General features: G+C 45.3%; 2 protein-coding genes across 4 annotated transcripts in view; one reads left to right on the top strand and one right to left on the bottom strand.

Moving 5' to 3' along the window:
- Window positions 1-19925: 19925 nt before the first annotated feature.
- CLK3 (CDC like kinase 3) lies at window positions 19926-78809 on the bottom strand. Of its 3 annotated transcripts, XM_069765717.1 has the most exons (14): window positions 78520-78809; window positions 74646-74716; window positions 69314-69459; window positions 63507-63684; window positions 60393-60486; window positions 58368-58434; window positions 56748-56864; window positions 55712-55878; window positions 53754-53848; window positions 43885-44014; window positions 41140-41222; window positions 40672-40751; window positions 32038-32128; window positions 19926-20648 (listed from the first exon to the last, which is right to left on the bottom strand). In XM_069765717.1, the coding sequence occupies exons 3-14, from the start codon at window positions 69457-69459 to the stop codon at window positions 20466-20468; spliced, it is 1431 nt and encodes a 476-aa protein (XP_069621818.1). In that variant the 5' UTR covers window positions 74646-74716; window positions 78520-78809; the 3' UTR covers window positions 19926-20465. The 3 variants fall into 3 exon arrangements, with proteins under 3 accessions (XP_069621818.1, XP_069621819.1, XP_069621820.1); XM_069765718.1 differs by lacking the exon at window positions 32038-32128; XM_069765719.1 differs by lacking the exon at window positions 60393-60486 and having other exon boundaries at window positions 78520-78804.
- A 47566-nt stretch (window positions 78810-126375) lies between these two features.
- The window catches only part of LOC138676431 (putative leucine-rich repeat-containing protein DDB_G0290503), a 176563-nt gene continuing 158759 nt past the window's right edge, over window positions 126376-144179 (top strand). The window contains exon 1 of the mRNA XM_069765720.1: window positions 126376-126473. The gene's annotated coding sequence lies outside the window, so the exon portion shown is untranslated. The remainder of the gene's footprint in view (window positions 126474-144179) is intronic.

Here is a 144179-nt window from a genome sequence, read left to right on the forward strand (position 1 = left end):
AGACTCCTCGCAGGCAGACTGGCACGGACCCTTGATTAATAGGTCGTCCAGATAGGGCAGAACTACCACTCCCCGAGCGTGAAGAATGGCCATGACCGCCGCCATGACCTTCGTGAAGACTCTGGGGGCGGTGGCAAGTCCGAAGGGTAAGGCCACAAACTGGAAGTGTTGTTTTTGGACTGCGAAGCGCAGGAACTGCTGATGAGGGGGAAATATTGGAATATGTAGATAAGCATCCTTGATGTCTATCGATGCAGGAAACTCTCCTTTTTCCAGGGACGCGACAACGGAACAAAGCGAGTCCATTCTGAAGTGTCGGACCCGTACGAACTTGTTCAGCAGTTTGAGGTCCAGTATGGGACATAGAGTCCCGTCCTTCTTTGGGACCACGAAAAGGTTGGAGTAAAACCCCTTGAACCTTTGGTCTCGAGGGACCGGAGCGATGATACAGTCCCTTTGAAGTGCCTGTATGGCCTGAAGAAGATGTGACGCCCTTGATTTAGGGGGAGAAGACTGGAAGAAGCGCGGAGGAGGGATGGAAGAAAACGCTATTTTTGTATCCGGAAGACACGAGCTCTCTGACCTACTCGTCGTGAATGACAGTGAGCCAATTTTGACAGAACGAAAGAAGGCATCCGCCTACTTTGTCGGTGTCCATCGGACACGTCGACGAGTCATTGTGTAGAGGGTTTAAGGGATGCGGATGGCTTGGGGGCAGAAGGTCTCGGTTTCCAGGAACGGTTTCACCAGGGATTCAAGCTTGAGGAGGCTAATTTGCATATTCCAGGTGCCTTCTGGGAAAAGCGAAGTCTCCCTAAGCTAGAAGATCGTTGGGTACAGCCGGGACCAGCTGCTTGGAAAGCATCGCCAAACCAGGGATTCAAGCTTGAGGAGGCTAATTTGCATATTCCAGGTGCCTTCTGGGAAAAGCGAAGTCTCCCTAAGCTAGAAGATCGTTGGGTACAGCCGGGACCAGCTGCTTGGAAAGCATCGCCAAACCAGGGATTCAAGCTTGAGGAGGCTAATTTGCATATTCCAGGTGCTTTCTGGGAAAAGCGAAGTCTCCCTAAGCTAGAAGATCGTTGGGTACAGCCGGGACCAGCTGCTTGGAAAGCATCGCCAAACCAGGGATTCAAGCTTGAGGAGGCTAATTTGCATATTCCAGGTGCCTTCTGGGAAAAGCGAAGTCTCCCTAAGCTAGAAGATCGTTGGGTACAGCCGGGACCAGCTGCTTGGAAAGCATCGCCAAACCAGGGATTCAAGCTTGAGGAGGCTAATTTGCATATTCCAGGTGCCTTCTGGGAAAAGCGAAGTCTCCCTAAGCTAGAAGATCGTTGGGTACAGCCGGGACCAGCTGCTTGGAAAGCATCGCCAAACCAGGGATTCAAGCTTGAGGAGGCTAATTTGCATATTCCAGGTGCCTTCTGGGAAAAGCGAAGTCTCCCTAAGCTAGAAGATCGTTGGGTACAGCCGGGACCAGCTGCTTGGAAAGCATCGCCAAACCAGGGATTCAAGCTTGAGGAGGCTAATTTGCATATTCCAGGTGCCTTCTGGGAAAAGCGAAGTCTCCCTAAGCTAGAAGATCGTTGGGTACAGCCGGGACCAGCTGCTTGGAAAGCATCGTCAAACCAGGGATTCAAGCTTGAGGAGGCTAATTTGCATATTCCAGGTGCCTTCTGGGAAAAGCGAAGTCTCCCTAAGCTAGAAGATCGTTGGGTACAGCCGGGACCAGCTGCTTAGAAAGCATCGCCAAACCAGGGATTCAAGCTTAAGGAGGCTAATTTGCATATTCCAGGTGCCTTCTGGGAAAAGCGAAGTCTCCCTAAGCTAGAAGATCGTTGGGTACAGCCGGGACCAGCTGCTTGGAAAGCATCGCCAAACCGCGCGCCTTACGGCGCGCAAATTTTTGCCTGTAGGATATTATTGCAAGAGAGCTTGGCTGAGTAGATTACACAAGAAGGAAAACACACAGCAAGTCAGCAGGATCTAGGAGCAACATGGCAGATGTGACAACCTACATGGTGAGCTGCAGCAAGTGCTACATGTTCACAGACCGACCAGAAGAAGAATCAAATTTCACCTGTCAGAAGTGTAGACTAGTGGCCCTTTTAGAAGAAAAGGTGTGGGGTCTGGAAGAAAGAATAGCAACTTTGAAACTCATCAAAGAGAATGAAGACTTTCTAGACAGAACAGAAGCATCTCTACTGGTCACAGAAGGTGAAAAAAGTGTCAGAGAACCTCCAAAAGCAGATGAGTGGAAGCATGTGACCAAAAGAAGCAAGAAGACCATGGAGAAATCACCAACCACACAACTGAAGAACCGATATCAAATCTTTGTAGAGGATGAAGATGGCACACCTAAGGATGAAGCAATACCAGCAAGCAAAAAAGAAAAGGGCACACAGCAACAAGTGACAGCAAAAAGTACAGCCAAGAAGCAACGAAGAGTGGTGGTGGTGGGAGACTCACTACTGAGAGGCACAGAAGCAGCCATCTGCAGACCGGACATAACTGCAAGAGAAGTATGCTGCCTTCCAGGTGCGATGATCAAGGATGTGACCGATAGGATACCAAAGCTCTTCAGCTCCAAGGACGTCCACCCATTTCTTCTGATACATGTTGGCACCAATGACACGGCAAGGAAAGACCTACCGACAATCTGCAAAGACTTTGAAGAGTTGGGGAAGAAAGTAAAGGAACTGGATGCACAGGTAGTTTTTTCTTCTATCCTTCCAGTAGACGGGCATGGCACCAGGAGATGGAACAGGATCCTTGATGCAAACAACTGGCTAAGACGATGGTGCAGACAACAAGGATTCGGATTCCTGGACCACGGTGTGAATTACTGGTACGATGGACTCCTCGCCAGAGATGGACTACACCTCAACAAACCTGGGAAACACATATTCGCCAGAAGACTCGCTACACTCATCAGGAGGGCGTTAAACTAGAAGAAGAGGGGACGGGAAGAAAAACATTAGACTTGAACAAAGAAGACCCAGGAAAACATACTCAGATGGGAGGTAAGAACATTTCTAAAACAATCCACAGCGAGGAGATTGGAACAAAACAAAATCCTCTAAACTGCATGCTCGCAAACGCCAGAAGCCTGACAAACAAGATGGAAGAACTAGAAGCAGAAATATCTACAGGTAACTTTGACATAGTGGGAATAACCGAGACATGGTTAGATGAAAGCTATGACTGGGCAGTTAACTTACAGGGTTACAGTCTGTTTAGAAAGGATCGTAAAAATCGGAGAGGAGGAGGGGTTTGTCTCTATGTAAAGTCTTGTCTAAAGTCCACTTTAAGGGAGGATATTAGCGAAGGAAATGAGGATGTCGAGTCCATATGGGTCGAAATTCATGGAGGGAAAAATGGTAACAAAATTCTCATTGGGGTCTGTTACAAACCCCCAAATATAACAGAAACCATGGAAAGTCTACTTCTAAAGCAGATAGATGAAGCTGCAACCCATAATGAGGTCCTGGTTATGGGGGATTTTAACTACCCGGATATTAACTGGGAAAGTGAAACCTGTGAAACCCATAAAGGCAACAGGTTTCTGCTAATAACCAAGAAAAATTATCTTTCACAATTGGTGCAGAATCCAACCAGAGGAGCAGCACTTTTAGACCTAATACTATCTAATAGACCTGACAGAATAACAAATCTGCAGGTGGTCGGGCATCTAGGAAATAGCGACCACAATATTGTACAGTTTCACCTGTCTTTCACTAGGGGGACTTGTCAGGGAGTCACAAAAACACTGAACTTTAGGAAGGCAAAGTTTGACCAGCTTAGAGATGCCCTTAATCTGGTAGACTGGGACAATATCCTCAGAAATAAGAATACAGATAATAAATGGGAAATGTTTAAGAACATCCTAAATAGGCAGTGTAAGCGGTTTATACCTTGTGGGAATAAAAGGACTAGAAATAGGAAAAACCCAATGTGGCTAAACAAAGAAGTAAGACAGGCAATTAACAGTAAAAAGAAAGCATTTGCACTACTAAAGCAGGATGGCACCATTGAAGCTCTAAAAAACTATAGGGAGAAAAATACTTTATCTAAAAAACTAATTAAAGCTGCCAAAAAGGAAACAGAGAAGCACATTGCTAAGGAGAGTAAAACTAATCCCAAACTGTTCTTCAACTATATCAATAGTAAAAGAATAAAAACTGAAAATGTAGGCCCCTTAAAAAATAGTGAGGAAAGAATGGTTGTAGATGACGAGGAAAAAGCTAACATATTAAACACCTTCTTCTCCACGGTATTCACGGTGGAAAATGAAATGCTAGGTGAAATCCCAAGAAACAATGAAAACCCTATATTAAGGGTCACCAATCTAACCCAAGAAGAGGTGCGAAATCGGCTAAATAAGATTAAAATAGATAAATCTCCGGGTCCGGATGGCATACACCCACGAGTACTAAGGGAACTAAGTAATGTAATAGATAAACCATTATTTCTTATTTTTAGGGACTCTATAGCGACAGGATCTGTTCCGCAGGACTGGCGCATAGCAAATGTGGTGCCAATATTCAAAAAGGGCTCTAAAAGTGAACCTGGAAATTATAGGCCAGTAAGTCTAACCTCTATTGTTGGTAAAATATTTGAAGGGTTTCTGAGGGATGTTATTCTGGATTATCTCAATGAGAATAACTGTTTAACTCCATATCAGCATGGGTTTATGAGAAATCGCTCCTGTCAAACCAATCTAATCAGTTTTTATGAAGAGGTAAGCTATAGGCTGGACCACTGTGAGTCATTGGACGTGGTATATCTCGATTTTTCCAAAGCGTTTGATACCGTACCGCACAAGAGGTTGGTACACAAAATGAGAATGCTTGGTCTGGGGGAAAATGTGTGTAAATGGGTTAGTAACTGGCTTAGTGATAGAAAGCAGAGGGTGGTTATAAATGGTATAGTCTCTAACTGGGTCGCTGTGACCAGTGGGGTACCGCAGGGGTCAGTATTGGGACCTGTTCTCTTCAACATATTCATTAATGATCTGGTAGAAGGTTTACACAGTAAAATATCGATATTTGCAGATGATACAAAACTATGTAAAGCAGTTAATACAAGAGAAGATAGTATTCTGCTACAGATGGATCTGGATAAGTTGGAAACTTGGGCTGAAAGGTGGCAGATGAGGTTTAACAATGATAAATGTAAGGTTATACACATGGGAAGAAGGAATCAATATCACCATTACACACTGAATGGGAAACCACTGGGTAAATCTGACAGGGAGAAGGACTTGGGGATCCTAGTTAATGATAAACTTACCTGGAGCAGCCAGTGCCAGGCAGCAGCTGCCAAGGCAAACAGGATCATGGGGTGCATTAAAAGAGGTCTGGATACACATGATGAGAGCATTATACTGCCTCTGTACAAATCCCTAGTTAGACCGCACATGAGTACTGTGTCCAGTTTTGGGCACCGGTGCTCATGAAGGATATAATGGAACTAGAGAGAGTACAAAGGAGGGCAACAAAATTAATAAAGAGGATGGGAGAACTACAATACCCAGATAGATTAGCGAAATTAGGATTATTTAGTCTAGAAAAAAGACGACTGAGGGGCTATCTAATAACCATGTATAAGTATATAAGGGGACAATACAAATATCTCGCTGAGGATCTGTTTATACCAAGGAAGGTGACGGGCACAAGGGGGCATTCTTTGCATCTGGAGGAGAGAAGGTTTTTCCACCAACATAGAAGAGGATTCTTTACTGTTAGGGCAGTGAGAATCTGGAATTGCTTGCCTGAGGAGGTGGTGATGGCGAACTCAGTCGAGGGGTTCAAGAGAGGCCTGGATGTCTTCCTGGAGCAGAACAATATTGTATCAGACAATTATTAGGTTCTGGAAACAGGAACACATGGGCTACCTGCACAGTGAACAAGTCTGTAAGAACATGTTCACACACCACCAAGAAACCTGAAGACACAAAAGAGAATGGTAAAACCAAAAACACTCAGTTTGAAAAAATGTTTGCAGTAATCCGCAAGTGCTAGTAAAAGATGTAAATAACAGGGTATTTGGTTGATACGTTTTTTGCAAAAAATGTATACTAAGCTGCTCTACCAATCTTCACGGTATACCCATATCAGAGCAGTCCTAACTAATGTATGCAATCCCTATCTGATGTATTTAAAAACCTGATCATCTGTATATTACCTGTGTGAACAGGGTTCAGAGAGGAAAAATCCATGTGTGCATACAGGGCAGAACAGCTTTTGTGCAGCTAGCCCAAGAGGAGTGGTGGAACCTCGGGATCGTTGGTCGCTGGAGAGCTGTCTGTGTGACAGCTCTCCAGCGACCAAACAGCGACACTGCAGCGATCCGGATCGTTGTCGGTATCGCTGCAGCGTCGCTTAGTGTGATGGTACCTTAATACACTCGAAAAGCATGCATTTTGTGAAAGCTTTATCATGCAGGGAACTTATCTTATTTCTGGTATTACGCCAATATAGACTCCCTTTCAGAAACCCTAAAAAATTCTCCCAATTTGCTTATATAGTGAAGGGGTAAAAACATGGACACTTTGTTCTCTAATTTCCAAAAATTTTGCTCTTTGCTCTGTCTTGTGCAATCGCCCAATTGGGGGCAACTGAAGCCAGAAACAGCAACAGGGTAGAATACATGGGTATAATATTGAACTATTGTAATAAAAAAGTGTGCAAAAGAAACACAATTTTTTTTTTACAAGACACACACTTTGTGAGGTAAACAATTGCATTTAAATTTTGAGAATATGGAGATTTTTATTTTATAAAAAAAAAAACACTTTGTAAAAATAGACAAATTAAATTCAAAAAAATTATAGCTCATAGCTTCTCTGTCTCACAAGTCAGGATACACATTCTCTGACACACCAGCCATGGTTTCAATATTTTCCTTCAGTAGCAAAGTTAGGACAAGGGGGCATTAAACTGCCCTTTTCAGTTCATCAAGAAAAAAAAGTGTTATTAAGGTGCTGTATTGCAGTATATCACGTATTAATCAATTCACAGTCACACTGACTCTGCAAGTCCTGCATTTTCCCATCACTTGAATCTTTATATTAAAATTCACAGAATGTGCTTCAGCCCTGTAGTAGTACAGTACAATCAGATTTAGGCCTTGGTATCCCTATCAATATAATGAGCTTTGCACTCTGACCTCCAAGCCCTAGGTTGTAAAATCCTAAAATAACTACTGCTTTCTCAGCCCTTATCTTTAAGACCTTTTCATAACCCACCTGATTAGCGCTAGACCCCTTGATTTGATACCCACAAGGCATTATGGGGAAGATTGCACAGTCGTGCCTGGCGTCATAAGCCTGTTGTTTGGCTGAGGCAATCTTCAGCAATGCTTGAAATGGTCCAAGCTTTTATTTTTTATTTTTTTGTGATCCCCACAAATCAAACAGCTAATTATTTGAATTTGATGAGAGCTGTAAATTTTAGAAAATTCAACATGAAGTTGATTTGTGGTGGATTAATCTACTCATATCTTTTTGCAACAAAATGTCACATTATATTTTTCTATGTATCGGATAAGTGAAACACAAATTTCTAAACATTCTCTTAAATCAAGAAAATGTAATTTTTTTCTACAGAAAAATATAGTCTGCTACATCAAAGTGTTTAGGACAAAACACTGACTTAAAATGCAAAGAATGCAATGAACAGTAGAATAATAATAATAGAAACATTTTGTGCAAAGAAGAATTGCGCAAAAAGTTTGTGACTTTGGCATTTTCACTGCTGTTACAAGCTGCTTCGCCATAATCGGCAGAGTTGGAAGGAGCCAGGACAGGACAGGGAACGTTTGGTGTGTTCATGCCAATTTTATTAGCTCTGCCAAAAAGTGCAGAGATGGGAAGGAGCTAGAGTGTACCTTAGGCCGGGGTCAGACTTGCGAGTGCAATGCGAGAAACTAGCACGAGCCTCTCGCATCAATACACGGCACAGCCGCCGGCACTCGGGACCAGAGTATGCAGCTGAATGTATTTCTATGCAGATGAATGCTCCCACGTGTTGGCGGGAGTGCCGGGTGTTAATGCGAGTTTCTCGCATTGAACTCACAAGTGTGACCCCGGCCTTACTCTGAATGGAGTACCATTCCTGGCAAGGAGAACTATAGCACACACCACTTGTAAGAGGCGCTGAATTCAATATGTGACATGCGTCCCATAATGAACTAGAAGCACCTTATTCCTGCACATCCCTCATTAAAAATGGACTACAAAACACTAGTCTAATGAATTGAGGCCATAGTTTACTTTTGTGCATTCATCTAAATTGTTTACATATTTTTCAACAGATATGATAGTTAAAATAGTCTATCAATATCCAATTAATGGGGTCCAACTATGGACGCTCTCACCAATCATCTGACAGAAGAGGCCACAGCACCCTTCTCTATTGCTAGCCATTGGTTGATGGCTGTAATGTCACAAGGCATACCAGCCAACTGTCATTTTAATGAAAAAAAATGTTTTTATTCTTTTTTTAATCAGGTTTTTGCTTCTCTTTATTGCTAAAATTGCATTGAGTGATGCATTATTTTATAAAAATCTAAACCTGACAATGATATCTGTAACAAGGGGAACACTAGTAGATACAGCTTAATGGTCATAAACAGGCACTTAAAGGGAGTTGGTCATCAGAATTATGTTGTCCCAACTGAGAGCAGCATGATGTAGGGGCAGAGACTTTGATTCAAGTGTTCTGGTCACTTACTGGCGTGCTTGCTGTAGTTTTAATGTATTAGTTTTTATCTTCTGTGGATGTACCAGGCTTCTCAATAATGATCTGGACACACCTTTCTGTACACAGCTTTGATTTTCTACATTGTGCATTACAAGAACTTAGCCAATCAGCTGTGGGGTGGTGATAGACAGAACTCATGAATTTCAAATATTACATTGTAGCAGGTTTTCTAGCCATTTCAGTGATAACTGTCTGCAAATAAGGCTAGGCTTTATCAAAACAATAGCAAGCAGACCAGACCAGTAACCCGGATATTAACTGGGAAACAGAAACCTGTGAAACCCATAAAGGCAACAGGTTTCTGCTAATAACCAAGAAAAATTATCTTTCACAATTGGTGCAGAATCCAACCAGAGGAGCAGCACTTTTAGACCTAATACTATCTAATAGACCTGACAGAATAACAAATCTGCAGGTGGTTGGGCATTTAGGAAATAGCGACCACAATATTGTGCAGTTTCACCTGTCTTTCACTAGGGGGACTTGTCAGGGAGTCACAAAAACATTGAACTTTAGAAAGGCAAAGTTTGACCAGCTTAGAGATGCCCTTAATCTGGTAGACTGGGACAATATCCTCAGAAATAAGAATACAGATAATAAATGGGAAATGTTTAAGAACATCCTAAATAGGCACTGTAAGCGGTTTATACATTGTGGGAATAAAAGGACTAGAAATAGGAAAAACCCAATGTGGCTAAACAAAGAAGTAAGACAGGCAATTAACAGTAAAAAGAAAGCATTTGCACTACTAAAGCAGGATGGCACCATTGAAGCTCTAAAAAACTATAGGGAGAAAAATACTTTATCTAAAAAACTAATTAAAGCTGCCAAAAAGGAAACAGAGAAGCACATTGCTAAGGAGAGTAAAACTAATCCCAAACTGTTCTTCAACTATATCAATAGTAAAAGAATAAAAACTGAAAATGTAGGCCCCTTAAAAAATAGTGAGGAAAGAATGGTTGTAGATGATGAGGAAAAAGCTAACATATTAAACACCTTCTTCTCCACGGTATTCACGGTGGAAAATGAAATGCTAGGTGAAATCCCAAGAAACAATGAAAACCCTATATTAAGAGTCACCAATCTAACCCAAGAAGAGGTGCGAAACCGGCTAAATAAGATTAAAATAGATAAATCTCCGGGTCCGGATGGCATACACCCACGAGTACTAAGAGAACTAAGTAATGTAATAGATAAACCATTATTTCTTATTTTTAGTGACTCTATAGCGACAGGGTCTGTTCCGCAGGACTGGCGCATAGCAAATGTGGTGCCAATATTCAAAAAGGGCTCTAAAAGTGAACCTGGAAATTATAGGCCAGTAAGTCTAACCTCTATTGTTGGTAAAATATTTGAAGGGTTTCTGAGGGATGTTATTCTGGATTATCTCAATGAGAATAACTGTTTAACTCCATATCAGCATGGGTTTATGAGAAATCGCTCCTGTCAAACCAATCTAATCAGTTTTTATGAAGAGGTAAGCTATAGACTGGACCACGGTGAGTCATTGGACGTGGTATATCTCGATTTTTCCAAAGCGTTTGATACCGTGCCGCACAAGAGGTTGGTACACAAAATGAGAATGCTTGGTCTGGGGGAAAATGTGTGTAAATGGGTTAGTAACTGGCTTAGTGATAGAAAGCAGAGGGTGGTTATAAATGGTATAGTCTCTAACTGGGTCGCTGTGACCAGTGGGGTACCGCAGGGGTCAGTATTGGGACCTGTTCTCTTCAACATATTCATTAATGATCTGGTAGAAGGTTTACACAGTAAAATATCGATATTTGCAGATGATACAAAACTATGTAAAGCAGTTAATACAAGAGAAGATAGTATTCTGCTACAGATGGATCTGGATAAGTTGGAAACTTGGGCTGAAAGGTGGCAGATGAGGTTTAACAATGATAAATGTAAGGTTATACACATGGGAAGAGGGAATCAATATCACCATTACACACTGAACGGGAAACCACTGGGTAAATCTGACAGGGAGAAGGACTTGGGGATCCTAGTTAATGATAAACTTACCTGGAGCAGCCAGTGCCAGGCAGCAGCTGCCAAGGCAAACAGGATCATGGGGTGCATTAAAAGAGGTCTGGATACACATGATGAGAGCATTATACTGCCTCTGTACAAATCCCTAGTTAGACCGCACATGGAGTACTGTGTCCAGTTTTGGGCACCGGTGCTCAGGAAGGATATAATGGAACTAGAGAGAGTACAAAGGAGGGCAACAAAATTAATAAAGGGGATGGGAGAACTACAATACCCAGATAGATTAGCGAAATTAGGATTATTTAGTCTAGAAAAAAGACGACTGAGGGGCGATCTAATAACCATGTATAAGTATATAAGGGGACAATACAAATATCTCGCTGAGGATCTGTTTATACCAAGGAAGGTGACGGGCACAAGGGGGCATTCTTTGCGTCTGGAGGAGAGAAGGTTTTTCCACCAACATAGAAGAGGATTCTTTACTGTTAGGGCAGTGAGAATCTGGAATTGCTTGCCTGAGGAGGTGGTGATGGCGAACTCAGTCGAGGGGTTCAAGAGAGGCCTGGATGTCTTCCTGGAGCAGAACAATATTGTATCATACAATTATTAGGTTCTGTAGAAGGACGTAGATCTGGGGATTTATTATGATGGAATATAGGCTGAACTGGATGGACAAATGTCTTTTTTCGGCCTTACTAACTATGTTACTATGTATGAGACCTGGGGATTTCTGTTTTCCCATCGTCCTGAACCAGGGGAAGAGGAGGACCAACTGGAGTTGTTACGAAAGGACCGGAATCGAAACTGCTGTTGATTCCGAAAAGGCCGGGCGGGTTTTTGCTGGGGAAATTTACTCTTCCCTCCGGTAGCGTCAGAGATTATTTGGTCTAGTTTCTCCCCCAAATAAACGGCCCGCTTGGTAAGGTAGAGAAGTCAGCGACTTTTTGGAAGCAGAATCTGCTCACCAATCGCGGAGCCATAAGGCCCTCCCGATGGAAATTGCATTTGCAGCCACTTGCGCTGCGCAATTAGCCGCATCTATGGAAGCGTTAACTACGAAATCTCCGGCCTAAGCTATCTGGTTAGCTAGTCTGGCTGCCTCTGGGGGAAGATTGCTGCCATTGACGGTAGAGGTTAACATCTCTGCCCAGGCCACCATTACCTTAGCCACCCAGGTAGCTGCAAAAGATGGAAGAAGAGCTGCTCCTGAGGCCTCAAAGTCTGAGCGAGCTAGATAATCAATTTGACGGTCAGAAGGATTTTTGACTGATGAACTGTCGGACAGGGATAAGACTGTTTTGGATGAGAGTCCACAGAAGGAGAGAGAGGCAACTCCTTCACCAGATCCTTGGAGAAAGGATATTTAGCTTCCGTGGCTTTTTGAGCCGTAAAACGCTTCTCCGGGTGTTCCCTGTGTTTTTGGATATTGTCATGAAACTCAGGGCGATTAGCAAATATCTTTTGGACACGTTTAGTCTTTTTAAAGGATACGACGTGTTCCTGAGAGGAAACAGATTCGTCGTCCACCATTAGTGTTTTATTTACTGCCTCAATGAGGGAGTCAAGAGTATCCTGACCTATCGAGGAGTCCTGATTTAATGACTCCTCTGACTCGTATTCTGAGTTATGTACGCTGCGACCCTCGGGGGAAGGGGAGCGAGAGGTGGAGCTCCCCGATGCTGAAGCCTGAGCGTGCACGGGGGATGAGACATGGGCCCTTTTCCTAGAACCCCGAGATTCTCGAAGTAAAGTACGGCCCCTGTGATTAGACGGCCCTGCACCGGCGGCAGATTCTGTCACGGTCGACAGAGGGGAGTTCTGATTTATTGAGGATCCCCGGAAGGATTCCACAGCTTTAGCCAATGAATCCATGGAACGCGAAAAGGAAGCGGCCCACTCAGGAGGGTTAGGCCCGACGGGGTCGGTGGAGACATTGGAGGGGGAAGCAGAAGGTGGCTGCACACCAGCGGGGTCACAGTTCTGGCACAAAGTAGTGTGAGCACGTGGCAAAGAAGAATTGCAAGTGGCACATGTGGTAAAAAATTGTGCTTTTTGTTGCCCCTTTTTGCCTCCTTTAAAATGAGACATAGTATATGTCTGTGCCTCCAAAATACTGCAATAGCAGGGATGTGGATGCAGAAAAGGGGTTAAACGTTTTCCTATAGGAAGGAGCAGCTTACCCACGGTCCCGTGTTGGTGTCCCCAGGGAGGAAGGAGGAAGCGTTTGCTGCTGAATTCCACGCAGGAAAGGAGTCCCAAGATGGCGCCCGAGATTTGCAGGGCTGTTCTCGTTCAGAACAAGAAGCGCCTGAGCGGTGGGCGGGAATTATAAATGTGGCCTAGTCCGGCTGAAAAGCCGGGGACTAAATTTGTGCAGGCTGCCTGCGGTGCGCGCGGTGTAGCGCTGAACGATCGCCGCTGTCACCAATAAGCGGTGCCTCTCCCCAGAGACCCGGACCGCATCCTCCCACTCTGCAGCGTGAGGGGACTGCTCACCGAGCCTCGGTGCGGCCTCCAGCTCAATAGGTCCTCCCTGCGTCGGGGAATGGAGAATGTCATATGTGTGCCTGCCGCAGGGACTTATGGCTGTGCCACCGTGCTGATGTGCCTGCCGCAGGGGACTTACGGCTACCGTGGGGACTACAAGACGCCGAGGTGAGGGCTCGAGTGCGATGGAGTCCGGGAGATGCACATGAGAGATATACTCTATGTGCTCGCCCTCCTATATGGGGGAGATCGGGACCAAGTAGGAACCGTCGCCCTGGGTTTAGGTTAGGCATGCCCCATTCGTCGCAGGAGAGGTACGGGGAGATATACTCGCCGTGCTCGCCTGTTGATGGTTCGGGGGAGAGCGGACCCTAGAAAAGGAGTCCGTCGCCCCTTCACTCCGTTAGATAAAAAATAAAAATTTACAGAAAATAAAATAATAAATGGTGCCTCCTACAGACACTAAGTCGTTACTGGCCAGTCAAGCGGTGTATACTGCAGAGGAGGAGTTAACTCTTTGTAGTTACTTAGTGTCCTCCTAGTGGCAAGCAGAATAACACCCATGGTCCTGTGTCCCCCAATGAGGCATAGGAGAAAATCAAATTATATGATGTATAAAAACTAGACTAAACAGATCTTGGAAAAAAAAAAAAAAGTTGAATATCTGAATGAGATGTGATTTTGTGTTTTAACCCATTAGTGACAGAGCCAATTTGGTACTTAATGACCGAGCCAATTTTTACAATTCTGACCACTGTCACTTTATGAGGTTATAACTCTGGAACGCTTCAACGGATCCCGTTGATTCTGAGATTGTTTTTTCGTGACATATTTTACTTCATGATAGTGGTAACATTTCTTCGATATTACTTGTGATTATTTATGAAAAAAAACAAATATGGCAAATTTTTGCAATTTTCAAACTTTGCATTTTTATGCCCTTAACTATTTTTCGTGACATATCTCTGATTTAATAAATAATATTTCCCACGTCTACTTTACATCAGCACAATTTTGGACATAAAATTTTTTTTTGTTAGGGAGTTATAAGGGTTAAAAGTTAAAAGACCAGCAATTTCTCATTTTTACAACACCATTTTTTTTTTTAGGGACCACATCACATTTGAAGTCATTTTGAGGGGTCTATATGATAGAACATAACGAAGTGTGACACCATTCTAAAAACTACACCCCTCAAGGTTCTCAAAACCCCATTCAAGAAGTTTATTAACCCTTTACGTGTTTCACAGGAACTGAAACAATGTGGAAGGAAAAAATGAACATTTAACTTTTTTTTTTGCAAACATTTTAATTCAGAACCATTTTTTATTTTCACAAGTGTAAAAACAGAAATGTAACCATAAATTTTGTTATGCAATTTCTCCTGAATACGCCAATACCCCATATGTGGGGGTAAACCACTGTTTGGGCGCACCGCAGAGCTTGGAAGAGAAGGAGTACCGTTTTACTTTTTCAATGTAGAATTGGCTGGAATTGAGATCGGACGCCATGTCGCGTTTGGAGAGCCCCTGATGTGCCTAAACAGTAGAAACCCACCACAAGTGACCCCATTTTGGAAACTAGACCCCCCATGGAACTTATCTAGATGTGTGGTGAGAACTTTGAATGCCCAAGTGCTTCACAGAAGTTTAGAATGCAGAGTCGTGAAAATAAAAAATATTTTTTTTCCACAAAAGATTTTGTAGCCCAAGTTTTTATTTTCACAAGGGTAACAGGAGAAATTGGACCACTAAAGTTGTTGTCCAATTCATCCTGAGTACGCTGATGCCCCATATGTGGGGGTAAACTACTGTTTGGGCGCACGGCAGAGCTCAGAAGGGAGGGAGCACCATTTGACTTTTTGAGCGCAAAATTGGCTGTCGTGTTTGGAGGCCCCCTGATGTAACTAAACAGTGGAAACCCCCCAATTCTAGCTCCAACCCTAACCCCAACACACCCCTAACCCTAATCCCAACCCGATCAATAATCCTAATCACTAACCCTAACGATAATCACAACCCTTACCCCAAAACAACCCTAATGTCAACCCTAACCATAACCCTAATCAAAACCCTAAATCCAACACACCCCTAATCCTAATCTCAACCCTAACCTCAAACCTAACCCTAATCCCAATACACCCCTAATCACAACCCTAACCTTAACCCTAATCCCAAGCGTAACCCTAATGCCAATCCTAACCCCAACCCTAATCCAAACCCTAACCCTAATCCCAACTCTAACCCTAACTTTAGCCCCACCCTAACCCTAAGGCTACTTTCACACTTGCGTCGTTTGGCATCTGTCGCAATCCGTCGTTTTGGACAAAAAACATCCTGCAAATGTGCCCGCAGGATGCGTCTTTTGCCCATAGACTTGTATTGCCGACGGATCGTGACGGATGGCCACACGTCGCGTCCGTCGTGCACTGGATCAGTTGTGTTTTGGCGGACCGTCGGCAAAAAAAAGTTCAATGTAATGTTTTTTTGTACGTCGCGTCCGTCATTTCTGACCGCGCATGCGTGGCCGTAACTCCGCCCCCTCCTCCCCAGGACATAGATTGGGCAGCGGATGCGTTGAAAAACTACATCCGCTGCCCACGTTGTGCACAATTTTCACAACGTGCGTCGGTATGTCGGGCCGACGCATTGCGATGGCCCCGTACCGACATAAGTGTGAAAGAAGCCTAACCCTAAATTTAGCCCCAACCCTAACCCTAATTTAGCCCCAACTGCTCTTCTCCTGCCGGCCGGCAGATGGTGGGCGCACTGCGCATGCGCCCATTTTCTTTCCCCATGAAGACGCCGGCGGGCAGGAGAAGGACGCAGGAGGACCCAGGGACAGCGGTAAGTATAATAGGGTCCCCGAATCCCCCTATTTCTCTGTCCTTGATGTGCGATCATATCAGAGGACAAAGAATTACACTTTTTTTTTTTTTTTTGCGGTCGCGGTAAACAGTTAATTACCGGCGATCGCAAAACAGGGGTCGGTAAAACCGACCCCGATCATGTTCTTTGTGGTCTCGGCTACCCCCGGCAGCGAGACCCCAAAGATTCTCCCGGTGCCCGCCATTTTTTGGGCCGGAAAAAGATGGTGGCGCCCATCGGGAGTCACAAGGAGCACTGGGGGAGACAGGTGAGTATCGGGGGGCTATCTGGGACCCCTTTTCTCTGTCCTCTGATGTGCGATCACATCGGAGGACAGAGAAATTAAAAAGAAATCGCGTTTTTTTTTATTTGCGATCGCCGGTAAACGGTTAATTACCGGCGATCGCAAAAGCGGGGTCGGTAAACCCCCCCCCCCCTCCCGAATCATGTTCTCTGGGGTCTCGGCTACACCCGGCAGCCGAGACCCCGGAGAAAATCGGATTCTGGGGGGCGCTATTTACTTTTTCCACAGCGCCGTTAATTAACGGCGCTGTGGTTTATGTACCCTTAACTGCTGCCATTAAAAGGCGTATCGGCGGTCGTTAAGGGGTTAAAGCTCCTAAAACCACACATATGAAGGGAAAAAAAAAACATGCCTGATAATTATGTACAGAGAAAATTGGCTTGATTTTGAACTAGTTAAAAGTTCAAGCAAGTGGTAAACATAAAAAAAAAGCACATTAACTTTTTAAGTAGAAATATATGCACGTGCCAATTATGCACTGAAACGGACTGTGGGAGAATCCTCTGGAGCAGAGGAAACAAATGTATAGGTATGTGCACGTTAAGTATTTAGGCTTATTTTGAGAGCTTTGAAAAATAATCCCAAAGACATTCTTCCTACAAAAATACCATGCATGAAGTAACATTAATGCTAAATTGCATATTATAAAGGGCAGAGCGACTCAAATATATATAATACAGGAGAAAAACGAGTCAGTCAGAAGCTCATAATATACAAACGTACACAAAACTTTTATTAAATATCCATATACATAAAACTAGAACTGTTAGTGTGCAGGTGCATACAGTTCTTGGAGCAATCAGTAATGTTTATAACAATATGAGCGCTTGCGCTGATGCGATCACTACGATTGGATCGCTTGTACCATGTGATCACACATACCAGGTATTTAGGGTGGGATGAGTTGCCTCCAAAGCCACGCCCCCTGAAAAAGTTGACCTCGCACCGAAACGTGCGTTGGGGAGTGAGTCCCGGGACACCTGCCTAACACGCTATGGGTAAACACTACGTTTAACTGCAGTGCCATTGTTTTATTCATGTTTCTTGCATCAGTAGCTGGCATGATTTGACAAGTCTGGTATGTGCACATGCTGAACTATCTGGGAGTAGGTGGGAGTGGTTGGAGTCCACAGGGACATATGGTATCCTTTAACTCCTCTATTGCTCTCAGTTTTTTCGGCATGCTATGCAGGCTCTATTAGGAACTAATGGGAGTGGTTGGCATTCACAGGGATGTATAATGTGCTTCCAAATGTAACCCTTTGTGCTACCAGCATACAGATAGGCTTTAAACTTATTGCTACTGGTGTGATATTTTTTATAAATTTACTATGGCACTTTGATTTGGTATGTTTACTATATTGTGCTGGCCCAATTGTGCAGGCGGGACCTACCGGCACTCACTTATTTGGAACTTTTGTCATGTACCTCATATTGTTATAAACATTACTGATTGCTCCAAGAACTGTATGCACTTGCACACTAAGGGCTTGTTTCCATTTGCGAGATATACATCCGTGTCTCGCATGTGGAAACTAAGCTCTGGCGCCGGCACTCCAGAGCGGAGCGTGCAGATCCAGGTGTTCCTATGCGGCCGCACACTCCGCTCCGGAGTGTCGGCGCCACAACTTCGTTTCCATATGCGAGACACGGACGTATATCTCGCAAGTGGAAACAAGCCCTAACAGTTCTAGTTTTATGTATATTTAATAAAAGTTTTGTGTACGTTTGTATATTATGAGCTTCTGACTCGTTTTTGTCCCCTGTATTATTTTGAGAGCTATAACTTTATTTTTCCGCTGATGGAGCTGTATGGCAGCTTGTTTTTTTGCTGGACAAGAGGACTTTTTCAGCGATACCTTTTTTAATTTATATCTGTCTTTTTGATAGAGTTTTATTCCACTTTTGTTCTGCGGTATGACAAAGCTGTTTTTTTTTGTATTGTTTATTTTTTATGGTGTTCACACTAAAGGGGTTAACTAGTGGGACAGTTTTATAGGTCAGGTCGTTGCACACGCGGCAATACCAAATATGTACTTTTATTGTTTAATACAAATATTTATAGACACAAATCAAAAGATACTGTGTTTGATTTTTTAAAAAAATATTTTTATAATTTTTTATAAAAGGTTTACTTTTTTATACACTTTGGGACTATCATTTTTTGCAGGCTGATTGCTTGTACAGCATGGGGATGCAGCAGCATCCCTGTGCTGTATAAACTGTCAGCTCTACACTGACAGGGAAAGTTGCTGACCAGGCACTGCGCATGATCAAGCAACTTTCCTAGCTCTGTTGATCCAGATGTCGTCATGACGACATTGGGTCACCAAGGCAACAATCGGGGTCGCCGATCCAAGGCTGTCATCCCTCTGACGGCTCCCGAAATGCTGCAATTGCGTTTGATCGCAGCATTCAGGGGGTTAAAGTGCTGGGAGCAGTGTGTGACCGCTCCTGGCACTTAGTGCCAGCTGTTAGGGTACCGTCACACTATACCATTTCGATCGCTACGACGGTACGATTCGTGACGTTCCAGCGATATCGTTACGATATCGCTGTGTCTGACACACAGCAGCGATCAGGGATCCTGCTGAGAATCGTACGTCGTAGCAGATCGTTTAGAACTTTCTTTCATCGCTGGATCTCCCGCTGTCATCGCTAGATCGGTGTGTGTGACACCGATCTAGCGATGCGATCCAGCGATGCGTTCGCTTGTAACCAGGGTAAACATCGGGTTACTAAGCGCAGGGCCGTGCTTAGTAACCCGATGTTTACCCTGGTTACAAGCGTAAAACTAAAAAAACAAACAAACAGCACATACTTACATTCTGGTGTCCGACAGGTCCCTTGCTGTCTGCTTCCCGCACTGTGACTGCCGGCCGTAAAGTGAAAGCAGAGCACAGCGGCTGTGCTTTCACTTTCACTTTACGGCCGGCAGTCAGTGAGTGCGGGAAGCAGACGGCAAGGGACCTGACGGACACCAGAATGTAAGTATGTGCTGTTTGGTTTTTTTTAGTTTTACGCTTGTAACCAGGGTAAACATCGGGTTACTAAGCGCGGTCCTGCGCTTAGTTACCCGATGTTTACCCTGGTTACCCAGGGACCTCGGCATAGTTGGTCGCTGGAGAGCTGTCTGTGTGACAGCTCCCCAGCGACCACACTACGATTTACCTACGATCACGGCCAGGTCATATCGCTGGTCGTGATCGTAGGTAAATCGTATAGTGTGACGGTACCCTTAGAATCAGTTGACACCCGGCGGAGATCGCCCACACACCACCCGTGTGCACAGGCGATCGCGATGACTTAATAATCCGTCCCTGGTCAAATAGGCCCAGGGCACATGGATGATTACGCCAGATGTCACAAAGGAGTTAATCTCTTTAAATCCACACACTAGTAGGGACAGGAAACACAAGCTCCTGTGGTGGGCAATTTGAGAAAAACATTCTTATATGGTTGATATGCAAAACATTCATCAATACCTTTTTTAAAAGAATGAAAACGTGTGTTTTCCAGGTTTATTTATAGCAAGTAGCATAATTACAAAAATATTAAGATGGCTCCAAATCCCGGCAGTGAGATTTTCTTACAAAGTAAAATCACTGTATCCATGATCAGTCTAAACATCCCCCATATATCCCTGAGTTTACAAATGTACACGTATATACAGTAGATTTACACAATATATCAAGTGTCCTGCATAGTCTTCTCTATATTTAGCACAAGCTGTTGAAGACAAATAAAATAATAGTTTAAACAGTTATTTTTGAAGGGTGCATGGTTCACTTGGCAGTCTTCACATCTGAAATACTGAAAATAATGCTTCTAATATAACAAGCCTTCCCCTTCAAAACAATGCAAGTTTTTAGGATATTAAGAAAAGTAATAGAAGAATGCTTTGAGGAAGAGGACATAGCTGATTCTTCTTCCCACAGTCTGCTGAAGAGAACTTGTCTGAGAAGTACCAAGATTTTTTTCGAATACTTGTAAACTTTAACGCTATAAAAGGTTGGGAAATGACAATGAGTCCAGAGGTCATGTTCTTCATCTGCTAAGATCCCTGGATGTTCTGCTTCCTAGTTTCCTTTCTTCTGGTGTCATTCTAGCAAAGAAGGGATGTTTGAGGGCTTCATCCAGTGTAATTCTTAGTGTGGGGCTATATTCCAGCATCCGTCTGAGCAAATCAAAAAACTGTGTATGCTCAGGGGAATCTTCTTTCTTGTATGTCTAACAAAAGGAATAGATGGAAATTTAAAATAAATGTTCTGAAATTAATAAAACATCTGCTCGAACCAGCTTATGACATTTTACTTTCTTTAACCCCTTGGTGACCACCGTCTTTTTATTGACCTGCGATATGAGACTAGCATCCCCCGAAAATCCAGCAGCTGTCGGCTGTACACTATAGCTGACAACTTGCTGCATCAGTGTTGATCAGAGTTGGCACCGACCATGGTTGTTTAACCCCTTAAATGTTTATCAACAGTGTCTACAGCATGGTTAACAGAGTGTTGGGGCTTCTTCAACCCCATCGGCACCCCGAGTTCTTGATTGTGTGGTCCTGATGTTTGCCATGGCAGTTGACGGCCAAATAACGGCCTTAAAGTCTGCTGGCTATAGCGGCCTGTTTAGAAGTTAACATTTAGGTGCTAAAAATAAACTTTTTCATTTCTGTCATGCCACTTTGCATTAATTTCTGAAAAAAACCTGAAGGCTTAATAAACTACCTGGAAGCTATTCTGAATACGTTGAGGGGGTTTGGTTTTTAAATGGAATCACTTATGGCGGTTTCTAATATTTAGGACCCCAAAAGTCGCTACAAATCTGAAAAGGTCTCTAAAAAATAAGTTTTTGTTAATTTCCTTGGAAAAAAAATAAATGAAAAACTACTGCTACTTTTTAACCCGCAGCTTTTTTCATTTTCGGCTCCCCTTTCCAGAGCCATAACTTTTTTATTTTTCCGTCAATATGGCCATGTGGTGGCTTATTTTGTTGCACTTTTGAACGATGCCGATGCCATGTCGTGTAACAGAAAACAGGAAAAAAATTCCAAGTGCAATAAAACTGCAAAAAAAAAAAGTGCAATCCCACACTTGTTTTTTTGTTTGGCTTTTTTGCTAGGTTCACTGAATGCTAAAACTGACCTGCCAATTATGATTGTCCAGGTCATTACGAGTTCATAGACACCAAACATGTCTAGGTTCTCTTATCTAAGTGGTAAAAAAAAAAAAATCTGTATCCGTAGCGTCTCCATTTTTCGTGATCTGGGGTCGGGTGAGGGCTTATTTTTTGCGTGCCGAGCTGACGTTTTTAATGATACCATTTTGGTGCAGATATGTTCTTTTGATCGCCCGTTATTGCATTTTAATGCAATGTTGCAGTGACCAAAAAAAACCTTAATTTTGGCATTTTGATTTTTTTCCTCACTACGCAGTTTAGCGATCAGGTTAATTTTTTTTTATTGATAGGCGATTCTGAACGTGGCAATACCCAATATGTGTATGTTTAATTTTTGTTTCATTTTGATTGGGGCAAAAGGTAGGGGACTTGAATTTTTATATATTTTTTTATATTTTTAAACACTTGTTTTTTATTTTGGCATGCTTCAATAGCCTCCATGGGAGGCTTGAAGCATGTACTACTCGATCGCCTCTGCTACATTGAGGTGAAGCACAGATCACCTCTATGCAGCAAAATTGCATGCTTGCTATGAGCGCCGACCACAGGGTGGTGCTCATAGCAATCTGCCAACAACAACCATAGAGGTCTCAAGGAGACCTCTGGTTGTGATGGCAATGCACCGATTACCCCAGATCAGCGGTGCGAGTACTTCTGGCCGCACTTGTTAAATGCCGCTGTGAATTTGACAGCGGCATTTAACTAGTTAATTCAAGGGTGGATCGCGATTCCGCTTGTGCCCATTGCGCGCACATGTCAAAGCGGGGGATACTGCCAGCTGACGTACTATTTCATCAGCTAGCAGAAAGGGGTTAAGCTTCTAAAATGCGAACAAAACAAAATAACATTTTACAAATGGTGCTAATGTAAAGCCGACATGACGGAAATGTAACTTATTTGGGTTAAAGTAATAAAGTTTGAAAATTGTGATTTTTTTAAAATTTTGTCAACTTTCTGGTATTTTTAAGAATAAAAAGATCAGATTTAAAAAAAAAAAATAGTAATTTGGCCCGGTCACTAAGGGGTAAAGTGTAACTATATATCTCTTCAAACTGAGGAGTTGGAGGTTTGGCTTACTGACTCCACAGCCTTTTTTTTTTTTTTTAACTAGGTACGTCTATAATAGAACAGCAGACTTATCTAATCCATGCAACAGGAAAAAGGAGATTAGTGTGTACTCGCTGTAAAATCTCTCAGCCTCTAATTGGGGGACACAGGACCATGGGTGTTATGCTGCTGTCCATTAGGAGGCGACACTATGCATAATCTGAAAAAGATAAACCGTGGCTTCTCCTCCGCAGTATACACCCCTGGACGGCATCAGCCTTCTCCAGTTTTGTGCAAAAGCAGTAGGAGGAACGTAACCATGCCTATTAGAAGGCAACTATGTACGAGCTCACGAGAACAATATAAGAACTCAACAGTAACAACGGCCCGGAAAGGGCAACAGGGTGGGGGCTGTGTCCCCAATTAGAGGCTAAGGCTACTTTCACACTAGCGTTTTCTGCAATCCGTCACAATGCGTCGTTTTGCAGAAAAAACGCATCCTGCAAAAGTGCTTGCAGGATGCGTTTTTCCCCCATAGACTTGCATTGACGACGCATTTGCGACGGATTGCCACACGTCCCATCCGTCGAGCAACGGATGCGTCGTGCTTTGGCGGACCGTCGGGAGCAAAAAACGCTACATGTAACGTTTTTTGCTCCTGACGGACCGCTTTTTCTGACCGCGCATGCGCGGCCGGAACTCCGCCCCCACCTCCCTGCACCTTACAATGGGGCAGCGGTTGCGCCGGAGAAATGCATCCGCTGCCTCCATTGTGCAATGCGTTAAACGCTAGCGTCGGAATCTCTCCCCGACGCATTGCGACGGGGAGATTCCGACGCTAGTGTGAAAGAAGCCTTAGAGAAAGATTTTATGGTGAGTACACAAAAATCTCTCTCGCCTCATTGGGGGACACAGGACCATGGGACGTCCTAAAGCAGTCCCTGGGTGGGAAGCAATGGACGAATATTGTGCAGACAGGCCCCTACACTTCGGGCACCGCCGCCTGCAGAAAACATCTACCCAGGCTCGCGTCCGCTGAGGACTGGGTATGAACCCTGTAGTGTTTAGTAAACGTGTGTAGGCTAATCCAAGTGGCCGCCTTACACACTTGTTGTGCCGAATGGCCCAGGAGGCCCCTACCACCCGTGTAGAGTGTGCCGTAATACTGGCTGGAAGAGGAGAATTCTTAAGGCGGTAGGCCTCTTGTATGGTGGATTTGATCTGGCAAGGGTAGCTTTGGAAGCTGGCAGAACTTTGCGGCCGCCTTCTGGAAGAAGGAAAAGAGAATCAGACCTCCGGAAGAACGTAGTCCTAGACACATAGACGCAATGCCCTGACAAGGTCAAGCGTATGCAGAGCCTTCTCCACTATGAACCGGGACTGGACAAAGGGATGGCAGTGAAATTTCCTCATTGAAGTGGAAGTTGGACACAACCTTCGGAAGAAAGGATGGGACCGTATGGAGAACTACCTAGTCCTGGTGAAAAACCAGAAAGGGCCGTCTGCAGGAGAGTGCTGTCAGTTCAGACACCATGGGAAGCGAGATGATTGCCACCAGGAAAACCACCTTCTGGGAGAGAAGGCGGAGCAGGACCACCTTAAGGGGTTCGAAGGGTGGTTCCTGAAATGCTGTCAGGACCAGGTTGAGGTCCCACATTTCTAGTGGTCGTCTGTAGGGGGGAACCAATCGGGAAACCCCATGAAGAAAAGTCCTTACTTGCGGCTTGGTAGCAATGCGCCTTTGAAAAAGCACAGAGGGCTGACACCTGGCTCTTAAGCGAATCCAGGGACAGCCTGGCCTCCAGACCCGATTGGAGAAAACCTAGTTGGGGAGGGAATAAGGAAATGGGATCTTGCCACGAGATTCGCACCATGTAAAGAAAGCTTTCCAGGTACGGTAATAAATCTTGGCAGAGGCTGGCTTCCGTGCCCTGATCATGGTCCTAATGTCGTCCGGCGAGAGCCCTGCCTGGGTTAGAACCCAGGTTTCAAGGGCCACGCTATCAAATTGAGGGCCCCTGAGTTCTGATGGTAGAACGGGCCTTGTGATAGAAGATCCGAGCGGTCAGGGAGGCGCCAGGGGGCATCTGCTGTAAGTTGTACGATGTCGGCATACCATGTACGTCTGGGCCAGTCCGCTGCAATTAGGATGGTTGGAACTCCCTCTTGCTTGATCTTCCTCACCACTCTGCATATCAGGGGGAGAGGTGGAAATATGTACAGGAGCTGGAACTGGGTCCAGTCCTGAACTAGAGCATCTGCTCAGCGACCGCGGATCGTGTGCTCTGGCCATGAAGTTGGAGACCTTGGCATCGAAGTGGGATGCCATTAGGTCCACATCCGGGGTCCCCCAGCGATGGCAGATCTGGCGAAAAATTTCGGGATGGAGAGACCACTCTCCCGAGTATATTTCTTGTCGGCTGAGGACCAGTTGTCCACACCCGGAATGTGGACCACCGAGAGAACCGACCCTGTGCCCTCCGCCCAGTGGAGGATGTGTGACACTTCTTGCATCGCCTGGGTACTGCAGGTCCCCCCTTGGTGATTCACATATGCCACGGCCATGGCATTGTCCGACTGTATTCTGATGTGAGAGGCTGCCAATAAGGGATGGAAGGCCCTCAATGCCAGGAGGATGGCACGAATTTCCAGGATGTTGATGGGCATGGTCGCTTCTACTGGGGACCACTTGCCCTGTGGTGTAGGTGCACTGCACCCCAACCCGTCAGGCTAGCATTGGTGGTCAGAACCTTCCATTGACCTGTGAGAAAGGATTTCTCCTTTGCTAGCGAGGTTGGCTTGAGCCACCAGTGCGGGGACCTCCTGGTTGACGACGTTAGCCGGAACTCCCTGTCGAGAGAGAAAGGGTTCTTGTCCCAGGACTTGAAGATGGCTAGTTGGAGAGGCCTGAGGTGAAACTGGGCAAATGGGACCGCTTCTATTGCTGCCCCCATCCTGCCGAGGACTCATGGCAAACCGGAGAGATCGAGGGGGTTTGCGGAGGAGGGTGTGAACTCCTAGGCGGAGAGCCAGTTCCTTGTCCTTGGGAAGGAGCACTAGACCCCTGGGAGGTGTTGAATTGCATTCCCAGGAAAGTCAGAGACTGACTCGGAGTTGGTGATGACTTTTGTAGGCTGACTAACCAGCCCATGCGACTCAAGAGTGTCGATTGTGATTGAGACGCTGAGCTCGCAGTCCTTGAAGGTGGGAGCCTTGAGTAGATCGTCCAATTATGGAACGACTACAATGCCTCTGGAGTGCAGGACATCCATGGTGGCGGCCATGACTTTGGTAAACACTCTGGGAGCCGTGGCGAGTCCGAACGGGAGCCACGAACTGGTAGTGGTCCTGGTCGATTGCGAACCTGAGAAACTTCTGATGGGCAGGTGCAATCAGTATATGCAGGTATGCGTCTCGTATGTCTATGGAGGCGAGATATTCTCCCTTCTCCGTGGTCGCAATGATGGACCGAAGGGACTCCATGCAGAAGTGACGGACCCGTACATATTTGTTGAGTTGTTTTAGGTTCAGTATGGGCCGCACGCTGCCTCTTTTCTTGGGGACTACGAATAGATTGGAGTAGAACCATCGGAAGCGATCGGCCGTGGGGACCAGTACTATGACTCCTGCTTGAAAACGCGAGGAGACCGCTTGTCGGAAGGCACGAGCCTTGGCTGGTGGTTTTGGGGGTACAGAGAGGAAGAATCGGCCCGGTGGGTTGGAGGTGAACTCTATCTTGTATCCGGAAGAAACTAGTTCCCTGACCCACCTGTCTTCTGTAATAGGCAGCCAGACTTGATGAAAGAGCAAAAGTCGGCCGCCTACGGGTGTGGTGTCTTCCGGAGTCCGTGAGTCATGATGAGGAGAAAGTCTGAGATTTTCCTCCTCTGGGCTTAGACTGGCCTGCTTTTGACTGCCAGGTCTTGTCCGACCTATGCGTCGATCGTGAGTTGTCCCTGCGTGGGGAACGGTTACGATTTTGTGCTGGACGCGAGACCGACCAGCCCGAGGAGTTCCGAAAGGATCGGAATCGAGTTTGGTTACGTTTCTTGTAAGTGCATTTAGGTTTCAGTTGGGGAAGAGAGGTACTCTTACCCCCAAAGACGTTGGATATCATCTTGTCCAACTGTTCAAGTCGCCCACTGAGGTAGGGGAGGTGCGTGAGGGAATTCTTTGAGGCTGCGCCCACTTTCCATTCCCGCAGCCAGAGGATACGCCTAATTGTGATGGCGTTTGATGCTATCCCCGCTACACACCTTGCTGAATCCAGAGCTGAATGAAGCAATGTAATCTGCTACGACTGCTATTTGAATCGCTTGGTCCGACAGCTCAGGAGCGGATGCTTGGAGGCCAGCTTGTAAATTTTTGGCCCAGGCCAGAATGGCCTTGGCAGCCCAAACTGAAGCGAACGCGGGAGCCAGGGATGCCCCTGCAGCCTCGAAAATTGAACGAGCCATGCGTTCTACCTGCCGGTCTGCTACGTCCCTGAGGGTTGAGCTATCTGGCAGTGAAAGGAGGGTCTGTGCTGCTAGTCTAGAGACTGGGGGGTCCACTTCGGGTGGATCTGTCCATTCCTTGGTATCCTTCTGCGGGAAGGGTTACCTTGCCTCGAGATATTTGCGATTAGCGAATTTTTTCTCAGGCTGTGGGAGCTGCTTTTTAAGGATCGCCTTAAACTCTGGGTAGTTAGAGAAAACCTTAAGCGGCTTCAGAGGTCCTTCAAAAGGAAATCTTGTGTTCTGGGGCCTCTGGTGGCGGATCAGAAATGTCCAGCACCCGATGGATAGAAGAGATTAAGTCCTCAACTAGCACTGTATTGCTAGGAGGGATTGGGATCAGGGACCCCTCCGTTTCCTTGTCTGAGTCACAGATGCCTTCCGAATCCTGTGTATCACTGAGGCGTCCCCTGCTGGGTGAGCTGGGGCGGAGGCCTTCTCTGGTCGGGGACTGCGGAGATCTGCATTGTCTGCACCTGGAAGGAGACGGTCTAGATGACCTGGAATAATGGTGTCTTTCCCTAGAAGGGGATGACCGTGTGCTATGGGATGACGCAGATGGACTTGACCTATGGGTCCGCTTGCGTCCTGACCTAGACGTGGATGTGCCAGGGTCATCCTGTCCCTTAGTCAAGCTCTCCCTTTGCTGGTTAACGGTCATAGCCGAGGCATGACTCTGCAGAGCATGAAGCAATGTGGAGGTTAGGTTATCTATAGACTGCGTCAGATTGCAGCATCTGCGAGACCCATTCCGGCGTGGCATTAGACACCGAAGCATTGGCAGGGGCTTCTTGGGGCTCTGACACAGTAGTCTGAGTGCAGTCCTGGCAGTGCGGGTACGTGCTGCCATTGGGGAGAGCGGTCCTGCAGGCAGTGCAGAATGTATAATAGCAGTGCTGCCTGGTTCTCTTGGACCTTGAGCCCAGCATAGTGCACGGCTATGCAGAGGACCTTACAGGGGTAGCTATGCAGAGGAACCTATAGGGGAGCCTTATAGGTAATATGGATTCACAGCCAAGTAAAGCAACCCAGCTGTGATCTTACCCCACCAGTTTGCCCCTATGTCCAGCGCCGAAGATCCACAGTCCTATGCCCCCCGGAGACTTGCTGGCCTGGTCCTGCTGACCGGGAGATGCAGGGTTAATCCTTGCTGCAGTGGAAATGGCCGAAGAGGAAGGGGGAGAAGGGGGCGGAGAGCTGAGAAAAAAAAGGCGGCAAAGCTGTGTAAAAACGCGTCCTTTGTCTCGATCCGCCCCCTCTGACACTGTAGTGTAGATTTGTCATCCGGGGGCGGAGAGGAGGTGGCGGCTTCAGCTAGGCCGAAGCCGCGGCCTAAATTAGATACCTGATGCCCATAAAGGCTCCAGGCTGGCGCTAAAGTCCGGGAGGGGGTCGGATCCGAACCGGACCCCCCGGATTTAAGGCAGGATAGCGGTGGGGCTATAAGCAGAAGGGGGGCCCTGTGAAGGGTCCCCCTGAGGCAGTATAGAGCTGGTGCTGTCGCAGAGACAGGGGCACAGGGAGCCCTGTGTCTGTATGTGCCATGCCTGCCTGCACTCCCCCCGGCCCCGACAGGAGCCCGCAGCTGGGCTGGGGTCCCTGGATGCAGGCGCAGTGTGCTGGCCCATTGCTGGGAGCTGCAGAATGCTGCCTGTACAGGCCCTACCTGAGGCGTCTCAACCTAATGTCCCCAGAGGGGGATTAGGGAGGGTGCTGCTGTCACCTGCAGGGGGCTTTCTCCTTGCCTCGACCTCGACCCAGAAACCAAAAGGAATTGGGGGGGGAGGGGGGTTCTCGACTTCGAGCCAGCACCAGAGGGACTGGGGAAGGAGCGACATGGGGAATGGCCATCTCGACTTCAACCGGGCACCCCGTAATAGGGGGCCGAGGAAGAAGCCATGCCGGGGGTCTCACAGGAGACCCACTTTTCTTCATCTGTAATCCGTCGGAAAAAAACAGAGTAAAAAATTTTAGGTGTGCCTCCTATGCAACACTAAACAAAAACCTGGAGAAGGCCGACGCCTTCCAGGGTGTATACTGCGGAGGAGAAGCCACGGTTAATCTTTTTCTGATTATGCATAGTGTTGCCTCCTAGTGGACTGCAGCATAACACCCATGGTCCTGTGTCCCCCAATGAGGCGACAAGAGTAAAAGTAAATGAAGTATCTATACAGTATGAAAGCAGCCAAAGCTTTATTTGTAGAGGGGTCAATCATTCAAACCATGTAAATTACATTTCCTAAAAATGTGTACAACTTACTGCTGTTTTGCAAGAACAATTTAAATATCTAACCACAACTTATAAGTGGTTTCTCCAAATTCAACACAAAATGACACTTAATGACCACTGAGGCCTCAGAATTATTCTACCCTTTCAAATGAAACGTTTTGAGCTCTTAGTAAGCATTCGTTATCCGTTATGACGTGCTGTAAACGTAATGCATAGCAAGACCGGTATTTCTGGCAGCTGAGAAATCTCAGCCCATTCCACTTAGACAATGGCCTCCAGTTCATTAACCCCTTCACGAGCTTTGAAATACACGTATGTCATTGGCATAATTTTGGTGTTTATAACAATTAAACCTTTATTAACTCGTTATGGGAAGTAATCTATACAAAATAGTATTTCTGCCATTTTTTTTTATTTTTTAGATTTTATGCTTTTCGCCATATGCTGCATAAATGTGTTTTGTTCAGTAGAAAAAAAAAAAAAAAACTATATAAATTTGTTATTACTTTTGTAAAATTAATACACTTAAAAAGAAAAATCATTTGTGTTGGGGCCGCCATATTCTGAGAGCCAGAAGCTTCACAATTTTCCATCAGTGAAGCTATTGGAGGGATTATTTTCTGCTGGACAAGTTGTAATATTCCTTGGTGCCATTGTGTGGTACATTACTTATTGCTCACTTTTTATTAACTCTTTCAGAGGCAAAACAGCAATTTTTAAAAAGAAAATATCACACTCACTGTTCGACACCATTAACATGTTATCTTTATTCTGTGGTTCAATAAAATCACGGCAATATCACATTTATATAGGTTTTTAAAAAAACAAAACTTATCATTGTGACACTCATAACTTTTGTCTTTACATACAGTATTTATGGATTACAAGATGCACTTTTTCACCCCCCAAAAAAGCGGAGACATGTTAGATACAGCCACCAGCTCCTGTGACCAGCTCCCTCCCCCACAGCCACAAATGTACTAAAAGGTACATCTGCACTACAAGACGCACCCCCCACTTTCCTCAAATTTTGTAGGGATAACGTGCATCTTATAGTCCGCAAATACAGTATGTAAATACAAAATTTATGGGTGTCATAAAGAGGACAAAAGAGATTTAAAAATAAAAAAAAGCGATATTGCCGTGATTTTATCAAACAGGAGAATAAAGATAACATGTTAATGGTATCGAACAGTGATTGATATTTAAGCCTTTCATGACTGGAGGTATTTTCGTTTTTGGTTTTCGATTTTTGCTCCCCTTCTTCCCAGAGCCATAACTTTTTTATTTTTTGGTCAATATGGCCATGTGAGGGTGTTTTCTTTTGAACGACATCATTGGTTTTAACATATCGTGTACTAGAAATGGGGAAAAAAATTCCAAGTGTGGTGAAATTGCAAAAAAAAAAGTGCAATCACACAGCTGTTTTTTTGTTTTGCATTTCTAATATGTTCACTAAATGCTAAAACTGACCTGCTATTATGATTCTCCAGGTCATTACGAGTTCAGACATCAAACATGGCTAGGTTCTTTTTTTATTGCGCCATTTTCCGATCTCCGTAGTGTCTCCATTTTTCCTGATCTCTGGTTGGGCGAGGGCTTATTTTTTGCATCAGCCCCCCCAGCTCTGACATTTTTAGTGATACCGTTATGGTGCAGATGATCTTTTGATCGCCAGTTTTTGCGTTTTAATGCAATGTCGTGGCGACAAAAAACGTAATTCTGGCATTTTGACTTTTTTCTCGCTATGCAGTTTAGCGATCAGGTAAAACCTTTTTTATTGATAGATCGGGTGATTATAAACTCGGCGATACCAAATATGTGTTTGATTTTTTTAAAAATTTTAAATGGGGCAAAAGGGGCGGTGATTTGAACTTTTTTTTTTACTTTTGGCATGCTTTAATAGTCTCCATGGGATACTAGAAGCTGCCATAATTCAATCAGCTCTGCAACATACACGCGATGATCAGATTGCCTGTATGTAGCAGAATTTCTCACTTGCTATGAGTGCCGACCACCAGGCGGCGCTCATAGCAATCTGGTAGAGACAACCATGGAGGTCTGCAGGAGACCTCTCTGGTTGTCATGCCAACCCATCATTGACCCGTGATCACGTGACGAGTTCACCAAAGGGCGGACCAATAAGTAATGTACCACACAACGGCACCAATGAAAATTACAACTTGTCCAGCAGAATATAAGCCCACAGATAGCTTTGCTGATGGTAAATTATGAAGCTTGTGTCTTTCAAAATATGGCAGCCCCAACGCAAATGATTTTTCTTTTTAAGTATTAATTTTACAAAAGTAATAAATTTTTATAGTGTTTTTTTTTTAATATAACACATTTTAAAATAAAAAATAGTGGTATGCAGAGCCTAAATCACTAAGATTCGGCTTTGAAAAAGAACCTAGTGTTCGAAACGCGTAGCATGCTGCTATCTCCTCTCCTGTGAACTATGTTTTTGGACCTTGGATTTTATCTTTAATAAATTTTGATATTCTTGGAAGCTGGATTTTCTCTTCTATTTTGCACTAAGATTCGGTCACTGTCCAAATATTTCTGGACCAAACTGTATTTGCTTTTTTATATAATAGGCAAAAGTGAGACAATAAGCCTAGTTCACAAATGGCACAGTCCTGACTAATAGTAATAAACTGCTTACCCTAAAAGGATGACAATTTTTATTGACATATCGACCATCTGCAGATGTCTCATCCCAGATTATTGATCCATTTTGGAAATATTTTTGTTTCCTTTCAAGAGAAAGCAAAAAGGTGAAAATACTTAGATTGTTAGATTGAACATATTCTAGCACATCACTACTTAGTTTGGTATCAGTAATGTTTTTGCTTCTTGACTTAACCCCTTAAGCCCCGAGGGTGGTTTGCACGTTAATGACCGGGCCAATTTTTACAATTCTGACCACTGTCCCTTTATGAGGTTATAACTCTGGAACGCTTCAACGGATCTTAGCGATTCTGACATTGTTTTCTCGTGACGTATTGTACTTCATGTTAGTGGTAAAATTTATTCGATATAACTTGCGTTTATTTGTGAAAAAAACGGAAACTTGGCGAAAATTTTGAAAATTTCGCAATTTTCCAACTTTGAATTTTTATACCCTTAAATCACAGAGATATGTCATGCAAAATACTTAATAAGTAACATTTCCCACATGTCTACTTTACATCAGCACAATTTTGGAACCAAAATTTTTTTTTGTTAGGGAGTTATAAGGGTTAAAAGTTGACCAGCAATTTCTCATTTTTGCAACACCATTTTTTTTTTAGGGACCACATCTCATTTGAAGTCATTTTGAGGGGTCTATATGATAGAAAATACCCAAGTGTGACACCATTCTAAAAACTGCACCCCTCAAGGTGCTCAAAACCACATTCAAGAAGTTTATTAACCCTTCAGGTGTTTTACAGGAATTTTTGGAATGTTTAAATAAAAATGAACATTTAACTTTTTTTCACACAAAATTTATTTCAGCTCCAATTTGTTTTATTTTACCAAGGGTAACAGGAGAAAATGGACCCCAAAAGTTGTTGTACAATTTGTCCTGAGTACGTTGATACCCCATATGTGGGGATAAACCACTGTTTGGGCGCATGGCAGAGCTCGGAAGGAAAGGAGCGCCATTTGACTTTTCAATGCAAAATTGACTGGAATTGAGATGGGACGCCATGTTGCGTTTGGAGAGCCCCTGATGTGCCTAAACATTGAAACCCCCCACAAGTGACACCATTTTGGAAAGGAGACCCCTTAAGGAACTTATCTAGATGTGTGGTGAGCACTTTGACCCACCAAGTGCTTCATAGAAGTTTATAATGCAGAGGCGTAAAAATAAAAAATCATTTTTTCACAAAAATGATCTTTTTGCCCCCAATTTTTTATTTTCCCAAGGGTAAGAGAAGAAATTAGACCACAAAAGTTGTTGTGCAATTTGTCCTGAGTACGCTGATACCCCATATGTGGGTGTAAACCATTGTTTGGGCGCATGGCAGAGCTCGGAAGGGAAGGAGCGCCATTTGACTTTTCAATGCAAAATTGACTGGAATTGAGATGGGACGTCACGTTGCATTTGCAGAGCCCCTGATGTACCCAAACAGTAGAAACCCCCCACAAGTGACCCCATATTGGAAACTAGACCCCCCAAGGAACTTATCTAGATGTGTTGTGAGAACTTTGAACCCCCAAGTGTTTCACTACAGTTTATAACGCAGAGCCGTGAAAATAAAAAAAAAAATTTTTTCACAAAAATGATTTTTTAGCCCCCAGTTATGTATTTTCACAAGGGTAACAGGATAAATTGGACCCCAAAAGTTGTTGTCCAATTTGTCCTGTGTACGCTGATACCCCATATGTGGGGGAGAAGCACTGTTTGGGTGCATGGCAGAGCTCGGAAGGGAAGGAGCGCCATTTGGAATACAGACTTAGATGGATTGGTCTGCAGGCGTCACGTTGCATTTGCAGAGCCCCTGATGTACCCAAACAGTACAAACCCCCCACAAGTGACCCCATATTGGAAACTAGACCTCCCAAGGAACCTATCTAGATGTGTTGTGAGAACTTTGAACCCCAAAGTGTTTCACTGCAGTTTACAACGCAGAGCCGCGAAAATAAAAAAAATCTTATTTTTTCCCACAAAAATGATTTTTAGCCCCCCACATTTTTATTTTCCCAAGGATAACAAGAGAACTTGGACCCCAAAAGTTGTTGTCCAATTTGTCCTGAGTACGCTGATACCCCATATGTTGGGGTAAACCCCTGTTTGGGCGCACCAGAGAGCTCGGAAGGGAAGGAGCACTGTTTTACTTTTTCAACGCAGAATTGGCTGGAATTGAGATCGGACGCCATGTCGCGTTTGGAGAGCCCCTGATGTGCCTGAACAGTGGAAACTCCCCAATTCTACCTGAAACCCTAATCCTAACACACCCCTAACCCTAATCCCAACGGTAACCCTAACCACACCCCTAACCCACCCCTAATTCTAATCCCAACCCTAATCCCAACCGTAAATATAATCCAAACCCTAACTTTAGCTCCAACCAGGGGCGGATTATCAGAGGGTCAATATGGGCGGTAGCCCAGGGCCCTGTGGTCTGGGGGGGCCCTGGGCTACCGCAGAGATCGACCCTCTGCTAATCATCTGTGAATGCCGTCGCCGGCATTTATGTGCTCCTGCCGTAACCGGTGGGCAGAGAGAGGGGGCCCGCATCGGGCCCCTTCTCATCTGCTCACCGGGCCCCTTCCGGCGCTGCGGCGGTTTCCTATTGACGTGCGGGCGCGCGCCCGCACGTCAATAGTTAACACCAGCCGCCAGCCAATTGGAGGCTGGCGGCTGATGTCGGCCGCGCGCACACGTCGCCGGCGTCTGACGTCATTGTCAGTCGCCGGCGAGTGTGCTCTGTTGGAGGGAGCTCACCGCGGCGCTGGAGCGAGGACAGGTGAGGAGTTTTTTTTTTTTTTTATAACGGCGGACACACACTGAGGGCAGATGGCTGGAGGACGGACACTGGGGGCAGATGGCTGGAGGACGGACACTGGGGGCAGATTGCTGGAGGACGGACACTGGGGGCAGATTGCTGGAGACAGTGGGGCAGATTGCTGGAGACAGTGGGGCGGATTGCTGGAGACAGTGGGGCAGATTGCTGGAGACAGTGGGGCAATGCTGGAGACATTGGGGCAGATTGCTGGAGGACACACTGGGGGCAGATTGCTGGAGACAGTGGGGCAATGCTGGAGACAGTGGGGCAGATTGCTGGAGGACACACTGGGGGCAGATTGCTGGAGGACACACTGGGGGCAGATTGCTGGAGGACACTGGGGGCAGATTGCTGGAGGACACACTGGGGGCAGATTGCTGGAGGACACACTGGGGGCAGATTGCTGGAGGACACACTGGGGGCAGATGATTGCTGGAGGACACACTGGGGCAGATGATTGCTGGAGACACTGGGGCAGATGATTGCTGCAGACACTGGGGCAGATGATTGCTGGACACACTGGGGCAATGCTGGATACACTGGGGCAGATGATTGCTGGACACACTGGGGCAATGCTGGAGACACTGGGCCAGATTGCTGGACACACTGGGGGTAATATGCTGGACACACTGGGGGCAGGACTGGAGGCATGTGCAGAATGTAGGCACGGGGCATGATTGGAGACATGGGGCAGGATTGGATCATGGGGCAGGATGGATACGATGGAGACAGATGGGGCAGGATGTGGAGATCATATGGGGTAGAATGGATACTCATGAGTGCAGGATGGGAGAACATATGGCTGGAGCCAGGAATGAGATAAACGGAGCCAGGGTGGGGAATATTATTACCATAGGGGCTAATTAAGGGATATTGTTACTGCAGTGATGTATTTATTTTATTTTTTGAGTATACTGTTTTAAATGGGGGGGCGCTCCTGTTATTATGCAGAGTGACACTATATCGCCTTTTCTTCTTCATGTGGTGTAATGTAGAAGTTGTGAAAAATTAAGTAATGTGTTCTGCAAGTGGAGCTCGAGATAACTGTGTTATTTCCTGCAGAAACGAGTCCTGGCTGGAAGGAATGATGGCGGTCTGTGCTGGATGAAAGATGAAGGACTTCACCTAGAGACGTCACTGGTGAGTCAGTGTTACCTATACACTGACACTATACACTGTATACTATATAGAGGTCCTGTGTATAATGTCACCAGTGATCTCAGTATTACCTCTACACAGACACTGCATACTAAGTACAGATCTCCTGTGAATACTGGCACTTATGGTGATAGTATTGTGTTGTTTTTTTTTTATTACTGATCAGTATTGTAGTATTCAGTCACTATGTGGTGGTAATATGTGGTCTGGAAATGGTGTTGTGGTATTTGTCCCTTGTATGTGCTATTTGGTCACCAAGTGGTAATATGTGGTCTTGACATGGTGCGGTGGTATTTGTTCCTTGTATGTGATATTATTCGATCACTGTGGTTGTAATTTGTGGTCTGGTCACGGTGCGGTTGTATTTGTTCCTTGTATGTGATATTATTGGTCAAGCTATACCTAAATTGTATTGCAGATTTTAACAAATATTTAATAGGTTACAGTAGAGTAGGGCCCGGCCATTTTTCTGGTATAATCTGGTTCGGGTATATCATGACCCCCGTCACATGACCCCCGTCACATGACCCCCGTCACATGACCGGGGGGGGCCCACAGTGTGTGAACAGCCCGGGGCCCTGGCTACCCTTAATCCACCCCTGGCTCCAACCCTAACCCTAGCCCCAACCCTAACCCCAGCCCCAACCCCAGCCCCAACCCCAGCCCCAACCCCAGCCCCAGCCCCAACCCCAGCCCCAACCCCAGCCCCAACCCCAGCCCCAACCCCAGCCCTAGCCCTGATGGGAAAATGGAAATAAATACATTTTTTTAATTTTATTATTTTTCCCTAACTAAGGGGGTGATGAAGGGGGGTTTGATTTACTTTTATAGCGTTTTTTATATCGGATTTTTATGATTGGCAGCCGTCACACACTAAAATATGCTTTTTTTATAGCAAAAAAGTTTTTGCGTCTCCACATTTTGAGACCTATAATTTTTCCATATTTTGGTCCACAGAGTCATGTGAGGTCTTGTTTTTTGCGGGACGAGTTTACGTTTTTATTGGTAACATTTTTGGACACATCACTTTTTATTCCGATTTTAGTGAGGCAGAATGACCAAAAACCAGCTATTCATGAATTTCTTTTGGGGGAGGCGTTTATACCGTTCCGCATTTGGTAAAGTGGATGAAGCAGTTTTATTCGTCGGGTCAGTACGATTACAGCGATACCTCATTTATATCATTTTTTTATGTTTTGGCGCTTTTATACGATAAAAGCTATTTTATAGAAAAAATAATTATTTTGGCATCGCTTTATTCTCAGGACTATAACTTTTATTTTTTTGCTTATTATGCTTTGTGGCGGCTCGTTTTTTGCGGGACAAGATGACGTTTTCAGCGGTATCATGGTTATTTATATCCGTCTTTTTGATCGCGTGTTATTCCACATATATATATATATATACACATATACACATATATATATATATATACACACACATACATACATACATATATATATATATATATACACACATACATACATACATATATATATATATATATACACACATACATACATATATATATATATATACATACATACATACATATACATACATATACATACTTATACATACATATACATATATATTATTTAACACATGTGGAATTTTTTTTAACTTTTTTACTTTGTCCCAGGGGGGGACATCACAGATCGCCGATCTTACAGTTTGCACAGCACTCTGTAAGATCGGCGTTCTCAATGACATCGCTGCAGGCTTACCGGAAGTACTCCCTGCAGGACCCGGATGCAGCCCCGCGGCCATTTTGGATCCGGGGACTGCAGGGAGAAGACGCTCGGTACACGGTGAGTACATCACCGTGTACCGATCGTCTCAGGGAAGCACGCAGGGAGCCCCCTCCCTGCGCGATGCTTCCCTGTACCGCCGGCACATCACGATCATCTTTGATCGTGGTGTGCCGGGGGTTAATGTGCCGGGAGCGGTCCGTGACCGCTCCTGGCACATAGTGCCGGATGTCAGCTGCGATAGCTGACACCCGGCCGCGATCGGCCACGCTCCCCCCGTGAGCGCGGCCGATCACATATGACGTACTATCACGTCACTGGGAATTAAGTCCCAGGTCACCTGGACGGGATAGTACGTCATATGGGATTAAGGGGTTAAAGAGGCTATCCAGTACTTTTTCAATTATAAGCTAGCCTTAGGCTATGTCATCAATGTCTGATTGCCTGGGATCCGAAATCCGGTACTCCCGCTGATCAGCTGATATTGGTGTTGACAGCCAATACTCGCTTGTGGAGCTGTCCGTCTTCTAATAGTGGCCACCGCACAGCACTACATATCCGCCTCCTATTGATTTGAATAGGAGGCGAATGTGCAGTATCAAGCCTCAGCCACTACCAGAATACGGAACAGCTCCACAAGTGAGAGTGTTTTCAGGCAGTGACCACCATTGATAGCTGATCGGCGGGGGTGTCGGATACCAGATGATCAGGCATTAATGACATATTTGCCTTTTTGCCCCTGACGAAGCCACGCTGCCACGCTGTGGCGACACGCGTTGGGCTCCTTTTGCCCCCCTCTTTTTTGACCGGTGCCATGTCGTTTTAGCGCTACTTCTAGCCTATGGCAGGTTGTATTTGGCGTTTTAGTCCTCCCATGATTCTGTGTGCACTTGTATGCCTCCTCCATTATTTGCATGCCCCCCTTTTTTCCATCTAGCCACTCTCTATGGGCTGATGTGACATTTTTGTGATCTGTACTCGCAGGCTCGTATCTATCTCATTTCTAGTCTGCGTAGTTCGGGCACTGTTCGTCATTACATACTACAATCATACAGTGGTCAGCATATAGTAATTTGATTGACTGGGACTTATTGGGCATGTGCAATATGTGGGATATATCTGTATATTGATCTATTATAGATATACTGTCTAACTGTAGCTACGACCTGTGGGCAGTTTTTGAAATTTCAGACCTTGTATACCCTGCGTATAGCACTCCTAGTTATAGATTTAATTTATATATCATTTAGAACCCATTTTTCTAGTCCAGTCATAATATATTATATGACACAATATCATCTCCTGTATGGCTACTATTGTATGTGATTGCATACCATTGGCAATTTTTTGGTTCAGGTTGCATATGCTCTATTCAATGTATATTGGGTGAGGAACTAGATTTATAATTATCTTGTGAGTTCTATTCATTTTTTTCATTTTTTACTTGTTCTGGCCATAACAACTTTTTGCCTATAGGTGAATATATTACTATCCTGCTCATTGAACAGTTGTATTTACTTTGTTTGCGCTGTTTACCATCTGTTTAATATCCATATACCTTTGCTGTGGCATATTTGTATCATACATTTCCATATTTGCTGGTTTCGGGTCTTGGGGGGCATTCCCCTTTTGGGGATGTACTATCCAGGTTTTTAAATGTTTTTATGATGTGTTGTGTCTTGTGTTTTTGACCACAATAAAAATTTATAGTACATTTATATAATTGTTCTCCTGGTGATCCTCGGCTTTGTGTATGTTTTCTTTTCTCTTTTTTTGTTTTCTAAGGATGTATTAAACAACAAATAAGGCAAAAAATTTAAGTATAGTATCTACAGTTGCAAACAATATTAAAATAAACCAACCACATTGCAAATTAGGTTAATTAGCAAAACGTACACTTTATTTTGCGGTTTGTAATACACCAAATCAAGCAAGAAAAAATAGCTTAAAAAGGTTGCCCACTTGAAGGACAACACCTTTTTGATCTAACATTTTGGCTCTGATAAAAAAAGAAAAAGAAAAAAAAACCCCTATACTCACATCCCGTGCTGGTGCCGTTCCAGCGGAGTCTGCGTTCCCTGGGCTCTTGTGCAGTTGTTATGACACATGATCCCAGGGCGCCCAATCAGCGCTGGCGTCACTGTCCCCGCCTACATATGGATTGACCATGAAGAGGAAGCCCGGGTTGCAGCTGATCTCTCACTTCCACTTCTTGTTCGACAGAAAAATGGGACAGTGATGCCAGAGCAGATTGGGTGCCGGGGTCACATGTCACAACAACCGCACTGGAGCCCCAGGGAGAACAAGTTCCGGCATGGGAGGGGATATAAGCGTGTGGTATGAAGGTGTTGTCCAAGTAGTGGACACCTTTAATGAAGCATTCCAATGAAAATTTTTATTGGCTAAACCTGTGTAAATGTGTATGTTGTGTACCGAAAGTGCATTAATATAGACAGCACACAGTATTCCCCAGTTTCTAGTACCGCTCCGGGTCACATGTCGGCTATTCATTCCTCCAGAAAGCTGCTAGAGTCTGGCATCTCATTTGCAGCAGGTCATAACAGCCAGACGTTACTATATTAAGTACTAAGACACTTGCCATGAAGGGGTTGAATAACTCGGAGGCTGCAGTGGTCAGTAAAATTGGCATTTTGTTATAAATTTGTAGACACCCTATTTAATTGGTAATTATATAGAGCTACAAAAATTGTTTTTGTTTCATTGGTTACTTTTAGTGGAAGGCTACATGAAGTCAGCAGTTTGCTGTGTCTGGGAATGGTTTGGTTAGTTGCAAACAGCAAAAATGTACAAACGTTGTGCTAATCAACGTAATTTACAATGGAAATGTATTCATTTTTTTATTGAAAGAGCACATTAAGTTTACTGTCTACCTACTTTGTTTTGTATACCATGCGGCGAGGTAATGGTCCAAGGACTTTCTCCATCATAACCAAGTGTTCTCGATTATCATGTGTCTAGTCAAAAAACACGATGAGTCAAGTTATTATATGCATATATTTAGCTAGAGAAATATATAATTTGTAAAAGTGTGCACATACGTTGACACAAACACATGTTTGCAAATTGGACTATCTAGGGCAACTTTGTTTATGTGTAGGATGTGGAATGTAATAACTATAGTCACCACTTCGAACATTTAATATGTACTTTTCACGTCCTGGACCAATTAACTTATGTTTTCAGAAATCTGTTTTATTACATTACAATAGACATGCAGCATGTACATGTGTATTATATGAACATTACAGTGACTGGCATGTGATGATGTAAATGTATGATTGCTCACAGAGCCAAGGACCTGTAATTCTATAGTGTTTTCTAATGACATCAGACAGAAATTACCTGGAAGAGCGTAGATCCAGTGTAAAACTCAAACAAGATGCACCCCAGGCTCCATACATCACAGGGTTGAGCCCAGCCTAGCTCTAAAGTAAAAGAAAAGCAACTTATAAAACACTACCCTAATACATGCCAACTGAATACACCGTGCACACGTTGCAGATTGGGGTGCAGAATTTTCCGCACAAAATCCACATCTCCTGGCAGAAACCGCAGGCGCGGATTTTGTGCGGTTTTGATGCGGAATTAATGTGGATTTTGTGCAGATTTTACCACTGCGGATTTCTATAATGGAAGGGTGCAGAAATGCTGCAGTTCCGCACAAAAGAAGTGACACACACTTTTCAATTCGCAGCGGATTCAGTGCGGATTTTTCCGCACCATTAGCACAGCTTTTTTTTTCCCTATTGATTTACACTGTACTGTAAATCACTGTGCGGAACTGCAGCGTTTCTGCACGAAAAAATCTAATGCGGATCCACACCAATTCCGCATCGTGTGCACACTTAAGGTAACATAAGCTAAAACACTTATAGAATATAATTAAACACTTATAAATTACCTAATGGACGAATGGAACAGTTCACTGCAGGAAATTACAGGGTAATGCTATGCTCACAAGTTCCATTTTTTTGCGTCATTTGTCTATACAAAATTTTAAGCTGCGTTTTACAGTACCAGCAAAGACAGATTTCAGAAATTTAATGCACAGTTTTTTTGTTTTTTGTTTTTTTATTCCTGGCTGATTTGGAAAACTACTGCATATTTGAAAACTGCAGCATGTCACTTTCAGTGTTTTTGCAGCAGTTTTTCACCCATAGAAAACAATAAGTGCAAAACCTTAAGGAAGTTGCATCTTGATTTTTTGGTGGGCACTAAATTTTATCAGCATGCACAAGAAACCACAAAAAAGCAGCAAAACCTGATTTTTGTAAGCAGCTTCTTTACTGCCAAGAGAGTAGGTTTTGCCTGCAGCAAAAACGCAACGTCAACGTAGCTTTACAGTTATTGGATAATTTGGATAAGCGACAATACTTTATAAACAATGCACACATCTAACATGACAAACAAGCAAAAAAAAAACAAAAAAGTGCTGGCTATTGATAAATACAACAGTTTTATTCGTAAATTTACTTGTACAGGTTACCTTATATCAAACCCAACAGCTATGTCCAGCTATCGCCTAATATCGCTGCCCCCATTCGCTTCCAAACTGCTGGAGCAGCACGTCCACGCTGAACTTTCCTACCACTTCTCATCTAACTTGCTCTTTGACAATCTACAATCTGGTTTCCGCTCCCATCACTCCACTGAGATAGCCCTGACCAAAATTAATAACAACCTACTTACAGCCAAAGTAAACGGACAGTACTGTACTCCTCCTTAAGGACCTGTCCTCTGCTTTCGACACAGTTGACCGCTGCCTCCTACTACAGATCCTCTCCTTTGGCATCAAAGACCTCGCCCTATCCTGGATCTCCGCATACCTTTCCAACCGCATATTCAGCGTCTCTCACTCCCACACTACCTCCTCATCCCACCCTCTCTCTTTTGGAGTCCCCAAGGCTCTGTTCTAGGACCCATACTCTTCTCAATCTATACCCTTTGCCAGGGACAACTCAAAGTCCCATGGATTCCAGTACCACCTTTATGCTGATGATACTCAGATCTACCTTTCTGGCCCAGACGTCACCTCTCTGCTGTCCAGAATCCCGGAGTGTCTATCAGCCATATCATCCTGAACTCATCATCTTTCCTCCATCTCACAGATCTTCCTTACCTGACCTATCTATCGCAATTAACGACATCACACTTTCCCCAGTACCGGAAGTCCGCTGCCTCAGAGTAACCCTTGACTCTGCCCTGTGCTTCAAACCGCACATCCAAGCTCTTTCCCACCTCCTGTCGCCTCCAGCTCAAAAATATTTACAGAATCCAACCTATCCTCAACCTACTAAACTGCTTGTCCATGCCCTCATCTCCTGCCTTGACTACTGCAACATTCTTTGCTGTAGCCTCCCTGCTAACACCCTCGCACCTTTCCAGTTCATCCTTTTACTCTGCTGCCCGACATTCATGTTTCTCCTCCGCTTCTCCCCTCTGCAAAGCGCTTCACTGGCTCCCATTCCCTCAGCGTATACAGTTCAAATTACTAATACTGCCCTACAAGGGCATCTATAACCTGTCTCCTCCATATATCTCTAAACTAATCTTCCCTCACGTAATCTCCGGTCCTCCCGAGACCTCCTTCTCTCCTCCACACTTATTCGCTCATCACCCAACCATCTGCAAGACTTCTCCCAAATATCTCCCATCCTCTGGAATTCTTTCCCCCAACATGTCCGACTATCAACCACATTCAGATCCTTCAGACAGAACCAGAAAACCCACATCACTACCAGAGCTACCACCGCCCCGCCAACCTACTGTCTCCTTCACCAGCATCCTGTAGAATGTAAACCCACAAGGGCAGGGTCCCCGCCCTTCTGTATCAGTCTGTCATTGTTAGTTTGCTTACTGTAAGTGATATCTGTAATTTGTATGCAACCCCTTCTCATGTACAGCACCATGGAATCAATGATGCTATATAAATAATAATCATAATCCATTTAAACTAGCTCAGGAGACAATCTATAGAAATCCATCACAGAGCAGTGAGCAAACATGACATCTAGACAATCATGGAATTGACTACTGTCCTGAGACATTAAGTTCTTTATCAAAAAAATAAAAAAAAATAAACCTCACCCAAAATAACCTCTGGAGGGCGATAATGGCGTGTGGCAACAACCGTGCTATGATATTCATGGTCAAAAGTAGCACTACCAAAATCTACAACCCGGATGCTGGAATTTTTTACACATTTTTCTTCACAGTTCTGTTAAAGAGAGAAATAAAGATTTGATAGCTGTGTTTTATATATACAATATTTCCTTTAGCATTATGCTAAGTTTACATAACTTTATCACAGTTGATGCACACATTTTTTAAATTGGTAAATACCGTCATCATATTATAAACAGTTTAAAAACAAATTAACCCCTTTACTCCCAATGGTGGTTTGCACGTTAATGACCAGGCCAATTTTTACAATTCTGACCACTGTCCCTTTATGAGGTTATAACTCTGGAACGCTTCCCTGGATCACGGTGATTCTGACACTGTTTTCTCGGGACATATTGTACTTCATGTTAGTGGTAAATTTCTTTGATATGACTTGCGTTTATTTGTGGGAAAAAATGGAAATTTGGCGAAAATTTTTAACATTTCGCAATTTTCCAACTTTGAATTTTCATGCCCTTAAATCAGAGATATGTCACACAAAATACTTGACATTTCCTACATGTCTAGTTTACATCAACAATTTTGGAACCCAAATTTTTTTTTGTTAGGAAGTTATAAGGGTTAAAAGTTGACGAGCGATTTCTTATTTTTACACCACATCACATTTGAAGTCACTTTGAGGGGTCTATATGATAGAAAATACCCAAAAGTAAAAAAAATAAACAAGTGTGACACCATTCTAAAAACGGCACCCCTCAAGGTGCTTAAAACAACATTCATGAAGTTTGTTAACCCATCAGGTGCTTCACAGGAATTTTTGGAATGTTTAAAAAAAAAAAAAAAAAAAAAAATTAACATTTAACTTTATTTCACAAAAAATGTATTTCAGATCCAATTTGTTTTATTTTACCAAGGGTAACAGGAGAAACTAAACCCCAATAGTTGTTGTACAATTTATCCCGAGTACGCTGATACCACATATGTGGGGGTAAACCCGTTTGAGCGCATGGCAGAGCTCAGAAGGGAAGGAGAACAGTTTGACTTTTCAATGCAAAATTGGCTGGAATTGAGATCGGACGCCATGTTGCATTTGGAGAGCCCCTGTTGTATCTAAGTGACACCATTTTATAAAGCAGACCCCCTAAGGAACTTATCTAGATGTGTGGTGAGCACTATGAACCCCCAAGTGCTTCACAGAAGTTTATAATGCAGAGTCGTAAAAATAAAAAAAATAAAAATCACTTTCACAAAAATGTTTTGTTTGACTCCAATTTTTTATTTTCCCAAGCGTAACAGGAGTAATTGGACCCCAAAAGTTGTTGAGCAATTTTATCTGTGTACGCAGATATCCCATATGTGGGGGTAAACCATTGTTTGGACGCATGGCAGAGTTTGGAAGTGAAGGAGTGCCGTTTTAATTTTTCAACGCAGAATTGGCTGGAATTGAGATCAGACGCCATGTCGTGTTTGGAGAGCCCCTGATGTGCCTAAACAGTGGAAACCCCACAATTCTAACTCCAACCCTAACCCCAACACACCCCTAACCGTAATCCTAACTTTACCAACTTTAGCCCCAACCCTAACCGAAAAATACTTTTTTTTTAATTTTATTATTTTTCCCTAACTAAGGGGCTGATAAAGGGGGGTTTGATTTACTATTTATAGCGGGTTTTATAGCAAGTTTTTATGTCTGGCAGCTGTCACACACTAAAAGACGCTTTATATTGCAAAATAGGGATTTTTGTGTGTACTCACCGTAAAATCCTTTTCTCCGAGACACTCATTGGGGGACACAGGACCATGGGTTATGCTGCTGTCACTAGGAGGCTGACACTAAGCTGAGACAAAAAAAGGTTAGCTCCTCCCCTGCAGTATACACCCTCATGCTGGCTTCCAGAGACCCAGTTCAGTGCAAAAGCAGTAGGATAATAACAATATAACAGGTAACTTTAGAATATAACATGTCAAACCAACAGTCAAAGACCAAAAAAGGCAACGAGCCGTAAGGCTACCAGGGTGGGTGCTGTGTCCCCCAATGAGTGTCTCGGAGAAAAGGATTTTACGGTGAGTACACACAAAAATCCCTATTTCTCCTTCGCCTCATTGGGGGACACAGGACCATGGGACGTCCCAAAGCAGTCCCTGGGAGGGAAACAATACAACCAAATTACTCCGTGTACCATCTGACTACAAATGCGCAACGACTGCTTGCAGGATACGCCTGCCAAGGGCCGCGTCCGCAGAGGAGTGGATGTGGACATTGTAGTGCTTTGAGAAAGTATGCAGGCTGGACCACGTTGCGGCCTTGCAAACCTGCTCCGCTGTTGCCTGGTGCCGGATGGCCCAGGAAGCCCCCATCGACCGAGTGGAGTGAGCTCTAATCCCCGCCGGGATAGGACTGCCCCTGACCCGATAGGATTCCTGGATAGCGGATCGGATCCATCTGGCAATCGTGGATTTAGACGCAGCCAAACCCTTTCTGTGACCCTCCGGGAGCATGAAAAGGGCGTCCGATTTTCTGAAATGCGCCGTTCTGGAAATGTACCTCCTGAGGGCACGTACTACGTCCCGAGTATGGAGAGCCTTCTCGACCCTATGTTTGGGCTGCGGGCAGAAGGAGGGAAGAATGATGTCCTCGTTAAGGTGGAAAGATGAGACCACCTTCGGAAGAAACGCCGGGGAAGGGCGTAGGACTACCTTGTCCTGAAGAAAGGCAAGGAAAGGAGCCCGGCAGGATAAAGCGGCGAGCTCTGAAACCCTTCTGATAGACGTCACCGCTACCAGGAAGGCAACCTTCCAAGAGAGGACAGAGAGCGGAACGTCTTGAAGGGGTTCGAACGGAGGTTCCTGAAGAGCCCCCAGGACCAAGTTGAGATCCCAGGTCTCTAAAGGCATCCTGTAGGGGGGAACCACATAGGAGACTCCCTGAATGAAGGTCCTGACCTGAAGGTTGTTGGCGATCTTACGCTGGAACAGCACGGATAACGCTGAGATCTGACCTTTAAGGGAACTCAGGGCCAAGCCGGAGTCCAGACCAGACTGAAGGAAATCCAAGATGCAAGGGATAGAGAAAACGAGCGGAGGGTGACCCCGGAGCCTGCACCATGAGAAGAAGGTTTTCCAGGCGCGGTGGTAAATGGAGGCGGAAGACGCCTTACGAGCGCTTAACATGGTGGGGATGACCTGCTGAGAGAAACCGGCACGAGTTAGAATCCAGGTTTCAACAGCCACGCCGTTAAACGTAGGGCCCCTGAGCTCTGGTGGCAAATCGGACCTTGGCGAAGCAGGTCTGGGCGGTCTGGTAACCGCCAGGGAATGTCGGCCACGAGCTGAACGAGTTCCGCGTACCAAGCGCGACGTGGCCAATCTGGGGCGACCAGAATGACCGGAACTCCCTCCGTCTTGATCTTTCGGATCACCTTCGGCAGTAAGGGAAGGGGAGGGAACACGTATGGGAGCTGAAACTGATGCCACGGAGAAATCAGCGCGTCTACTCCTATGGCCTAGGGATCCCGAGAACGGGCAATGAAGTTGTGGACCTTGGCGTTCAATCTGGACGCCATCAGGTCCACGTCCGGGGTCCCCCAGCGAAGACAGATCTGGTGAAATACCTCTGGGTGGAGTTCCCACTCCCCCGAGGCAAGGCCCTGGCGGCTCAGGAAGTCCGCCGCCCAGTTCTCGACTCCCGGAATGTGTACCGCAGAGATGATGGAATGGTTGGATTCGGCCCAACGAAGGATGAGGGAGACTTCCTGCATCGCCGCCCTGCTGCGGGTACCCCCCTGGTGGTTGATGTAAGCCACCGCCGTGACGTTGTCCGATTGGACTCGTACTGGGTGGCCCGCGAGCAGGGCGTGAAAGCGACTCAGAGCAAGTCTGATAGCGCGAATCTCCAGGATGTTGATGGGGAGTCTGGATTCCCGAACTGTCCAACGGCCCTGGGCAGAGTGGTGGAGAAACACCGCCCCCCAGCCGAGGAGACTGGCGTCGGTGGTTACCACTAACCAGCAGATCGGGAGGAAGGACTTCCCCTGGAGAAGAGACGAGCACAGGGTCCACCATACGAGAGATTGTCTGACCCGCGGGGACAGGGGGCAAGGACGGTCGAGAGATGAGAGACTCCTGTCCCAGTTGTCCAGCAGAGCCTGTTGCAAGGGACGGAGATGGAGTTTAGCAAAGGGAACCGCTTCGATTGCTGCAACCATCTTTCCCAGGATCTTCATGGCGAACCGAATGGTTCGCAGACGAGGATGGCATAGCGCTCGGGCTCCCAGATGAAGCGCTTGGGCCTTGGACCGAGGAAGCAAGACCAGCCCCCTTGAAGTGTCCAGGATCATTCCCAGAAAGGAGATCCGACGGGCAGGAACGGGAGAGGACTTGTCCAAGTTGATCAGCCAGCCCAGGCGCGAAAGAGAATCCAGGGTAATGTGGACGCTTGACTCGCAGGATTGGAAAGACGGGCCCTTTGTGAGGAGATCGTCTAAGTAAGGTAACACGACGACTCCTCGAGAATGAAGGATGGCCATGACAGCCGCCATGACCTTGGTGAATACCCTGGGCGCCGTGGCAAGACCGAAGGGTAAGGCCGTGAACTGGAAGTGGTCCTCCAGAACGGCAAAGCGGAGGAACCTTTGATGAGGTGGGAAAATCGGGATGTGAAGATAGGCATCCTTGATGTCTATCGAGGCCAAGAATTCCCCTCTTTCCATCGAAGAGATGACCGATCTGAGGGATTCCATCCTGAAGTGCCGGACTCTTACGCACTTGTTCAGGAGTTTGAGATCCAAAATGGGTCGCACCTTTCCATCCTTCTTTGGCACGACGAAGAGGTTTGAGTAGAAACCTTTGAACCTCTCGTGTTCTGGGACCGGAACAATGACCCCGCTCTGGCGGAGAGCGTGAATGGCGCGAGACTGAGCTCCCGAACTGGGGAGACGAGAGGGGAAAAACCGAGTTGGAGGAGGAGAGGAGAACTCTATTTTGTAGCCCGACGATACCAGATCCCTGACCCATTCGTCGTGAACGACGGAGAGCCAGGCTTGCTGAAAAAGGAGTAGACGTCCGCCTACTCTGGTGGTATCGACTGGCGCCGTTCCCGAGTCATTGAGACGGGAATCTGGGAGGTCTGGAACCTCGGGTTCTGGGCTGCCTAGGTTTTCCGCGCCAGGAGGGGTTCGGCCTGAAGGAGGGGCGAGAGTCTCTGTCTGTGCGAGCGGATCGGTCCGATCTGGGAAGACCGGAAGGATTGGACCAGGCTGGGCTGGTACGAAAGGGCCGAAAGCGAAAGTAAGGCTGGCGCTGGAAAGCCGCCTTGGGCCTCTGTTGGGGAAGGAACTTGCTCTTTCCCCCCCGTGGCGTCGGAAATAAGCTGGTCAAGCTTTTCGCCGAAAAGGCGCCCGCTTTGAAAAGGGAGAGAGATCAGGGATTTTTTAGAAGAGGAGTCTGCGCGCCACTCTCTGAGCCAAAGAGCCCTTCTAATAGCGATGGCGTTAGAAGCCGCCGATGCTGCGCAATTCGCTGCGTCGAGAGATGCGTACATTACATAATCGCTAGCCATGGCTAACTGCTTAGCCAGGTCTGCCATCTCAGACGGGAGGTCCTGTTCCTGAATGGATTTCGCTAGAGCGTCCGCCCAGGAAACCATTGCCTTGGTCACCCAAGCCGCGGCGAAGGAGGGGGACAGGGAAGAGCCTGAGGCCTCGTACACTGAGCGAGCTAGAGAGTCTAGCTGGCGTTCAGTGGGACTCTTAATTGAAGCGCCGTCCGGGACTGAAAGAAGCGTTTTAGAGGCCAGGCGCGAGACCGGAGGATCTACTATAGGGGGATCCGTCCAGTCTTTCACGAGATCTGCTGAGAAGGGATACTTCGATACCAGATCCTTCTTACCCGAGAAACGCTTATCTGGACGCTCCCTGTGTCGCTTGACTATATCTAGAAAAGCTGGGTGAGAGGCAAAAGATTTGTGGGAACGCTTGGTTCTGGTAAAAGAGACCGCGTGTTCCGGAGCGGAATTAGAATCATCATCCACCTTAAGCGTGTGATTGACTGCTACAATGAGGGAGTCAACCGTAGCTCTGAACTCCGGAGCCTCCGGGTCCAATGATACCTCGGACTCATTTTCAGAGTCGTGAACGCTGCGAGCCCCCAAAGAGGGTGAGCGAGAGGTGGAGCTGCCAGAGTCTGAGTGGCGAGGTGAACGCTCAGGAGAAGTAGTACGGATCCGCTTTCTGGATGACCGTGCCTCTTTAAGTGGAGAGCGGCCCCTGCTGGCCGACGATTCCCCTGCTATGGAGGGATCTCCTAACACCTGTAACGGATTGCCCCGTTCCCCGGGAGGATTTTGAATGGATTTGATGGCGTTGGCTAAAAAATCCACGGACTGTGAAAGTGAGGCGACCCACGGGGGGGGACTAGGTACGCCGGAGTCGGTAGCGGTGGAGGGCTCCTGGGCACATGGAGCATCGCAGGCAGAGCAGAGGGGAGAACTTTGCGGCCTAGGGAGCGGGGCCTGGCAGGTGGTACACGCAGAAAAAAAGGTCGTATGCACCTTAGAGGATTTTTTGGACCTTGACTGGGACATGATTCTAATGCAAGAAAATTAGATCACAGGGTCTATAAATGAGGGGAAGCCGAGGGCGACGCTGCAGAGGAGAGCTGACGAAGTCTCCTTACCCTGGTCCTGTGTCCCGTTCCAGAGAGGGCAAGTGTTGCCAGAGAAGAAAAACCGGCTGCACGTGGGGTTCCCCTGGGCGCTGTGACAGCTAGACGCTCTGTAGAGGCTGAGCTGCGGCGTGCAGTGTGGGATCAAGATGGCCGCCGAGATCAGGAGAGAGATCTCGGAGGCTGCAAGAAGCGCCAGGACCGGGGGGCGGAGCCGTCGATGACGCGCGGCGGGGGCGGAGCCTAGCGTAGCGTCCAGCGGCTAGGCCGAAGCCTAAATTTGCGGCTTCGGCCCGGCGCGCGGCGCAAAATGCCAAAAAACTGTGGGAATGCTCCAGGCCACTATGGGCGCTGCCCAGGAGGAGCCCTCCGGACCGCAAGACCGGCGATCCCCCCCCATCCCCCACGAGACACTTACCAGAGGTGCCATGAGGAGGTGAGAGGTGCCTTAGGATGGCATGGGACGGTGCAGGGGTTGGGAAGCCTCTATCCACCAGCCCCAAACAGGGGGGTGGAGAGGAACCGTCCACCACCTGGATCACGAAGAACATTGGTGATGCAGTGTGGTCTGCACGGACGCCACAGAAATAGTGCCTCTGTACAGCCGAGGGTAAAACCTGGTGGCCAGGGCAGATGTCCGGCAATAAAAAGCCTGGCTGCAGAGGAGGATACTGGGGTAAAACCCAGTGCTCGTCTGTATCAAGGGGGGAGATCGGCGCCCTTTTAGGGAAAAAACCGTCGCCCAAAAAAGGGTCAGCTCAGGCAGTGGCTCCCTCGTCGCAGGAGAGGATACGGTGAGGTGAAACTCCCGTGCTCGCCTGCTGCTGTTTCGGGGGAGATCGGACCTTGAAAGAATCCGTCGCCCCCTTCGTCCGGATAGGAAAGTGAAAAAAATCGTGATGAAAAAACAGTGTGCCTCCTACGGACACTAAGCTTGAACTGGGTCTCTGAAAGCCAGCATGAGGGTGTATACTGCAGGGGAGGAGCTAACCTTTTTTTGTCTCAGCTTAGTGTCAGCCTCCTAGTGACAGCAGCATAACCCATGGTCCTGTGTCCCCCAATGAGGCGAAGGAGAAAATAGTTTTTGCATCACCACATTTTGAGACCTATAATTTTTCCATATTTTGGCCCACAGTCATGTGAGGCCTTTTTTTTTTTGTGGGACGAGTTGACGTTTTTATTGGTACCGTTCTGCGTGTGGTAAAATTGATAAAGCCGTTTTATTCTTCGTGTCAGTACGATTACAGCGATACCTCATTTATATCATTTTTTAATGTTTTGACGCTTTTATACAATAAAAACTATTTTATAGAATAAATAATTTTTATTCTGAGAGCTATAACTTATTTTTCTGCTGATAGAGCTGTATGGCGGCTTTTTTGCGGGACAAGATGACGTTTTCAGCTGTATGATTTTATTTACATCCGTCTTTTTGATCGTGTTTTTTGCACTTTTTGTTTGGCGGTATGATAAAGCATTGTTTTTTGCCTTTTTTATGGTGTTCACTGAAGGGGTTAACTAGTGGGACAGTTTTATAGAGCGGGTCGTTATGGACGCAGCGATACTAAATGTGTACTTTTGTTTGTTTTTTTCACATAAATAAATGGATTTATTGGAAAAGTATTTATTTTTGTTTTGCCCTTATTTGGGGATTTTTTTTAAAAAAAATATATTTTTACACAATTTTTTTTTTTTTACTTTATAACATTGACCCAGGTTGGGACATCACTATATCAGGTCAGATCGCTGATCTTGCATAGCACAGTGTCAGATCAGCAAGCTGACAGGCTGTGTAGGCGCTGAAAAGCCACCTCACTGAATAGCAATGAGCCCTCATTCATACATGTCAACAGAATAATAAAAAGCTATAGGACAAAAGGAAAAAAAAATCTGGGGTCCTTAAAAAGGACTAAATAATGTATTATGATTGTGGCATAACTTTTTTTAAACCACTTAAGGTCCAGGCAAGGTTTCCTTTTTCCTTCACTTATTCCAAGAGCCACATAATTCTTACTTTTTCATAGACATAGCCACAGCCATCTGAATGGTTATTTTTTTGTGTGATTAGTTAATATTTTGAATGACACCATTTACTTATTCATATTGGGGATGGGGAAAAAAAAAAAGGGAAAAATTCCAAGTGAGGTGAAAAAAAACCCTACAGTTGCAGCAATTTTGGGGCTTAGTTTTTATGATGTTGTGTGGTAAAGATGACTTGGCAACATTATCCTTGATGATACAATCAATGACAGCAATACAAAACGTGTATAGTTCTATTTCGTTTGTCTTTTTCAACTATTTTAGTGACTTAAAAAATTGTTAACTTTGTAACTAGAAAAAAAAACTGCATGAATTTTTATTTCTTGAGACTTTCTACTTTTCCATAACAGGAGCTTGTTTTTGGCGTTAAGAGCACATCAAAATAGTACCATTAGAGAACGTATTGAACACTTAACATTTTCCATTTTTTTGATCGCCACATCCACAAAAATGCTGTCAAGTTTCGCTTTACTTTTGCTGTAATCAGTGCTTGGTATTTAAAGATTAACTGCAGTGATTGGATCTTGCTTCGAAGGGGGTTCATTTTTTTCCTTGCTCAACCAGGGGAATTCACAAGGTGATCATTCTTAAACGCTTTGGAATACCAAATCAACATTGCCTATCAGTGTAAACCTGACATGCAACCTTTCTAGGCCTAATGGGCATATAGCCATGGGTAGGCCTAAGAGCCTGTTTAGGCTCATGACTGCCTGGACAACCAGCAGCAACCCACATTTGTGTCTGAGTAGGAGCGCCAACCACCAGCATCTAAAACATTAGTCAATCAACCATGTCCTCTCCCAGTGATTGCATGGGCACATGAACCCATGTAATGACCGTGAAGTAAAAGTATGTCTGTCTAAGTGAAGAAACTACCTCAGCACCCTAATGAACTGTTATCAAGCTACAATAAGGCATTAGTACACCATCCACTACCGCCATATTGGCTTACTTAAAAGCAAAATGAGGGATGCTGCGTTATCTGTGGGAAGAATTTAAGAGAGTGGTAAAAAGTAATGCTAACCCACACTGCACGAAACCCCTATACACTGCAGTCTGTGATCAATCCCACAGAAAAAGACCAGCTCTTGTGACCTTCATTTAATCTAATTGACTAACTTTAGCCCCCTCACCTTTGCTCCATTGTAGGAAGAGGTAAAATCAGAATTCACAAAGAGAATATTCTCAGGCTTTAAATCTGTATGTGTCAGCTTGTTCTGGTGCAGGACTGAAAAAGTAAAAGATGTAAAACTAAGTGTTCAAAGTCAAAAATGCAAGTTCGGTATGAATTTGCATTTTAGGGTACATTTCAGTAGATGTTAGCACCATACAATATTGAACTATACAGACAACACACAAGAAGAGAAAGAATAAAGAATAAGTTGAAAGGGGACAAAAAGAATAACACACTTTTTTAAAATACATGACATTACAAAATCAGATAATTTTCCACTGCATGAAGAGATGGTTTTACTTTGCTTTTTACAATTTTTACCAGTGAGCAGAACATTTCAGAATTTTCTCTTTTACTAGTGATATCAACTAAAAAGGAGCCAAATCTCTGCAGCATTGGAATGCCAAATAATAATAATAATAATTTTTATTTATATAGCGCCAACATATTCCGCAGCGCTTTACAAATTATAGAGGGGACTTGTACAGACAATAGACATTACAGCATAACAGAAATACAGTTCAAAACAGATACCAGGAGGAGTGAGGGCCCTGCTCGCAAGCTTACAAACTATGGGGAAAAGGGGAGACACGAGAGGTGGATGGTAACAATTGCTTTAGTTATTCGGACCAGCTATAGTGTAAGGCTCAGGTGTTCATGTAAAGCTGCATGAACCAGTATGTAGCAGTACAGACACAGAGGGCTAATACTGCATAAAGTGTATGAGAACATGATGCGAGGAACCTTTTTTTTTTATTTTTTTTTTATTATTATAAATAGGCCACACAGGGATCGTTAGGTTAATGCATTGAGGCGGTAGGCCAGTCTGAACAAATGAGTTTTTAGGGTACGCTTAAAACTGTGGGGATTGGGGATTAATCGTATTAACCTAGGTAGTGCATTCCAAAGAATCGGCGCAGCACGTGTAAAGTCTTGGAGACGGGAGTGGGAGGTTCTGATTATTGAGGATGCTAACCTGAGGTCATTAGCGGAGCGGAGGGCACGGGTAGGGTGGTAGACTGATACCAGGGAGGAGATGTAGGGTGGTGCTGAGCCATGGAGTGCTTTGTGGATGAGGGTAGTAGTTTTGTACTGGATTCTGGAGTGGATGGGTAGCCAGTGTAATGACTGGCACAGGGTAGAGGCATCGGTGTAACGGTTGGTGAGGAATATGATCCTGGCTGCAGCATTCAGGACAGATTGGAGCGGGGAGAGTTTTGCAAGAGGGAGGCCGATTAGTAGAGAGTTGCAATAGTCCAGACGAGAATGAATAAGTGAAACAGTCAGAGTTTGGGCCAAGTGGAAACTTGGCTAGATTTGGCACATTATTGATTTAATTGTCCATCTCCAATCTGCACATGCGCCGCCTCCGGCGGCCATTTTCACACTAGTGAAAAGGATGGGAAGTTCGGGGATTTTGGAATTTTCTGAAAGCCCGCCACAGCCGAACACCCCCTCCTCCCAGCCCGGGTCCAGTAGCATCGTCCATCGTCAAAGAAAACTTTGTACCGTATCCTTAATGTGAGTGTAAATAAGATTGGGACAAGCAGTATACAGGAGCTCAATTGTTTGGGGAGTGCTTCAAAAAGAAAGTTTGTGTGAACAGGGGACAATTAAGACTCCTATTTCACCCCAATTGCTTAAGGGTTTGGAGGAACAATAGCAATAGGTGTATTTAGTTGACACTGCAAGAACCTCTTGTGATTACAGAGCTAGCATTTTGAAGGAGCTAGAGGAGCTAGAAGAAGTTTAGTTTTATTAATTTTACTTTATTAGTTTTTCCAAACATGTTTAAATTGGTTATACCTATAAATAATCAGTTATGTTCTCGTACACATAGTGAACAACTCTTGACAAATCAGAAATAGTCACAATTGAGTAAATATGATCATCATCATAAATGTGTAGTCAACTTACAATTTATTGCGTGAAACAGCTGGAAGGCCATGTGCCGAATCTGCTGTAGTGGGTATGGTAGATAATTGTTTTCCTTCTGGAAATCAAAAGTGCTTTTCCCAAGCAGCTCAAAAGCAATGCATGCATGTCCATGGTAGTCAAATGAATCCAACATCATTACACACATGCTAGGGATAGAAATACACAAGTTAGACAGCCATGGCAAGTCATCACAGGTTTGATCAAGTTAACACAAAAAAAAGTATTAATATTTTCTATTCTACACTAACTGGTCACGACAGCCAATAAAAGCCAACACAATGTGAGGGATGCTAAAGGAATAGCAGGAAGCAGTCAATTAAATCAACAGTTACATATTTGTAGTGACAGGGCTAGCCGATTCATGGTCAAGAATACAACAAGAACATGTTATTCAATGAGGCCGTGCGCATGTCCTATTTTTATCTCGGACCAGGGGGCTGAAGGAGAAAAAAAAATCGTATTGGGCTCAAGTCTATGGGTCTGTGGTAAACATTGAGCCACAGTTGGATAACATGAATAGACTGAATTGTGGAGACAAGAAAAAATAAAATGACAGTCACTCTTTAATGAAACTGGAGACACGGAAAATCAGCCGCAATAAATTTGGGTGGGATGGGAGTCGGGACTAAAAGGTAAGAACACGATGACAGCCTTTTTAACTGTGCCTATTGCAGAATGTATAAATGCATGCATGGCACCTGCATCCCACTGCATAGGCTGTTTGGGTGGAATTACAAAAGTCACAGATTTTAAGATGGCTACTGCATCTAGGCAGGGACAATAGAGATACATGCATCCCCATGAGTTTGCCATAAATGTCTTTAGTGAGAAACACCAGTATGTCTGGAAAAGGTTTAGATGTCTTCATTTTAGTACACTTTTAAAATTGCCTTACCCTCCATGCCTTTTAGGAGAAAAATTATGGCTTGAAATTATAGGTAAAATAGTTGTATTCCGCAGTCAGTCGTATGTACTTTTTCAGATATATTGAAGAGCTTTGTGGAAAAATTCTTACTTTTTATTTTCCTTATCTTGTTCTTGAATCTTCTTCAGAACATTAATCTCCATCTGAGCAGCCTCCCGATACTTTCTTATGTTCCGGATGATCTTTAGAGCAACCCTGGTGTTTCTTCTAAGACAAAACGAGAAAAAAAAAAGCCAGCTTAAGGTTGCTTTGTATAGAACAGTAAGGTTATTTGCCCACGATCCAGAGTTGCTGTGGGTTTGAGGCTGCATATTTATGCAGTGTCAAACCTGCAGAGGCCACATGTTACAGCATAGTGGATGGGATTTCAAGAAATCCCATGTTGTACCATACGCCTGAATTTTTTACATAAAATGGACCCATCTATTCCTTGCCTTTGCTGGCGTTGCATCCTGTTTAGAGGTTCTATTTTTCACATTTTTTAGGACCGTCGACTGATTAAACCGTTCTGGGTGATAGTCCAACTCCTCACTAAGCAAGGTTTTGGAGTGGATCTCCCATTAAGTCCTCAGCTCTTTCTATTAAATATTCTTCCTGAATCCATATCCAAGAGATCCATTAGATTGCTTTTACATGTAACAGAAGCACGCTGTTTGATTGTCTACCATTGGAAACCAACCTCTCCACATTCCCAACTAGATCTATATTCTCGCATAAAGGATATCAGGAACTTTTAGTACCGGGCAGCCCTTAATGACAATACTGTAGAGAGATTTACCATTGTTTGGTCTCCTTGGGATTCCTTTTGGTCCATGTTAAATATATGACCTTTAGGAGATGGATATAAGCTAGGTCATAACATTCCACATCATTTCCTGAGTCTGAGTCTGTAAAATTTTACTATTTATCTACTTGAAAATGTTTAACTACAGTAGTATAAGATTGTTTGTTAACCTATAAATAGTGAAAAATCTAAAATGCCCATTTTGTATTTTCCTGTAAAATTTTCAATAAAAAAAAAATAAAAAAATCCCATGTCCACCATGCGTCCACAGATGCTCCCGGAGACTGACATGCGGCGCCTCTTTTCAGACCACAGCATGTCAATTTGTCTTGCGGAGACGCCAGTCTCCTCAAGAGAAATTGCATCAATAGAATATTGAATGTAGTAAATGCACACGGTTCAGTGAACACATGCGGATTTATCTGCATTCAATAGAAGGCAGCACTTTGGATGCAGCGAACATACACTGCTTCCAAAGTGCTGCTGGTTCTGGATCGTGGTCACCTGGCCTAATAGATCTATGTGCTATTATTATTATAGCGCCATTTATTCCATGGCGCTTTACATGTGAGGAGGGGTATACATAATAAAAAAAAAGTACAATAATCTTACACAATACAAGTCACAACTGGTACAGGAGGAGAGAGGTGGATGAGGCCTCCACTTTACATCAGTATCCCGCTGATATTGTATTGGGGCTTTTCTGATGGATCTCAGAAGTATGTGCCATAAGACGCTGAATGAATTGTAGGCTAACACTTATACAAACTATTCTTCTGCGGAAGAGAATTTAAGTACATATTGCACAAAAGGAACCAGGTGTGACAACACATGGAGCCATTGCAGGCTTCACTCACTACATTTCAGGTTCTGCACATTGGGCTCTGTCATGTAGCCATAAGAGAGGATGTTTCACCGTGACAAACCTGTGATGGTCCAAGCACTCTACAACCCTGCCGAAAGTCCCCTCGCCTAGAATTCTCACAATTTCATCTGAAAGACACAAAGAGCAGGAGGTAGATATTAGAACACTGTGAAAAGTGAGAAAATGAAGCCAGGCTTTATGTAACAGACTGCCCAGTACCTTCACTGCTGTGCAGATATCCAGAGTCCATCTATCAACTATTCAATTTCCATATATTGCACAGAAACCAACAGATAAGTTGGACATTCATTTAAACTAATCTTAAAAGATTTTTTTACATAAATAAAAATGGGCCAATAGGGATATTAAAATCAGTCCAACTGCATTTCTGCCCCGTTGCTGCTTGTGCCTCCCCCCATGGTGTCCTCTTCCCGAGACAGACATCACGTCCAGCCAATCAGCAGTCCCCGATTGGCTGCAGCCTTCACATTGAAGGGAAGAGATTGTTTATTTCCAGCATGGGCAGCATGTGAAGGCTACAGACAATCAGTGACAGCTGACTGGTCATACTGGCCACGTGATGAGACCAGGAGGCGAGAGAGGAACATAGATAGCAGTGGGGTACAATGATGGGAGTCTGGTAGGCATCAGTTTCTTTTTTTCCTTTAATAGCCACCATGGACCAAATATTTTTGCAAACAAAAATAGTTGCTTTCGCCTCTAAGTAAGGAACTAAAATGTATGCTTTTCATTATAGATCTTGGTTAGGAATACTACTATTTTTATACCTTTATCATCAAGCCATTAAGAGTTGGGAGAAAACTTCATGTATGTAAATTGAGTTTTCTCCATCTGCTGCGGTAATGGCCGAACATATCCCTAAGCTTTTCTGTAGAGTAGTAAGTGTAATATTCCGATATGTATATTACAGGGGATTATTTCAAAAGTAGCCTTTTTTTTTTACTCTTCCTGTATTTTATTCCTATTGCTCCCAAGCATGCAGTTTCTTTTATAAATCTACCAGACTGTTCCAGCAAATTTCCTGCTAACTCTTATAGTCGTTACCAAGGTGGCTTCCTCAAAGGGTAATTATTCAGAGCAGCCAAAAGACATACTCAAGAGAATTATATAAGCCACATCTCCTTGTTAAAATAAAAATTAGCACACAATAAAGGCCCACATCTCTGGATCTGTATGGTCGATTTAAATAAACCTAAAAAGCAGAACAAGCAGGGAAGCAGTGGGAATAAAATAAGAGCCAAAGCTGGGCACTTTTGTCCTGGTGACAGGTCCTCTAAACGATTAAAAGTGAATTAGAAGACCTCATGTCAGTAACAGAACAATAGTTTAGCTCTACAAAAGTAGTTAAATGGATTGCCTCACTATTAAATATGACATTTCTATATAATCACGCAAAAACATAAAATCATGTCTGTACACATGCCAAGTAACTCAGCCACACCACCAAAAACCTCTTGTATACGGGCAGCAGAGTAATTAGTTGTTGTGCAAGCCAAGGAAAATGGATCATAAAAATCACGGTGAATTCGTACATTCAGCAGCTTTGAAGATCTGTTCCATAGACATCTTTTAGAGGCAAACATGTGAATTTTGGCAGGTCCTATTTAGATGAATGGGACAGATCTAGAAATTAGTAGCAACAAATCTGTTGTGTGCGAGTTCACCCTTGTAGCGCGGCCTTCTTGCCAGTACTGGGCTCAGTAGGTGGAATGTCTGAGAAGGGAATAGACTGTTCTGCGTGATCTACCAGAGAAATGTAATATTTCATTTATGAGAAAACACTTGAAGGGCAAAAAAAGTATACCTATGATAGAAAAGACCTCATGGATAGAGCACTATTCATTATCTTTCTGCTAAGGAAATAACATAGCTGCCACAGGGACTCTGCAGTTCTGCCAAGTAGTGAAAGGGATGGATGGTTATACAAAGCATTCTACCCTGATCTGACCCTGCCTCTCCCTTCATGGTTATTAGCCCTGCAGTTATCTCATGGGGTAGGGAAAGTCAGGGGAAAAAGCTGACGAAGAGTAAGTATGTTAAAGTTTTACGGAAGAGGCTTCAGTACATCTGTCCAAGATGCGGTCTCCAATCCGGCACACCAGGTGCCCCTCCTTGTCATCTTCAATAGTCTGGCTGGTCTTAGCACTTCGATGACTCTTCTGCTCGCCCAACAGTCACAAACAGGAACAAGGAGTAGGTTTCATTGCCGATAAAAACCGAAGGTGGTTACATTAAGAAGACACGATCCACGTCCGTGTAGGTGAATGGTGTGCAGTCATATAAAAACATAGAATGATAGGGGATATTGCAAAGGGAGACGTGCAGGTTAGAGACGCCTCAGCACTGAAGCTGGACTAAATGCGCATAGAAATTCTCTAAAATGTCATTTCTTATATTTTATTACTACTACATCTATGTACATAGAGGAAGATTAGGGAAAGAATATTCTCGATTATACATATGTTTATAAGATAGCTACAGAGGAAGTTAACTTTAAGCTCACCATAAAGAAAGAGTATCTTGTAACATTCACAAACACAGTAAAATGTATCCATTAGTACACTCTTCAATCACTCTAAGGCTACTTTCACACTTGCGTCGGCCCGATGTACCGACGCATGTTGAGAAAGAAATGAACAACGGGGGCAGCAGATGCAGTTTTTCAACGCATCCGCTGCCCCATTGTAATGTCCGGGGAGGAGGGGGCGGAGTTTCGGCCGCGCATGCGCGGTCGAAAATGGCGGACTCTACGCACAAAAAAACGTTACATGTAACGTTTTTTTGTGCTGAGGGTCTGCCAAAACACGACGCATCCATCGCACGACGGATGCGACGTGTGGCCATACGTCGCAAAGCGTGGCTAAGGCCAGTTTCACATTAGCGTTTACCTGATCTGCAGTGGGCTGCGGACTTCCTCCGTGAAGCCCCACCCTCGGCCGCACCTCCGCCGCCAGCTCCGCCTACTTCTGCATGTGGCCTGCGTACCTATCTTTAACATTAGGTACGCAGGTCGTGCGGCTGTATGCGGATGCTGACGCATGCGTTGTTTTGACGATGCGGCAACCAGCGTAGGACGCAGCCTGTAGCATTTTTTTTTCCGCATCGTCAAATCGATGCATGCGGCAGCATCCACATACAGCCGCACGACCTGCGTACCTAATATTAAAGATAGGTACGCAGGCCGCATGCAGAAGTAGGCGGAGCTAGTGGTGGAGGTGCGGCCGAGGGCGGGGCTTCACGGAGGAAGTCCGCAGCCCGCCGCAGATCAGGTAAACGCTAGTGTGAAACTAGCCTAATGCAAGTCTATGGAGAAAAAAAACGCATCCTGCGGGCAACTTTGCAGGATGCGGTTTTTCCCCAAAAAGACACACGTCACACAACGCAAGTGTGAAAGTAGCCTAAGGCCTCTGTCACAGTTTCGTCTTTTGCAAGACGTCGCAATACCTCGTTCTGTGTAAAAAACACATCCTGCAAAGTTGCCTGCAGAATGCGTTTTTTTGCACATAGACTTGAATTACCGACACATCCCGATGTATGGACATACATTCCATACGTCGTGCACTGGATGCGTCGGTATTTGGCAGACCATCGTAGCGAAAAAAAACGTTCAAGGAAACGTTTTTTCGTACGTCGGGTCCTGCAATTCCTACTGCGCATGCGCGGCCGGAACTCCGCCCCCTCCTCCCCGGGACATTAAAATGGGCAGCGGATGCCTTGAAAAACTGCATCCGCTGCCCACATTGTGCCAAATTTTAACAGTGTACGTCACGCCGACGCTTTGTGACGGCCCCGTACCGACGGAAGTGTGAAAGAAGCCTTAAGAGGGTTTACCCCAGATGACAAATATTTAAAGAGAACCTTTTGTAATTTTTTTTCTACTCTAACCGGTCTACAAAGAACTAGGTTTTACTTGTGCAGCTTCACAGAAAAAGGGAAAAATTGAAAATCATTCACTTTGCCAGTGTTCTTGCATTAAAAGTTCCAAAGTTTGGTGTAAATGAATAGCTACACCAAAATTTAGCAACTTTGTGTCTTTTTGTGGCATCACTTTGCTTAAAAAAAAAAAAAAAAAAAAAAGGTGGACGATTACTTAAAGGGGTATGGACAACTACAACAGGTCAAATTTTTAATTAAGAGCACCAAAAACTTGTGTAAACTGTAACCAAAATCGACATAGGTTAACAGCTTCTTTGGACAGCCCAAATAATACATTTGGTGTGCCTCTCTTCAGCAAGTATGTGGTTTATCCAAAGTTATGAAATGCTAGTCTTTTGCTATACAAAGAAAAAAAATTATCAATTAAGTCAAATCAGGAAGACACTTCTCCACATGCCAATCCAAGCTGCAGTGGTCAGAAGTCAACATGACGCTTGATCACTGGAGGTCAGGGAAAAAAAAAAAAAAAGATTGGCGGAGAATCAGGCAAGAGTGTCAGCAAATCTATTTTGTGACAACTTACCCTAAGGGCAGGTGCATACCAGCCTCTCTTCTCTCATCTGAGAGATTCAGTCAGATTATACTCAGAGAGAGTGATCAGATTTTCTCAGATGAGGAGAAAAATGGAAAAAAAAAAAAAGAATTGCTCAATCTTCTCCATTCTGCCAGGCCATGAAAATCACACACTACATTTAAAGGCAATCAGATAATGGGACCCAACTTGGGCATGCTACATTTGTCTTCTCAGACCATCTCGGTCAGAGGGTTATATTGGTGCGATCTTATGTTTTGCTGGCTCGCACTCGGACCGAAAATGTGGTCATGGGCACAAGCCCTAATAGTGTGCAGTCAAGACCGTTCTTAAAATGACTATAAAAACAATTAAAAGTATGAATATGGTGCATATGCAGATTTGTAGGGTTATCTTTTCATAGGAAGACCATTAATTTGGTTTGTTAGATCAGTTTGTTTGCATCAATGTATTAGGTCCCTAAAATTTAAAAAAAAAAAAAAAATGGTTAGTTTTATGAATGTCACAATATACTTCTAGAGAATATTTAGCTTTAAGTTTTAGTGCTGTTTTTCTGTAGTTAAGAACAAAAAAATTAAATGTCAAATTTGCTAACACTATACAGCTGGTAATGTAGAAAAAAGCCACCACATGCTATAAATTGCTTACATAATAGTGAATGCTACAATACAGCGAGATAGGAGATCACTCACCCACGTACTCTATACTCACCGAAGAAAGGCTGGCAGATCTAGAGCGATGTCGGCGCGAGGTGTGATGAGGATACCTTCTAGATCTAGATTTCTCTACAACAGATGATTTGGTAGAGTAACTCTCACTATGGAATGAAATGCTTTGAGTGCCGCGGTCATTTCTCAACCAAGCCTTAAACGATTTCTCCCAGTAAGCCCTAGATAAATAATGAAATGATCACATTGCAAAAGATGTACCTTAACAGCTGAACTTGGCCATATTGGCCATCTACCTTCAACCTTGGAAAACATTTTACTTAAAGGGAACCTGTCACCTGAATTTGGCGGGACCAGTTTTGGGTCATATGGGCGGAGTTTTCAGGTGTTTGATTCACCCTTTCCTTACCCGCTGGCTGCATGCTGGCCGAAATATTGGATTGAAGTTCATTCTCTGTCCTCCGTAGTACACGCCTGCACAAAGCAAGATTACCTTGCACAGGCGTGTACTACGGAGGACAGAGAATGAACTTCAATCCAATATTGCAGCCAGCATGCAGCCAGCGGGTAAGGAAAGGGTGAATCAAACACCTGAAAACTCCGCCCATATGACCCAAAACTGGTCCCGCCAAATTCAGGTGACAGGTTCCCTTTAAATAAAGCTGTTTTAATTGCAATTTTACCACTGGGCAAAGATCACATTACAGCAAAATCACCATCTTTACGCTTAGGTTTTAGGCTATGCTCACACCAGGTGTTTTTGCTGCTTTTTTTATGCTAATTTTCAGATGCTTTTTACAGTACAAGCAACGCCTATGACATTTTTGAAATCTCATGCACACACTGGTTTTTTTTGGTCATCAGTATTTTTTTGATTTGCATGTTTTTTTTGGACATAGAGCATGTCGTGTTTTTCACCCATTGGTGAAAAAAAAAAAAACGCTGCAAAAACGCAGGTATCATTTTTTGCAGCGTTTTTGCTGCAGAAAAATCAAGGACAGCAGGATGAGACCTCAGTCTGCTAACGCTGCATCTAGATGGCAGGCTGTATGTTTGCATGATGCGACCATACAGCCTGTCATCCAGCAGAAACACTAAGCAGCGTCTGCTACCGCCGCTCAGTGTCTCATGTGAACTCCTATAACCTTCCTGACGGCACCACGAGTGTGAGAACGTTCTCACGCTCAGTGACATTAGACAAGTTACAGGTAGAGTTTGGCACACACTTGGATGTTCGGGTCCAGCCGGACGGTTACAAAAAGTTCGGGTTTGGGTACTAGAACAGTACCCGGACTCTGACCCCATTCACTTGAATGGGGGGACTGAACATCCAGTGCTTGCCACGTTGTCACGTGTATGACACTGTGGCAAACACCGCTTCTGATCGGAGGTAAAATCATTACCGCCGGTCAGAGCCGGGAAACCCACGCTGTCAAAAGACAGAGTGAGCCAGAAGCTGTTATCGGAAGAAAACTTTATACTTTCGGTCATTGGTGTCAGCTGATGGGACTACTGCTCCTATCATTCGATGCCTGCTGCCACTAATAACAGTAACAGTGACAGCAGTAGCGGCTGATGAGAGTATTCATCAGCTGCCGCCTGTGCTGTAAATTAATAATTTAAAAAAAATCCTGAGTGGGGTCCCGTGTATTTTTGATAACCAGCCAGGCAAAACTCACAGCCGGGGCTGCAACCCTCAGCTGTGAGATTCTGCAAGGTTGGTTATCAAGAATAGAGGGGTTTCCACACCGTATTTTTTAATTATGTAAATAATTACAAAGAAAAAAAAAAAAAAAAAAAAAGCAGCATGAGGTCCCCCCCCCCCCCCCATTTTTTGACAACCAGCCTTAGCTGGGGGCTGATATTGTAAGGTTGGTAAGGGGCCACGGATATGGACCCCAAGCCTAAAAATAGCAGCCCTCACCCTCCCAGAAAAGGCGCATCTATTAGATGCGCCAATTCTGGCGCTTTGCCTAGCTCTTCCCACTTGCCCTGTAGCGGTGGCAAGTGGGGTTCATATTTGTGGGGTTGATGTCCCCTTTGTATCGTCACCACTGGGTAGATCTGACAGGGAGAAGGACTTGGGGATCCTAGTTAATGAGAAACTTACCTGGAGCAGCCAGTGCCAGGCAGCAGCTGCCAAGGCAAACAGGATCATGGGGTGCATTAAAAGAGGTCTGGATACACATGATGAGAGCATTATACTGCCTCTGTACAAATCCCTAGTTAGACCGCACATGGAGTACTGTGTCCAGTTTTGGGCACCGGTGCTCAGGAAGGATATAATGGAACTAGAGAGAGTACAAAGGAGGGCAACAAAATTAATAAAGGGGATGGGAGAACTACAATACCCAGATAGATTAGCGAAATTAGGATTATTTAGTCTAGAAAAAAGACGACTGAGGGGCGATCTAATAACCATGTATAAGTATATAAGGGGACAATACAAATATCTCGCTGAGGATCTGTTTATACCAAGGAAGGTGACGGGCACAAGGGGGCATTCTTTGCGTCTGGAGGAGAGAAGGTTTTTCCACCAACATAGAAGAGGATTCTTTACTGTTAGGGCAGTGAGAATCTGGAATTGCTTGCCTGAGGAGTTGGTGATGGCGAACTCAGTCGAGGGGTTCAAGAGAGGCCTGGATGTCTTCCTGGAGCAGAACAATATTGTATCATACAATTATTAGGTTCTGTAGAAGGACGTAGATCTGGGGATTTATTATGATGGAATATAGGCTGAACTGGATGGACAAATGTCTTTTTTCGGCCTTACTAACTATGTTACTATGTTACTATGTCAAGTGACATCAAGGCCACGAATTAGTAATGGAGAGGAGTCTATAAGACACCTATCCATTACTAATCCTAAAGTTATATGGTAAATAAAGACAGTCAGAATAAAGTCTTATTTGAAATAAAACAAAACTTACTTTTTTCATTTAAAAATAACAAACACAGTTATACTCACCTAATACCCATTCCACTGAATCCCTCATCTCCTGTAATAAAAAAAAATAAAATACAACAATATCCCTCAGTTGTCCGTCGTTTTGTCCCACACCATAATCCATGTCTGGGGGGGATAAACTGTTTTCAACCTGGATGGTTCCAGGATAGAACTGTCCAGGTTGGGAACCACTGGTGAATGAGCTGCTACGAGCGCAGCATCAGTGACATAACCAAGGTTACTGCTGGTCATTGAGGCTGTATTCCCAGCTGGGCTGAACTGCCGTGACCTTTGCGAGATCACCGCTAGCACCGTGAGAAAGTCTCACGGTGCAGAGGCGAGTTCATGGCAGTGAAATTCTCCGGGTGAACTCGCCTCTGCGCCATGAGACTTTCTCACGGTGCTAGCAGGAAGCTCATCGATGTCACCGCAGCTCAGCCCAGCTGGGAATGCAGCCTCAGTGACCGGCAGTAACCTTAATGACGTCGCCACTAGTCACCGATGCTGTGCTTGCAGCAGCTCATTCACCAGTGGTTCTCATCTTGGCACTGTCCAGGTAGAAAACGGTTTATGGCCCAAGAAATGCATTTTGGTATGGGACAGAACGACGGACAGGTGAGGGATATTATTGTTTTTTACTTTCAATTCTCTTGCAGGGGATAATGGCGTCACTGGAATGAGCGATGCTATAAGTTTGGTATAATTAAGATTTATTAATGCAGTCTGTATAATTCTTTCAATTAAGGGACTTTATTCTGGGTGTGTGTGTTTTTATACAACATGACTATTGGGTTAGTATTTTTGGGAATCTTCTAGACGCCTCTACATTACTAACTTCTGGGCTTGATGTTCCCTGACAATACAAAGGTGACATAAACCCCCGCAACTATTACCCCACTTGACAACGCATCAGGGGAAGTGGGAAGAGCAAAGCCTAGTGTCAGAATTGGAATATTAATAGCCTGGGAAACTCGATGGGTATTACCCCTTTCAAAAGCAATAAACATCAGCCCCCAGGATTCCCCCTGCTGGTTAAGAAAATTACGCGTGAGCCCACGCATTTTTTTTTCCAGAAAAATAATCTTTTAATAATTAAATAACTATAGTAAGCTGCACAAGCACTGTACTAATTGTATATGTCACTTACATCTGTATATCTATCCATTCTATGTGTATATACTGTATGTAATTTATTCTATACTGTTGGGACCTCCTGTAATTTTATTGTATGTGGCTGCTGAATTGCCAGCTTTAAAAAAAACAAACAAAAAAAACGACCGGTCTGTAAAAGAATCGGACAGAACTCGGATGGTCCGAGTGCTGTTTGATTTTTTTCCAGTCCGATTGTGTTCTAGAGATATAGTTCAACAGGAAGTTTTTTCCCCTCTGGGGGCACTAAACTTTATTAGCAAGCACAAAAAACACAAGTTAGGCTAGGTTCACACTAAGTTGTGTGAACCCGTTTAACGGACTACGTTACACCGCAACATAACGTAGTCCGTTAACGCCGTAGTCCGTTAAGTGTTTAATAATAAAATACGATAGATATAAATATATTTACACACACACTTATGTAAAAAAACAAATAGTATCGCCACATACAGAACATGATCCCATATTTAACCATACAGTGATTTACATTAAAAAAAAAGAATAATAATAATTTTTATTTATATAGCGCCAACAAATTCCGCAGCACTTTACAATTAAGCGGGGACATGCACAGACAATAAATTCAGTACAAGTTAAGACAATTTAAACAGTGACATTAGGGGTGAGGTCCCTGCTCGCAAGCTTACAATCTACAAGGAAATGGGGGGACACAATAGGTGAAAAGTGCTTGTTATTTCAGGTCTGGCAATTATAATAAATAGGGATTTTCATATAAAGCTGCATGATCCGGTCATGGGGGTGCCATCATTCAAGGTGCACCATTAACCCCTTATCTTGCTCTGTTCAGAATACGGTTTAATATTTTATATAATGGAATTTAATAAAATTTAATACAATTTTTATACTCTATGGTTGTTTGCTCCAATTTCTTTGTTGTTTTGGATGATCCGGTCATCAGCCCGTGTGTTTAAGTGCAATAGTCAAGTATCAAGTGCAGTTATGTGCATGGAGGGTGTGGAGACAGATGAATAGTAGGGTGCAGATTCACATGCAGATAATATTTGGAAGGAGGGAACAGGATAAAGTTAGTTTACTGAGTAGTTGATGTGGTAGGCTTAAAAGAAAAACATGAAAAAAAAAAAAAAAAAAGAAAATAAACTTCATCAAATAGTTGCATAAAAAGTGAAAATGAAGTCTCTGAAAACATCATCATCTCCTACAGCAAACAAAATAGCTATGTCAGTACAAAGAAAAAAAAACATGCTATAGCTCTCATGGCAATTTATAAACTGTAAGATTTGCTTACTTTTAAAACAAAGATGCAGAAACCTATATAAATCTGTAATCTCCCTCACCTGAAGAATAAAATTGTCTTATCACCTTAGCTTATATATACACACACACACACACACACACTTTAGAGCCATTAAGCCCACAGCGCTTTACAGACATCATCACTGTCCCCATTGGGGCTCACAACGTAGCTTCCCTATCAGTATGTCTTTGGAGTATGGGAGGAAACCTGAGAACCCGGAGGAAACCCACGAAAACTCCAGGAGAACATACAAACTCCTTGCAGATATTGTCCTTGGTGGGATTTGAACCCAGGACTAACCACTGAGCCACCATGCTGCCCAAACATTTAAACAAAAAAACAAAATTATGGAATTGCTATATTTTTCCATGCACGGTCACAAAAATTCAAATAGAAAGCAATCAAAAAATATTATGTATCCATATTATTCAGCAACTGCCTAAATTTTTTGGACAGAAATGTACATCTGGCATACCTCCTGGAGCGAGATCTTGCTGGGGATTTCCAGTAAGGAGAAAGTCTACGTCCTCCATGTCCCTCACGTTCCAAACTTCGACTAAGCCGTCGTCTTTTCCTCACCCTGGAGTCTTGACGCGACCATTGCCTCTTCCTCCGATGCATCTAGCAGTTTATTAAACAGATAGTTTATAATACTACGATTGTCCATCCATAGTCTCCTGACTGCTGGCCAAAAATTTGACATTGTGACCATAGTTAAACAGCCATGTAATTAATGGACAGACTGAGAAGGCTCTCTGTTTATGTCATAGAAAAAGACTACGCTCTACGACATGCCTTAATACACACGTGGAAAGGGGTAGCCTTCATAAGACAACTCTTAATCCAGTTCTAGGCTCTAAATACACAGTTCAAAAAGACAAACATAATATAATCAGAAAGTAGTGGCTGTAACCGTACCCTCGGCACTAAGTGACAGCAGTATCAGCATTGAAGCCGGCTGTCCTTGTGCCGTTACAGCCACCACTCGCTATATACTGAACGGTGATTGAAACCGTTCCGGCACCAGCCCTATGACTGGACACCAAACACTGCCAAGTGGAGTAAGGTTAATTACCTCTCAGCAGAGGGGCTTTCACTTCCAGCGCCACACTGGTCAGGACTCTACTAACCTGCAGATTAATCCCCATATCTGCAGGTCAATAGCGTTATTTTACATGACATGTTCCCTTTAACCCCTTCATGACCCAGCCTATTTTGATCTTAAAGGGAATCCGTCACCCCATTTTTTCAAGAGCAGCTAAAAATAGCGTTAAATAGGGGCAGAGCTGGGCTTTACATTAGTGTATTTTGGAGCCTTTATTCCCCACCTATGCTGCCGAAATACCTTTGTAAAGTCGCCGTTTTGGGCTGTTATTCACGCTGGTCAGGTCATATGGGCGTGGTGACAGCGCTGTTTCTCCCCCAGATCTCCGTTGGTGGCGTAGTGGTGTGCGCATGTCCAAGTGGCGAATCCACTGCGCAGCTTCACGGAAAATAGCGCGATCTGCACGAGTGACAGCCCAAAACGGCGACTTTACAGAGGTATTTCGGCAGCATAGGTGGGGAATAACGCTATTTTTAGCTCTTCTTGAAAAAACGGGGTGACAGGTTCCCTTTAATGTCCTGGCCATTTTTTGCAATTCTGACCAGAGTCCCTTCATGAGGCAATAACTCAAGAACGCTTCAACGGATCTTAGCGATTCCGAGATTGTTTTTTCGTGACATATTGCGCTTCATGTTAGTGGTAAATTTAGGTCGATAATTTTTGCGTTATTTGTGAAAGAAAATCGGAAATTTGGCAAATTTTGAAAATTTTGCAATTTTCACATTTTTAATCTGGTAAACCAGAGAGTTACGTGACACAAAACAGTTAATAAATAACGTTTCCCACGTGTCTATTTTATATCAACACAATTTTGGGGGAAAAACATTTTTCTGTTAGGAAGTTGTAAGGGTTCAAAGTTTATCAGCAATTTCTCATTTTTCCAGCAAAATTTACAAAACCATTTTTTAAGTGACCATATCATTTGAAGTCCCTTTGAGGGGCCTATATGACAGAAAACACCCAAAAGTGACACTATTCCAAAAACTCAAAACTGCATTCAAGAAGATTATTAACCCTTCAGGTGCCTCACAGGAACTATAGCAACGTGGAAGGGAAAAAAAAAATGGACATTTTAATTTTTCCAACAAAAATATTTTAGCCTCAATTATTTCATTTTCACATGGGCAACCGGATAAAATAGATTCTAAAATTTGTTGGCCAATTTCTCCTGAATACACCGACAGGGCTCGGAAGGGAAGGAGCGCCATTTGACTTTTTGAATGGAAAATTAGCTGCAATCGTTAGCGGACACCATGTCAAGTATTGAGAGCCCCTGTGTGCCTAAACATTGCAGCTCCCCCACAAGTGACCCCATTTTGGAAACTAGATCACTGGTTGCTGCAACGTTACAATAAAATGCAATAACAGGCAATCAAAACATTGCATCTACCTCAAAATGGTATAAATAAAAATGTCAAACAGCTTTTCCCACAAAAAATAAGCCGTCACCCAGATCACGAAAAATGGAGACGTTAAAGGTCTCAAAAAAGTGTTTTGGTTTTTTTAAACATACTTTGGATATTTTTTCTATCACTAAAATAAAAAATAACCTATACACGTTTGCTGTCTATGAACTTGTAATAACCTGGAGAATCATAATGGCGGGTCAGTTCAAGCATTTAGTGACATGTGGAAAAAAAAAAAAAACAATTGCGGAGATGCACTTTTTTGAAGTTTCACAGCACTTGGAATTTTTTTTTCCTGTTATCCAGTAAACTACCGTATATGGTAAACCAACGGTGTAGTTCAAAAGTACAACTCGTCCCGCAAAAAACAAGACCTCACATGGCCATATTCACAGAAAAAAAAAAAAGTTATGGCTCTGGGAAGAAGGGGAGCAAAAACATTTAAAACCCAAAACCCGAATGGAAAAGCCCAAGGTGGTGAAGGAGTTGTCCTGTCTTCTGAGAAAAGTTAGTCATTTGATGTGACTGCAAACTTCTGGATCCTTACAGCATGTCCACCATAGGTTGTCAGTGTAGTCAAATGAACGCAAGTAAACGATTTGCATACAGGCGGTCACGTGCCAACTAGAAGTCCTTAGCCAAGCTCAACACAAATGAAATGAGTGAGGTTGAGCAGTCTAGTGGGAATGTGTCTGGAAATATTCTAATTGCATGCTTGTATCTAGACAGCAATACTGTAGACTTCTGACAGCAAACAGTGAACACCCTATAAGGATTCAGAAGTCAGCAGTCACATGGAGAGAGTGCAGACATTCATCACAAGACTAGACAACCCCCCCCCCCCCCCCCCCTTTACCCCTTAAAGACTGGGGGATTTTTTGTTCCAAACCACACCCTCTTCCAAGAATCTTTTTTTTATTTTTCTTTCCAAGTAGCTGTATTAGGACTTGTTTTTGCAGGACAATTCGAACATTTCAATAGCAGTCAATTATTTAACATTCAATGAATTAGAAAATAGTGTTAATTGAAAATGACATATACAGGGGTATTAGTAATATATATTAAATCATAAGTTACCCTAAAAGAACAAAATTTATTAAATATATATCTAAAAAGCCAACAACCAATGGCTACCCACAACGAAAAACAACACACTGTGAACAAACTCGGGTGGGGAGGAGAGTAGACCCTATTGTGTGTCTAAGCTGAAGAGCTGCCTATCTGCGGGGGTAGGCACCCTAGGGGAAGCGTTGTGGCGCCCCCGCTCCGCGATGGCTGACCCTGGGGTCCCTAGATAACCCTGATGCACCCACCGGGTCCTGCTACCCAGACACAATAGTACTAAAGGTACCCCTATCCGCTAAACATAGACCACTCCTATCACTAGGGAACCCTTCACCCCACACTTAAATATTTAAAACAATAGGAGAACATGTGACTAAGGGTACCGTCACACTATACGATTTACCTACGATCACGACCAGCGATATGACCTGGCCGTGATCGTAGGTAAATCGTAGTGTGGTCGCTGGGGAGCTGTCACACAGACAGCTCTCCAGCGACCAACGATGCCGAGGTACCCGGGTAACCAGGGTAAACATCGGGTAACTAAGCGCAGGACCGCGCTTAGTAACCCGATGTTTACCCTGGTTACAAGCGTAAAACTAAAAAAAAAAAAAAAACAGCACATACTTACATTCTGGTGTCCGTCAGGTCCCTTGCCGTCTGCTTCCCGCACTGTGACTGCCGGCCGTAAAGTGAAAGCAGAGCACAGCGGCTGTGCTTTCACTTTCACTTTACGGCCGGCAGTCACTGAGTGCGGGAAGCAGACGGCAAGGGACCTGACGGACACCAGAATGTAAGTATGTGCTGTTTGTTTTTTTTTAGTTTTACGCTTGTAACCAGGGTAAACATCGGGTTACTAAGCGCGGTCCTGCGCTTAGTTACCCGATGTTTACCCTGGTTACAAGCGAACGCATCGCTGGATCGCATCGCTAGATCGGTGTCACACACACCGATCTAGCGATGACAGCGGGAGATCCAGCGATGAAAGAAAGTTCTAAACGATCTGCTACGACGTACGATTCTCAGCAGGATCCCTGATCGCTGCTGCGTGTCAGACACAGCGATATCGTAACGATATCGCTGGAACGTCACCAATCGTACCGTCGTAGCGATCGAAATGGTATAGTGTGACGGTACCCTAAGGCGTCTAGGCGGCAGATTTTTAAGCTTATCTCTGATTTTGGATAGACTTTAGTAAACAATATACGTCTAACAGCAAAGTAGATGGTATCTTTGGCCCAGGCTCTAGTACACAACTATTTGTTGCGTTCAGATAGCACACTTCAATAGATGAACCAATAAGCACCATATATCCCAGTTATACCTGGTCAGTTATTACACAGCTCTTTTATAAGATAATCTATTATAGCTGTCCCCACTAGCATTGGTTATAGCGCCTGTGCCCATCCCATCATACATACAATTTTGCATAGGTGAAATGATGAATGGCACATTTTGGAGCTAAAACATTTCAACTAGAAGGTATAGTGCAGAAATTAGAGCATAAAACGCCTTTCAAATATGATACTCATCGTTCGGATACAATGCCGCCCGCCTGTTGTCTCTTTTAGCCTCTACGCGTTTCGCCTCACTTCATCACATCATATCGAGAAACATGAATAGCAATCGGGCCTCCTGATGAGCCAGCGAGGCAGCTCTTCAGCATAGACACACAATAGGGTCTACTCTCCTCCCCACCCGAGTTTGTTCACAGTGTGTGGTTTTTCGTTGTGGGTAGCCATTGGTTGTTGGCTTTTTAGATATATATTTAATAAAATTTGTTCTTTTAGGGTAACTTATGATTTCATACGAATTAGAAAATAGGAAAAAAAAAAATCCAAGTGCAGTAAAATTGGAAACAAAATGCAATTCTTCCATGTTTTCATAGCATTCATTCTATGGTTAAAAAAAAAATAAAAGACTCAGATGTGATTCCACAGATCTGTAGAATATCAAACTTGCTTATTTTTTTTATTTAATGGTGAATATATATATATATATATCTATATATCTATATCTAGATATATATATCTATATATATCTATATATCTATATATATCTATATATCTATATATATCTATATATCTATATATCTATATATATCTATATATCTATATATCTATATATCTATAGAGAGAGAGAGAGAGAGAGAGAGAGAGAGAGAGAATACGCTATCCTCATTAAATAGAACATACTGCAAATGTCATACATGTAATTAATAAAACACTCACCGTAGCTCGTCTCAGAAAGGAAAAGTCATGCTTCTTACGCTTTTGTAATCACATGGGTAGTGTTCTGAGTACTGAAAATTAAAAAGAGTATGAATCGTTTTACATATTAGTATATATTAAATAAACGGTTCTTGTCATAGCAAATCCAATACACACTGTGGTAGAGGGATTATGTGCCCGTATATGGAGGCCACAATAACAGCTGCAGCATAAATCAAAGTAGCCCGTTACAATTCAAAAAGGCATGTTTCTGTTCTATATCAGTCATAGCTTTTACTTTTAAGACTTTACATTGTATGCAGGACAAACTATATTCTTTAAGATTCATTTGCAGGTAAATACATGATAGCCTTTAACTTTTATGAATTTAGTAAGATATATAAAAATGAACCTGCCAGAAGCACTATGTACATACCATGACAACCCATCTGGTGATTTCAGGTTTTGAGGTCAACTGTACATTACTTTGACACCCATACCTCCTGGAGTCCACACTATCCCCAAGCTAAATCAAGTATGCCAACTGTGTAAGTTCTGTATATGTCTTTAAAAGAATCTGTCTGCACAATTTTATAGTGTACAGTAAAAACATCCTGTGTCCCCCAATGAAAGGCGATGGAGAAAACATGGCGGTAATGGTGCAGTGATACTGATTACATTGATACCTTTGGTCACCATTTGAAATTTTCTGCTAATTAGATGTCGGTGGACAGGGGTCAGAACTGTGCACTGGGTCTCCTCCATGTCCACGATTTCATGACCCTCCGCCTGCCTCCAGTCTCTGAATGACAGGTCACTGCTTTCTTAGTTCATGGACTCCTGTTTGGCATCTTCACTTCACAGACAGGAGACCGTGCACTAAAAAAAAAAGCAGTGACCTGTCATTTAGAGACCGGAGGCAGGCGGAGGGTCAGAAAATCGCAGACTGGGAGGAGAAAACCGAATGCACAGTCCGGCCATTGTGCACCAATCTAAAGGTACCGTCACACTTAGCGACGCTGCAGCGATACCGACAACGATCCGGATCGCTGCAGCGTCGCTGTTTGGTCGCTGGAGAGCTGTCACACAGACAGCTCTCCAGCGACCAACGATGCCGGTAACCAGGGTAAACATCGGGTAACTAAGCGCAGGGCCGCGCTTAGTAACCCGATGTTTACCCTTGTTACCATCCTAAAAGTAAAAAAAACAAACACTACATACTTACCTACAGCTGTCTGTCCTCCAGCGCTGTGCTCTGCACTCCTCCTGTACTGTCTGTGTGAGCACAGCGGCCGGAAAGCAGAGCGGTGACGTCACCGCTCTGCTTTCCGGCTGACCGACGCTCACAGCCAGTACAGGAGGAGTGCAGAGCACAGCGCTGGAGGACAGACGGCTGTAGGTAAGTATGTAGTGTTTGTTTTTTTTACTTTTAGGATGGTAACCAGGGTAAACATCGGGTTACTAAGCGCGGCCCTGCGCTTAGTTACCCGATATTTACCCTGGTTACCAGTGAAGACATCGCTGAATCGGTGTCACACACGCCGATTCAGCGATGTCTGCGGGGAGTCCAGCGACGAAATAAAGTTCTGAACTTTCTTCCCCGACCAGCGACAGCACAGCAGGGGCCTGATCGCTGCTGCCTGTCACACTGGACGATATCGCTAGCCAGGACGCTGCAACGTCACGGATCGCTAGCGATATCGTCTAGTGTGACGGTACCTTAATTCGCAATTGGACCAATGCTAATCAATGGGGCAGTGCAGATGAGCGATTATTTTTAATGACTGAATCAGGGTGCAAAAAATAAATAAAATTGCAGCATACACTAGATTCTTCTGTAAATTGGATGAGACTCACCCATACAAGTTAATGACCGTGTTAAAAAAATAAAAATTGGATGCCATATGGAGCCACAGTATGGCATCCGATTTTTACAGAAACATTGCAATTCAGTAACATAGTTAAGGCTACTTTCACACTAGCGTTAACTGCAATCCGTCACAATGCGTCGTTTTGCAGGAAAAACGCATCCTGCAAAAGTGCTTGCAGAATGCGTTTTTTTTCTCCCCATAGACTTGTATTGACGACGCATTGCGACGGATTGCCACACGTCGCATCCGTCGTGCGACGGATGCGCGTGCTTTGGCGGACCGTCGGGAGCAAAAAAACGCTACATGTAACTTTTTTGCTCCTGACGGACCGCTTTTTCCGACCGCGCATGCGCGGCCGGAACTCCACCCCCACCTCACAATGGGGCAGCGGATGCGCCGGAGAAATGCATCCGCTGCCTCCGTTGTGCAGTGCGTTAAATGCTAGCGTCGGAATCTCTGCCCGACGCATTGCGACGGGGAGATTCCGACGCTAGTGTGAAAGTAGCCTAACTAGAAATGGTCCCGTAAATGATTAATAGCTGCTGCTGTAAAAACATATTGGATATAGATGGCGAGAAAAAAAAAAACTTTCACATTTCGGATTAAACTCCAAACTATTTTGTTTTATACGTTCATGTGAATCTACCCATACAGCACAATTACAGCCATGTCTTTACAAAATTTTGCTGACACTTTCTCGTTAATGTATGGAAGTAAAAAGAATTTCATATTGGAAGTTCAATAGTGGGCTAGGTTTTTTCCATGCGATATCACCATGCCTAAGGGCACGTTTACACATTTAGTATTTGGTCAGTATTTTCAATCAATATGTGTAAGACAAAACCAGGAGTGGAACAATCAGAGGAAAAGTATAACAGAAACATATGCACCACTTCTGGATTTGGCTTACACATACTGATGGAAAATACTGACCAAATACTGAACGTGTGAACATAACCATACAATATGGCGTGCCATTCAGCGAAGAGGTTGCATTCAAACTAATTTTAACAAACGTGAATTAATTTAACACCACCACCACACCGCTACGCTCGGCCTGAAGCCCCCCCAACCACCCTGCCGCTACACTCGGCCTGATGCCCCCAACCACCCGGGCGCTAGGCTCGGCCTGACGCCCCCCAACCACCCGGGCGCTAGGCTCGGCCCGACGCCCCCCAACCACTAGGCTCGGCCCGACGCCCCCCAACCACTAGGCTCGGCCTGACGCCCCCCAACCACCCCGCCGCTACGCTCAGCCTGACGCCCCCACCACACCGTCGCTACGCTCGGCCCGACGCCCCCCAACCACTAGGCTCGGCCTGACGCCCCCCCAACCACCCCGCCGCTACGCTCGGCCTGAAGCCCCCACCACACCGTCGCTACGCTCGGCCCGACGCCCCAAAACACTGTCGCTATGCTCGGCCCGACACCACACAACTACGTCGCCATGCTTGGCCTGACGCCCCCACAACGTCACTACGCTCAGCCTGATGCCCCCAGCCACCCCGTTGCTATGCTTGGCCTGACGCCCCCACCCCACCGCTACGCTCGGCCTGACGCCCCCCAACCACCCCGCCGCTACGCTCGGCCTGACACCCCTACAACGTCGCTACACTCAGACTGACGCCCCCCAACCACCCCTACACTTCGTCTGACGGCCCCCTAACCACCCCACCACTACACTCGGCCTGACGCCACCACAACGTCGCTATGCTCGGCCTGACGCCCCGACAACAACGTCGCTATTCTCGGCCTGACGCCCCCCAACCACCCCGTCGCTACGCTCGGCCCGACGCCCCCACCACAACGTCGCTATGCTCGGCCTGAAGTCCTCCAACCACCCCTACACTACGCTCGGCCTGACGCCCCCCACCACTACGCTCGGCCTGACGCCCCCAACCACATAGCCGCATCTCACTATCACACAGGCCACGTCAGCTCTTCTGGGTGATAGCACCACCAGGGGAGGATGCTGTGTGTCGTTTACCACCTCACAGGCCCTTGTGCCCTCCAGTACAGCTCACCTGCAGCAGCTTCGGTCACAGACCAGCACTGGCATTATCCCCGCAGCCCCCGGTATACATGGGCACAGAGCCCAGGATCGCAGCTGTAATCAACACTTCTCACAACTCGGCACTTCCCCGTTTCCTCAGTCACACTGCGCCGGAAATCAAAGCAGCAGGATGTGTGCGCGGAATCACAGGAACCAGTCACCAAGCTGAAGGGAAACATCCGCCACCAACTGTGTAATGGCCGCCATCTAGTTCTCCTCGAACACGCCGATACCCGTTCGGGGATTCCGTGACGTCAGAAGGACTAGTCCCGCCCACTCCCAGAACGCATCCTGAGCCTTAGGTCTGGCTCGCGAGCTAATTGGTGCATAGTTAACACGTGATGCTTACAAAGATGCTCACGTGTTACGTGTGTTTTTGGCCAAGCAGTGAGCCCCGGGCGGCGAGCCGTTCACATGGCGGGAAGCCGGCATCATTCAAACCTCCGTCAGGAGGAAACGTGTAACGCGGCTGAGGCATGGACACATTGGACAGCATTTGCCTCATCCCAGCAGCCGGACAACGTTCAGAAAACAACTACAAATGTCGTTTGGTGCAAACTGTCAAACGTTTCTGTTTTTTTACAACCTGCCCCAGCTGCACCAAAATGAGGGAAGCTGAGGCACATGAAAACCCACCCTCCTTGACGAGGCGTACATCTGAGGCGCCTCTTAACCCCAACGCCGCCAATTTCTAGTTTGCCTTTTTCATTTTTTTCTCCCTTTATCCCCAGAGCCATTGCTTTATTTTTCCATCAATATGGCCTTGTGAGGGCTTGGTTATTGTGGGCCGAGTTGTACCTGTGAATGACACTGTTGATTTTACCATATAGTGTACTGTAAAGTGGGGAGAAATTGTGAAAAAATGCTAGTTTGATTTTTTTTTTTAATAATATGTGTAAGCAGGCACCATCCACTAATATGATTTATATTGGGATCACCAATGCATATGAAACAAGCAATAACAAAGAGTAGAGAAAAAGGCCAAAGCTAACAGTTCTCCATCCTCCTCCTTCTTGACCTGTCCTCTGCTTTCGACACAGTTGACCACTGCCTACTGCTACAGATTCTTCCCTGTCCTGCATTGCCTCATACCTCTCTGACCGCACATTTAGCATTTCCCACACTACCTCCTCATCCCGCCGTCTCTCTGTTGGAGTCCCTCAAGGCTCTGTCCTAGGGCCCCTACTTTTTTCCCATCTATACCCATGGCCTAGGAGAACTCATAAAGTCCCATGGCTTCCAGTATCACCTGTATGCGGACGACACTCAGATCTACCTCTCTGGCCCAGATGTCACCTCTCTGCTGTCCAGAATCCCGGAGTGTCTGTCAGCCATATCCTCCTTCTTCAACTCTCGCTTCCTAAAACTCAATGTAGACAAAACCGAACTCGTCATCTTTCCCCCATCTCGTGTATCTGCAGCGCCCCAGAGATCTGGTCGTTGCAGTATGACACTCTGCCACTAAGGGGAGTGATGGTACGTCTGATGGCACTGAAGGAATTCTACTGACCAGGTATCACCAGCACACATTACACTTCACACTCCGGCCACTAGGGGGAGCAAAAGGCTTTGTTTATTGGGCCACTCCTCACACTGGTAAAACTAGGGGTTAAATAGGAAGTTAGTCAGAAGCTGACTGGGTTGGATTCAGGCAACATCCCGTGGCAGGGGGTGTTGCAGGGAGAAGACACAGGGGGGTCCCTGTCAGGCATGGGAACCTGGCAGGTGCCTAGCGAACAGAGCAGAACGTTACGGAACCGCGCCTGCACACCCTGCGGCGGTATCTGTTGTGAATTCTGTGGCAGAGCTCCCTCCTGTGGTCACGAGTGGTACTGCGGCTTCTGAGTTTCCTTCCTCAGGTGATGTGGTGAAGTCGTTAGGTGCTGCTCTATTTAACTCCACCTAGTGCTTTGCTCCTGGCCTCCAGTCAATGTTCTAGTATTGGTCTTGCTTCCTCCTGGATCGTTCCTGTGGCCGTCTGCTCTGCATAAGCTAAGTTTTGCTTGTGTTATTTTTGTTTTGCTATTTTTTCTGTCCAGCTTGCTTTATTGGTTTTTCTTGCTTGCTGGAAGCTCTGGGACGCAGAGGGAGCACCTCCGTACCGTTAGTCGGTGCGGAGGGTCTTTTTTGCCCCTCTGCGTGGTTGTTTGTAGGGTTTTGTGTTGACCGCAAAGTTATCTTTCCTGTCTTCGGTCTGTTCAGTAAGTTGGGCCTCACTGTGCTATATCTATTTCATCTCTGCGTTTGTATTTTCATCTCTACTCACAGTCATTATATGTGGGGGGCTGCCTTTTCCTTTGGGGAATTTCTCTGAGGCAAGGTAGGCTTATTTTTCTATTTTCAGGGCTAGCTAGTTTCTCAGGCTGTGCCCGAGGCGCCTAGGTCTGGTCAGGAGCGCTCCACGGCTACCTCTAATGTGGTATGATAGGATTAGGGATTGCGGTCAGCAGAGTTCCCACGTCTCAGAGCTTGTCCTATGTCTTTTGGTTATTGTCAGGTCACTTTGTGTGCTCTGAACTTGAAGGTCCATTGTGGTTCTGAATTACCTAATCATAACAGTACTGGAGGCCCAAAGTACTAATGCTTCTCAATAGAGGGAAAAAAGAAGTTCTGAGACCATTTTTTTTTCGCACTGTGTTTTGCCTTTTTTTTCCCCCAGACATCTGGGTAGTTCAGGACACAGGTGTAGTGATGAACATTAAAGGTCTGTCTTCATGTGTGGATCATCTCACTGCAAGAGTACAAAATATTCAAGACTTTGTGGTTCAGAATTCTATGTTAGAACCAAGAATTCCTATTCCTGATTTGTTTTCTGGAGATAGAGCAAAATTTCTGAGTTTTAAAAATAATTGTAAACTGTTTCTGGCTTTGAAACCTCGCTCCTCTGGTGACCCAGTTCAACAAGTTAAGATCATTATTTCTTTATTACGTGGCGACCCTCAAGACTGGGCATTTTCCCTTGCGCCAGGAGATCCTGCATTATGTAATATTGATGCGTTTTTCCTGGAGCTCGGATTGCTGTACGATGAACCTAATTCGGTGGATCAGGCAGAGAAAAATTTGCTGGCTCTGTGTCAGGGTCAGGATGAGATAGAGATTTATTGTCAGAAGTTTAGAAAGTGGTCCGTGCTCACTCAATGGAATGAAGGTGCGCTGGCAGCTATCTTCAGAAAGGGTCTCTCTGAAGCCCTTAAGGATGTCATGGTGGGATTTCCCATGCCTGCTGGTCTGAATGAGTCTATGTCTTTAGCCATTCAGATCGGTCGACGCTTGCGTGAGCGTTAATCTGTGCACCATTTGGCGGTATTATCCGAGCATAAACCTGAGCCTATGCAGTGCGATAGGACTTTGACCAGAGCAGAAAGGCAAGAACACAGACGTTGGAATGGGCTGTGTTTCTACTGTGGTGATTCCACTCATGCTATCTCCGATTGTCCTAAGCGCACTAAGCGGTTCGCTAGGTCTGCCACCATTGGTACGGTACAGTCGAAATTTCTTTTGTCCGTTACTTTGATCTGCTCTTTGTCTTCCTTTTCTGTTATGGCATTTGTGGATTCAGGCGCTGCCCTGAATTTGATGGACTTGGAGTATGCTAGGCGTTGTGGGTTTTTCTTGGAGCCCTTGCAGTGTCCTATTCCATTGAGAGGAATTGATGCTACGCCTTTGGCCAAGAATAAGCCTCAGTACTGGACCCAGCTGACCATGTGCATGGCTCCTGCACATCAGGAGGATATTCGCTTTCTGGTGTTGCATAATCTGCATGATGTGGTCGTGTTGGGGTTGCCATGGCTACAAGTCCATAACCCAGTATTAGATTGGAAATCAATGTCTGTGTCCAGCTGGGGTTGTCAGGGGGTACATGGTGATGTTCCATTTCTGTCTATTTCGTCATCCACCCCTTCTGAGGTCCCAGAGTTCTTGTCTGATTACCGGGATGTATTTGATGAGCCCAAGTCCAATGCCCTACCTCCGCATAGGGATTGTGATTGTGCTATCGATTTGATTCCTGGTAGTAAGTTTCCTAAAGGTCGACTGTTTAATTTATCTGTACCTGAGCACGCCGCTATGCGGAGTTACGTAAAGGAGTCCTTGGAGAAGGGTCATATTCGCCCGTCATCGTCGCCATTGGGAGCGGGGTTCTTTTTTGTGGCCAAGAAGGATGGTTCGCTGAGACCTTGTTTAGATTACCGCCTTCTAAATAAAATCACGGTCAAATTTCAGTACCCCTTGCCGCTGCTATCTGATTTGTTTGCTCGGATCAAGGGGGCTAGTTGGTTCACCAAGATAGATCTTCGTGGTGCGTATAATCTTGTGCGTATTAAGCGGGGCGATGAATGGAAAACTGCATTTAATACGCCCGAGGGCCATTTTGAGTACCTAGTTATGCCTTTCGGACTTGCCAATGCTCCATCGGTGTTTCAGTCCTTTATGCATGACATTTTCCGAGAGTACCTGGATAAATTCCTGATTGTATACTTGGATGATATTTTGGTCTTCTCGGATGATTGGGAGTCTCATGTGAAGCAGGTCAGAATGGTGTTCCAGGTCCTGCGTGCTAATTCTTTGTTTGTGAAGGGATCAAAGTGTCTCTTTGGTGTTCAGAAGGTTTCATTTTTGGGGTTCATTTTTTCCCCTTCTACTATCGAGATGGACCCTGTTAAGGTCCAGGCCATCTATGATTGGACTCAGCCGACATCTCTGAAGAGTCTGCAAAAGTTCCTGGGCTTTGCTAATTTTTATCGTCGCTTCATCTGTAATTTTTCTAGTATTGCTAAACCATTGACCGATTTGACCAAGAAGGGTGCTGATGTGGTCAATTGGTCTTCTGCTGCTGTGGAAGCTTTTCAAGAGTTAAAGCGTCGTTTTTCTTCTGCCCCTGTGTTGTCAACCAGATGTTTTGCTTCCGTTCCAGGTCGAGGTTGATGCTTCTGAAATTGGAGCGGGGGCTGTTTTGTCGCAGAGAAGTACTGATTGCTCGGTGATGAAACCATGCGCCTTCTTTTCCAGGAAGTTTTTGCCTGCTGAGCGAAATTATGATGTTGGCAATCGAGAGTTGCTGGCCATGAAGTGGGCATTCGAGGAGTGGCGTCATTGGCTTGAAGGAGCTAAGCATCGCATGGTGGTCTTGACTGATCACAAGAACTTGACTTATCTCGAGTCTGCCAAGCGGTTGAATCCTAGACAGGCTCGTTGGTCGCTGTTTTTCTCCCGTTTTGACTTTGTGGTTTCGTACCTTCCGGGCTCTAAAAATGTGAAGGCGGATGCCCTGTCTAGGAGTTTTGTGCCCGACTCTCCGGGTTTGTCTGAGCCGGCGGGTATTCTCAAAGAGGGAGTAATTTTGTCTGCCATCTTCCCTGATTTGCGGCGGGTGCTGCAAAAATTTCAGGCTAATAAACCTGATCGTTGCCCAGCGGAGAAACTGTTTGTCCCTGATAGGTGGACGAATAAAGTTATCTCTGAGGTTCATTGTTCGGTGTTGGCTGGTCATCCTGGAATCTTTGGTACCAGAGATTTAGTGGCTAGATCCTTTTGGTGGCCGTCTCTGTCGCGGGATGTGCGTTTTTTTGTGCAGTCCTGTGGGATTTGTGCTCGGGCTAAGCCCTGCTGTTCTCGTGCCAGTGGGTTGCTTTTGCCCTTGCCGGTCCCGAAGAGGCCTTGGACACATATCTCTATGGATTTTATTTCGGATCTCCCCGTCTCTCAAAAAATGTCGGTCATTTGGGTGGTTTGTGATCGCTTCTCTAAGATGATCCATTTGGTACCCTTGTCTAAATTACCTTCCTCCTCTGATTTGGTGCCATTGTTCTTCCAGCATGTGGTTCGTTTACATGGCATTCCAGAGAACATCGTTTCTGACAGAGGTTCCCAGTTTGTTTCGAGGTTTTGGCGAGCTTTTTGTGCTAGGATGGGCATTGATTTGTCTTTTTCCTCGGCTTTCCATCCTCAGACTAATGGCCAGACCGAACGAACCAATCAGACCTTGGAAACATATCTGAGATGCTTTGTTTCTGCTGACCAGGATGATTGGGTGTCCTTGCCTTTGGCTGAGTTCGCCCTTAATAATCGAGCCAGCTCGGCTACCTTGGTTTCGCCGTTTTTCTGCAACTCTGGGTTCCATCCTCGTTTCTCTTCAGGGCAGGTTGAGTCTTCGGACTGTCCTGGTGTGGATACGGTGGTGGACAGGTTGCAGCAGATTTGGACTCATGTGGTGGACAATTTGACCTTGTCCCAGGAGAAGGCTCAACGTTTCGCTAATCGCAGACGCTGTGTGGGTCCCCGACTTCGTGTTGGGGATTTGGTTTGGTTGTCATCTCGTCATATTCCTATGAAGGTTTCCTCTCCTAAGTTTAAGCCTCGTTTCATTGGTCCGTATAGGATTTCTGAGGTTCTTAATCCTGTGTCTTTTCGTTTGATCCTTCCAGATTCTCTTTCCATCCATAACGTATTCCATAGGTCATTGTTGCGGAGATATGTGGCACCTATGGTTCCATCTGTTGATCCTCCTGCCCCGGTTTTGGTGGAGGGGGAGTTGGAGTATATTGTGGAGAAGATTTTGGATTCTCGTATTTCAAGACGGAAACTCCAGTATCTGGTTAAGTGGAAGGGTTATGGTCAGGAAGATAATTCCTGGGTCTTTGCCTCTGATGTCCATGCTGCCGATCTTGTTCATGCCTTTCATGTGGCTCATCCTGGTCGGCCTGGGGGCTCTGGTGAGGGTTTGGTGACCCCTCCTCAAGGGGGGGTACTGTTGTGAATTCTGTGGCAGAGCTCCCTCCTGTGGTCACGAGTGGTACTGCGGCTTCTGAGTTTCCTTCCTCAGGTGATGTGGTGAAGTCGTTAGGTGCTGCTCTATTTAACTCCACCTAGTGCTTTGCCCCTGGCCTCCAGTCAATGTTCTAGTATTGGTCTTGCTTCCTCCTGGATCGTTCCTGTGGCCGTCTGCTCTGCATAAGCTAAGTTTTGCTTGTGTTATTTTTGTTTTGCTATTTTTTCTGTCCAGCTTGCTTTATTGGTTTTTCTTGCTTGCTGGAAGCTCTGGGACGCAGAGGGAGCACCTCCGTACCGTTAGTCGGTGCGGAGGGTCTTTTTTGCCCCTCTGCGTGGTTGTTTGTAGGGTTTTGTGTTGACCGCAAAGTTATCTTTCCTGTCTTCGGTCTGTTCAGTAAGTTGGGCCTCACTGTGCTATATCTATTTCATCTCTGCGTTTGTATTTTCATCTCTACTCACAGTCATTATATGTGGGGGGCTGCCTTTTCCTTTGGGGAATTTCTCTGAGGCAAGGTAGGCTTATTTTTCTATTTTCAGGGCTAGCTAGTTTCTCAGGCTGTGCCCGAGGCGCCTAGGTCTGGTCAGGAGCGCTCCACGGCTACCTCTAGTGTGGTATGATAGGATTAGGGATTGCGGTCAGCAGAGTTCCCACGTCTCAGAGCTTGTCCTATGTCTTTTGGTTATTGTCAGGTCACTTTGTGTGCTCTGAACTTCAAGGTCCATTGTGGTTCTGAATTACCTAATCATAACAGGTATCCTAAGAAAGAGACACGCAGCAAAGGATATTGTGGAACAGTGAGAAACAAGATCTAGCACAAAGGAGAGCCAGTAGGAGTCGTGCCGTGAGACCGAGGCAACATCCTACTGAGGCGCGTAGCCGGTGGCCGGAACACCGAGGGAGTAACTGACTACGCTTTACTTCAAACTCCGCAGGACAGTTAATTATAGGTTGGCTGTCTCACCTAAACACCTACGAAGACATAGGGGGCAACTGTGTGAGAGGGGCGTCTCTAGGGTCCCGGAAGAACTCCAGGCCTTCCCGTCATACGGGTGCGTCCTAGCCATTTAATACCTGGGGGACGTTGAACTAGAAAGATCTGGAACGAATTAGAAAGAACGAACGAGAACAGAAGTTGTGAGGACTATTCCGAATGCTCAGCAGGGTAGCACTACAACACACAGGCGCTATTGGTAGGCAACGATTTCCACCTGCAAAGGGAATTCTGGATGTGCCCATCCGACCGGCCGGTCTCGGATAGCCCGGTTAAGCGTACTCTGGATTGAGGATCCTGAAGTCTTCAGTAAAGAGACTGCAACCTTGTGTCCTCGTTATTGACTGCACCTCACACCATCACTATCCACCTTACTGGGAAGCCCTGGGGCCATACTTCACCTGTGGGAAGGTATACCATCCAGCTGCCGTTCCATCACCCCAGCGGACCCCACAGCAGCGTCGGTCACCCTAACTGAACACCACAGGTGGCATCACGAATCCCTGATAGACTGTACCACCTTTATTGGACTCCCCTTAGCAGGGTCGCGGACCGGGTCTAGCCACCGTGACAGCCTCAGAACCGAACCAGAAAGGCCCGGTACCGAGAACTCGTGGCCTTGTGTCTGGGGGCGCTTCATATCCCCCTACCTGATCTATCTATTATGGTATACGGCATCACGCTCTCTCCTGCAGCTGAAATCCGCTGCCTCGGGGTAACTCGACTCTGCCCTGTCCTTCCCGTATGACGGGAAGGCCTGGAGTTCTTCCGGGACCCTAGAGATGCCCCTCTCACACAGTTGCCCCCTATGTCTTCGTAGGTGTTTAGGTGAGACAGCCAACCTATAATTAACTGTCCTGCGGAGTTTGAAGTAAAGCGTAGTCAGTTACTCCCTCGGTGTTCCGGCCACCGGCTACGCGCCTCAGTAGGATGTTGCCTCGGTCTCACGGCACGACTCCTACTGGCTCTCCTTTGTGCTAGATCTTGTTTCTCACTGTTCCACAATATCCTTTGCTGCGTGTCTCTTTCTTAGGATACCTGTTATGATTAGGTAATTCAGAACCACAATGGACCTTGAAGTTCAGAGCACACAAAGTGACCTGACAATAACCAAAAGACATAGGACAAGCTCTGAGACGTGGGAACTCTGCTGACCGCAATCCCTAATCCTATCATACCACACTAGAGGTAGCCGTGGAGCGCTCCTGACCAGACCTAGGCGCCTCGGGCACAGCCTGAGAAACTAGCTAGCCCTGAAAATAGAAAAATAAGCCTACCTTGCCTCAGAGAAATTCCCCAAAGGAAAAGGCAGCCCCCCACATATAATGACTGTGAGTAGATGAAAATACAAACGCAGAGATGAAATAGATATAGCACAGTGAGGCCCAACTTACTGAACAGACCGAAGACAGGAAAGATAACTTTGCGGTCAACACAAAACCCTACAAACAACCACGCAGAGGGGCAAAAAAGACCCTCCGCACCGACTAACGGTACGGAGGTGCTCCCTCTGCGTCCCAGAGCTTCCAGCAAGCAAGAAAAACCAATAAAGCAAGCTGGACAGAAAAAATAGCAAAACAAAAATAACACAAGCAAAACTTAGCTTATGCAGAGCAGACGGCCACAGGAACGATCCAGGAGGAAGCAAGACCAATACTAGAACATTGACTGGAGGCCAGGAGCAAAGCACTAGGTGGAGTTAAATAGAGCAGCACCTAACGACTTCACCACATCACCTGAGGAAGGAAACTCAGAAGCCGCAGTACCACTCGTGACCACAGGAGGGAGCTCTGCCACAGAATTCACAACAGTACCCCCCCTTGAGGAGGGGTCACCGAACCCTCACCAGAGCCCCCAGGCCGATCAGGATGAGCCACATGAAAGGCACGAACCAGATCGGCAGCATGAACATCAGAGGCAAAAACCCAGGAATTATCTTCCTGACCATAACCCTTCCACTTAACCAGATACTGGAGTTTCCGTCTTGAAATACGAGAATCCAAAATCTTCTCCACAATATACTCCAACTCCCCCTCCACCAAAACCGGGGCAGGAGGATCAACAGATGGAACCATAGGTGCCACATATCTCCGCAACAATGACCTATGGAATACGTTATGGATGGAAAGAGAATCTGGAAGGATCAAACGAAAAGACACAGGATTAAGAACCTCAGAAATCCTATACGGACCAATGAAACGAGGCTTAAACTTAGGAGAGGAAACCTTCATAGGAATATGACGAGATGACAACCAAACCAAATCCCCAACACGAAGTCGGGGACCCACACAGCGTCTGCGATTAGCGAAACGTTGAGCCTTCTCCTGGGACAAGGTCAAATTGTCCACCACATGAGTCCAAATCTGCTGCAACCTGTCCACCACCGCATCCACACCAGGACAGTCCGAAGGCTCAACCTGCCCTGAAGAGAAACGAGGATGGAAACCAGAATTACAGAAAAAAGGAGAAACTAAAGGGGCCGAGCTGGCCCGATTATTAAGGGCGACCTCAGCCAAAGGCAAGAAGGACACCCAATCATCCTGATCAGCAGAAACAAAGCATCTCAGATATGTCTCCAAAGTCTGATTAGTTCGTTCGGTTTGGCCATTAGTCTGAGGGTGGAAAGCCGAAGAAAAAGACAAATCAATGCCCATCTTAGCGCAAAATGACCGCCAAAACCTCGAAACAAACTGGGAACCTCTGTCCGAGACGATGTTCTCTGGAATGCCATGTAAACGAACCACATGCTGGAAAAATAATGACACCAAATCAGAGGAGGAAGGCAATTTAGACAAGGGTACCAAATGGACCATCTTAGAGAAGCGATCACAAACCACCCAAATGACCGACATCTTTTGAGAAACAGGGAGATCAGAAATAAAATCCATGGAAATATGCGTCCAGGGCCTCTTCGGGATCGGCAAGGGCAAAAGCAATCCACTGGCACGAGAACAGCAGGGCCTAGCCCGAGCACAAGTCCCACAGGACTGCACAAAAGAACGCACATCCCGTGACAAAGAAGGCCACCAAAAGGATCTAGCCACCAAATCTCTGGTACCAAAGATTCCAGGATGACCAGCCAACACTGAACAATGAATCTCAGAGATAACTCTACTAGTCCATCTATCAGGGACAAGCAGTTTCTCCGTAGGACAACGGTCAGGTCTATCAGCCTGAAACTTTTGCAGCACACGCCGCAAATCAGGGGAAATGGCAGACAAAATTACCCCTTCTTTAAGAATACCCGCCGGCTCCGGAACACCCGGAGAGTCAGGCACAAAACTCCTTGACAGGGCGTCAGCCTTCACATTCTTAGATCCCGGAAGGTATGAAACCACAAAATCAAAACGGGAGAAAAAGAGCGACCATCGAGCCTGTCTAGGATTCAACCGTTTGGCAGACTCGAGATAAGTCAAATTCTTGTGATCCGTCAAGACCACCACACGATGTTTAGCTCCTTCAAGCCAATGTCGCCACTCCTCGAATGCCCACTTCATAGCCAACAACTCCCGATTGCCCACATCATAATTGCGCTCAGCAGGCGAGAATTTTCTAGAAAAGAAGGCACAGGGTTTCATCACCGAGCCATCAGAACTTCTTTGCGACAAAACAGCCCCTGCTCCAATTTCAGAAGCATCAACCTCAACCTGAAAAGGGAGCGAAACATCTGGCTGGCACAACACAGGGGCAGAAGCAAAACGACGCTTCAACTCCTGAAAAGCCTCTACAGCCGCAGAGGACCAATTGACCACATCAGCACCTTTCTTGGTCAAATCAGTCAACGGTTTAACAACACTAGAAAAATTAGCGATGAAGTGACGGTAAAAATTAGCAAAGCCCAGGAACTTCTGCAGGCTCTTCACAGATGTAGGCTGAGTCCAATCGTAAATGGCCTGAACTTTAACAGGGTCCATCTCGATAGTAGAAGGGGGAAAAAATGAAACCCAAAAATGAAACCTTCTGAACTCCAAAGAGACACTTTGACCCCTTCACAAACAAGGAATTCGCACGAAGGACCTGGAACACCATTCTGACCTGCTTCACATGAGACTCCCAATCATCCGAAAAGACCAAAATGTCATCCAAATATACAATCATGAATCTATCCAGGTACTCTCGGAAGATGTCATGCATAAAGGACTGAAACACAGATGGAGCATTAGAAAGCCCGAATGGCATAACCAGGTACTCAAAGTGGCCCTCGGGCGTATTAAATGCCGTTTTCCATTCATCACCCTGTTTAATTCGCACAAGATTATACGCACCACGAAGATCTATCTTGGTGAACCAACTAGCCCCTTAATCCGAGCAAACAAATCAGACAGTAGCGGCAAAGGGTACTGAAATTTGACTGTGATCTTATTAAGAAGGCGGTAATCAATACAAGCTCTCAAAGAACCATCCTTCTTGGCCACAAAAAAGAACCCTGCTCCCAACGGTGATGACGACGGGCGAATATGCCCTTTCTCCAAGGACTCCTTTATATAACTCTGCATAGCGGCGTGTTCTGGCACAGATAAATTGAACAGTCGGCCCTTAGGAAACTTACTACCAGGAATCAAATCAATATCACAATCCCTATGAGGAGGTAGGGCACCGGATTTGGGCTCATCAAATACATCCCGGTAATCCGACAAAAACTCAGGGACTTCAGAAGGAGTGGAAGACGAAATTGACAGCAATGGAACATCACCATGTACCCCTTGACAACCCCAGCTGGACACAGACATTGATTTCCAATCCAATACTGGGTTGTGGACCTGTAGCCATGGCAACCCCAAAACGACCACATCATGCAGATTATGCAACACCAAAAAGCGAATATCCTTCTGATGTGCATGAGCCATGCACATGGTCAAATGAGTCCAGTACTGAGGCTTATTCTTGGCCAAAGGCGTAGCATCAATTCCTCTCAAAGGAATAGGATACTGCAAGGGCTCCAAGAAAAAACCACAGCGCCTGGCAAACTCCAAGTCCATCAAATTCAGGGCAGCGCCTGAATCCACAAATGCCATAACAGAATAGGATGACAAAGAGCAAATCAGAGTAACGGACAAAAGAAATTTAGACTGTACAGTACCAATGGTGGTAGACCTAGCGAACCGCTTAGTGCGCTTAGGACAATTGGAAATAGCATGAGTGGAGTCACCACAGTAAAAACACAGCCCATTCTGATGTCTGTGTTCCTGCCGTTCAGCTCTGGTCAAAGTCCTATCACATTACATGGGCTCAGGCCTATGCTCAGAGAGTACCGCCAAATGGTGCACAGCTTTGCGCTCACGCAAACGCCGATCGATCTGAATGGCCAAGGACATAGACTCATTCAGACCAGCAGGTGTGGGAAATCCCACCATAGTATCCTTAATGGTTTCCGAAAGACCCTTTCTGAAAATTGCCACCAGGGCACACTCATTCCACTAAGTAAGCACAGGCCACCTTCTAAACTTCTGACAATATACCTCCGCTTCATCCTGACCCTGACACAAAGCCAGCAAGATTTTCTCTGCCTGATCCACTGAATTTGGTTCATCATAAAGCAATCCAAGCGCCAGAAAAAACGCATCTACATCACGCAATGCAGGATCTCCTGGCGCAAGGGAAAATGCCCAGTCTTGAGGGTCGCCACGCAAGAAAGAAATAATAATTTTCACTTGTTGAACGGGATCACCAGAGGAGCGGGGTTTCAAAGCAAGAAACAGTTTACAATTATTTTTGAAATTCAGAAACCTAGATCTATCCCCAGAAAACAAATCAGGAATTGGAATTCTAGGTTCTAACATCGGATTTCGAACTACAAAATATTGAATGCTTTGTACCCTTGCAGTGAGATGATCCACACAAGAGGACAGACCTTGAATGTCCATATCTACACCTGTGTCCTGAACCACCCAGAGATTAAGGGGAAAAGAAAAACAAAACACACTGCAGAGAGAAAAAAAAATGGTCTCAGAACTTCTCTTATCCCTCTATTGAGATGCATTAATACTTTGGGCCAGCTGTACTGTTATGACCTGGTGGTTAGGAGCACCCGAAGTGACCTGATGGTTAAACCGATACAGGACAAGCTCTGGGAAGTGGGAACTCTGCTGACCGCAATTCCTAATCCTATCACACACACTAGAAATAGCCGTGGAGCGTACCTGACATGGCCTAGACGCCTTGGCACAGCCTAAGAACTAGCTAGCCCTAGAGATAGAAAATAAAGCCTACCTTGCCTCAGAGAAATTTCCCCAAAGGAAAAGGCAGCCCCCCACATATATTAACTGTGAGTTAAGATGAAAGTCACAAACACAGAAATGATACAGGTTTTAGCAAAGGGAGGCCAGACTAACTAAATAGACAGAGGATAGGAAAGGTATCTTTGCAGTCAGCACAAAAAACTACAAAAGACCACGCAGAGTGTGCAAAAAGACCCCTGCACCGACTCACGGTGTGGAGGTGCCACTCTGCATCCCAGAGCTTCCAGCTAGCAAGACAAAATCATGAAAGCAAGCTGGACAAGGAAACAAAGAACAGAAAATAACAATCGGGGACTTAGCTTCTTGCAGGAAGAGACAGGTCACCAGAAAGATCCAAGAGCGAACTGAACCAGTACAGGAACATTGACAGCTGGCATGGAGTAACGATCTGAGTGGAGTTAAATAGAGAAGCCAGCCTAAGAATAACCTAGGTCACCTGTGGAAGGAACCTCAGAACCAGCAACTCCACTCACAGCCACCAGAGGAAGTCCATGGACAGAACTCGCCGAAGTACCATTCATGACCACAGGAGGGAGTTCGATAACAGAATTCACAACAGTTAGGGTTACTGTTGGGGTTAGGGTTAGGGGTGTGTTTGGATTAGGGTTTCAGTTATAATTGGGGGGTTTCCACTGTTTAGGCACATCAGCGGCTCTCCAAACGCGACATGGCGTCCAATCTCAATTCCACCAATTCTGCGTTGAAAAAGTAAAACAGTGCTTCTTCCCTTCAGAGCTCTCCCGTGTGCCCAAACAGGGGTTTATCCCAACATATGCAGTATCAGCGTACTCAGGACAAATAGGACAACAACTTTTGGGGTCCAATTTCTTCTCTTACCCTTGGGAAAATAAAAAATTGGGGGCGAAAAGATAATTTTTGTGAAAAAATATGATTTTTTATTTTTACGGTTCTGCATTATAAACTTCTGTGAAGCACTTGGTGGGTCAAAGTGCTCACCACACCTCTAGATAAGTTCCTTAGGGGGTCTACTTTCCACAATCGTGTCACTTGTGGGGGGTTTCAATGTTTAGGCACATCAGGGGCTCTCCAAACGCAACATGGTGTCCCATCTCGATTCCAGTCAATTTTGCATTGAAAAGTCAAATGGCGCTCCTTCGCTTCCGAGCTCTGTCATGCGCCCAAACAGTGGTTTACCCCCACATATGGGGTATCCGTGTACTCAGGACAAATTGTACAACAACTTTTGGGGTCCATTTTCTCCTGTTACCCTTGGTAAAATAAAACAAATTGGAGCTGAAGTAATTTTTTTGTCAAAAAAAGTTAAATGTTCATTTTTATTTAAACATTCCAAAAATTCCTGTGAAGCACCAGAAGGGTTAATAAACTTCTTGAATATGGTTTTGAGCACCTTGAGGGGTGCAGTTTTTAGAATGGTGTCACACTTGGGTACTTTCTATCATATAGACCCCTCAAAATGACTTCAATTGAGATGTGGTCCCTAAAAATAAATGGTGTTGTAAAAATGAGAAATTGCTGGTCAACTTTTAACCCTTATAACTCCCTAACAAACAAAAAATTTGGTTCCAAAATTGTGCTAATGTAAAGTAGACATGTGGGAAATGTTACTTATTAAGTATTTTGTGTGACATATCTATGTGATTTAATTGCATAAAAATTCAAAGTTGGAAAATTGCAACATTTTCATAATTTTCGCCAAATTTCCGTTTTTTTCACAAATAAGCGCAGGTACTATCAAAGAATTTTTACCACTATCATGAAGTACAATATGTCCCGAGAAAACAATGTCAGAATCACTGGGATCCGTTGAAGCGTTCCAGAGTTATAACCTCATAAAGGGACAGTGGTCAGAATTGTAAAAATTGGCCCGGTCATTAACGTGCAAACCACCCTTGGGGGTAAAGGGGTTAATAATAAGAGTTTGTATATATACACTTATTGGGACCACACTACTACAGATCATTGACCTTGAGAAAGACACTTTTAGGTGTCGATGCGCGTGGGTCCAGCACCTACCTTGCCTGACTGCTTGCTTCATGGGGGGGGCGACCACCATTACAGATTAGGGTGAAGAATTTGTCTCATCACCATTTGGCCTCCTTGAGATAATTATCTCAGTGTTTATCTCTAGTCTCATTTTGCCTGTTGGTTCTTAAGGCCCCGTCACACTAAGCGCCGCTAAAGCGATCCCGACAACGATACGACCTGGCAGGGATCGTTGCTGCGTCGCTATGTGGTCGCTGGTGAGATGTCAAACAGTGAGATCTTCCCAACGATGCGGGGACCTGTAGCGACCTGTACAACGATGTCGTTGGTTGTTGCGACCCTGTCACATGGCAGCTATTTTGACGATTCAGACCTTGATGAGGGACGTCCTGTGTGACGTTGTAGTCACACAGGCGTGCATTTGCGTTGCCTTTTCCGCGCCCATTCAGTTCCGATTGGTGGTCGCTACTGCGTTCTGATTGGCTGCCTGCGACTCCTCTTCAATTTATCTATTCTTCAACGGTTCTTCAGACACCTATACTTTGTGCACGGTAGGTAGGTATCGTTTGGGGTCTCAAATGCATTTTCATTTTTCCTTAATTTATAGGGCACCTACTAATTATCTGCTATCATTGCTCTGGAGGGAGGGAGGGCCTTCTGTTGAAGGCATGACCGCCAATCAGAACGCAGTAGCGACCACCAATCGGAGCGGAGGGGTGCGGAAAAGGCAACGCAAATGCACGCCTATGTGTCGGTGTCTGAGTCGTCAACGAGGTCGTTGGTAAGGTGTCAAACAGCGATGTGTGCTACCCAGCGGGACCTCAACGATCAAAAAAAGGTCCAGGCCATTCCGACACGACCAGCGATCTCACAGCAGGGGCCTGGTCGCTGCTACGTGTCAAACATAGCGAGATCGCTACTGAGGTCGCTGTTGCGTCACAAAACTTGTGACTCAGCAGCGATCTCGCTAGCGACCTCGCTTTGTGTGACGGGGGCTTTATTCTAGGTCATGGTGTCCATGCTTTGTTCAGATTCTTCCCATAGGGATTGATTGTTCTAATATTATGCCATGTTAATGATAACAGCATGTATACACTCTCTAACCTATACTAGGCTATATATTGTTCCATCTGTATTTTCCAACATGTGCTTAGGGTTGGAGGGCACTGAGAGTATTTGTTATACAAAGCACTATGGCATGTAGGGTTTGAAGTATTATACTCGCTATTATATTGACCCATACTTCTTTGATCATTGTCCAAGTGGGGACTTTTAAATGTCTTTAATTGTTTTGTATGTGGTGCTTTTCAATTAAAAAATATGTTTTTGTATTGTATTCTATTTGGTGATCCCGTTTTTATGCATATGCCTTTTTCTCTACTCTTTGTTATGACTTTTTTTTTTGTAATTTTTCACAGTGTACATTTTATGGTAAAATTATCTTGTAATAGGATTATGCTCATCAGCACGATTATGGCAGTACCCAAGATGTTCAGTTTCGGTGATAGAAAAAGAAAGAAACACAGAAGTTTGCAGCAACAAAAAAATGCGGTTGTGTCATTTTCAGAGACACGTGACATTTTTATTTTTCCGTCATTTGTGGTGGGTGAGAGCTTATTTTTTGCGTCAGAAGATGACATCCTTATTGATACCTATTTGGGATAGATGTGACATTTTGATCGCTTGTTTCAGCATTTTTTGTGGTATTGCATCAATGGAAAAAATAATTTTGGCATTGTTGAATTATTTTTTTGTTTACGGTGTTTATCAATCGCATTAATTATTTTTAGATCTTGATAGATGTGACTTTTCTGAATGCGGTGATCCCACATATGTATATATATTTTTTTATTTTTAATGGTGGAAAAGGGTGTTAATTTGAACCTTTATGGGTTTCAGTGTTTTTTTCATATTTTATTTTCCACTTGTTAGTCCCCTCGGGGCTTTTGAAGCTGCTATCATCTGATCGCTTGTGCTATATTATTATTATTTATTTATATAGCACCATTGATTCTATGATGCTGTAGGTGAGAAGGGGTTACATACAAATTACAGATATCACTTACAGTAAGCAAACTAACAATTACAGACTGATACAGAGGGGTGACGACCCTGCCCTTGCGGGCTTACATTCTATATGCAGCAATACAGGATAGCAGGATATATAATTATTAATACAGTATATAACTTTTAATCTAGATATTAAAATACATAAACACACTTAGTACTTAAAAATCACAAAGCAACAGCACATGATATCTCCATATACGTACTGGGTGCCATGTACTCAGAGGTGTACCGAGGTTTTCTGGCACCCCGGCAAGAATTTAGTTTGGCTCCCCCCCAAAGCACATATATGATTTGCACACTTAGTCACATGCCAATGGGCTCCTCTCTCTAATGCTCTCAATGTTCAGTGAAAAACAGAAAGAAGCAGGAAGAGAAGCTCGTTGTCACGGGACCATAAGTATGAAAGTCGCATATGAGTGACGGGTGACGACTACTGGAACCTGCAGAGCTGAATCCTGACATCGCAGGCTTCTGAATTATCACAACACATGCACTGCACACTTTTAGAATTCTCCATTGCTGGTGGATGGTAATGTCAGCACAAGCATGCGATTTGTATATTGCTGGCCACATTCCGACTAGATGTGCCCGACCTCACTCAGTTCATTTTCATTGAACTGGCCACACATGTCTAGTCAGCACGAGATCACATGTATGTAAATCGCCAGCACCAGAGAATCCTGACAGCGTGCAGGGCGCACTGTGAGAATTCAGAAGTCTGTAGTCACATAGAATGCAGACTCATCACCAGGGGCGGATTATCAGAGGGTCAATATGGGCGGTAGCCCAGGGCCCAGTTGTCTGGGGGGGCCCTGGGCTACCGCACAGATTAACCCTCTGATAATCGTCTGTGAATGCCCGCCGGGCGGCGTTTATGTGCCCCCGGACCTGGTGGGCAGAGAGAGGGGGCCCGCATTTGGCCCCTTCTCATCTGCTCACTGGGCCCTTTCCGGCGCTGCGGCGGTTTCCTTTTGACGTGCGGACGCGTGCCCGCACGTCAATAGTTAACAACAGCCGCCAGCCAATTGGAGGCTGGCGGCTGATGTCGGCCGCAGCGCACACGTCGCCGGCGTCTGACGTCATTGTCAGTCGCCGGCGAGTGTGCGCTGCTGAAGGGAGCTCACCGCCTGGAGCGCGGACAGGTGAGGAGACTGTTTTCACTGGCGGGCAATGCTGGAGACACTGGGGCAGATTAAAGGACACACTGGGGGCAATGCTGGAGACAGTGGGGCAGATGGCTGGAGACAGTGGGGCAGATTGCTGGAGACAGTGGGGCAGATTGCTAGAGACAGTGGGGCAGATTGCTGGAGACAGTGGGGTAGATTGCTGGAGACAGTGGGGCAGATTGCTGGAGACAGTGGGGCAGATTGCTGGAGACAGTGGGGCAGATTGCTGGAGACACTGGGCCAGATTGCTGGACACACTGGGGGTAATATGATGGACACATTGGGGGTAATATGCTGGACACACTGGGGGTAATATGCTGGACACACTGGGGCAGATTGCTGGACACACTGGGGGCAGGACTGGAGGCATGGGCAGAGTGTAGACACGGGCCATGATTGGAGACACGGGGTAGAATGAAAGACATGGGGCAGGATTGGATCATGGGGCAGGATGGATACGATGGAGACAGATGGGGCAGGATGGGGAGATCATATGGGGCAGGATGGATACTCATGAGTGCAGGATGGGAGAACATATGGCTGGAGCGAGGAATGAGATACATGGGGTGGGGAATAGTATTACCATAGGGGCTAATTAAGGGATATTATTACTGCAGTGATGTATTTATTTTATTTTTTGAGTATACTGTTTTAAATAGGGGGGCGGTCCTGTTACTGTGCAGAGTGACACTATATCGCCTTTTTCTCTTCATGTGGTGTAATGTAGAAGTTGTGAAAAATTAAGTAATATGTTCTGCAAGCGGAGCTCGAGATAACTGTGTTATTTCCTGCAGAAACGAGTCCTGGCTGGAAGAAATGATGGTGGTCTGTGCTGGATGAAAGATGAAGGACTTTACCTAGAGACGTCACTGGTGAGTCAGTGTTACCTATACACTGACACTATACACTGTATACTATATACAGAGGTCATGTGTACAATGTCACCAGTGATCACTATTACCTCCACACAGACACTGCATACTAAGTACAGATCTCCTGTGAATACTGGCACTTATGGTGATAGTATTGTGTTTTTTTTTTTATTACTGATCAGTATTGTAGTATTCAGTCACTATGTGGTGGTAATATGTGGTCTGGAAATGGTGTTGTGGTATTTGTCCCTTGTATGTGCTATTTGGTCACCAAGTGGTAATATGTGGTCTTGACATGGTGCGGTGGTATTTCTTCCTTGTATGTGATATTATTCGATCACTGTGGTTGTAATTTGTGGTCTGGTCATGGTGCGGTGGTATTTGTTCCTTGTATGTGATATTATTGGTCAAGATATACCTAAATTGTATTGCAGATTTTAACAAATATTGAATAGGTTACAGTAGAGTAGGGCCCAGCCATTTTTCTGGAATAATCTGGTTCGGGTATATCATGACCCCCCGTCACATGACCCCCCGTCACATGACCCCCCGTCACATGACCCCCCCGTCACATGACCCCCGTCACATGACCGGGGGGGCCCACAGTGTGTGAACAGCCCGGGGCCCTGGCTACCCTTAATCCACCCCTGCTCATCACAAACCTAGACAATCCCTTTAATGCTCCTAACATAAATAAAAACAGGAGAATTAGTCAGTATCACAAATAACATTTACATCCAGGTACCTTATAGATGATATCATCTCTGGAGTCGTTCTCCTTCTTTTCTTCATCTTGTCCAGACCCCATGATGAGGTTTCTCATCCACAGCTGTCTCTGCAGACTTCCATCTTCTCCTGTTTCCTGCGGAAAATCTCCACATGATGCCTTTAAAGATACAGTTTATTCAGGAGCAGTATAATGACACTATCTGCCCTACGCTGAGTTCCTGAATTAATAATTGCCCCTCACTATATTCCCTGCACAAAATATGACCCCCACACTGTCCCACTTATGGTACATGCTCTTCACACTGACCTTTCCATATTGGGCCCCCTCTTCACCTGTCCTCTCACACTGTGTCCTCCCAACAGGGCCCAGTTTTTATACTGTACCCCCTCATCACACTCACCCTCCTTGGTATACTGTCCCCTCCTGGCTGTGCCCTTACACTGTCCCCCCCATGCTACGCTCCCACTAATCAGTCTCTATTCTGTTCCCACTCACTTTTCTCCCCCCATACTGTCTCCTCACATTGTTCCCTTCCCTCAAGAAGAGAGAGGCTAAGCGCCGGAATTGGCGAATCTTACAGATGCGCCATTTCTGGGGCGGCTGGGTGCTGGTATTTGTAGCCAGGGGGGGCAATATCCATGGTCCCTTCCTAGGCTATGAATATCATCCCGCAGCTCTCTGCATAGCCTTTCTGGCTATAAATTATAGGGGGACCCCCCTATTTTAATAGCAATAAAGGCTAAATATACAGCTGTGGGCTGATATTCATAGCCTGGGAAACTCCAATGGTATTAACCCCTTCCCAGGCTACAAACATCAGTCCCCCAGTCACTGGTTTTCCCTCTCTGGTGCAAAGTGCGCGGGAGCCCACACTATTTTTTTTTTTTCATTTTTTTTTAAATTAAACAGATACTGCGTTTAAAGCCAGGGTCACACTTGTGAGAAACTCTCATGAGTCTCGCACCTCAATACCTAGCACTGCCGCTGACACTCCGCTCCCGAGTGCCGGCGACAGTGCTGGGTATTAAGATGCGAGACTCGACCGAGTTTCTCGCATGTGTGATCCCAACCTAACTCTTTATGTACCATTTTATTATGTTTATTACTAAACACCGGGCTTGGTATTATCTATAGATACAGTACAGACCAAAAGTTTGGACACACCTTCTCATTTAAAGATTTTTCTGTATTTTCATGACTATGAAAATTGTACATTCACACTGAAGGCATCAAAACTATGAATTAACAAATGTGGAATTATATACTCAACAAAAAAGTGTGAAACAACTGAAATTTTGTCTATATAAGTGGGATTTCTTGCCTTATAAATGGTGTTGGGACCATCAGTTGTGTTGTGCAGAAGTCTGGTGAATACACAGCTGATAGTCCTACTGAATAGACTGTTAAAATTTGTATTATGGCAAGAAAAAAGCAGCTAAGTAAAGAAAAGCGAGTGGCTGTCATTACTTTAAGAAATGAAGGTCAGTCAGTCCGAAAAATTGGGAAAACTTTGAAAGTGTCGCCAAGTGCAGTGGCAAAAACCATCAAGCGCTTCAAAGAAACTGGCTCACATGAGGACCACCCGAGGAAAGGAAGACCAAGAGTCACCTCTGCTTCTGAGGATAACTTTATCCGAGTCACCAGCCTCAGAAATCGCAGGTTAACAGCAGCTCAGATTAGAGACCAGGTCAATGCCACACTGAGTTCTAGCCCCAGACACATCTCAACAACAACTGTTAAGAGGAGACTTTGTGCAGCAGGCCTTCATGGTAAAATAGCTGCTAAGAAACCACTGCTAAGGACAGGCAACAAGCAGAAGAGACTTGTTTGGGCTAAAGAACACAAGGAATGGATATTAGACCAGTGGAAATCTGTGCTTTGGTCTGATGAGTCCAAATTTGAGATCTTTGGTTCCAACCACCGTGTCTTTGTGCGACGCAGAAAAGGTGAACGGACGCAGAAATGTGAACGGATGGACTCTACATGCCTGGTTCCCAACGTGAAGCATGGAGGAGGTGTCATGGTGTAGGGGTGCATTGATGGTGACACTGTTGGGGATTTATTCAAAATTGAAGGCATACTGAACCAGCATGGCTACCACAGCATCTTGCAGCGACATGCTATTCCATCCGGTTTGCATTTAGTTGGACCATCATTGATTTTTCAACAGGACAATGACCCCAAACACACTTCCAGGCTGTGTAAGGGCTATTTGACCAAGAAGGAGAGTGATGGGGTGCTACGCCAGATGACCTGCCTCCACAGTCACCAGACCTGAACCCAATCGATATGGTTTGGGGTGAGCTGGACCTCAGAGTGAAGGCAAAAGGGCCAACAAATGCTAAGCATCTCTGGGAACTCCTTCAAGATTGTTGGAAGACCATTCCCGGTGACTACCTCTTGAAGCTCATCAAGAGAATGCCAAGAGTGTGCAAAGCAGTCATCAAAGCAAAAGGTGGCTTCTTTGAAGAACCTAGAATATAAGACATAATTTCAGTTGTTTCACACTTTTTTGTTAAGTATATAATTCCACATGTGTTAATTCATAGTTTTGATGCCTTCAGTGTGAATGTACAATTTTCATAGTCATGAAAATACAGAAAAATCTTTAAATGAGAGGGAGTGTCCAAACTTTTGGTCTGTACTGTATGTCTATCTATTATCTGTTATCTACCCATTATCTATCTTCTATCTATCATCTATCTATAGATCTATCGCATCTATCGATATATCTGCAGTATGTATGATCTATCAATATATCTACCGTATATACTCAAGTATAAGCCAAGAATTTCAGCCCATTTTTTTGGGCTGAAAGTTCCCCTCTCGGCTTATACTCAAGTCATACCCAGGGGTCGGCAGGGGAGGGGGAGCGGGGGCTGTGTAATAAAACTCACCTACTACTGGCGCGGTCCCTGCTTCCCAGCGCCCCAGCTTCTTCCTGTACTGAGCAGTCACATGGTACCGCTCATTACAGTAATGAATATGCGGCTCCACCTCCCATAGGGGTGGAGCTGCATATTCATTACTGTAATGAGCGGTAACGGTGACCGCTCAGTACAGTTAGAAGCTGCAGCACCGGGGAAGCAGGGACTGCACCGCACCAGCAGCAGGTGAGTATAGTGGGGAGGGGGAGCGCTGCGCGATATTCACCTGCTCCTCGTTCCGGGCGCTGCTCCGTCTTCAGCGTCTTCTGCAGTGACGCTCAGGTCAGAGGGCGCGATGACGTGGTTAGTGCGCGCCCTCTGCCTGAACTTCAGTGCAGAAGACACTGCAGATGGAGTGGCGCCGGAACGCGGAGCAGGTGAATATTGAAAGTTCCGGGGGCCTGAGCAACGGAGAGGTGAGTATGTGATTTTTTTTATTGCAGCAACAGCAAATGGGGCAAGTGTCTGTATGAAGCATCTTATGGGGCCATAACGTTTGTGCAGCACTGTATGGGGCAAGTGTCTGCATGGGGCCATAATCAACGTTTGTGCAGCACTGTATGGGGCCAGTGTCTGTATGGGGCATCTTATGGGGCCATAACGTTTGTGCAGCACTATATGAGGCAAGTGTCTGTATGGGGCCATAATCAACATTTGTGCAGCACTATATGGGGCAAGTGTCTGTATGGGGCATCTTATGGGGCCATAACGTTTGTGCAGCACTATATGGGGCAAGTGTCTGTATGGGACCATAATCAACGTTTGTGCAGCACTGTATGGGGCAAGTGTCTGTATGGGGCATCTTATGGGGCCATAACGTTCGTGCAGCACTATATGGGGCAAGTGTCTGTATGGGGCCATAATCAACGTTTGTGCAGTACTATATGGGGCAAATATCTTTATGTAGCATCTTATGGGGCCATAATCAATGTTTATGCAGCACTATATGGGGCAAATATCTTTATGGAGCATCTTATGGGGCCATAATTAACATTTGTGCAGCATTGTATGGGGCAAATGTCTGTATGGAGTATCTTATGGGGCCATGAAGTTTGTGCAGCACTATATGGGGCAAATATCTTTATGGAGCATCTTATGGTGCCATAATCAACGTTTGTGCAGCATTGCATGGGCCAAATGTCTGTATGGAGTATCTTATGGGGCCATGAAGTTTGTGCAGCACTATATGGGGCAAATATCTTTATGGAGCATCTTATGAGGCCATAATTAACATTTGTGGAGCATTATATGGGGCAAGTGTCTGTATGGAGCATCTTATGGGGCCATAATCAAGGTTTGTGCAGCACTATATGGGGCAAATATCTTTAGGGAGCATCTTATGGGGTCATAATCAACATTTGTGCCGCATTATATTGGGCAAATGTGTCTATGGAGCATCTTATGGGGCCATTATTAACCTTTATGCAGGATTATATGGGGCATATTTTAATATGGAGCATCTTATGGGGCCATCAATAAAATTTATGGAGCATTATATGGGGCTCCTGATTCAATATGGATATTCAAAAACACTTAACCTACTGATGTCTCAATTAATTTTACTTTTATTGGTATCTATTTTTACTTTTGACATTTACTGGTAGCTGCTGCATTTCCCACCCTAGGCTTATTCTCAAGTCATTAAGTTTTCCCAGTTTTTTGTGGCAAAATTAGGGGGTCGGCTTATACTCGAGTATATACGGTAACTAGCTATCTATAGATAATCAGTATATCTATAGATATATATATATATATATATATATATATATATATATACAGTGGGGCAAAAAAGTATTTAGTCAGTCAGCAATAGTGCAAGTTCCACCACTTAAAAAGATGAGAGGCGTCTGTAATTTACATCATAGGTAGACCTCAACTATGGGAGACAAACTGAGAAAAAAAAATCCAGAAAATCACATTGTCTGTTTTTTTATCATTTTTTTTGCATATTATGGTGGAAAATAAGTATTTGGTCAGAAACAAACAATCAAGATTTCTGGCTCTCACAGACCTATAACTTCTTCTTTAAGAGTCTCCTCTTTCCTCCACTCATTACCTGTAGTAATGGCACCTGTTTAAACTTGTTATCAGTATAAAAAGACACCTGTGCACACCCTCAAACAGTCTGACTCCAAACTCCACTATGGTGAAGACCAAAGAGCTGTCAAAGGACACCAGAAACAAAATTGTAGCCCTGCACCAGGCTGGGAAGACTGAATCTGCAATAGCCAACCAGCTTGGAGTGAAGAAATCAACAGTGGGAGCAATAATTAGAAAATGGAAGACATACAAGACCACTGATAATCTCCCTCGATCTGGGGCTCCACGCAAAATCCCACCCCGTGGGGTCAGAATGATCACAAGAACGGTGAGCAAAAATCCCAGAACCGCGTGGGGGGACCTAGTGAATGAACTGCAGATAGCTGGGACCAATGTAACAAGGCCTACCATAAGTAACACACTACGCCACCATGGACTCAGATCCTGCAGTGCCAGACGTGTCCCACTGCTTAAGCCAGTACATGTCCGAGCCCATCTGAAGTTTGCTAGAGAGCATTTGGATGATCCAGAGGAGTTTTGGGAGGATGTCCTATGGCCTGATGAAACCAAACTGGAACTGTTTGGTAGAAACACAACTTGTCGTGTTTGGAGGAAAAAGAATACTGAGTTGCATCCATCAAACACCATACCTACTGTAAAGCATGGTGGTCGAAACATCATGCTTTGGGGCTGTTTCTCTGCAAAGGGGCCAGGACGACTGATCCGGGTACATGAAAGAATGAATGGGGCCATGTATCGTGAGATTTTGAGTGCAAACCTCCTTCCATCAGCAAGGGCATTGAAGATGAAACGTGGCTGGGTCTTTCAACATGACAATGATCCAAAGCACACCGCCAGGGCAACGAAGGAGTGGCTTCGTAAGAAGCATTTCAAGGTCCTGGAGTGGCCTAGCCAGTCTCCAGATCTCAACCCTATAGAAAACCTTTGGAGGGAGTTGAAAGTCCGTGTTGCCAAGCGAAAAGCCAAAAACATCACTGCTCTAGAGGAGATCTGCATGGAGGAATGGGCCAACATACCAACAACAGTGTGTGGCAACCTTGTGAAGACTTACAGAAAACGTTTGACCTCTGTCATTGCCAACAAAGGATATATTACAAAGTATTGAGATGAAATTTTGTTTCTGACCAAATACTTATTTTCCACCATAATATGCAAATAAAATGTTAAAAAAACAGACAACGTGATTTTCTGGATTTTTTTTTCTCAGTTTGTCTCCGATAGTTGAGGTCTACCTATGATGTAAATTACAGACGCCTCTCAACTTTTTAAGTGGTGGAACTTGCACTATTGCTGACTGACTAAATACTTTTTTGCCCCACTGTATATCGATAGATAGTGTGAGGCTGTGGCCTCTGTTACAGCTAGGGGGCGCTGTGTCTTCTCCCCAGGTTGTGCATGTAGATGGATGAAGTCCATAGGTGTGCATGAGAGTCACGGATTTCCGGTCCGGGTTTTCCATGTGGCTGAAGGCCACAGGTTTGTGTGTGTTTAAAAGCCCTGCAGTAAGGGGTATGGGTGTGTCAGGTGTGTGATGTGCAGGTCAGTGTCAGTCTGGTGTGTGCTGGCGTGCATAGAAAAATGACTGTCTCAATAAACACTAATATGCACTGTCGTGTAAAGTGGAGACCACAAGAGGGCTGGATCTAATCCCTCATGCATATCATATAAAACCAATTGGTAGCGCGGACTGAAAACGTTGGCTACTAGCTGTGACTAAACATGATCCCATATTGGGTCAGCCAGGAATACTGTATGAAGTGGTCTAATAGAGTAGTCAATGGTTAATCACTGATCAGCCAATCTGCCCGCAATGTCATGGTAAAAAGCCAAGATTTCAAATATATAATTAATATTTACCTTGCGACATGGTGGTCACCCAGTGCAATAGTGCTTATGAGACACGCCAAAGCCTCGACGCGCGTTTCGCCACCCACGGCTTCGTCAGGAGGCGTAGCTAAAAACGGTAGGGTCAGGGGTATATGTATGTGAAAGTGGAGATCCATTAGCGAATCGGCGCGCGGTCCCATGTGGTGCCCCGCCCTCCGGGGAGGCGGGCCAACGCGCGATATGCACGATGGGAGGGAGGACATACGTCAGCACCTCACATCGTCATGGCAACGCGTCTAACCCGCCGTCAGCTTCCCTGCACTGACTGTCAGCGCCGCCGGCCGTAAAGCAGAGCACAGCGGTGACGTCACCGCTGTGCTCTGCTTTACGGCCGGCACTGACACAGTCAGTGCAGGGAAGCTGACGGTGGGGGACGTGACAGACGGAATGTAAGTATGTAGTGTTTTTTTTTTACTTTTACAATGGTAACCAGGGTAAATATCAGGTTACTAAGCGCGGCCCTGCGCTTAGTAACCCGATGTTTACCCTGGTTACAAGTGAACACATCGCTGGATCGGCGTCACACACGGCAATCCAGCGATGACAGCGGGTGATCAGCGACCAAAAAAAGGTCCTGATCATTCCCCACGACCAACGATCTCCCAGCAGGGGCCTGATCGTTGGTCGCTGTCACACATAAGGAGATCGTTAGCGAGATCGTTGCTATGTCACAAAAAAGCGTGACGTTGCAACGATATCGTTAACGATATCGTTATGTGTGAAGGTACCTTTACACTGCTTCTTCAAGCCTGCAAGAAATTTCTCCAGAAGAAGTGGGGCATGAATATTCTCCCTAGGTTTTCACGATCTTCATTCAGGACCGAACCCCTTCCAATCGACTAGAAAAAATGTTTTTCCTTTTACCTTTTGAATGGCCAAGCTGCTCTTTACCTCAAAGAAATCCTAAGTGCTGACTGGCGAATGAGTGGTACCCGGATCATGGAAGAAGGGACTTAAGACGAATGGCTTGAAGAGAGACACATGGAAGAAGTTAGGCTCAATTAATGAAGCTGGCAGCTTCAATTTGTAGCTACCATGTTAATCTATTTGAAGACCTTGAAAGGACTAAAGAAGCGGGGACAACACTTGTAAGATGACATCTTCAGGAGAAAGCCACACCTCATCTCCAGGCTGGAAGGTCTGTGGGTTCAATTATCTCTTGTCAGCATGCCTTTCATCCATTCAGAGGACTTCTGCAGAGTGACTTTGGTATTCCTCCAGATTTTGGAGAATTCTTCAGTGAGATCATCGGCTGCAGAGATGCCAGAAGCAGCCAATACTGGAAGAGGAATACCAGGCTGATGACCATAAACAACAAAGAGTGGTGATTTTGCGGAGGCCTCATAAACATGATTATTATAAGAGAATTACGCCCAAAGCTACAGCTTCATTTAGTCATTGTGATGTACATTCGTGAAATGCTGCAGAAAGTTAGAAAGGATCTGGTTGACTCTCTCCAATTGACCGTTGGACTAAAGATGGAATGCAGACAAGAAGTCCAAGACCACATTCAAAAGTTTACAAGTAGCTTTCCAGAACTTGGATGTGAACTGGATGCCCCTGTCGGATACAATGTTAAGTGGAAATCCATGAGGACCGAAGATTTGCTGAATAAACCTCTCATCGAGCTCGACAACAGATAGGAGACCTGGCAACAGAATAAAGTGAGCTATTTTAGAGATGCAGTCTACCACAACCCAGATGTCAGCACAATCAGAAGACATAGGGAGATTTGTAATAAAGTCCATTGTGAAGTGCTGCCAGGGAGTTGCAACGGAAGTAGATGCCCGAACGGAAGATGCTTAGGAAGCACAGTAAGGACACGTAGAGACATCCTCCAGGCGGTGGCGCAGTGGTTAGCACTGCAGCCTTGCAGCGCTGGAGTCCTGGGTTCTAATCCCACCCAGGACAACATCTGCAAAGAGTTTGTATGTTCTCTCCGTGTTTGCGTGGGTTTCCTCCGGGCACTCCGGTTTCCTCCCACATTCCAAAGACATACTGATAGGGAATTTAGATTGTGAGCCCCATCGTGGACAGCGATGATAATGTGTGCAAACTGTAAAGCGCTGCGGAATATGTTAGCGCTATATAAAAATAATGATTATTATATTATTATTATATCCTTTCTCATTGTAGGTCACCAATAATGACGAGAAATCAGTTGCGTAGTTTTCCTCTGCCAGGCAAGACAAGACAACTTAAGAATGTCACCACTGCAGAACTTGCTTCTTATTAGACTCTGACACCAAAGTCTTCTTGGGGGTAATCTGAGATAAGTAAACCAGAGCCACAGTCACCATCCTGGAGGGTTCAATGATGTTCTGGAGTTCTTTCTCTTGGTCAGGAGAAAGAAAGGACCTAGACAGCGCATCTGTCTTTATGTTCTTGTCGTCTGGATAAAGGGTGTTTGTTGTTTTTTTGGGGGGAAAAATACATTTTTGGGGGGGGGATTATCCTTTGATGCATAAGCAAAAGGAAGCTCAGGGGTGCATTTTTCATCAACCTGCAGTTCCCCGTTTGTCCTGACAGCAGAGGTGGTGCTGGAGAATAAAACCGAGGAGATTTGACAGTGGAGCTGGAGTCAGCATGGTTGATGCCAAATTTGCTAGAACTCGGCCTGCTTGCTGTACTTTAGCTAAGCCTATCCCCATCTTCGCCATTGACTCAGCACCACTTGCACAGAAAGCTTTCATTCAGATTGTACATAATGTAAGACTGAGGATGAAGTCGGTTCATTGTGAGATAATTCCATGATATGTCCTGGACGGTCTTCCCTCCCCAATTGTATTGGGTCTTTCCTGGTTTGTGAAACATAACATAATCTGTTGGTGGATTTGGCAAATGTCACAACCCATAAGGGTCGGTCCAGCAGACGGCACAACAAACACCAATAATGGGATGGAAAAAGGGAGAGGAGGGCCCTAACAGTAGGGAATGAGGGATGGGGCACCTCCTAACACAGCCTGTGCCTATACCTAAGCTCCACTAATGCGCTATGTGGGTCCTCCCCCCCTCGCAGCCATCACATGCCTAGTCCCTAGCTGTCACCTCACTGTTATGTTTGCTAATGACAGGTGTTATGAAGGCAATCCAGAAACACAGTGTGCTTAGCGATCAGAGCGCACACAGTGATCTGACAAATACCCAAAAATACAAGAACGAGCTCTGAGACGTGGAAACTCTGTAGACTGCACACCTGATCCTATCCTAAACACAACTAAAAGTGGCTGTGGATTGCGCCTAACAACTACCTAGGCAACTCGGCACAGCCTAAGAAACTAGCTAGCCTGAAGATAGAAAAATAGGCCTGACTTGCCCCAGAGAAATTCCCCAAAGGAAAAGGCAGCCCCCCACATATAATGACTGTGAGTAAGATGAAAAGACAAAACGTAGGGATGAAATAGATTCAGCAAAGTGGGGCCCGATATTCTAGGACAGAGCGAGGACAGTAAAGCGAACTTTGCAGTCTACAAAAAACCCTAAAGCAAAACCACGCAAAGGGGGCAAAAAAAACCCACCGTGCCGAACTAACGGCACGGCGGTACACCCTTTGCGTCTCAGAGCTTCCAGCAAAACAAAAGACAAGCTGGACAGAAAAAAAGCAACAAAAAAGCAAAAGGCACTTAGCTATACAGAGCAGCAGGTCACAGGAACAATCAGGAGAAGCTCAGATCCAACACTGAAACATTGACAAGGAGCAAGGATAGCAGCATCAGGCGGAGTTAAGTAATGAAGCAGTTAACAAGCTCACCAGAACACCTGAGGGAGGAAGCTCAGAAGCTGCAGTACCACTTGTGACCACAGGAGTGAATTCAGCCACAGAATTCACAACAGTACCCCCCCCTTGAGGAGGGGTCACCGAACCCTCACCAGAGCCCCCAGGCCGACCAGGATGAGCCGCATGAAAGGCACGAACAAGATCGGAAGCATGAACATCAGAGGCAAAAACCCAGGAATTATCTTCCTGAGCATAACCCTTCCATTTAACCAGATACTGGAGTTTCCGTCTAGAAACACGAGAATCCAAAATCTTCTCCACAATATACTCCAATTCCCCCTCCACCAAAACCGGGGCAGGAGGCTCAACAGATGGAACCATAGGTGCCACGTATCTCCGCAACAACGACCTATGGAATACATTATGTATGGAAAAGGAGTCTGGGAGGGTCAAACGAAAAGACACAGGATTGAGAACCTCAGAAATCCTATACGGACCAATAAAACGAGGTTTAAATTTAGGAGAGGAAACCTTCATAGGAATATGACGAGAAGATAACCAAACCAGATCCCCAACACGAAGTCGGGGACCCACACGGCGTCTGCGATTAGCGAAAAGTTGAGCTTTCTCCTGGGACAAGATCAAATTGTCCACTACCTGAGTCCAGATCTGCTGCAACCTATCCACCACAGAATCCACACCAGGACAGTCCGAAGACTCAACCTGTCCTGAAGAGAAACGAGGATGGAACCCAGAATTGCAAAAAAATGGAGAAACCAAGGTAGCCGAGCTGGCCCGATTATTAAGGGCGAACTCAGCCAACGGCAAAAAGGACACCCAATCATCCTGGTCTGCAGAAACAAAACATCTCAGATATGTTTCCAAGGTCTGATTGGTTCGTTCGGTCTGGCCATTAGTCTGAGGATGGAAAGCCGAGGAAAAGGATAGGTCAATGCCCATCCTACCACAAAAGGCTCGCCAAAACCTTGAAACAAACTGGGAACCTCTGTCAGAAACAATATTCTCAGGAATGCCATGCAACCGAACCACATGCTGAAAGAACAAAGGTACCAAATCAGAGGAGGAAGGCAATTTAGCCAAGGGCACCAGATGGACCATTTTAGAAAAGCGATCACAGACCACCCAAATGACTGACATCTTTTGAGAAACGGGAAGGTCAGAAATGAAATCCATCGAAATATGTGTCCAAGGCCTCTTTGGGACCGGCAAGGGCAAAAGCAACCCACTGGCACGAGAACAGCAGGGCTTAGCCCTAGCACAAATCCCACAGGACTGCACAAAAGTACGTACATCCCGTGACAGAGATGGCCACCAGAAGGATCTAGCCACTAACTCTCTGGTACCAAAGATTCCAGGATGACCAGCCAACACCGAACAATGAAGTTCAGAGATAAGTTTATTAGTCCACCTATCAGGGACGAACAGTTTCTCTGCTGGACAACGATCAGGTTTATTCGCCTGAAATTTTTGCAGCACCCGCCGCAAATCAGGGGAGATGGCAGACACAATGACTCCTTCCTTGAGGATACCCGCTGGCTCAGATAAACCCGGAGAGTCGGGCACAAAACTCCTAGACAGAGCATCCGCCTTCACATTTTTAGAGCCCGGAAGGTACGAAATCACAAAGTCGAAGCGGGCAAAAAATAACGACCAACGGGCCTGTCTAGGATTCAAGCGCTTGGCAGACTCGAGATAAGTCAAGTTCTTATGATCAGTCAATACCACCACGCGATGCTTAACTCCTTCAAGCCAATGACGCCACTCCTCGAATGCCCACTTCATGGCCAGCAACTCTCGATTGCCCACATCATAATTACGCTCAGCGGCCGAAAACTTCCTGGAAAAGAAAGCACATGGTTTCATCACTGAGCAATCAGAACCTCTCTGTGACAAAACCGCCCCTGCTCCAATCTCAGAAGCATCAACCTCGACCTGGAACGGAAGAGAAACATCTGGCTGACACAACACAGGGGCAGAACAAAAACGACGCTTCAACTCCTGAAAAGCTTCCACAGCAGCAGAAGACCAATTAACCAAATCAGCACCCTTCTTGGTCAAATCGGTCAATGGTTTGGCAATGCTAGAAAAATTACAGATGAAGCGACGATAAAAATTAGCAAAGCCCAGGAACTTTTGCAGACTTTTCAGAGATGTCGGCTGAATCCAATCCTGGATGGCTTGGACCTTAACTGGATCCATCTCGATAGTAGAAGGGGTAAAGATGAACCCTAAAAATGAAACTTTCTGCACACCGAAGAGACACTTTGATCCCTTCACAAACAAAGAGTTAGCACGCAGGACCTGAAAAACCATTCTGACCTGCTTCACATGAGACTCCCAATCATCTGAGAAGATCAAAATGTCATCCAAGTAAACAATCAGGAATTTATCCAGATACTCACGGAAGATGTCATGCATAAAAGACTGAAACACAGATGGAGCATTGGCAAGTCCGAACGGCATCACTAGATACTCAAAATGACCCTCGGGCGTATTGAATGCAGTTTTCCATTCATCTCCTTGCCTGATTCTCACCAGATTATACGCACCACGAAGATCTATCTTAGTGAACCAACTAGCCCCCTTAATCCGAGCAAACAAGTCAGATACCAATGGCAAGGGATACTGAAATTTAACAGTGATCTTATTAAGAAGGCAGTAATCAATACACGGTCTCAGCGAACCATCCTTCTTGGCTACAAAGAAGAACCCTGCTCCCAGTGGTGATGACGATGGGCGAATATGTCCCTTCTCCAGGGATTCCTTCACATAACTGCGCATAGCGGCGTGTTCGGGCACGGATAAATTAAATAATCGACCTTTAGGGAATTTACTACCAGGAATCAAATTGATAGCACAATCACAATTCCTATGCGGAGGTAGAGCATCGGACTTGGGCTCTTCAAATACATCCTGATAATCAGACAAGAACTCTGGGACCTCAGAAGGGGTGGATGACGAAATCGACAAAAATGGAACATCACCATGTACCCCCTGACAACCCCAGCTGGATACCGACATGGAATTCCAATCCAATACTGGATTATGGGTTTGTAGCCATGGCAACCCCAACACGACCACATCATGCAGATTATGCAACACCAGAAAGCGAATAACTTCCTGATGTGCAGGAGCCATGCACATGGTCAGCTGGGCCCAGTATTGAGGTTTATTCTTGGCCAAAGGTGTAGCATCAATTCCTCTCAATGGAATAGGACACCGCAAAGGCTCCAAGAAAAACCCACAACGTTTAGCATAATCCAAATCCATCAGATTCAGGGCAGCGCCCGAATCCACAAACGCCATGACAGAAAACGACGACAAAGAGCATATCAAGGTAATGGACAGAAGGAATTTGGACTGTACAGTACCAATGACGGCAGACCTAGCGGACCGCTTAGTGCGCTTAGGACAATCAGAAATAGCATGAGTGGAATCACCACAGTAGAAACACAGACCATTCAGACGTCTGTATTCCTGCCGTTCAACTCTAGTCATAGTCCTATCGCACTGCATAGGCTCAGGTTTAACCTCAGGCAGTACCGCCAAATGGTGCACAGATTTACGCTCGCGCAAGCGTCGACCGATCTGAATGGCCAAAGACAAAGACTCATTCAAACCAGCAGGCATAGGAAATCCCACCATGGCATCCTTAAGAGCCTCAGAGAGACCCTTTCTGAACAAAGCTGCCAGCGCAGATTCATTCCACTGAGTGAGTACTGACCATTTCCTAAATTTCTGACAATATACTTCTATATCATCCTGACCCTGGCACAAAGCCAGCAAATTTTTCTCAGCCTGATCCACTGAATTAGGCTCATCGTACAGCAATCCGAGCGCCAGGAAAAACGCATCGACACTACTCAATGCAGGGTCTCCTGGCGCAAGAGAAAATGCCCAGTCTTGAGGGTCGCCACGCAAAAAAGAAATAATAATCAAAACCTGTTGAATAGGATTACCAGAAGAATGAGGTTTCAAGGCCAGAAATAGCTTACAATTATTTTTGAAACTTAGAAACTTAGTTCTATCTCCAAAAAACAAATCAGGAATAGGAATTCTTGGTTCTAACATAGATTTCTGATCAATAGTATCTTGAATTTTTTGTACATTTATAACGAGATTATCCATTGAAGAGCACAGACCCTGAATATCCATGTCCACACCTGTGTCCAGAATCACCCAAATGTCTAGGGGAAAAAAAAAAGTGAACACAGAGCAGAAAAAAAAAAAAATGATGTCAGAACTTTTTCTTTCCCTCTATTGAGAATCATTAGTTTGGCTCCTTGTACTGTTATGTTTGCTAATGACAGGTGTTATGAAGGCAATCCAGAAACACAGTGTGCTTAGCGATCAGAGCGCACACAGTGATCTGACAAATACCCAAAAATACAAGAACGAGCTCTGAGACGTGGAAACTCTGTAGACTGCACACCTGATCCTATCCTAAACACAACTAAAAGCGGCTGTGGATTGCGCCTAACAACTACCTAGGCAACTCGGCACAGCCTAAGAAACTAGCTAGCCTGAAGATAGAAAAATAGGCCTGACTTGCCCCAGAGAAATTCCCCAAAGGAAAAGGCAGCCCCCCACATATAATGACTGTGAGTAAGATGAAAAGACAAAACGTAGGGATGAAATAGATTCAGCAAAGTGGGGCCCGATATTCTAGGACAGAGCGAGGACAGTAAAGCGAACTTTGCAGTCTACAAAAAACCCTAAAGCAAAACCACGCAAAGGGGGCAAAAAAAACCCACCGTGCCGAACTAACGGCACGGCGGTACACCCTTTGCGTCTCAGAGCTTCCAGCAAAACAAAAGACAAGCTGGACAGAAAAAAAGCAACAAAAAAGCAAAAGGCACTTAGCTGTACAGAGCAGCAGGTCACAGGAACAATCAGGAGAAGCTCAGATCCAACACTGAAACATTGACAAGGAGCAAGGATAGCAGCATCAGGCGGAGTTAAGTAATGAAGCAGTTAACGAGCTCACCAGAACACCTGAGGGAGGAAGCTCAGAAGCTGCAGTACCACTTGTGACCACAGGAGTGAATTCAGCCACAGAATTCACAACACCTCACTAAACCCTGGCTAATGCACTGGACACCACACAAATTTAAATATTAGACATAGATAACACAAGTAAAAACAAAATGTTCATAAATGAATGTCCTTATTACTAAGGCAAAAAAATATATCCAAACCTACAGGACCATGTGTGATAAAGTGATTGCTCCCTCTTTAAAACATATTCCTGTTATTTCCTGCAGAAACGAGTCCTGGCTGGAAGAAATGATGGTGGTCTGTGCTGGATGAAAGATGAAGGACTTCAGCTAGAGACGTCACTGGTGAGTCAGTGTTACCTATACACTGACACTATACACTGTATACTATATACAGAGGTCCTGTGTACAATGTCACCAGTGATCACTGTATTACCTATACATTATATACAGAGCTCCTGTGTATAATACCACCAGTGATCTCTGTATTACCTCTACACAGACACTGCATACTAGGTACCAGGGTCAGACTGGGGTGTCTGGGACCCACCAGAGGAATGGACTCTAGGGGCCCACCCTACAGCTATACAAATATCTGTCATTATAGTGGAGCATCGGCTGTAAAACACCGGCGGCTGCTGCACATCTACCGTGTGCCCCAATAACTGGGATGTACAATTACAGTAGTTTACATTAATGGGGTTCTTGGTTAAAACAAGTTATCATTGATCCATGGGCTCCACAGGATAGGTGATCGCTTAGATCCGACCATTAGAAACTGCACCGATCGGAAGAATGGGGAAGTTTTATCCCTGACAGGACACTTTTATCACTATTTTAAAATGCAGCGGCAGGTGGGATGTCTGACCGCAGCTCCATTCATTCTCTTTGGGGCTTCCAGAAAAAAAACAAGTGCAGCCACAGAGTGAATGAATGGATCAGTGATCTAGTCGTACATGCCACTCCAGTCTAATGGGGATAAAAAGTTCCACATTTTGCTGAATGGGTCCAAGCAGTCAGACCCCCACCAATCAATACGTTATCACTTATCCTGTGGAGAGGTGATTACTTTTTTCCACAGGAAACCCCCTGTACATGCATCTCCGCCGCTGTGTAAAAAGCATTAAAACTCTTATGGAAATAAAGAATCTTCTCCTAATTAATATCAGAGAGAACAAATGACCGCCATACACAACACAATCCACTATACCAAGACCAATAAAATCACATACAGGAAGAAATACCACCACACCATGACCAGACCACATAGTGACCGAATAATACTACATACAAGGTGTTACGGAGAAGTGGGGTCAGTGGGTGCTCTTGTCCGCTGGCCCGGCTGTCTTTAGCAAGACTGCATGGACCACGGCACATACCACTGAACGCCCGCTCTATCTCCCAGTGGGCAATACACTACACAGACAACACAGGGTTAAGGTAAAACAGTGCGGCAATACTTTATTGAACCACAGCACACAATAGCAAACAGAGCATTCCCAACATGCCTGGAATTGTATGGGTACATGGGCGCATATAAAATATCATTGCATCTCCACGTATTTCTAGTATGACACGATGTCAGAGCTCCCAGGGTTGCTACTCCATCTGTGGATGAACGCACAGAGAAGGGGCAGCGACAAGCATAGGGAGATGACCAAGAACTGTCCATAGAGTCTATACAAGGTCCAAAGCCAGTTGACATGATATCAGAGCTCCCATGATCGCTACTCCATCTGTGGATGAACGCACAGAGAAGGGGCAACTACAAGCATAGGGAGATGACCAAGAACTGTCCATAGAGTCTATACAAGGTCCAAAGCCAGTTGACATGATATCAGATCTGTGTCCTTCCAACCGGAGCCGAAAACCCCTAGGTTGTATCCTATAGAATCCTAGATCAGTGTCCCTCGTGATGGTGCCATGATGAATTGGCTGCAGTCCTTTCTCTTGTCTGTTGGGTGGTTTTCAGAATGCCTGGCTGGTAGCTCTGTATTACTTTCAGACTCACAGGATGTGAAACCTGAGTCAATTTATACCCAAGGCATGTAAGCTATTTTTAGAATTACCCAGTGTCCTTTAGTTCAACATCAAGATATGGCAAACAATGGTGATGGGATAAAGTAGCACTATTAGCATATAAGCACACATCAATAAACAAAGCTTAACCCACTCAATGTACAGTCACTATTACAGACTTACACAGTATGTTAGATAGTATATCAGTGGGCAGTCTGTCTTTTTGACCTACCAGACATAAACACTTAAATTCACAAGCCAATATACAGATAAAAAAAAACCAGTTCTTTTGTTTATGCAACAACGTAGCTGTCTGGGTAATTAAGATACAATCTGGTTTCTTCACACAAGGGACAAATACCGCCACACCATGACCAGATCACATATTACCACCACTTGGTGACCAAATAGCACATACAAGGGACAAATACCACAACACCATTTCCAGACCACATATTACCACCACATAGTGATTGAATACTACAATAATGATCAGTAATAAAAAAAACCCACAATACTATCACCATAAGTGCCAGTATTCACAGGAGATCTGTACTTAGTATGCATTGTCTGTGTAGAGGTAATACAGAGATCACTGGTGGTATTATACACAGGGGTTCTGTATATAATGTATAGGTAATACAGTCATCACAAGTGACATTATACACAGGACCGCTGTATATAGTATACAGTGTATAGTGTCAGTGTATAGGTAACACTGACTCACCAGTGACGTCTCTAGGTGAAGTTCTTCATCTTTCATCCAGCACAGACCGCCATCATTTCTTCCAGCCAGGACTCGATTCTGCAGGAAATAACACAGTTATCTCAAGCTCCGCTTGCTGAACACATTACTTAATTTTTCACAACTTCTACATTACACCACATGAAGAAAAAAAGGCGATATAGTGTCACTCTGCACAGTAACAGGACCGCCCCCCCATTTAAAACAGTATACTCAAAAACTAAAATAAATACATCACTGCAGTAATAATATCCCTTAATTAGCCCCTACGGTAATAATATTCCCCACCCTGGCCCCGTTAATCTCATTCCTGGCGTCAGTCATATGTTTTCGCATCCTGCCCTCATGAGTATCCATTCTACCCCATATCATCTCCCCATCCTGCCCCATCAGTCTCCATCGTATCCATCCTGCCCCATGATCCAATCCTGCCCCATGTCTTTCATTCTGCCCCGTGTCTCCAATCATGCCCCACCGTATCTACATTCTGCCCATGCCTCCAGTCCTGCCCCCAGTGTGTCCAGCAATCTGCCCCAGTGTGTCCAGCATATTACCCCTAGTGTGTCCAGCATATTACCCCCAGTGTGTCCAGCAACCTGCCCCAGTTTGTCCAGCATATTGCCCCAGTGTCCAGCAATCTGCCCCAGTGTGTCCAGCATTGCCCCCAGTGTGTCCAGCAATCTGCCCCAGTATGTCAAGCATATTGCCCCAGTGTGTCCAGTATTGCCCCCAGACAGTGTGTCCAGCAACCTGCCCCAGTGTGTCCAGCAATCTGCCCCAGTGTGTTAGGCAATCTGCCCCAGTGTGTCCAGCAATCTGCCCCAGTATGTCCAGCATATTGCCCCTGTGTGTCCAGCATTGCGCCCAGACAGTGTGTCCAGCAATCTTCCCCAGTATGTCAAGCATATTGCCCCAGTGTGTCCAGCATTTCCCCCAGACAGTGTGTCCAGCAATCTGCCCCAGTATGTCCAGCATATTGCCCCAGTGTGTCCAGATTTGCCCCCAGACAGTGTGTTCAACAATCTGCCTCAGTATGTCCAGCATATTGCCCCAGAGTGTCCAGCATTGCCCCCAGACAGTGTGTCCAGCAATCTGCCCCAGTGTGTCCAGCATATTACCCCCAGTGTGTCCAGCAATCTGCCCCAGTATGTCCAGCATTGCCCCCAGACAGTGTGTCCAGCAATCTTCCCCAGTATGTCAAGCATATTGCCCCAGTGTATCCAGCATTTCCCCCAGACAGTGTGTTCAACAATCTGCCCCAGTATGTCCAGCATATTGCCCCAGTGTCCAGCAATCTGCCCCAGTGTGTCCAGCATGTCCCCCAGACAGTGTGTTCAGCAATCTGCCCCAGTATGTCCAGCATATTGCCCCAGTGTGTCCAGATTTGCCCCCAGACAGTGTGTTCAACAATCTGCCCCAGTATGTCCAGCATATTCCCCCCAGTGTGTCCAGCATATTACCCCCAGGTTGTCCAGCAATCTGCCCCAGTGTGTCCAGCATATTACCCCCAGTGTGTCCAGCAATCTGCCCGAGTATGTCCAGCATATTACCCCCAGTGTGTCCAGCAATCTGCCCCAGGGTCACCAGCATTGCCCCCAGTGTGTCCAGCAATCTGCCCCAGTGTCCAGCATTGCCCCAGTGTGTCCAGCAATCTGCCCCAGGGTCTCCAGCATTGCCCCAGTGTGTCCAGCATTGCCCCCAGTGTGTCCAGCAATCTGCCCCAAGGGTCTCCAGCATTGCCCCAGTGTGTCCAGCAATCTGCCCCAGGGTCTCCAGCATTGCCCCAGTGTCCAGCATTGCCCCAGTGTGTCCAGCAATCTGCCCCAGGGTCTCCAGCATTGCCCCAGTGTTTCCAGCAATCTGCCCCAGTGTCCAGCATTGCCCCAGTGTGTCCAGCAATCTGCCCCAGGGTCTCCAGCATTGCCCCAGTGTGTACAGCATTGCCCCCAGTGTGTCCAGCAATCTGCCCCAGTGTCCAGCATTGCCCCAGGGTCTCCAGCATTGCCGCAGTGTGTCCAGCAATCTGCCCCAGGGTCTCCAGCATTGCCCCAGTGTGTCCAGCAATCTGCCCCAGGGTCTCCAGCATTGCCCCAGTGTGTCCAGCAATCTGCCCCAGTGTCCAGCATTGCCCCAGTGTGTCCAGCAATCTGCCCCAGGGTCTCCAGCATTGCCCCAGTGTGTCCAGCAATCTGCCCCAGTGTCTCCAGCATTGCCCCAGTGTGTCCAGCAATCTGCCCCAGGGTCTCCAGCATTGCCCCAGTGTGTCCAGCATTGCCCCCAGTGTGTCCAGCAATCTGCCCCAGAGTCCAGCATTGCCCCAGTGTGTCCAGCAATCTGCCCCAGGGTCTCCAGCATTGCCCCAGTGTGTCCAGCAATCTGCCCCAGTGTCCAGCATTGCCCCAGTGTGTCCAGCAATCTGCCCCAGGGTCTCCAGCATTGCCCCAGTGTGTCCAGCATTGCCCCCAGACAGACAGAGTCAGACATAAAGAAAAAAAAAAGTAAAATCCTCACATCTCCCGTTCCCAGTGCAGGTCCGATGCACTCAGCGTCTTTCCGGCTCTGCAACGCTCAGGACAGAAAGGCTGAGTGCGCAGTAATGACGTCATCGCGCCCTCTGCACTGAGACGTCGCAGAGTCAGAGGGCGCTGAAGACGCTGCAGCTGCCGCAGGAACCAGGAGAGGTGAGTAAGGGGGGCCCAATGCCAGCACTGGCACCGGGGGGGCGGGCCCTGGTCATGGCGGCGGTCGGCGCCGCCCGAAGATTTAAAGGGCCCACGTCTCTTTTTTTTTTCTTCCTCCTCCTCCTCTCTGGGTCAGGGCTCACCGGGCATTTCACCGGTATCCCGGTGGGCCAGTCCGACCCTGCTAAGTACAGATCTCCTGTGAATTCTGGCACTTATGGTGATATTATTGTGGGTTTTTTTTATTACTGATCAGTATTGTAGCATTCAGTCACTATGTGGTGGTAATATGTGGTCTAGAAATGGTGTTGCGGTATTTGTCCCTTGTATGTGCTATTTGGTCACCAAGTGGTTGTAATATGTTGTCTTGACATGGTGCGGTGGTATTTGTTCCTTGTATGTGATATTATTCGATCACTGTGGTTGTAATTTGTGGTCTGGTCATGGTGCGGTGGTATTTGTTCCTTGTATGTGATATTGGTCATTTTAAAAATTGAAAAATAAATCAAAATATACCTAAATTGTATTGCATATTTTCTTTTCAAATGTTTTTATTGGGGTTTTAACTTGGAAGGTAAAGTTAGGAAGGGACGGAGGGGAAAGGGAGGGATATGAAGATAGGGAAAATAAGCCCCTATAGCAATAGGGGAGACAGGCGATCATATAGTAGTTTAGTATAAACATAATGGCTTAAAATGAATTAACGCAGTAGGTTATAAAAATGACATAGGTAATGCTATGTGTAGATTCGCTAAGTAACCTCTAAAACTATTAGATAATCAGTAGGTAGTAGAATACGAAGGCCTGTCGTGTACTTTAGGCTTAATGAATGATAATACTGTATAGTAGCTTATCGTGTCCGGGAACACCGTTGGGTGACCCTGCGACTATGTGGGCAGTGAAGATATCTGGCTCATTATCAAAGCTAATTATTAGGCGTAGTAGAGACAAATGTCAATATGTGCAGAACAGAACTACAAGTCAAGTAGGACCATTGTTCGTTCTAGAAGGTTTCAGACCATTTTGCCTCAGGAAGGACAGACCCTCTATGGGGGTTGCAATATGTACAATTCCGGACCGGAGTTTTACCAAAAGAGTAGAGGAAGGAGACCATGAATAACAAAGTGGGACCTCCGCAGCTCCCGTGTAACTGATGAAAAATCTTGTCGCTTTTTCAAAGTGTCTTTAGATAAGTCTCTGAAGAATGTTAGGTGACCATATGGGGAGAGCAGGAAGTTTTTTTCGGAGGAGAGGTCAAATAGTTTGCCCCTGACCCAGGCCGGGTAAAAGGAGATAATAATGTCTCTTGGCACATCCAGTGGGAGGGAAGAGGGTCTTTTAATTCGGTAGACTCTTTCTATGATGTTAGGTTCGCTGGTGTCAGGAATGAATTTAGAGATCATTTTGTGAATATAGTTTTTCAGGTGGGGGGGTTCAACAGACTCCAGGACTCCCCTGATTTTCACGTTGCTTCTACGCCTGTGGTCTTCTAGAGTTGCCAAGTTACATTTGAGTGAGTTTATGTCTCTCTGCAGACTTTCTAGCAAAGCCGTGGTTATAGGAGGGGTTGGTGAAAGATCCGAATGGGGAAGATCATAATTCCCAGGGGGAAGGTCCTCCATACTGCTGTCTGAAGAGTCTACAGAGGGTGCATATGAGTCTAGTGTTGATGTAGAAGAATCGCTAAGGGAAGATCTTGAGGAAGATAATGGCGAAGAGGAATCAAGGCTTTCCGCAATGGATGTCAACGCGTCCTTTATGTAGGACTCAGATGCTGTGACCGTACAAGATGATGCAGTGCTTGACGGATTGAAAGAGAGCAAGACTTTATCTAGTATTAGGGATTGTTCATCCAATTTTTTGTTAAGATGGTCGCAGAAATCTTTCAACAAATTGTCTATCATTAAATCATCAAATCATTTAACTATCACCCCCTCTGAGCTGGGGAAGGGGCATGATACCTCTGTAGTGGAATTCTCCGCGCCCCCTGGTTGGTACAGTCGCTAGGTCTCTGTAGTGGTGCAGTTTGTGGGTATCGCTTTATTTGTGATGTGTCATCCGGTCTAGCCGTCGTTGTTCTAGGACCTTTGACCTCATGCCCCTCCGTCATCTGGGGTCTGGGCTGGGGTATGAATGCAGGGCATCATAACGTAATGTGCGGCTGGCAACCTGCCTCTTCGCTTCTATAGTTGCGATGTCACTTCAAGCTGTGGGCGGAGTCATGGGCGGGGTTTCCTCCTGTCTCCTGTTCCCCGTCCCCGCCGGCATCAGCAGAGCTGCGGCCTTAATCTCGGAGGTCACGCCCGTCTGTGGGACTGGAGCATAGCGTCCCGGAGGCCCCAGAACGGGAGTCACTCGCCGTAAGAGCTCACCTGCTGTTTCTTTTGCAGCTGGGTCTGTACTCGTCTCCCTGGAAGTGCGGCTGTCGCTCGCTGTGGGCGGAGTTGTGGGCGGGGTTTCGTCCCCTCTCCTGCTCCCCATCCCCGCCAGTATATGTGGATTTAGTTGTGATCCCGGAGGTCGCTCCGGTCTGAGGAGATGGAGCATAGGGTCTCGGGGATCTCAGAACGGGAGCCGCTTGGAATGTGGACTCACCAGGTGGGTTTGTTGCAGCCGGATCCGGGTTCTTTCCTCTGGGAGCAGGGCCATCGTGCGTTGTGGGCGGAGCTGTGGGCGGGGTTTTGTTCCCTCTCCTGTTCCCCGGCTTCTCCAGCGTATGCAGAGCTGCGGCTCTGAACTTAGTCCCGGAGATTGCGCCGACCCTGAAAGACGGAGCAGAGGGCCCCAGAGACCCCAGAGTTCGAGTTGCCCCTGGCAAGAGCTTACCCGCTGTGTTTCCTGCAGCCGGGTTGGGATTTGTCTCTTTAGGAGCGGGGCCGCCGTGTGTTGTGGGTGGAGCTATGGGCGGGGTTTTAGTTTCTCCCTTGCTTCTCGGCCCCTTCGGCTTAGGCAAAGCCGTGGCTTTGGGCCTACTCACTGAGGTAGCTCCGGACTGCGCAGAAACAGTGGAGGGTCCCGTGGATTTCAATGCAGGCGCCGCTGTGGTTGTGAGCCCGTCCGGAGTCCTTCTCATAGCCGGATCTGGGTTGAAGTCTGAGAATTTTGCTGCATGTAGTCTCCTGTCCTCTTGAGTGAGAAGGCCTGTATAAAGGCCGCGACTGAAGTTTGTACGTCCTGATGATGTTTTTGCCATCATTAAAGCTGTTTTTTCTATCCTGCGTCTTGTTCTTGATCACTTTAGACAAGGTTTAGTGGAGTTTCTTCCCAAAAAGTAAGCAATAAGCTGCTAATAATAAGGGATTCTGTAGGAGCTCCTGTGTCACAGGTCTGCTCTTGATCCCCAGCAAGCCAAGCCCCCCACATATTTTAACAAATATTTAATAGGTTACAGTAGAGTAGGGCCCGGCCATTTTTCTGGAATAATCTGGTTCAGGTATATCATGACCCCCGTCACATGACCCCAGTCACATGACCCCAGTCACATGACCCTCGTCACATGATCCCCGTCACATGACCGGGGGGGCCCACAGTGTCTGAACAGCCCGGGGCCCTGGCTACCCTTAATCCACCCCTGATCACAGCTGATTCTTTTTGTGAGATAAAGCATTTCCCAGCCGGTTTTTAAATAATGTTTTTCTTCAAAGAAAGAATAATTTGCGATCTCATGCTGCAATGTCTATATACTTTCTTTTTCTCCCCTTTCCTTCCCAGGAGATATGGCATGATCCAGACCATGTTCCTGCATGGTCAGACACAGTCATTACACAATACACAGCAGGAGCACATTTATAAGATTATCTCAGCACAGGAACATTTTATTTAAACACATCCAATTGTGAAAATTATTATTATTCCAAGATCTATTGATTAAAATGAACTTTTTCTTGTGGGAAACCCCTTTAAGGTCTGAAACCTTGTTCAAACCTATCTGAGCACACAAAACTCCAAGGGTGCCCAAACTTTTACATCGGTCCATTTTCATTTTTGTAATTTTTTCCCCTAAAATACAAAGGAAATGTGTCGTCTTTAACTTAAGGCCTTTTAGAGATCATTTCATCTTCAACTTGCTTAACTGTTCACAGTAACAGTCATTTTGACCAGGGGTGCCCAAACTTTTACATGTCACTGTATACTATAAATAGTGTTCATAGGTGCTGTCTATAAAGGGAAACTGTCATGTTGAAAATGGTACCTGATCTGCAGACACGATGTTAAAGGGAACCTGTCACCCCACAAATCGAAGATGAGCTGCATCAGGGCTTCAGGGGCATTCTGTAATGCAGTAGATAAGCCCCCGATGTATCCTGAAAGGTGAGAAAACCAGGCTATATTATACTCACCCAGGGATGGTCTCTCTGCGGTCTGGGTCCGATGGGCGTCGCGGTCCGGTTCGGGGTGTTCAGGCACCGGGAAAGGTCAGAGAGGCCCAACGCCTGCGCACTGCAGTACTTTGCTCTGCCCTCAACAGGGCAGACAAAGTACGTCTGCGCAGGAGCTGCGGCAGGAAGACAAGAAGAGGACGTCATTGTATGAAGATGGGAGGCGCTGGACCCGGACCGCGACGCCCATCGGACCGGACCACAGCGGGACCGCCCCTGGATGAGTGTTTTTCTTATCTTTCAGGTGACATCGGGGGCTTATCTACAGCATTACAGAATGCTGTAGATAAGCCCCTGATGCTGGTGGCCTTAAGGTACCGTCACACTGAACGATATCGCTAGCGATCCGTGACGTTGCAGCGTCCTGGCTAGCGATATCATTCAGTTTGACACGCAGCAGCGATCAGGATCCTGCTGTGATGTCGTTGGTCGCTGCAGAAAGTCCAGCACTTTATTTCGTCGCTGGACCTCTTGCAGACATCGCTGAATCGGCGTGTGTGATGCCGATTCAGCGATGTCTTCACTGGTAACCAGGGTAAACATCGGGTTACTAAGCGCAGGGCCGCGCTTAGTAACCCGATGTTTACCCTGGTTACCAGCGTAAAAGTAAAAAAAAAAAAACACTACATACTTACCTTCCGCTGTCTGTCCCCCGCTGTGCTTCTCAGCACTGGCTGTGAACGCCGGCCAGCCGTAAAGCACAGCGGTGACGTCACCGCTCTGCTTTCCGGCCGCTGTGCTCACAGCCAGTGCAGGAAAGCACAACGCCGGGGGACAGACAGCGGAAGGTAAGTATGTAGTGTTTGTTTTTTTTACTTTTACGATGGTAACCAGGGTAAACATCGGGTTACTAAGCGCGGCCCTGTGCTTAGTAACCCGATGTTTTTCCTGGTTACCGGCATCGTTGGTCGCTGGAGAGCTGTCTGTGTGACAGCTCTCCAGCGACCAAACAGCGACGCTGCAGCGATCGACATCGTTGTCGGTATCGCTGCAGCGTCGCTTAGTGTGACGGTACCTTTAGTTTATAGGCCAGTTTTGGGGTGACAGATTCTCTTTAAAGTGTAAAGTGCTGCAGAATATGATGGTGCTATGGAAATAAAAAAATATTATCATTGCAATATATTAAGAAGATAAAAACTTTGATGGGAGTGCTTCTTCTAGAGCAGGAGGAGATGATCAGATTTTTGTAGGAGGTGTTTCCGTAAAACCTGCATTTTATTCTTTGAGATCCCTGGTGTTTGTTTGCATAGCCATTGTGTTAGCCACTTATCATAATATCTGTCTGTCTAATTTGCTAACTATGTTACTATGTAAATTAACCACTATTCTATAAACTGGTATAGCTTAGCTGCGTTTGCATTTACAATTAAATAAAATCAGTTATGCATAACAATATTGTCTTATTAAAAAATGGATTCTATGAATTGGAAGACGGTAAACCTTGCTGTGTCCTGCTCAGGGCATGCTCTTATTGAGGGTGAGGGTGAGGATTGTGTCTACAGCCAGTAGTGACAGTTGCCTGGTTTCACAATCTGAACTGGTTAATCAAAAAAAGGGAGCAGCTCAAGACTTGTTGCTCTCTGTAACCATAGAAGCAAGTCCAAGCTTTCTCTTTTCAGTGGGTTTTTTTCAGATCTATATAGGCTGATAGAAGTGCAAGAAAATGTCCAGTGATACACACACTGTAGGTAAGTCTTTGTAATCACATATTTAATGACTTGTTAAAAAAATTTTTATATTGCATATGTGCAACCCATATTTGTGAAAGCTTCTACATTCATGTTAAATCTTCAGTGTACTGTTTTTTTATATCACACTCTGTACATCATAATACCTTTTTTTAATAAATTGTGTACATTTTTTCAAAATAAGGAAATCTATACAGTATATCACAAAAGTGAGTACACACCTCATATCTTTGTAAATATCTTATATTTTTTCATGGGACAACACTGAAGATATGACATGTTTATACAATGTGAGGTAGGCAGTGTATGGCCTGTATAAGTGTAAATTTGGTGTGCGCTCTAAATAACTCACACTGTCATTAATGTCTAAACAGCTAGCAACAAAAGAGGGTACATCCCCTATGTGAAAATGGCCAAATTCTGCTCAAAGTGTCAACATTTGTGTGGGCACCATTATTTTCAAGCACTGCCTTAACTCTCTTGGGCATGGAGTTCACTAGAGCTTCACAGGTTGCCACTGGAATCCTCTTCCTCTCCTCTATGATGACATCACGTAGCTGGTGGATGTTGGAGACCTTGTGCTCCTCCACCTTCCGTTTGAGAATGCCCCACAGATAGGGTTTAGGTCTGCAGACATACTTGTCTAGTCCAGCACCTTTATCCTCTGATTTTCTAGCAAGTCATTGGTCATCTTGGAGATGTGTTTGGGGTCGTTATCATGTTGGAATACTGCCCTGCAGCCAGGGGTGGATTAAGGGTAGCCAGGGCCCCGGGCTGTTCACACACTGTGGGCCCCCCCGGTCATGTGACGGGGGTCATGTGACGGGGGGGTCATGTGACGGGGGGTCATGTGACGGGGGTCATGTGACGGGGGTCATGATATACCCGAACCAGATTATTCCAGAAAAATGGCTGGGCCCTACTCTACTGTAACCTATTCAATATTTGTTAAAATCTGCAATACAATTTAGGTATATCTTGACCAATAATATCACATACAAGGAACAAATACCACCGCACCATGACCAGACCACAAATTACAACCACAGTGATCGAATAATATCACATACAAGGAAGAAATACCACCGCACCATGTCAAGACCACATATTACCACTTGGTGACCAAATAGCACATACAAGGGACAAATACCACAACACCATTTCCAGACCACATATTACCACCACATAGTGACTGAATACTACAATACTGATCAGTAATAAAAAAAAAAACACAATACTATCACCATAAGTGCCAGTATTCACAGGAGATCTGTACTTAGTATGCAGTGTCTGTGTGGAGGTAATAGTGATCACTGGTGACATTGTACACATGACCTCTGTATATAGTATACAGTGTATAGTGTCAGTGTATAGGTAACACTGACTCACCAGTGACGTCTCTAGGTGAAGTCCTTCATCTTTCATCCAGCACAGACCGCCATCATTTCTTCCAGCCAGGACTCGTTTCTGCAGGAAATAACACAGTTATCTCGAGCTCCGCTTGCAGAACATATTACTTAATTTTTCACAACTTCTACATTACACCACATGAAGAGAAAAAGGCGATATAGTGTCACTCTGCACAGTAACAGGACCGCCCCCCTATTTAAAACAGTATACTCAAAAAATAAAATAAATACATCACTGCAGTAATAATATCCCTTAATTAGCCCCTATGGTAATACTATTCCCCACCCCATGTATCTCATTCCTCGCTCCAGCCATATGTTCTCCCATCCTGCACTCATGAGTATCCATCCTGCCCCATATGATCTCCCCATCCTGCCCCATCTGTCTCCATCGTATCCATCCTGCCCCATGATCCAATCCTGCCCCATGTCTTTCATTCTACCCCGTGTCTCCAATCATGGCCCGTGTCTACACTCTGCCCATGCCTCCAGTCCTGCCCCCAGTGTGTCCAGCAATCTGCCCCAGTGTGTCCAGCATATTACCCCCAGTGTGTCCAGCATATTACCCCCAATGTGTCCATCATATTACCCCCAGTGTGTCCAGCAATCTGGCCCAGTGTCTCCAGCAATCTGCCCCACTGTCTCCAGCAATCTGCCCCACTGTCTCCAGCAATATGCCCCACTGTCTCCAGCAATCTACCCCACTGTCTCCAGCAATCTGCCCCACTGTCTCTAGCAATCTGCCCCACTGTCTCCAGCAATCTGCCCCACTGTCTCCAGCCATCTGCCCCACTGTCTCCAGCATTGCCCCCAGTGTGTCCTTTAATCTGCCCCAGTGTCTCCAGCATTGCCCGCCAGTGAAAACAGTCTCCTCACCTGTCCGCGCTCCAGGCGGTGAGCTCCCTTCAGCAGCGCACACTCGCCGGCGACTGACAATGACGTCAGACGCCGGCGACGTGTGCGCTGCGGCCGACATCAGCCGCCAGCCTCCAATTGGCTGGCGGCTGTTGTTAACTATTGACGTGCGGGCACGCGTCCGCACGTCAATAGGAAACCGCCGCAGCGCCGGAAAGGGCCCAGTGAGCAGATGAGAAGGGGCCAAATGCGGGCCCCCTCTCTCTGCCCACCAGGTCCGGGGGCACATAAACGCCGCCCGGCGGGCATTCACAGACGATTATCAGAGGGTTAATCTGTGCGGTAGCCCAGGGCCCCCCCAGACAACTGGGCCCTGGGCTACCGCCCATATTGACCCTCTGATAATCCGCCCCTGCCTGCAGCCCAGTTTCCAAAGAGGGGATCATGCTCTGCTTCAGTATGTCACAGTACATGTTGGCATCCATGGTTCCTTCAATGAACTGTAGTTCCCAACAGCTGGCAGCACTCATGCAGCCCCAAACCCTGACACTCCCACCACCATGCTTGACTGTAGGCAAGACACACTTGTCTTTATACTCCTCACCTGGTTGCCATCACACACACTTGACACCATCTGAACCAAATAAGTTTATCTTGGTCTCATCAGCTCAGAGGACATAGTTCCAGTAATCCATGTCCTTAATCTGCTTGTCTTCAGCAAAGTATTTGCGGGCTTGTGCATCATCTTTAGAAGAGGCTTCCTTCTTACACGACAGCAATACAGACCAATTTGATGCAGTGTGCAGTATATGGTCTGAGCACTGACAGTCTGACACCCCCATCTCTTTAACTTCTGCAGCAATTCTAGCAGAACTCATATGTCCATTTTGAGTAGACAACCTCTGAATATGACGCTGAACACATGCTTAACTCTGAACTCAACTTCTTTGGTCGACCATGGTGAAGCCAGTTCTGAGTGGAAGCCATCTTGTTAAACCGCTGTATGGTCTTGGCCATCGTGCTGCAGCTCAGTGTCAGGGTGTTGGCAATCTTCTTTTTTTCACATTATCAGAGAGTTATTTGCCATGAGGTGCCATGTTGAACTTCTAGTGACCAGTATGAGAGAATGTGAGCGCGATAACACTAAATGTAACACACCTGCTCCCCATTCACACCTGAGACCTTGTAACACTAATGAGTCACAGGACATCAAGGAGAGAGAATGTGTCATGGTCTGCTGAGTTTCTGGGATTAGGTGGTTTTAGGATTAACTTGGTTGGCCTCACTCTGGGATTCTGGAAGGCTTTTTATAGCCTCATTGTGGAGCCATCCTCTGTCGCTTATACTCTGACTCTTGGCCGAGTGTGTGTGACCCTGTTGTGCCTGTGTTTTGTGCCTGTGCTTTGTGCCTGTGCTACTTTATGGTTGTCTGGTTCTGATCTGGTTCTGTCCCCGTTTAGAGTTCTGTCTGTCCCTTTTGTACTGTGTTGCTATTTCTGTGTATGACTACTTGCTTACGTTCTGACTATTCTTTGCTCGCCCCTTCTGTACCGCGCCGCCCTCTCCATGTCTGACCCCCATTTGTACGACTTGAGTTTTCCTTTCCTCTATTTCAGGGTGCCTGTAGAATCCTGCACTTATCTCCAGTAGCAGGAGGCTAAGTCCCGCCCCCTGTGGTCACATGATCGTAGGTCCTTCTGTTTTCTGCTACCTTCAGCACGCTGCGCAGGTCCCGTCTGCCTGAGCTTTCCCTGTGCCATCTGTCCCCAGGCTCTCACGCAGTGTGGGTAAGTCACCCTGCTCAGCCGTGGCAGCGCGCCACTGCTGACAGGGTCCTGATAGAATGGCTAATTAGGCCCAATTTGACCATTTTCATTTAGGGGTGTACTCACTTTTGTTGCTAGCTGTTTAGACATTAATGGCTGTGTGTTAAGTTATTTAGCAGGCACTCCAAATTTATTGTTATACAAACTGTACACTGACTACTTTACATTGTTTCAAAGTGTCATATCTTCTGTGTTGTCCAATGAAAGATATAATAAAATATTTACAAAAATGTGAGGGGTGTACTCACTTTTGTGACATACTGTATATATTGCGCAATTTCCCTGTCTCTGGGAATGGGTTATTTGAGGGAGAAATAATGAAACTGGAACTTAGTTGCCAAATGTCTATGAAATTTGCATGTTTAAGTCAATAAAAATTAGGTTTTTGAAAAGTGAAAGGCCTCGAGTCATCAAGACTGGTGTTTTTTATGCTGGCCTTGATGAAAGCATGGCAGAGTGCCATGCTCCTCATTAATTAATTAAAGGGAACTTGTCAGCAGGATTGTGCACAGTAACCTAAAGACAGTGTCAGGTCGGCGCCGTTATATTGATTACAATGATATCTTGGTTGATGAAATCCGTCTTGTGGTTGTTCTTTAATCCCCCCATTGAGGGCTAGAGTTAAAGTACCGTCACATTTAGCGATGCTCCAGCGATATAGACAACGATCCGACCTAAACTAGATCGCTGGAGCGTCGCTGTTTAGGTCGCTGTAGAAATGTCAAACACAGCAACTCCAGAACGATGCAGGAGCGATCCAGTGACGTACTCATCGTTCTCGCTGGTTGTTGCTCCATGAAAAAACATTGCAGGCATCGTCGCTTTTGCTGTCAAACATGACGAATCACGCCGACCTGACGACCAAATAAAGTTCTGGACTTTCAGCGACGACCAGCGATGTCATAGCAGGATCCTGATCGCTGCTGCGTGTCAAACACAACGAGATCGCTATCCAGGACGCTGCAACGTCGCGGATCGTTGTCGTTCTCGTTGTAATGTTGCTCAGTGTGAAGGTACCTTAAGATTTTTGGCGCAGTGAACGCTGCTTGTCATGAGTTTAACGAGTGGTGATCGCTGTGCCCTGCCTTGCAGCAGCTCTGCCCATTATAGTGGAGCTCAGCAAAACTGGTATGAAAACCCCAAAAGTCCCAACATTTTTGCCCAACACCACTTCTGGCGTAAAAGCTTTGATGAATTGGGGCCATAGAATTGTACAATTTACAGGCGATAAACTAATTCTCAAACAGGATGAACTTGGAAAACCTACAATCTGGTCTGGGTGAAATATGTAAAACTGAAATAATTTCTGGTACAGTTTTCCTGAATATTGTTGGGGCCTGTGACCATGTACATTTGACAGATACGCAGACCCATTAATCAGTGGTTATGTACTATAAGAGGTTATAAAGTAAGTTGTGATTTTGAAGTTATTTATGTGTTATGCTAAAATATTTGTAAAATTTGTATATATACCGTATTTCTTGTCTATGAATTAGACATATGTAGACCTGCCCCCAAATAAATATAGTGACACTTGCATTATAGTGACTCATTCTACCCTTAAGCCAGTTTTTACCTGTCTGATTAGGCCAAATTTTTAAAATCTAAAATGTGAATGAGGCGAAAGGTGAGATTTTTTTAATTTAAATAAAAATATTGTTTAGCCCTAAATTTCTCGTTTTCGTAAGGGTGATTTGTTGTACAATTTCTCCTGTGAGCTCCAATAACATATAAGTAATTGTGAGCTACTGTTTGAGTGCATAGCGGCACCTGGAAGGAAAGGACTTTTGATAGTGACCAGTAATAGATCCCATCGGTGCACATAGGCGCCATTCTTTTCAGCAGCACAGGTCCTGTTTACACAGGATAATGTACTGGCAGGACAAGTGATCTTTTGGGAAAACCAGAAGATCATTTCACCTGACAAACGAGCATTTTGCTTCTTCATGAATTGATCGGCACCCTGTCTAGACTATCATTAATGAACATTCTTAGGAATGCTTATTCATGATAATCTTGTGTGCCCCATTAGGGCGCTTCTTCTCATACTTATCTACATATATTTTCCATTGGTATACGAACAGTACTGTCTGCTCTATGCACGATCTTAAATTACATCTCTATCCATTTTTTGAATTAGTGGTGTTTTTCTTAAACAGTCACATTTATAAATTTGCTAGGGATGAGCTTAGCATTATATAAAATTAATTTAAGACATATCTGTAACATAACGTAATATAAAATACACTGGCGCTCCTGAAATAATATGCTGGAAGCTGCTGGTGTCAAGCCAGAATCTGTGCCAGTCCTGGCTATATGAAACTGAGAAATGTAGAATATAGAAGAGACACCTGCGCTAAATAGGAGAAAATGTATATACAGAGAGAACTATAAACAGATCGACTGTTACAGTCACTACTGTACTAGTGCAAAAGTCCCCTGTAGGAAAATCCCATGTGTAATAATACTAGCTGTAAATGAGCCAAGGATATACATTCAGAGATACTGACACTTGTGCCCAGTGTATAGCAGGATAGTGGGACCCACTATCCTGCTATCCACTGGGCATAAGTAAGTTTGTCCTCATTTCTCATCAGTATCGCCTAATGTATATCCTTGGCTCATTTATGTCTGTAACATACTTTTAGTGTTGTAGTTTGCATGATAAATATCTCTAAAAATAGAGAAATATTAGTAATTACATATAAGCTCTAGGCCAAAACTAGCCTGTTGTATTGTATTGCTTTAGTACAATGTGTAAAAAACTGACCCGTCAACTTTCCTCCTGCTATCGTTACCTCCCATTTTAACCTCTTTGGTCATAACTCAGTTTGAGAAACATGTTTATCAGCCATGTTACAGCTACAGGATTTCACTTACTCATGACATAAATATGTGGCACCCCAGGGACCTGATCATCACAGTGGTATTGCTTTCCTCCCGGGGAGAGTGATGCTACGTTTGGAGGCAAGGAAGGACAACTGCATCAGGTATCACAAACATGCAACACATTCACACTCCAGGCCACCAGGGGAGATTCTGATCCTATTTACTAGGTGACTCCCCATATATATAACTGGTAGTCTGTAGGGAAAGTTAGTTAGTCCTTCAGGCAAGCTGTTCCTGGCAGGAGTGAATTCCAGAGGAGGGAGGAGAGGGTCCACAGAGCTCTGCATGCCGTAATAGCTGCAGCTCCCAGAAAGAGACATTTTGAAGACAGAATTGTATTTCAGCGAGCGTGAAGGAAAGCAAAGCACAGGAGAGGATACCAGAAGGGGACCAGCCCCGAACAGGCTGCCTCCTTCTGAGGCGCAGAACACCGGTAGCTGGGAAACCGAGGTAGTAATGATCTCTATGCCTTACTTCAGAGTTGGCAGGACAGCTAATTGCAGGTTACCATGTCCGCACCTACACCCAGGTGGCACGGTGGCACCCCTCAGAGGCCGGGGCGTGCTAGAGTCCCTATAAACAGCCTCAAGCCACCAGTCATACGGGTTTTGCCCTATCCGACTACGGGGGACAGAGAGAGAGACACTACATCTGTGAGGCCTTTATTTGAAGCTTATGCAGTAAGGGACTACACCACTACAGTGCAAGGGAAGGCTATTGATTTCCACCTGGACAAGGGGACTCTGGACTTGCCTCCGAACCGGCAGGACTCTGCCTGCCCTGTGGTTTGGTGCCCTGGACTGTGGATGCTGAAGTCTTCAGTAAAGGTAAAGAGACTGCAACCTTGTGTCCTCGTTCTTCTCTGCGCCTCCCACCATACCACCATCTTCACACTGGGAAGCTCTGGGGATATACTTCACCTGTGGGAAGGTATACCATCTAACTGCCATAACATCACCCCAGTGGGCCCCTTAAATCAGCGTCAGTCACCCTGAGAGAAAACCACAGGTGGCGTCATGATCATAAACTTTATCCCTTTAAAAACATTTCTCTTTTACACAGACGTCCCAGGGCCACAGACTGGGTGAGCCACCGAGACATCCCCCTGTGAACTGCAGGACCTGGTACCGAGTACCCCACGGCCCTGATGGGGCGCTCCAACTTGACGTCACAAACAGGATCTGCTGGTCCAGCGAAGCGGGTTATGTGCTCCTAGAAGACTTCTGCCTAACTGTTTTGTGCTCAGAGACTGTGTATCGCAAAAGACCGCCAAAATTGCCAAACAAAACCGCCGCCATTAGAGTGCCACGAGGAACACCGGAGAGGAAGGGTGTGCCAGCATGGGAGGAGACTACCAAAGCGGCGCGAACAGTGATGAACGCCCCCTACGAGTGCTATTACACGATGAGGACCTGCCCATCTGCCAAAGAGGTCCGCCTTCTGATATGCAATGGCGGGAACAAGGAGAAGAAGCCCCGCCTCCAAGAGATGGAGGAGCAGTGTGCATGTGTGGCCGCAGATACGGAAGAAGAGATGGCGACCAGCGGGTACTCGAAGGACAACGATAGGATCCAGGACTATCCCAGGCCAACGGAGGAGAACCCAGACCTGCTGCTGCCGGAGGATCCGGACTTCTTGGAATCGCAGGTAGAAGAGCTGAGCCACCAGCTCCTGGACACCGAGATGACCGCGGTGAAGAAATGGAAGTCGGCCCGGTGCAGGAAGAATGCACTGGAGGAGTTGCGGTCCGTGCAGCAGCCGACTTCAGCATCCTCATCAGCGGAGTGGACCAACATCAGTGAAACCACATCAGATGAAGTTACAGAAAGCGACCCTGCCCCGGTGACCGATCACGCTCCAGTGACCGCTCTTCCCCCAGTCACTAACCTCGCTCCAGTGACTATTACCACCGACGACGAGATGCTGACACGCCCGCTCCCAACAACCATAGGCACACCACTGGAGGTGAGCCCCAAGGGGGTGGTTTTCCAATGGGACAATCTGAGAGCAGAACCAGTCAGGTCCCCTGGGTAGGCCCAGCCGCGAGGGTCCCATATTGAAGCCCCTACCTGGGAAGAATATAACCAACGTCTGATACTAAAATGGAAGGAGGACAAAGGGAGTGAGGCCCAACGCAAAGCACAGACCCATAATACACAGCGAAGTGACAAAGGCCCAGCAAGATGGGGTGTAGTAGTGGCCTTCTACCCTAAAAGGAGTTGGGGTTTCATTCAGGAATCCGGGCTACCGACAAAGGTCTATGTCACCCGCAGTGATGTGAAATCTCATCTCCGGGAGGGACATCCTGAAAGGGATCTGTGCCGAGGGGATCATGTGGCTTACACCCATCCCCGGGATGAAAAGGGCTGGTGTGCTCGAAAGGAAACGCGTACCCACCACAGTGCCACTTAGTGTCAAAGTTCATACCACCACTATCCCTCTGGTTACAGAGCCTGCAACTCCTCAAACCAATACTTCTACCACTGTGTGCATAATCACCACCACTGAGACAACTGCTGTGGCAACTGCAATAGCTGACATCCGTACTCAAGCCACGCAAACTTTGATTGCCGCTAACTACTTCACCATACATGAGAGGCAAACCCATGGAGTTGATATAGCATCAGATGACGATCTGCATACAAATCTTTCCGGGCCTGGCGTGTTCGGTACCAACTGGTGCCTTGGCAACTGCTACAGTAGAACAAAGAAAATCTAAAAGTGACTGTATATAGTTAACCGTTAACTCTTTGCTGTTACCATTTAAAAGTTCACAAGTTCATAAACCTTACCAGGGTTTCTTCTTAAAGGGGTCCCCTGTTTAAAGGGATCCTATGTTTTGCACAAGTTGCACATTTGCCTATCATTTAAAGAACTGTGATTCATGAACTGAGCATGGTCAAAAACCTTCCACTGTATATAGTTTGCACCTTCTTAAAGGTGCTTCCTACTGGTTTTACAAAAGAAGCTTTTAAAGACAAGACACTGCTTCTAACATTGTTGTGAGAACTGCTCTGTTTTCCAGAGACCTGAAGAAAAACCCGTTTGGCGCAGCACTATTCCAGGTCTGGATACACGCCTTGTAGCCCACGTTGGGGGTTAATGACGGGTCCCTCACATCGTTTCTGCTGTTACAACATTATTGATTGCCTTGAATATTCATTGCACTACCTCATTATTAAAAGAGAAAGACTTGAATACTGTTTGAACCCTTAAAGGGAATGTTGAATCGTTGCACTTTGCCAGATAAACTTATATGTTGCGAGATAGAAAGTATATATATTAAAGAGTTAATATAGTAAACTAGCTGAAGAGCCCGGCGTTGCCTGGGCATAGTAAATATCTGTGGTTAGTTACAGCACCTCACGTCTCTTATTTTCCCATCATGCCTCTCATTTTCTCCCTTACACCTCTCATTTTCCCCCTCACTCCTCTTATTTTCCCCCTTACTCCTCTCATTCCCCCCTAACACTTGTCATTTCGACATCTGTCATTTTCCGATCACTCCACTATTTTCCCTCACTCCTCTCATTTTGCACTCACACCTTTTCATTTTCACCTCAGTATATACATGTTTGTTATCTCCCTTACATATAGTATACACCTGTATGTCTTCTCTTGTATATAGTATATACCTGTCTGCCATCTCCCCTGTAAATAGTATATACCTGCTGTATGTCATCTCCTCCTGTATATTGTATATACCCATGTGTCATCTCCTCCTGTATGTATTATATACCTGTATGTCATCTCTTCTGTATATACTATATACCTGTATGTCATCTCCTCCTATATATAGTATATACCTGTATGTCATCTCCTGTATATAGTATATACCTGTATGTCATCTCCCCTGTATATAGTATATACCTGCTGTATGTCCTCTCCTCCTCTATACCTATGTGTCATCTCCTCTTTTATATAGTATATACCTGTATGTCATCAACTCCTGTATATAGTATATACGTGTGTCATCTCCTCCTGTATATGGTATGTATCTGTAAGTCATCTCCTCCTGTATATAGTATGTACCTGTAAGTCATCTCCTCCTGTATATAGTATATAACTGTGTATCATCTGCTCCAGTATATAGTATATACCTTTATGTCATCTCCACCTGTATTTAGTATATACCTGTGTGTCATCTCCACTGTATATAGTATATACCTGTGTGTCATCTCCCCTGTATATAGTATATACCAGGATGTCATCTCCTCCTGTATATATATATATACCTATATGTCATCTCCTCCTTTATATAGTATATACCTGTTTGTCATCTCCTCCTGTATTAGTATATACGTGTGTCATCTCATCCTGTATATAGTATATACCTGTAAGTCATCTCCTCCTGTATATAGAATATACCTGTGTGTCATCTGCTCCTGTATATAGTATATACCTGTGTGTCATCTCCTCCTGTATATAGTATATACCTGTGTGTCATCTCCTCCTGTATATAGTTTATACCTGTGTGTCATCTCTCCTGTATATAGTACTAAATTGGCAGCCTGATATCCCCAGCCAACAGGAAGCCCTCCCCCTGGCAGTATATATTAGCTCACACATACACATAATAGACAGGTCATGTGACTGACAGCTGCCGTATTTCCTATATGGTACATTTGTTGCTTTTGTAGTTTGTCTGCTTATTAATCAGATTTTTATTTTTAAAGGATAATACCAGACTTGTGTGTGTTTTAGGGCGAGTTTCATGTGTCATGTTGTGTGTGTTGAGTTGCATGTGGCGACATGCATGTAGCGACTTTTGTGAGATGAGTTTTGTGTGGCGACATGCGTGTAGCAACTTTTTGTGTGTTGAGTAACATGTGACAGGTTAGTGTAGCAAGTTGTGTGCAGCAAGTTTTGCGCATGGCGAGTTTTGCGCGTGGCGAGTTTTGAGCATAGCGAGTTTTATGTGTGGTGCGTTTGGAGTATGTACAAGTTTTCAGTGAGGCAACTTTTGCATGTGTTGCAACTTTTGTGCATGTAGCAATTTTTCAGCGGGTGCTAGTTTTGCGTGTGGCGAGTTTTCCATGAGGTGAGTTTTGCACGTGTGGCGAGTTTTGCGTGAGCCTAGTTTTGCATGTGGCGAGTTTTGAGCGGCGACTTTTGTGTTTCGACTTTTATGTGGCGAGGTTGGTGTATGTGTGGTGAAATGTGTGCTAATGGTGGTATATGCGTTCAAGCACGTGGTAGTTTGTGGCGCCTTTTGTGTGTGTGTTCATATCCCCGTGTGTGGTGAGTATCCCATGTCGGGGCCCCACCTTAGCATCTGTACGGTATATAATCTTTGGTGCCATCGCTCTCACTCTTTAACCCCTTTCTGACATCGGACGTACTATCCCGTCCATGTGGGGTGGGCCCCTATGACCATGGACGGGATAGTACGTCCAGCGAGATCGGCGGCGCTCACGGGGGGAGCACCGCCGATCGCGGCCGGGTGTCAGCTGCCTATCGCAGCTGACATCCGGCACTATGTGCCAGGAGCGGTCACGGACCGCCCCCGGCACATTAACCCCTGGCACACCGCGATCAAAGATGATCGCGATGTGCCGGCGGTGCAGGGAAGCACCGCGCAGGGAGGGGGCTCCCTGCGGGCTTCCCTGAGCCCCCCGCAGCAACGCGATGTGATCGCGTTGCTGCGAGGGTCTTACCTCCCTCCCTCCCTGCTCGAGCCCCGGATCCAAGATGGCCGCGGATCCGGGTCCTGCAGGGAGGGAGGTGGCTTCACAGAGCCTGCTCAGAGCAGGCACTGTGAAGGCTGCAGCGCTGCATGTCAGATCAGTGATCTGACAGAGTGCTGTGCAAACTGTCAGATCACTGATCTGTGATGTCCCCCCCTGGGACAAAGTAAAAAAGTAAAAAAAAAATTTTTCAAATGTGTAAAAAAAAATAAAAAAAAATATTCCAAAATAATGAAAAAAAATATATATATTATTCCCATAAATACATTTCTTTATCTAAATAAAAAAAACAAAACAATAAAAGTACACATATTTAGTATCGCTGCGTCCGTAACAGCCCGACCTATAAAACTGGCCCACTAGTTAACCCCTTCAGTAAACACCGTAAGAAAAAAAAAAAAAAACGAGGCAAAAAACAACGCTTTATTATCATACCGCCGAATAAAAAGTGGAATAACACGCGATCAAAAAGACAGATATAAATAACCATGGTACCGCTGAAAACGTCATCTTGTCCCGCAAAAAATGAGCCGCCATACAGCATTATCAGCAAAAAAATAAAAAAGTTATAGTCCTGAGAATAAAGCGATGCAAAAATAATTATTTTTTCTATAAAATAGTTTTTATCGTATAAAAGCGCCAAAACATAAAAAAATGATATAAATGAGGTGTCGCTGTAATCGTACTGACCCGAAGAATAAAACTGCTTTATCAATTTTACCAAACACGGAACGGTATAAACGCCTCCCCCAAAAGAAATTCATGAATAGCTGGTTTTTGGTCATTCCGCCTCACAAAAATCGGAATAAAAAGCGATCAAAAAATGTCACGTGCCCGAAAATGTTACCAATAAAAACGTCAACTCGTCCCGCAAAAAACAAGACCTCACATGACTCTGTGGACCAAAATATAGAAAAATTATAGCTCTCAAAATGTGGTAACGCAAAAAATATTTTTTGCAATAAAAAGCGTCTTTCAGTGTGTGACGGCTGCCAATCATAAAAATCCGCTAAAAAACCCGCTATAAAAGAAAATCAAACCCCCCTTCATCACCCCCTTAGTTAGGGAAAAATTAAAAAAATGTATTTATTTCCATTTTCCCATTAGGGCTAGGGTTAGAGTTAGGGCTAGGGTTAGGGCTAGGGTTAGGGCTAGGGTTAGGGTTAGGGTTAGGGCTAGGGTTAGGGCTAGGGTTAGGGTTAGGGCTAGGGTTAGGGTTAGGGCTAGGGTTAGGGCTAGGGTTAGGGTTAGGGTTGGGGCTACAGTTTGGGTTGGGGCTAAAGTTACAGTTAGGGTTTAGATTACATTTACGGTTGGGAATAGGGTTGGGATTAGGGTTAGGGGTGTGTCTGGGTTAGAGGTGTGGTTAGGGTTACTGTTGGGATTAGGGTTAGGGATGTGTTTGGATTAGGGTTTCAGTTATAATTGTGGGGTTTCCACTGTTTAGGCACATCAGGGGCTCTCCAAACGCGACATGGCGTCCGATCTCAATTCCAGCCAATTCTGCGTTGAAAAAGTAAAACAGTGCTTCTTCCCTTCCGAGCTCTCCCGTGTGCCCAAACAGGGGTTTACCCCAACATATGGGGTATCAGCGTACTCAGGACAAATAGGACAACAACTTTTGGGGTCCAATTTCTCCTGTTACCCTTGGGAAAATACAAAACTCGGGGCTAAAACATATTTTATGTGCGAAAAAAAAGGATTTTTTATTTTCACGGCTCTGCATTATAAACTGTAGTGAAACACTTGGGGGTTCAAAGTTCTCACAACACATCTAGATTAGTTCCCTGGGGGGTCTAGTTTCCAATATGGGGTCACTTGTGGGGGGTTTCTACTGTTTAGGTACATTAGGGGTTCTGCAAACGCAATGTGACGTCTGCAGACCATTCCATCTAAGTCTGCATTCCAAATGGCGCTCCTTCCCTTCCGAGCCCTCCCATGCGCTCAAACGGTGGTTTCCCCCAACATACGGGGTATCAGCGTACTCAGGACAAATTGGACAACAACTTTTGGGGTCGAATTTCTCCTCTTACCCTCGGGAAAATACAAAACTGGGGGCTAAAAAATAATTTTGGGGGGAAAGATTTTTTTTTACATTTTCACGGCTCTGCGTTACAAACTGTAGTGAAACACTTGGGGGTTCAAAGCTATCACAACACATCTAGATGAGTTCCTTAGGGGGTCTAGTTTCCAAAATGGTGTCACTTGTGGGAGGTTTCTACTGTTTAGGTACATTAGGGGCTCTGCAAATGCAATGTGACACCTGCAGACCATTCCATCTAAGTCCTCATTCCAAATGGAGCTCCTTCCCTTCCGAGCCCTCCCATGCGCCCAAACAGTGGTTCCCCCCCACATATGGGGTATCAGCGCACTCAGGACAAATTGGACAACAAATTGTGGGGTCGAATTTCTCCTGTTACCCTCGGGAAAATACAAAACTGGGGGCTAAAAAATAATTTTTGTGGGAAAAAATTTTTGTTTTATTTTTACGGCTCTCCATTATAAACTTCTGTGAAGCCCTTGGTGAGTCAAAGCGCTCAGCACACATCTAGATAAGTTCCTAAGGGGGTCTACTTTCCAAAATGGTGTCACTGGTGGGGGTTTCTACTGTTTAGGTACATTAGGGGCTCTGCAAACGCAATGTGACACCTGCAGACCATTCCATCTAAGTCTGCATTCAAATGGCACTCCTTCCCTTCTGAGCCCTCCCATGTGCCCAAACAGTGGTTCCCCCCACATATGGTGTATCATCGCACTCAGGACAAATTGGGCAACAAATTTTGGGGTCCAATTTCTCCTGTTACCCTCAGGAAAATACAAAACTGGGGGCTAAAAAAATAATTTTTGTGGGAAAAAAATGTTGTTTTATTTTTACGGCTCTGCATTATAAACTTCTGTGAAGCACTTGGTGGGTCAAAGTGCTCACCACACCTCTAGATAAGTTCCTTAGGGGGTCTACTTTCCAAAATGGTGTCATTTGTGGGGGGTTTCAATGTTTAGGCACATCAGTGGCTCTTCAAACGCAACATGGCGTTCTATCTCAATTCCTGTCAATTTTGCTCTGAAAAGTCAAACGGCGCTCCTTCCCTTCCGAGCTCTCCCATCCGCCCAAACAGTGGTTTACCCCCACATATGGGGTATCAGCGTATTCAGGACAAATTGTACAACAACTTTTGGGGTCCAATTTCTTCTCTTACCCTTGGGAAAATAAAAAATTGGGGGCGAAAAGATAATTTTTGTGAAAAAATATGATTTTTTATTTTTACGGTTCTACATTATAAACTTCTGTGAAGCAATTGGTGGGTCAAAGTGCTCACCACACCTCTAGATAAGTTCCTTAGGGGGTCTACTTTCAAAAATAGTGTCAATTGTGGGGGGTTTCAATGTGTAGCCACATCAGGGGCTCTCCAAACGAAATATGGCGTCCCATCTCAATTCCAGTCAATTTTGCATTGAAAAGTCAAATGGCACTCCTTCGCTTCCGAGCTCTGCCATGCGCCCAAACAGTGGTTTACCCCCACATGTGGGATATTGGCATACTCAGGACAAATTGTACAACAATGTTTGGGGTCCATTTTCTCCTGTTACCCTTGGTAAAATAAAACAAATTGGAGCTGAATTAAATTTTTTGTGAAAAAAAGTTAAATGTTCATTTTTATTTAAACATTCAAAAAATTCCTGTGAAGCACCAGAAGGGTTAATAAACTTCTTGAATATGGTTTTGAGCACCTTGAGGGGTGTAGTTTTTAGAATGGTGTCACACTTGGGTATTTTCTATCATATAGACCCCTCAAAATGACTTCAAATGAGATGTGGTCCCTAAAATAAAATGGTGTTGTAGAAATGAGAAATTGCTGGTCAACTTTTAACCCTTATAACTCCCTAACAAAAAAAAATTTTGGTTCCAAAATTGTGCTGATGTAAAGTAGACATGTGGGAAATGTTACTTATTAAGTATTTTGTGTGACATATCTCTGTGATTTAATTGCATAAAAATTCAAAGTTGGAAAATTGCAAAATTTTCATAATTTTCGCCAAATTTCCGTTTTTTTTTCACAAATAAACGCAGGTACTATCAAAGAATTTTTACCATTGTCATGAAGTACAATATGTCACGAGAAAACAATGTCAGAATCACCAGGATCCATTAAAGCGTTCCAGAGTTATAACCTCATAAAGGGACAGTGGTCAGAATTGTAAAAATTGGCCCGGTCATTAACGTGCAAACCACCCTTGGGGGTAAAGGGGTTAAGTCCCCCTTGTTCACATCTGGCAGCTGTCAATTTGCCTCCAACACTTTTCCTTTCACTTTTTTCCCATTATGTAGATAGGGGCAAAATTGTTTGGTGAATTGGAAAGCGCGGAGTTAAAATTTCACCTCACAACATAGCCTATGACGCTCTCAGGGTCCAGACGTGTGAATGTGCAAAATTTTGTGGCTGTAGCTGCGACGCCTTCAACACTTTTCCTTTCACTTTTTCCCCATTATGTAGATAGGGGCAAAATTATTTGGTGAATTGGAAAGCACGGGGTTAAAATTTCACCTCACAACATAGCCTATGACGCTCTCAGGGTCCAGACGTGTGACTGTGCAAAATTTTGTGGCTGTAGCTGCGACGCCTCCAACACTTTTCCTTTCACTTTTTCCCCATTATGTAGATAGGGGCAAAATTGTTTGGGGAATTGGAACGCGCAGGCTTAAAATTTCGCCTCACAACATAGCCTATGACGCTCACGAGGTCCATACTTGTGAGTGTGCAAAATTTTGTGGCTGTAGCTGCGATGGTGCAGATGCCAATCCCGGACATACACACATACATACATACACACATACACACATTCAGCTTTATATATTAGATAGTAATAAGAATTGAGACTTGAATTTAGATAGAATTGTGTTTTATATAGCCGATAGTGTGTAGCTGATATTCTGATGCACTTTTGAATAAACTGCAGAAAATGTAGTGAGCCCATGGGGGTTGATAGACAGTTCTGCACTTGAATAAACATTGAATGATTGTTCTGCACTTTGCTAGTATA

Source organism: Ranitomeya imitator, chromosome 4 (assembly GCF_032444005.1).
Source record: "Ranitomeya imitator isolate aRanImi1 chromosome 4, aRanImi1.pri, whole genome shotgun sequence".
Classification (NCBI taxonomy): domain Eukaryota; kingdom Metazoa; phylum Chordata; class Amphibia; order Anura; family Dendrobatidae; genus Ranitomeya; species Ranitomeya imitator.

Excerpts from the sequence above, each read along its gene's own strand:
- CLK3 (XM_069765717.1), bottom strand. The coding sequence starts at position 69,459 with ATGCATCGGAGGAAGAGGCAATGGTCGCGTCAAGACTCCAGGGTGAGG. Across the intron at positions 53,849-55,711 it reads GCTGTTTCACGCAATAAATT|TCCTGCACCAGAACAAGCTG; the intron begins GTAAGTTGACTA and ends TTACTTTTTCAG. Across the intron at positions 41,223-43,884 it reads CCCTCCAGAGGTTATTTTGG|AGCTAGGCTGGGCTCAACCC; the intron begins GTGAGGTTTATT and ends CTTTTACTTTAG.